Source organism: Octopus bimaculoides, chromosome 4, assembly GCF_046866305.1.
Source record: "Octopus bimaculoides isolate indiv1 chromosome 4, ASM4686630v1, whole genome shotgun sequence".
NCBI classification, from domain to species: domain Eukaryota; kingdom Metazoa; phylum Mollusca; class Cephalopoda; order Octopoda; family Octopodidae; genus Octopus; species Octopus bimaculoides.
The window spans coordinates 118,153,699-118,297,877 of record NC_142931.1 but is presented as its reverse complement, the minus strand read 5'-3'; the positions used below and the strand labels follow the sequence as shown (position 1 = coordinate 118,297,877).

Genomic DNA, 144,179 nt, shown 5'->3' with positions numbered 1-144,179 from the left:
ATATATATATATATATATATATATATATATATATATATATATATATATATAATATATATATATGCGACGAGCTTCTTTCAGTTTCCGTCTACCAAATCCACTCACAAAGCTTTGGTCGATCCGAGGCTATAGTAGAAGACACTTGTCCCCAAGATAACACGCAGTGGGACTGAACCCGGAACCATATGGTTGGGAAGCAATCTTCTTACTACACCTCCACGTCAGTACCTATTTTACTTTTTTTTTTTTTTTTTTGCTTCTGTTCAGCATTTCTCATGCAGAACTCAGTCCCGCCTTGTTTGCATTGATTATTCACATTCCTCGACCTTTCTTAACTGTTTTTTTTTTGTATGCTACGCTTTCTTCGGTCGCTGTGAGAATTAAAATATTCAGTTAATAAAATACTTTCGTTGTGCATATTGTCATTTTCATCTTTCTTCTTCCACATTACAAATTCCCACCATCCATTTGTGCATTGTAAACACAGAAGTGCCTCAGTGGCCACACTACGTTCTAGAAATAGCAGCTACGTAATAAAAATCTACACTTAGAGTCTTCTGAAGCAAGATGATCTGTCGTTTTAACAATCGTCTAAAATATTTCGTTTCTCTCTGGTCCGTTTTAAAGAAAAAATAAATCCTTTGTCTTGTTACAAAATAATTTTATCATAAAACATTTTTTTCCTTTTGGTCGTTATTATAACAGTTCATTTGTTAATTAAAACTTTCGTTCAGAAAATTAAAATTTCATTTGTCATTTTTTTTATCTAAAGGATTAAATGAAGTTAACCATTTTTGTATGTTTCCAATTTGCTAATGTATGTCTTCCACGTTGTAATTGCGACAATATTTCATTTTCAGTATTTTTTAATTTAGCCATCGTTTACATTACTTCCTACTAATTTTTAGACCGGACGAAACGCCAATATTATTCATATAGGCTTGCTGTTATATATAGGGTAACAATACATATATTTCGAAATAAGCAAATAATAATAATAATAATAATAATAATAATAATAATGATAATAATGATAATAATAATAATAATAATAATTATTATTATTATTATTATTATAAATAATTAAATAAAAACATCTTGCCCGTCAGCACGCCGGGCAAGATGCTTAGCAGCATTTCGTCCTTTTTGTTCTGCGTTCAAATTCCGCTAAGGTCGACTTTCCGCTAAGGTCGGCTTTCATCCTTTTTGGGGTCGATAAAATGAGTAATATTTTAGCATTAGGTTCAATGTAATTGACTTACCCGCTTCCCTGAAATTATTGGCCTTCCTACAAAACTTGAAAACCAATATTACATGAGTATGCAACACTTGAAAGCGAGGTACGTATCTCGAAAAAGTCAACAGTCCGATTCATTTCCGTTCGTGGGCATGTGCTAAGGACATATATGCCAATTTCAATAATTCATTTTTGCCGAGATATGTAAAAAAAAAAAAAAAGAAACAAAAGAATTAACAGGAAACATGTAGCTGAAATTCCACTCAAAATTCTCAAGTATTAAACGAACAACAAAATTGATTCAACAACTTCGAACTTTACATAGAAAATTATGACTCAGGTACGGCCAACCAAACGGTGCAATTAATTTGACTCAGGGTAGTATTACTATTAACAATTTAATTGACTTCATTAAATTGTGTTTTTTCTTCTTCCTTTTTTTCATCTTTCATAGTAATGTCATAAAGGGATGCATTGAAGAGCCGAGGCAGAAAGCTTTTCCAAGATAGTCGTTTTACAGCTTAGAAATGTCGATTTTGATCTCATCAATGAGAAAATGTTAAAACAGTTTAAAATTGATAAAAGAGCGCTATTCAGCTATGGTGGATGTTCACATCAGAATTGTATTCCTAAATTCACTGCAAAATACTTAAATACCAAATACCGCTTAAATGTTTCAGGTTTTCCATCAATGCGTAATTATTCTGTCATGTACAACTGTCCAAGCTAACGGGATGTCTAATGGTGCACGTTTAGTTACTGGAAACATTCTAGCAAAAAACTATTAAGGTAAACATCATAACTGAAAGCCCTCATGACAAACAAGAATTCTATTCATTCCGAGTGTTATGCTTCCTTTGAGAAATGTATAGTTCCCAACTGTGTTAATCAGAAAACAATTTCTTCTTAGAGTAGCAATAGCAATAGAAAGTATCTTACAGGCATGCAAGCAATTCCAGTGAAACAAATGTCGTCACAAACTCTACGCAATCAGAACCTTGCATGTATGACATCTGTAGTATATATATATATATATATATATATATATATATATATATATATACATAATTTAGAGAAAAGAATCAAAGTTCATGAACTCATCCATGAAAATCCACTGTCACATATAGAAAAATTTAATAAGTAAATACACTAAAAAGAAAAATACTAAAATACAAAGTAATAATCATAAAATAATAAAACGACTACACGTGTTTCATAACCAAATTTTCAAATAGGAGATAAAGTATAATCAAATCGATTAAATTGATCGAAAATCAATTCTATTCAAAAATATAGCTAATCTTCAGGTCAAAATACAACAATGATAATAATAAAATGAATGTATATATATTTAATTTTAATTTTTGATAAATTGAATTTAATTGAGTTTTTACATGTAAATTTGGATTTTTATCCCTAATATTATATATATATATATATATATATATTCTCACATATATGCGTGCCTATATTTAAACAGGTATGATAAACAATTATAGGTGTAAGGAATGTATTTGAATTTTAAAAATTGCATATATACCTTAGATGATGTAATCAAGACTTGTCTTTACAGCTGTTTCAAATGATCAGTGAAGAATTGATATAAAATGCATTTTATGTAGATAGGTGTAAATACAAGGAAAATATTACTCATTAACATAAAACAAAGATAGTAACAGCTGTCAGCTGCTATAAATCTTATATATCTCTTATATATATATATATATATATATATATATATATATATATATATATATGCATGCATGTATGCATTATGTATCTACCCACACACGCACGCACACACGCACACACACACAAACGCACACACACACACACACATACACACACACACACACACACACACACACACACACACACATATATATATATATATATATATATATATATATATATACATAAAGGTAAGATTCAAGGATCAAAGTGTAGGACGTTAATGCGTTTCAAGCAATCCGTAGAAGATAAATTTACTATTTCCGAGGTTCCGCTATCTATGAACCGTATGTAGCTTGGATTTTATCTACTGTGTGTGTGTGTGTGTGTGTGCGTGTGTGTTTATTAATCAAAGAGTACAGCATTATATACCCATAACGACAGATCATACCAGTCAGATAACAACAGTGTTAAGTATCACCACACGCTCTTCAGGCCAGTGCTTAACCGTGCTGTTATCTAATATCTGGTTTAATACCCAGTGCGAAACCGATTGTTTTAGATCAGTCACTGTATCAACCAAACTATCAGATGCCTGTTATACTCCGATGACCACAATACGTTTCCTCGCATTGTTTTAGCTTTCAAAAGATGCCATCACGCTGCTTAGACAGGCAGGCCAATATTCTTCCTAAACGGAATACCATTCCGTCTCATGGTTACCCTTTTACAGCTGAGCAGGCTGGAGTTATTTAAAATCAATGTTTTGCCCCAGAACACAATGTACTGCCGGGATGGGAATCGAAACCACGATCGCAAGATCATGAGTGCAACATTCTAGCCACTGAGTCATGAACCTTTCCACACACACACACACACACACACACACACACACACACACACACAAGCACACACACACGCACACAGCTAAATTTTCTTGATGACAGCTAAATTTTCTTGTACCTTACCGTATATAACACACACATTGTTTCTTCACACTTTCAGATTTTAATTTTTTTTAATCCTACAACAGAAAATTTTTTATTCGCATCTGTAAACTCATCATATGAGCTTTCCTTATTCAGCTGAGGTTATTTTGCCAAAGTTATGGCTTGTTTATTTTGTATTGCTAAACTCTGTTTTATGGTAAGTATAGACTCGTGTGTATGTGTGTGTGTACGTGTGTGTGTGTACGTGTGTGTGTGTACGTGTGTGTGTGTACGTATGTGTGTGTGTGTGTGCGTAATGTATTTTTTGAGCGTGTAGGATGTATTTGAGTGTTGTTGTGGTGTTTACATATGTTAAAAGAGTATTTATATGTGAGCTTGCTTGTGCGTATATAAATATATATATCCATGTTTTGTGTTTCATGTTAGCAAGTAGAAAATAGACAGACAGACAAACAGATAGATAGATAGATAGATAGATAGATAGATAGATAGATAGATAGATAGATAGATAGATAGATAGATAGATAGATAGATAGATAGATAGATAGGCAAATAGTCAGAGAAACAGACAATCAAATATGCAGAAAAATTGATACTTGTTTGTTCTTGTTTAAATTTCGGAAAGTTTTGGAAAAGTTGTAGTTGGCATCTAATATTTCTTCAATGAAGATTTTTGCTGGTTCCCAACAATAAAATCAGTATAAGGAACATATTCCAATGAAGAAAAAGGCAAGAATATCTTGAAATCTTTACTAAAGCTTTCTATCTATCTATCTATCTATCTATCTATCTATCTATCAGCTTTTCTCTTTATCTCCCTTTATATACATATGTATGTATGTGTGTGTATATATATGTATGTATGTATATATATATATATATACATACATACATACATATATATATGTATATATATATATATATATATATATATATATATATATATATATATATATATATATATATATATATATATATATATGAGTATATGCATATATGTGTACATGTATGTACATACCTTCATCTACATGTATATATAGATGCATATCTGGGTGCATGACGTTGCAGAAAAACATGAACAAAATGATAAATAGGGTACAGAAAACGCACACGTCACATAGAGAACATTTCCTTCATCAGCTGCCACCATTATAACACTGGCGTTTCGAAATTTATATATATATATATTACATGTCACCATGCATACAAACACACCCAAAAAACACACATAAGTACATTCAAATGCATACGTCAGCGCTCACTACAACAACCACACAAGCACACCATCTATTCCATGTACACGCACTAAAATATTTAGCAACGTTTGGCAATAAATAATAAGCCAGAACTAACTTCGGTAAAACAAATGCAGCTGAATATGAAAAAGCGAAGCGATGAGGTTACAGATGTGTAAGGGAAATAATCTGCGGTAAAAACAAAAGATCATGGAAAAAAAAAAAACCCTGGATAATGTTAAGGAACACTGCATGTGTTATATGTCAGGAGGTACCGAGGAGTGCAAGAAATGTTAACGAAAGCATGTGTGCATATATGTGTGTGCGAGTGTGTGCGCGGGCGAGTTTGTGTGTGTGTGTGTGTGTGTGTGTGTGTGTGTGTACGCGAGTGTGCGTGCAAGTGTATGTGTATACATATCTAAGTATCTATGTATCTATGTTTGTATATATATATATATATATATATATATATATATGTATGTATGTATGTATGTATGTATATATATGTATGTTTGTATATATGTTTGCGTGTGTATATATATATATATATATACATATGATAATAATAATATTAGGGATAAAAATCCAAATTTTCTGGTAAAAACTCAATTAAAACCCATCGATGAGCTCATGAACCTTGGTTCTTTTCCCTAAAACTATATATATATATATATATATATATATATATATATATATATATATATATATATATATATATGAATATATATGTGTGTATATATATATATATATATAGGTATATGTATATATATATATATATATATATATATATATATATATATATATATATATATATATATATATATATATATATATATATATATATATATAAGTTAAAGACACGTCATAAATGTAAGAACAAAGGGAAAATAGGCACAGAGGGTCACTGAATCCTCATCACGTATATGTATGCGTGTATGTGTATGTATCTAAGAAGACTTTTGTAAGCCAGAAAATAAGAACAAGTTCGTGTATTAGGTAATAGAATGGTTATATTATTTATACAGTATAATACTGTATAATATAACACACATATACACACGTCCGTACACACACATACGCATGAACTTATATAGGTGCAGGCGTGGTAGTGTGCTAAGAGGTTTACTTTCCAATGACATGGTTCCGGGTTCAGTTCCACTGTATGGCACCTTGGGTAAGTGTCTTCTATTATAGCCCTTGGCTAAATAAATCCTTGTGAGCGGATTTGGTAAATGGAAATAGAAAGTGTGTGCGTGCGTGTGTGTGTGTGTGTGTGTGTGTGTGTGTGTGTGTGTGTGTGTGTGTGTGTGTGTGTGTATGTGTGTTTGCGTTTCTGCTTGTCAGCCACCACCGCCTGTCTACCGGTGTTGATATGTTTGCGTCCTGTAACCCAGGGATCAGGTAAAAAAAAAAAGAGAGATAGAATAAGCTGGAGGCTTTTAAAAAGTACTGGGATCGATTCATTCGACTAAAATTCATCTAGGCGGTGTCCCAGTATGGCTGCAGGGTAATGATAAGCTAGTAAAATATATGTATTAATATATATATGCATATTTGATCCTTTATATTGAACACTCAATATTTCATCTACATTCAATACTTTCTTTCATGGTGCCATCCATTTTTATTTTATTTTATTTTATATTATATATTGTATATTATATTATATATTGTATATTCCATATTCTATACCCCACATTGGTTCTGCAGGAATATAAATAAAACATAAAAAACAGACAGTGTTGGAACTCTTTTAAACTAAATAATATATATATATATATATATATATATATATATATATAAACAAAAGTAAATGAGTATATGCATATATACGTACAGGTATGTGCATACCGACATCCACCTGTATGTATAGGTGCATATCTGGGTACAGGACATTGCAAACAAACGTAGACGAGAACACACGAGCCACATAGAGAACATTCTACTTCATCAGCTACCCACGTTTTAACACCGGCGTTTCGACGAGCTTCGGGCAGGACGCAACGTTAAAACGGCTCGTCCCATGGATCGCAGATTAAATCTGTATACGCAAATTAAATCTAGCCATGGAGGAATGTAGTGGCGGACAAAAAACAAGACAGGAAAACAAACAGAAGGCTTTACGGCCAGACGAGAAAAATTATGTGTGTATGAACGCGATGAGGCACGGAACCGAGAGAGACAAAGTGGTGGCGTGTGTTACTTGGCGAAAGCCAAGGAAGGAAAGGATTATTGACCGGAAGCATGTGACCATGCCGGTGTAAAGGGAAGAGAGAGAGTGGTAGAGGGAGAAAGAGAGGGAGGAAGTAGAAGAATGGTGAGCAACGAGAGGAAAAAAGAAAAAGAGGAAATACGAGGGGGAAAAAAGAGATACGTAGTAGTAACAGAGGAAGAACAAGAGGGGTAAGGCGAGATACGTAGTAGTACAGAGGAAGAACGAGGGGGGGGAGATATATATATATAGTGTGTGTGTATGTAGATAAATAGACAGTTAGACAGATAGAGAGAGAGAGAGAGAGAGAGAGAGAGAAAGAGAGAGTGAGAGAAAGAGAGAGAGAGATTTGGATAAACATAGATACAGATGTATATATATATATATATATATATATATATATAACGCTATTTGTAAACAAACCAAATTTGCTTTCTTAGAAGCTTTAAGATGTAATGATATGGAAATATACCAAAGCAGGACGAGTATCACAAGTCATAATGACTTGAGGTACTCGCCCTACCTTGCTTTTTGATGTCTTTTTCCTCTCATGTATACTTGCTGACACGGAAGCCTAATGCGGACCCCTAGCTCCAGCCTCAGCTTTGAACTTGGAACCTAACGGATGACCAATTATAGCACTTACTCAGCCTATCTATTCGTTTAGATCACCATACATACATACATATAAATTTACTAAGAAGAAAATTGGGGCGGGTAAGTCTCTTGAATACATCAATTTACAATTGTTTCTTCTGAATTCGATCTCATTAATCTTGCCCTATTATGCAATAATATATGCTACTATTTATTATTCTTCGAATTGAAATTATACATGTTGAATCATAATTACGTATAAGGTAATTACTTTTACTTGTGGATTTTCTATCATTTGTTTGATACGACAAACAATTTCCCGATTGTCTGATAGTTATATCCTTGGATGATCTTAACAGGCTCAACTTCAGTAGCTAATATCCAAATAAAGTTATTTTTACTCTGTGTGTGTGTGTGTTTGTGTGTGTGTTTGTGTGCGTGTTAAGTATCCACTTAACAACTCTTTCTACTATAGGCCCTGAAATTTTAGAGGAAAGGTATTGTCGATTTCCTTGGTGGCATTTGAACTCAGAACGTAAAGAGCCAAAAGAAATACCGCTTTGCATTTTTTTTTCCGGGGTAGTAATGATTCTGTCAGCTCACCAACTTCTATGGCACCAAATTTTGGCACTAGGCCAGCAATGTTAGGAGGAGGGCGTCCCGAAAAGATGAATGCAAAGCTGGTCTTGGCAGCATATGAACTCAGAACGTGTAAAAAGACAATTAGCGAGTGAAATGCTGCTAAGCAATTTTGTCCGATGTCTTTAACGTGTCTGCCAGCTCGTCACCTTTCAAACGTAACTTAAATAACCTCATTGTTTTTACATTATCATAATGATGAGCGTATTACAATTTTATTGTCCGTCTTTAGTCAAGTGGAAAAACCAGCACCACTGTTGATGATCTGTCTTGTGGGGACGGTTTAGAATTTCATTCAGACCAGTTCACTCTTGATATTTGCTACTTTAATTGCGGTTCTGACATCGAAAAACAAAGTCATTGTTGCGTTGCCTCATCAATTTCCGATAGATTCGTCCTCGTAATGCTGTAGAATTTATATTTATTACAAATACAACAGATATAGATTAAAACAATTCCTTGTTCATTCATCCCTCGATTCATTTTTGTGAATCCATTATGCGATGGATTTCCTGAAAGCGAAAAGAATGAGAGACGTTGGTTTTAATATGATTACGTGATAGCTGAAGTATTCGTAATTAGTGATAAGTAAAAAATACTACGGAGATGTATGAATTGCTGCTGTCCGAAGTAGCTTGACAGGGTGAAAGATTGTACTGTTTATATGTGTGTGTGTACACATGTACGTACATATATATACATTTATGTATATATGTATGTATGTACGTGTGTTTGTATGTGTGCATACACACACACACACAAACACACACACACACACACACACACACATATGTATATATATATGGGAATAGTGAAGTTAGACAGATAGATAGAGCATACATAGGTATAGAAACTCACACTTATATATGTGTATATACAAATATGTATATATATATATATATATATATATATATATATATATATATATATATATATACACATATGTATGTATGTATGTATACACCCACATATATATATAACATTATAAAATTATACATATATATATATATATATATGCATGTACATGTATATATATATGTGTGTATATACATACATACATATATATATATATATATATATATATATATATATATATATATATATATATATATAGGGTACGGTGAATATATTGTCGTCTAAATTACGCAAAAGTGAAAATAACACGGACATCTTATTTTAACAGATATATTTACCAAAATTACATAAACATATCTTGATATACTAAAGAGAAAATTTATTCATTAAAATCGCCACTGGCTTCAACAATACCCTCTAGACTACTTCGGAGTCTCCTGCAACTCTTCTGGACTGTCTCCTTGTTTAATTTGGTGAATGCCGCCATAATCTTTGCCTTCAGTTCATCGTTGGTGTTGCAAAGAGTTTTGTTGGTCTCTCGCTCAACTGCACCCCACACATAATAATCAAGAGGGTTAGCTAGCCACATGTTAGGGGTGATGTAGTTGTAGAAATTGTCTGACAGCCATGACTGGGTTCTCCTGCTTGTGTGGCATGGTGCAGAGTCCTGTTACCAGACATAGGGTGTTCCAGTAGCCACTCTCTTGGTCCAGAGCAGCACTACCTCCTCCATGCACTTGATGTAGGCCTCCGTGTTGAGACTGAGGCCGTGTGGGGAAGATGAATGGAGGCATAACTCTATCACTAGTGATCATTCCAAACACGAGGATATTGACTGGATGTTTGATTTTTATTGCTATCGGTACGTGTTTTGGGGACACGGCAAGCCAGCGGTTGTTCTGTGTGTTCACCATCTATTCGTACTGGAGCTTCCGGTGCGAATGCCAAGTAGTGCAGCATATCGTTTCCAAATTTCTGGCAGAGTGAATTGTGTCATGGTGCAGTTTATCTCACAGACAGTGCTTAACTGACCCTACTATACTGTGTTGTCGACAAAATCAAAAACAAACAATGCGCATGCACGAAATCGAAAATATAAAATGGCAACAATTTATCCATCGCACCCTGTAGGCATGTATGTATGCACTCATATATAATTGTGTGTGTATAAATAAATGCGTGAGTGAATGCACACACACACGCACGCACGCACACACACACACACACACACACACACACACACATACATATATATATATATATATATATATATATATATATCTGCGTGTGTGACAATAGATAGATAGATAGATAGATGATAGAACGGTATACTGGAAGGAAATCCGATATATCAAAATCCATTTCTGAATAATAATAATAATAATAATAATAATAATAATAATAATAATAATAATAATAATAATAATAATAATCTTTTCCAATCTAGGCTCGAAATTTTGGAGAGGGGGGCCAGTCGATTAGATCGACCCCAGTACGCAACTGGTACTTAATTTATCGACCCCGAAAGGATGAAATGCAAAATCGACCTCGGTGGAATTTGAACTCAGAAGGTAGCGACGGGCGAAATACCGCTAAGCATTTCGTCCAGCGTGGGATTTAATAGAATCCCAAATCTCATTGAAAATAATAAAAATGTGTGAACAAAGTGAACACCCACTAAGACAAAAAAAAAAAAGTTCTCCTTAAAGGAAATTGGATCTGCTTGTTTTTGTTTCTAAATGCAGTCCAGGATCTCTGTATAAAGTTGACCTAAAAAGAAAAAAAAAGTTCATGTCGTGGGAGACAATGTGTGCGTCGTTAAGAAGTATACATACATACATACATACATACATACATACATACATACATACATACATATATGTATGAGGGGGTGCTGAAAAGTTCCTGGTTTCGGGTAAAAGGAAATACAGGAGGATCAGTTAATTAGGATTTTATTTAACATATTCTCCTCTCAGATTCACAAACTTATTGCAGTGGTCCTTCAGTTTTTCTAAGCCCTGTAAAAGAACTCGGAAGATGAAGTTTCCAGCAAGGCCTTGGGTGATGCCCTTAAAGCCAGGAAGTTTTCAGCATCCCCTTATATATATGTATGTATGTATGTATGTATGTATGTATGTATGTATGTATGTATGTACAGGGGTTGGACAAAATAATGGAAACAACTAGCATCATAGCATCAAAAATTTGAAGTAACTATAAAACTGTTAAAAGCTTGTTTATTTTATGCTTTTTTTTATTTATTATTAGTGTTGCTTAATATATTTTGCTACAATTGCTGTTTCTTTTCAGATATCATCAGAAAAAGTAATTAAAATTCATCAGCATGATAGATCTATCGAACTTTCAAAGAGGTCAAATCGTTGGTGTTCGTATGGTAGGCGCTAGCGTAATGAAAACAGCCGAAATGTTTGGTGTATCAAGAAGTACTGTCTCGAAAGTAATGACAGTCCTTGAGAAAGAGGGAAAAACCTCCTCGTCGAAACAAAACTCCGGAAGAAAACCAAAATATTCGGATAGGGACCGTCGGATTCTCACGTGAATTGTTAGAAAGGATCACAAAAGTACAGCTCTCAAAATTACTGCAGAGCTTAATGACCACCTCGAGAACCCAGTTTCCACAAAAACTGTTTGCAGGGAGCTGCACAAAGCCGGATTTCACGGGAGGGCTTCAATCAGAGAACCACTACTTTCAAAAACAAACGTTGCAAAGCGTTTAGAGTGGAGTAAAAACTACAGAATTGGTCCCTAGAGCAGTGGAAGAATATTATTTTCTCGGACAAGTCATCCTTTACCTTATTTCCGACCACCAGCCGACTATATGTGTGGAGACAGCCAAAAGAAGCATTTAATCCAAACTGCCTTCTTCCAACTGTTACACATGGAGGAGGATCTGTCATGATGTGGGTGGCTACATCATGGAAATACGCCGGCCCAATGGTTTCCCTTCATGGCAGAATTAATATTTAAGCATTTTATCGGATCAAAATTCATCCTCGTATGGCTGCAGAACTGTTTCCGGAGGGAAACGCAATCTTTCAGGATGATAATGCACCAATTCACGCAGCTAAATTTCATCTCAGCCGGCGTTTCTTTATTCTTCAGCTCATTTGTTTTTTGTCAGCCATTTGGTACAATGTACTATTGGAAACGTGGTCGTTATAGGATATCTGATATATTTTCTTTTGGCTTGTGATAAAAGTGTCTAGCACGACCTTTTGCCGATTCGTATTCGTTACTCATGTCTCGCTTCCATAAGCAAAAATCGGAAGACACAGAGTTTTGTACATATTTATCTTCGTTGTTGTGTTTATGTCAGACTAGCAGAAGTGTTGAAGCCGCTCCACATGCCGCTCTCCTTCTGTCTATGATGTCCCTGTTTGAGTTGTGAGAGAGATCAGATACAGTCGATTCAAGCTAAGTACATTTATCAATCCTGGATAGTTGCTTTCCATTTGCCAGGACACCTGTAGTTTCGTCTGTCTTTATATTAATGGTGATGTATTCTGTCTTCGATTCGTTTATTTCTAGTCCCACAATCTTTGCTTCTCGCATGACACGATCCAAGTAGTCCTGTGCTTCTATGAGGCTAAGAACAAAGAGAACAGTATCGTCTGCAAATGTGAGATATGCGAATTCCATCCTCTGTATGGGTTGCAGCTTTCATCACTTGATCCATAACCACCAAAAATAGATAAGGTGCTAAGGTATCACCTCGCAGAATTCCACTCTGAGGTGTAAAACCAGGAGACTTTTCCATCGACAAGGACATATGCTGTTTGGTTTTCATAAAGACATCTAACAGCCGAGGTTATCTTCGATGGTATCCCTACCCTTTCAAGAAACGTAAACATAGCGGTTCTGTTGACGCTGTCGAATGCTTTTTGAAAGTATATGAACAGCGCAAATATTGGGGGGACACCATTCAAAACAAGTCGCCATTACCGTCTCCAACGTGAGAATTTGTTCAATGCAACTACGGCTCTTTCTAAAGCCAGTCTGATCGACACGCATATTCTTATCTATCTTCGCACGTGTGCGATTTAACAGAAGCCTGTTAAAGAGTTTTATGCCCTGATTCATGAGACTTATTTCCCTTTAGTTGGACATTTGTGGCAGATTACCTTCCTTTGGTAGTGGTAGTATGATTAATGACTTCCATTCACTAGGCCATATGACCATAAATGAACCTATTCATGGAAATTTCTCGATGTTATAAATATAACTAAATGAAAGCAAAATATTAAATATATATTGTTAAGTTTATCAGGCAACTGACTTTTGCAATCTGGCCTCTGTCTTTCGTTCGTTCGTGGTCGATAAATTAAAGTGCCTATCAAGAACGGAGGTTGACGGTGTTAACTAATCTCCTCCTATCAAAATTGTTAGTCCTAACCATACACGCATAAATATTTAAACAACATTACCAACGAGAGAAAACTCTGAAAAGAGCATCAGGTCTTCCATCCAGAAAGCTGTTACATTTAATGTAAGGCAAAATAATTTATAGCTTTAAACTTATTCTTATTTATTCAAACATTTATTCATTTGCCTATTTATCTAACAGTTATTCATCTGTCTTTCAAATTTAAGAATTAGATATTACAATTATATTTCGTCACGGAAGCTATTTACAACGTTATGTTACGTGTGAAATCGATTCCATTGTTAAAGTGAATGTCGTTTCTGCACCATTTGAGAATGACATACATTTTATTTGTAATAGCTAAACAGTTATAGCAACTGTAGTTTCATTTTCCTTTGGTATTAACCTTTATGTTGCTATCGCGTATTCAAATTTATCGGTTTGACAGCGTTCTTCTGTGGTAGAGAGCACAAATAAATACGCGAGTTTCATTTTGTTTTTCTAATTATATATTTTCGAATGCATAAAGGTTATATATATAAAGACACAGACACAAATATACACATGCGCGCACACATGCACACACGCACATGCACATACACTCACACCCTCACATACCCATATAAACAGACATAGATACATATACATTTATATTTAAGTGGATCTATAAGTAATTAATTACGCATCAATTCTTTCATAGGTGTGTGTGTATATATATAAATATAAATATATATATATGCATGTATATGCGTGTGTGTGTGTGTGTGTGTGTGTGTGTGTGTGTGTGTGTATGTGTGAGTATGAATGTGCGTCTGTATGTATATATGTACTTATATATGTATGTAGATATATATATGTATGTATGTGTATATATATATATATGTGTGTGTGTGTGTATGTGTGTGTGTATGTATATATATATGTGTGTGTGTGTGTGTGTGCATATGGGTGCATGTATGTATGTATTGGTGTCAGATTTCAGCACAAGATCGGCAATTTCGGGGAGGAGTGTAGTCGATTACCTCGATTCCAGTATTCAACTGGTACTTAACTTTATCGATCCCGAAAAATTGAAACGCAAAGTCTTCAAATGATATTTATACATAAGCTTGCAACCACTGAAAATTTCTGAACAAGTGTTCAACGGAGAGTTAGGAATCTTAGATATGAACAGGATCTGCGTTCTTTCAGCTAAACAAAGCCTACATGTATTCGCTCCATTGACATAGGGTATGAATTTCTGAATTAGTTTCTATTTAATCATATATGCTGTTTCGTTATCTTTCAAAGTTCACACGCAGCTAGCTAACTTATATATATATATAAATGTGTACAACAGAAAATACGAAGTATGAGTACATGGAATATGAACTATTTTTTCGAACAACGAAAGTCACATATGGAAAACAAGACAAACAACATAAAGAACGACCCTTCATCAGTTGTTGGTTGTTTTTCTACTCTCGTATTTCGAGCATTTAACAACAATATACGCTTTCGATAAAACAGTTGCTCCCGCAAAGCAAATAAAATAAAATTTGGGATTTTGCGGAGGGTCAAAATAGGTAGCACAAACAGGACAGTGAAAACAAACAGGAAGGGCTGCTAAGCCTAAAGGAGATGGTGGTGGCGAAAGTGTAAATAAAGCTTGGACAGGGGACAGACAAGAACACGTCTTCCTTGTTCCAGCTACAACGGATATATATTTGTATATATGAAATCTTTAACTGTAGGATTTCGGGCAAATGAAATAATGCATTGTTTTCACTGTTTTCATCATTTAACGTCGAGGTATCAGTTATGTACATGGCGGCTGAGTTAAGATTCTAACAGCAATTAGTTACATCACTTTTGTTCCTGAAATCAAGTCCTACAAAACAACACTTCGCTTTTCATTTATTCAAGAAATGGATAAAATCAAAACCAGTCCATAAATCAGTGTATTGCGTTGATCTAATCCGTCTTCTCCGACTTCGGGTAGGTTCCAGTATGTGATTTACGATGAGTCTCATTCTACATCGCTGTCAGGTGATTTTCCAACATTAACCCAGTGTAATCGATGTACATAAAATAAAGTCTACCTCTTGATTTTTTTTTTGCCGAAACTAGTTTTTCATAGCAAAAACTACTGCATTATAACCTCGCCTCTCTCTCTCTTTCTCTCTCTCTCTCCCTCTCATTTTTTTGCAACAATGAAACAAATAAAGTAAAGTTTTTGCTTCTACAACAGTGGCCAATAAACCTTATGCCTTAAAAAGGACTACCTCAAAATAACCATGTTCTAATGACTGAAACTAGTAGAACAAAATTCATACAATTTTGTTTGTGATATACTTACAACGAATAGTTCTGTGTGTATGTTGTGTGAAGAGGTGAAAAGCTTGCTTCCCAATGAAATGGTTCAGGCCCACTCAAGTCACATCTTTTCGGGCCAACCAGTCTTTCCAGTCGATTTGGTAAATATCTATCTATCTATCTATCTATCTATCTATCTATCTATCTATCTATCTATCTATCTATCTATCTATCTATTTGTCTGCCTATCTCTCTCTGTCTCTGTATCTCTTTCTCAATCTATCTATCTTCATGCATATATATATCAAGCTAGCTAGCTAGCTAGCTAGATAGATAGATAGATAGATAGATAGATAGATAGATAGATAGATAGATAGATAGATAGTGATGATGTGAGGACGTGTATGCATGTGTGCATGCATATATGCATGTATGTATGTATGTATGTATATATGAATAAATGTGTGTGTTTGTGTTTGTCCCCCATCACCGCTTGACAACCGGTGCTGGCTTGTTTACGTCCTTGTATGCTCGTGGCTCGGCAAAAAGAAATTGAATGAGTAAGTACAAGGCTTTTAAATAAGTAATAGGTTCGATTTGTTCGACTGAACCCTTCTAAGTGGTGTCCCAGGATGGTTGCAGTCCAATAGCCGAAACAAGTAAAAGGTAAAACATAAAAACAAGATATCACATAGTTATGTGATAATATTTATTACAAATAGATATGTGTATGCGATATTGTGGGGAGGTGAAAGAGAGAGAAGAGAGACAGAGGGCAAGGAGAGAGAGACTGGGGTGGAGGAGAGAAAGACAAAAAAGAGAGAAAATATATTCACGAAATATTTATGTTAAGAAATGAACCACAAAGTTAGCTTTTACGGTTCGTGTTCACCTGCATCTACCAAACCATCCATGATCTGAAGCGATCTTATACCTGCAGCTTTAGTTTGAGGCGAATAAAAAGCTGTGGCCTATTGAACCATTCGGCCAAGTTATACGGACAAGTAAATGGATATCATTTCCTATAGAACCCAGTAGGGGAGGTGTCCTGGTCAGTTTTAAATTTCAGTCAGACTGTGAGCTCTCTGGATAAAAATTGCCGCTCTTCAGAACATGACTGTCGGAATACATTGGAATGCATCAGGTTTGTAAAATAAGAATGCATAAACATAACTCACCCCACGTACGCACGCGTGCACACACACACGCACACAACACACGCACACATATATTTGTGTATATATATATATATATGTATATATAGTAAATGAGTATCTAAAGTAAAACAACCTGAATTATTCAGGCATGTGAAGAATAAAAATAAATCACACTCGATCTGTCAAACTAAGGCACTTAAATATAATTACGCACCCCCACCACACACACAAGAATACATATAAATGTATGTCTGTATTTCACGATATACGTACATACAAACGTACATATATACATACATTCATTCAAACATACATGCATACATACATACACACACACACACAGATGTATATATACGTGCGTGATTTTGCGTGCATGTAGATATACATATGTGCATGCATAGGTACATATTCGACATCTATCTATCTATCTACCTAGCTATAGATAGGTAGATAGATAGGCAGAGAGGGGGAGAGAGGGAGGAAGGGGCTCCCCCCTTCCTATTCACCATTCATTTATTTAATTAGTCATTTAAACTTGTATTGGAATGGGTTTAAAGATGGTGACCACTTTAAAAAAAAACGTGTGGTTTGGTCATCATTGAAAGTCTTTTTGCTTTCTTTCTATCTCTCTTCTTTTTTCTTTTCCTTTTTTCCCTTTCTTCTTTTCTTCTTTCCTTTTTTCCTTCCTTGTTCTTCCCTTCTTTCTTTTTTGTCCTCTTATATTTAGAATATACCCCTTCCAAACATTCATTTTTGGAGGGAATGTTTTGATAAAGTATAGTTTTGCATGAAAATACATTAGTATTATATTTGCAGATTAACAATTTGAAAGATTAATCAGTAAATAAAATAAAACGAATATATATATACAAATAAAAATACATACATATATACACGTAAAGCTAGAACTTCCCGATGCTACACATATATATATCTGAACATTTGTAGAGATGAGTCACATTTGAAATAAAGAATTCAAATTCTCCACTTTACCTTCAAACATTCAATTTTAGGGAGGATTCTTTGATGAAGTGCGCGCGTGTGTGTGTGTGTGTGTGTGGTTGGGAATATGTCCATGTTTATACTGTGTAACTTCGATCACGCCTCTTTCATTTCCATGATTTTGCGTTAGAGAACATTAATATAACACTTACAAAACGTACTGTCTCTGCTTTTCTTTCAAACATTCAACTTTGGAGAGAATTTTTTTATATAATGTAGTTCCATTGCTTTTCGATATTGCGGATCGTCCCGTGCACATTTGTAAAGGCGAAAAATTTCGAATTTTCCGTCGAGGAGAAGAGAAGAGGAGAAGGCTTCCGTGCTAACGGCGGTCGAGCACGAGTCAGTCGAACCTAACAAGAGGGTGAAAGCTTCCACTAAAGGCGCGGATCCGACGTCGTCGCATGCACATACTCAAGCGGCCAGCCTGGTATCGAAAGGAAATCGGGTTAATATTCTTCAACCAGAACTCAGAGAGTGCCTGTCCGGGGGCGGGAAGCGGCGCGCTCCTAGCAGTGTGTTCGGCGTCGAAGCCGGTGGTCGGGCGAAGGTGCAAGGGCAAGCGAGTCCGGAGACGTTGCCGAGAGGCCCAGGAAGAGTTCTCTCTTCTTCGTAAAGGACAGCGTCCGTGGAATCAGCTCGTCCGGAGATACGGATATGGTGCCTATAGAGCGCCGCATCTCGGGTGACGTCCGGTGCAATCTCGGCAGTCCTTGAAAATCCGGGTCCATAACGATTCGCAGCTCACGAGTTGCTCCGTACCCACCATCCACAGCAGGTCTCCAAGGTATACAACCTCTAGTCGATAGCGCCAATGTAGGTAAGGGAAGTCGGCAAAATGGGTCCGTATCTTCGGAAGAAGGATTGGCTCAGAGGAGTGGGTCGGTCGGGCCGTGTGTGTCACCGAGCTCCCGCGCGACCGCGTCGCCGTTCGTTCGGCGTCACGCCGCCGGGCGCCGGAACACGTCTTCACGCGAAGCAGTGGACCGGTACGGGGTTGTAACGTTGGCGTCGGACTCGGTATCCCAGGGCCTTTTCAGCCGTCGCCGCTGTAGCGGGCAACCACGTTCGCAATCGTGTCTACAGTCAACGGGGGTCGGCTTCTCCGCGAGGTCTCCGCGTTGCCTTCCGGAAGCGGCGGAAAGCGCTCGTGGTGGACCAGCGGCCGGACCCACATGCGGCCTTCTCTCGCGTCGCCGCTCCGCGCCTCCGAGCGTTTTCGCAGGCCATCGTATGGCGGCGCTCAGTTTCATACAGGGCACCCGAGGCGTAGTGGGCGCGAATAACAGAGCTCCACACCCGGGACGCCGTGGAGCGACACGGCTTCGGAATGATCGCAGAGCAACTTGAGATGAAGTGTCTTGCTCAGGAATACAACGCACTATCCGGTCTAAGAATATGAAATCGTGATCTAGCGATCGAATGTGCAACACTCTAACCACTAAAGCCATGCTTCCTCTTTTCTCTCTCTCTCTCTCTCTCTCTCTCTCTCTATATATATATATATATATATATATATATATATATATATATATATATATATATATATGCGTTTGTGTGTATGTGTGTGTGTGTGTGTGTGTGTGTGTGTGTGTGTGTGTGTGTGTACAGTGAACTTTCACACAATTTCTATCAACCAAATTTACCCACAAAACTTTGGTCGGCTCGGATTAGAAAGAGAAGAATCTTGCCCAAGTTGCCGCTCATTAGGACCGAGCCCTAAAACCCGCGAATTTCTTAACCACACATATATAGCCGTATAATATTTCTAAGAAAATAGTATAAAAATCGGAAAATTTCCAACGAGAAAGGAACAATCATCAATTGCAGAAGTAAGCAGAAAATGCTACTTGCACTAACAACGATTGAATTTTCTCAATCTAGGCCTGCTTTAGTTTTCTTCATGCACAGTTAACAATTTACATTCCGCAACAGCTTTATCTGTTAGAATTCTGTTGACGATTTATCTGAAATCTGAGACGTCAACATTTGAAACATTCGGATCTTTACTGCATATAAATATCGCAACGACAAATAAAAATAAAACATATATGTACCTGAATTTAAAGATGTATTCCGATCCTATTCAGGAAATGATGGAAATTCCTCCAATGAGTAAAGTGAGACCAAAAAATATCTTCTTTCTTTTATGTCCGATAACAGTTTTCAATTTTACTTTCTTGCATCACGCTCTGTCATTCTCGCTTTGATAACGTATTTTGTTTTCCTTCTTTGCTTCTCCTTTGTAATAATAAACTTCTATGCTAGATACACTAATAAAAATAAGTCAGGTATACCATTGGTTTTTAATTTAGGCACAATAACTGCAGTTGTATGGAGTAGCAGCTTCGTCGTTGCCATCAAACTCCAGTACTTGACTGGTACTGTTTTATCGACTTCCTGGGGGATGAAAGGCAATGTCGATACTGGCGGAATTTGAACTCAGAATATATAGAATCGGAAGACGTATTGGTTTCAAATTTTTGCGCAAGGCCACCAATTTCAGGGAAGAGGGAGAGGACTAGTCGATTGCATCAACTCTAGTGTTTCACTGATACTTATCTCATCGCCGCTGAAAGGATGAAAGGCAAAATCAACCTTGGCAGAATTTGAACTCAGAACGTAAAGACGGACGAAGTACCACTAAGCATTTTGCCCGTGTGCTAACGATTCTTATTTCTTTATTGCCCACAAAGGGCTAAACATAGAGGGGACAAACAAGGACAGACAAATGGATTAAGTCGATTACATCGATCCCAGTGAGTAACTGGTACTTAATTTATCGACTCCGAAAGATGAAAGGCAACGTCAACCTCGGCGGAATTTGAACTCAGAACGTAACGGCCGACGAAATACCGCTAAGCATTTCGCCCGGCGCGCGACCGATTCTGCCAGCTCGCCGCCTTTATAATAGAAAGAATATTAATATTTAGAATAATTTATATGGCTGTGTGGTAAGTAGTTTGCTTGCCAACCACATGGTTCCGGGTTCAGTCCCACTTCGTGGCACCTTGGGCAAGTGTCTTCTACTATAGCCTCGAGTCGACCAAAGCCTTGTGAGTGGATTTGGTAGATGGAAACTGAAAGAAGCTCGTCGTACACACATATATATATATGTGTGTGTGTGTGTGTGGTGTGTGTGTGTGTGTGTTTGTTTGTCGCCCCCACATCGCGTGACAACCGACGCTGGTGTGTTTACGTCCCCGTAACTTAGCGGTCCGGCAAAAGAGACCGATAGAATAAGTACTAAGGTTACAAAAAATAAGTCCTGAGGTCGAGTTGCTCGACTAAAGGCAGTGCTCCAGCATGGCCTCAGTCAAATGACTGAAACAAGTAAGAGAATAAAAGGAAAAAAAAAAGAAAAGAAAGAGGATATATGTCGTAAGATACGATTTATAAACACAGCAGACGCACAGAGGTACATGAGTATGATGAAAGTATGAAAGAAAACTAACCCCCACACAAAACAACTGCAAACCGAAGTGATTAGAAGAAACCTGTATTCAGGTACACGTAGAAATAACAAGCTGCTCTAAAATATCAATTCCAGTTGATCCGCTCATCGGAACAGCCTGCTCGTGAAATTAACGTGCAAGTGGCTGAGCACTCCACAGACACGTGCACCCTTAACGTAGTTCTCGGGGATATTCAGTGTGACAAGGCTGACCCTTTGAATTACAGGCACAACAGAAACAAGAGTGAGAGAAAGTTGTGGTGAAAGAGTACAGTAGGGTTCGCCACCTATCCCCAGCCGGAGCCTCGTGGAGCTTTAAGTGTTATTGCTCAATAAACACTCACAACGCCCGGTCTGGGAATCGAAACCGCGATCCTATGACCGCGAGTCCGCTGCCCTAACCACTGGGCCATTGCGCCTCCACAATAGTATGGAATAATACAAGCGTAAAGTATGCGGTTAACACGTTACAAACGATGGTGACGACATTTCACTGCAGAACAGACAACAAACAACCCCTTGTCGCGACACTTACTTTGAAATGAAGATAAGATGCAATGAATTTTCAAGTGTTGTTCAACTTTTGGAAGTTCAAATCATACTTATGATTATAACTGTGAAGAAATATTTTAAAGTGAGGAGACGATTTAATACAAACGGACCGACCAAATACAATAGATGTGGTAAGCAACAGATATTGAAGTGCACCAGTCTTAAGAAATACTTACGTCATATTAACGAGATATCAAAAGAGAAATTCAGAGATCCGTGAAAGATATTAAAATTATGCAAGAAATATTTAATGCGAAGTGATACTATAGTAATTTGTGCTTTCGGCACAATAAGAGACGGTTTCCACCTAAACACTGAAAAGAAGCATTGATTTAATGTCGACTATTGGTCGATAACTTGGGAATGAAATTTAGCAGACAGAAACTACAAAAACTTACCGTATATATTCTTTCTAATTTTGGTACAAGGCCAGCAATTTTGAGTGGAGGGGTAAGTCGATAACCTCGATTCCGGTGCTTGACTGGTACTACTTTATTTTATTGACAACTAAAGAATAAAAGGTAAAGTCGTCCTTCGTGGCATTTGAACCCAACATAAAGAGCCGGAAAAAATGCCACTAAGTCCTGGAAAATACTGGAAGGACTGGTACCAAACTTTGGCATCAAGTACTGCAATAATGCCCGCACAGGTCGCCACTGCATGGTACCAAGAGTACCGTCCATTGCATCTCACATAAGAACAAGGTACTGCAACAGCCTCGGTTTCAGAGGACCTCAGCTCTTTAATGCCCTGCCAAAACATTTGAGAGACCTGCAAGACATGGATATAGAGGTCTTCAAGACAAAACTCGACGCTTTCCTCTCCACGATACCAGACGAACCAATGGCTCGAAATGAGACACAGTTTAGGGCAGCGATGTCAAATTCTCTTATACACCAGATGTGCCATCAAAACTCTTGATTGGACTATATCAGGTGGAGGAGAAGAGCCATGCAAGGAACGTGAAGAGAGCACAGCATAAAGACGGAAAGTCACGGTGGTGCTCCAGCATGACCACAGCCACTTGGCTGAAACCCATAAATAAATAAATAAATAAATAAATAAAAGTATTTTGTCTGGCTTGCTAACGATTCTCTCAGCTCGCTGCCTCAATGCTTATATGTTAGCAACAACAATTATCGGCTTGAATGCGGCGAACTAACAGAATCACACGTTAGCACGCCGGGCAAAATGCATTTCATTCGTCTTTACTTTCTGAGGTAAAATTCCGCCGAAGTCGACTTTGCATTTCATTTTTCCGAATTCGATAAAATGAGTATCAACGGATTTTGGAGTCGAAATTGCTGGCCTTGTGCTAAAATTTTTGAAATCAATACGGTAAGTAGCTTGCTTACCAACCACATGGTCCCGGGTGCAGTCCCACTGCGTGGCACCTTGGGCAAGTGTCTTCTACTATAGCCTCGGGCCGACTAAAGCCTTGTGAATGGATTTGGTAGACAGAAACTGGAAGAAGCCCGTCATATATGTATATATATATATATATATATATATATATATATATATATATATATATATATATATATATATATATATATATATATATGTGTGTGTGTGTGTGTGTGTGTGTGTGTGTGTGTGTGTGTGTGTGTGTGTGTGTGTGTGTATGCGTGTGTTTGTGTGTCTATTTGTCCCCCCCCAGCATTGCTTGACAACCGATGCTGGTGTGTTTACGTCCCCGTAACTTAGCGGTTCGGCAAAAGAGACCGATAGAATAAGTACTAAGCTTACAAAGAATAAGCTCTGGGGTCAATCTCCTCGACTATAAAGGCGGTGCTCCAGCATGGCTGCAGTTAAATGACTGAAACAAGTAAAAGTGTAAAAAAGTATTTGACTTCATGGTTCGTTATAGAAACGAAACAAAAAGGGAAAGAAATTCTGCAGGAATAAGCATTACTAAATACACCATCTATTTTAAAATTCGTCAAAGAATAAAATATTTAACGTGTTAAATTCAAGATACTCGAACATTAGTAAGGCCTTTCTTTTTCTCTGTCAAGGCTAATTATATCTTTTAAACTTCAGGAACATCTAGATGTCTCTTGTGACAAACATCGGTGACTTTTCTACTCAATGTGAAACATGTCTATAACATGTTTATTGTGATATAGTTTACATCGAAGTGAAACATTTCTGCTTTCACGAGGATATTCATTTTAAAAATTAGATGATTTTTAAAGGTTCTTTATCGTTCAAATCCGTAAGTTAAACGTTCTTCCTTTACATACATACATACATACACACATTCACATTAGAAACTGAAGATAACACTCCTATTAGCTACTACTACATTATAACGTTCAGTCGTTTTTCTAACATCTCTTTTCCTAACTCAACTCTATTTTGATCAAAGAAGACCTCGGACCTGAGGTTATTATTATTATTATTATTATTATTATTATTATTATTATTATTATTATTATTATTATTATCATTATCATTTTATTTCATGTATTATTCTCAACTGTATCTGGATCTCCATTTAAAATTTGCTAAAGATTGGTTGAGAAACGGCAGCGACGTTGTTTCAAGACAGACTAACATCGATCGATGTTTATAGATATTAGAAGAGAATTGGATCTGACACCTGGTTCTTATAGCAAATCCTGTTGGATTGCTGTTGTACAACAATCAACTCTACCCTGAAATAATTCCGTACAGGTATCGACTTTATATTATCAAACGATTAAGATGAACTATCAACGATCAGCTATCTCCTATTTTTTTCCGTTGCGTAGTCAGATATTTATGCTTCTAAGCTGATATTTAAAAACAAATATTGCATCCAAGAAGTCATTTAAAATTTCCGGACTATTGAATTCATATTGTTCTTATCTTTGTCCTGTTCGTTGATCTATCTGTGTCAAAGAAATTCTACACAAAAAGATTAACTTAATAATCCGGAAACGTTAAATTACTCTCCTCAAAATATTCATCTTAACAATTCAAATATGTAATTTCCTTTGTAATTTTATCTCTTATATTAAAAGTGAAAAAGAATTGTCTGGATTCATTTTAAAGCCAACAGGTATTCAGAAATATTTCTAAATGGAATATAAAGTCAATATTTGTTTTAAAGTGGAATTCTAATTTTTTTTTCTTTTTGTATGCTGTTGTTTAAAAATTCTTTAAATATTTAAAATTTTGTTTTTGCTGTTTCGTCTTCATCTCAAACCATGAAACTGTAAAATTACTATAATGGAATCATTCACTTTAATTCACTTCAAGGATAAATAATTTCTCAGAAATATCCATTCCTAATCACATGCAAATATGTGTGCATGTAGCAGACAAGAGATATCTTGCTTCTTTTACTAGAACGTAAATTAGTTTCTAGTTGGATGACCAAAAGAAGTTTGTTTAGATATATTGTCTAACATAATTCTTTAGTTTAAAAGTATTTGAAGTTATAGTAAGTGTAAGAATTCTTTTAAAACTTAAATGTTTCCAGTGTATTTATTGGATATTGCTAAGTTCTCACACTTTCAAGCATTGGAAATTCTTGTTTTATTTTTGATGCTTGATTGGGCAATGTAGTTCTAGATAATGAAGATGGTATAGCAACTACTAATTAGTGGAAAGACTTTGATCATAGTTCTGCTCGATCAGTGCTGAGTTGAGCCTAAATGACCACTAAATCTCTTCCATCAGGCTACACGCTCAAGCTTCTGTAGAGTCTGCCAAGATGGCCTCCTAGAGAAAATTTGCAACGAGTCCTCGAGTAAAGGGACCCCTTCCAAAATCTAAGGAATGTACATAATCTTTTAAGGGAGAGAGAGAGAGAGAGAGAGAGAGAGAGAGAGAGAGAGAGAGTGTGTGTGTGTGTGTGTGTGGGTGTGTGTGCTCTATCAGATATTTAGGGGTCTGTTCTTAGTTTTCCGGGACCTGAACAGTTGTACCCACTGAAAACACCACTCTTACAGTCCCTGATTACGTATCTTGAATTTTTTTCTTTTTTTACTATTTAGTTTTTAGTTTCTTAGTGACCAATTGCGACAAACTATTTCATAGATACTTTAAATAGGATATTTCAAATTGTTGTTGTTGCTATTGTTATTATTATCATTATTAAAGGCGGTGAACTGGCAGAAACGTTAGCACGCCCAGCGAAAAGCTTAGCGGTATTTCGTCTGTCTTTATGTTCTGAGTTCAAATTCCACCGAGGTCGACTTTGCCTTTCATCTTTTCGTGGTCGATTAAATAAGTACCAGTTACGCACTGGGGTCGATATAATCGACTTAATCCGTTTGTCTGTCCTTGTTTGTCCCCTCTGTGTGTAGCCCCTTGTGGGCAGTAAAGAAATAAGAAAGGTTAACACACCGGGCGAAATGCTTAGCGGTATTTCGTCTGTCTTTACGTTTTGAGTTCAAATTCCACCGAGGTCGACTTTGCCTTTCATCTTTTCGGGGTCGATTAAATAAGTACCAGTTACACACTGGGGTCGATATAATCGACTTAATCCGTTTGTCTGTCCTTGTTTGTCCCCTCTGTGTGTAGCCCCTTGTGGGCAGTAAAGAAATAAGAAAGGTTAACACACCGGGCGAAATGCTTAGCGGTATTTCGTCTGTCTTTACGTTTTGAGTTCAAATTCCACCGAGGTCGACTTTGCCTTTCATCTTTTCGGGGTCGATTAAATAAGTACCAGTTACACACTGGGGTCGATATAATCGACTTAATCCGTTTGTCTGTCCTTGTTTGTCCCCTCTGTGTGTAGCCCCTTGTGGGCAGTATCCCAAAGAATTCTGCTCAACACATGGCTATGATGCTCCCCCACTACTTCCGCTTGTAATCAGAGATGCTCATATCGTCAGCCACCAAGGGACATACACAACTGGTTAAGGTCAAACAATTGACAAGCAAATCTGTTGTATTGAGCAGAATATTTGCAGAATATAAGACAAAACATGTAGATTGTAACATTTCCAATCAGTCGAGATTAGAAGTCATGACAGCCAGTTCCTGGTTATTATTATTATTATTATTATTATTATTATTATTATTATTATTATTGTTGTTGTTATTATATGTTTGGCTTTTGCTTTGTATTTTTACAAGTTGACTGCAAGTTTCGCCCAGAGACCTCAAGAGACAAGTTAGAAGTTCAAGTTGATATTATGATTAGGGTGCCATATATTTGGTTTTGTACAGAGCATTGTTCTAGAGAATGTCTGTAAAAGCATAACTAAATTGGAAGTTCGCTTTAAAGGTGAATTGATTATAAGATGATAGTCTGATATTAAGATGACAGTAAAATGTGTATACATTTTAAAGTATCTTGACACTATTTACGGATTGAAATATTTGGGGGATTACATAGACAATATTTTACGTAAGATATGGGCAGTTCTCTTCAATTTTTGGAATTTGGTATCTAAGCTATGAAGCTTAGATACCAGGGAAAGTATGAAGAATGGCTAATACTTCCTTCAAACTTTGCTTTTGTTACATTTATTCAAACCCCAAAGAATCCCTCTAAATACATGGTTATGTGCTCATGATCAGGATTAGCAATGCACGTATTGTCAGCCACAAAAAGATATGCCCATGTGGTTATGGCCAAACAATTGACAAGCAAATCTGTGGCATTGAACAGAATATTTGCTATAACGATATTTCTACTTCAGGGACTCAGCGTTGAATCTGTCTGAAATGTAGTGGAAAATAAGTCACTTTCAAAACATTGATGACCAGGTCACAAAAGCAAAGTTTGCAGGGAATAGTAGTCATTTCCTTTGATCTCTTCGTAACAGCAAATAGAAATAACACTCACTGACTAAAAACAAAAACAAAAAAAAATTATAATAATTTTGTCACACGGTGTTATTATCAAAATAACATAAAACAACTTCTGAAGAGTGAAATATACCTGTATGGTTGGATATTGGCGCCTTGAAATTACTGATTACAATCTTCACACTTGAGAAATTACTATAATCAAATGTATCATCATTAAAGATTAGTCCTTTTCCTGCGTGAAAGGATAATTCTGTACGGGTCTTTGATCTCTTCCTTATCCTGCTTAAAACATAATTCAAACGAAACCAGATCTGAACGATAGCTTGGATGTATTTGCATCAATTAAATCTGGAAGGCACAGGTAACCGGTTACTACGATGTAATAAATTGACCTTAAATTCCAAGAGAGTGTTGAAAATGATATTCCATACTTAACGTTTAAATTGGTTAACAGTAAATGTATACTCGATAAAAGAAAGTATATTCATAAAAGCAACTGCGCCTATAATATATTCTTTGGCTTTCAACTTATTTTAGACACATCTGAGTATATTGTAAACTTTCAATGTTTTCAGAATAGCTTGTAAAACATGATCTTTGCCAGGTACATATATAGAATCACAGAGCTCCAAATCCTCAGATCTGTTTGACAGCGAATGCGAGAAAGTTCTCCAAAAAAGTTAACAAGGAATGTTTTTTTTCAAATCTCCCCACCCAAGTTAACAAAGAACTTACTAGATCTATGAACTAAAGTGTAAAATTCATATTATTAAAAAATTAAAAAGTAATAAACTAAACTGATTAGTCATTCTTTTCCGCTTTTCAACTATTCCTAACTGTACCAAGGATCTCACACATTTTTCAATATATGTATATATATAATTTTGTTCATTTTCTTGCTCATTTCCTCGCATTCGACATGTGGTTAAATATAGAGAACAAATCTTAGGGTGGATTGTAGGTATTTGACATCTACTTCTAGCGCAGGCAGCTGGTCTTTCCAGTAGCCCTTGATTATAATCATATTTTTATAATTATATACTTGAAAAATTAATTTTACCTATTATCTTATAAGTATTATATATACATATATATATATATATATATATATATATATATATATATATATATATATATATATATATATATATATATATATATATATATATATATATATATATATATATATATATCAGGAATCACTGCAGAGATGCTCAAAATATCTGGCAGTGTTGGCTATAGCCTAGTCACCCGTATTACGAACCAGGTGATACACGAAGGAGTCATACCCAATGACTGGTGTAGCAGCATCATAGTCAACTGCTACAAAGGTAAAGGTGACGCTTTAGATACAAATAATTACAGAGGCATCAAGCTGTTAGATCAGGTTATGAAAGTTACAGAGAGGGTCATAGCCCAACTAATTAGGGAGCGAATCAATTTAGATGAGATGCAGTTTGGGTTCGTGCCAGGTAAAAGCACTACTGATACCTTATTTCTAGTGAGACAGCTGCAGGAGAAATACCTAGCTAAGGATAAACCTCTGTACCTGGCTTTCGTTGACATGGAGAAAGCCTTTGACAGGATCCCCCGATCCCTTATCTGGTGGTCAATGAGGAAACTTGGGATAGAAGAATGGTTAGTGAGAGCTGTGCGAGCCATGTACAGAGATGCTGCCAGTAAGGTGAGGGTTGGAAATGAGTACAGCAATGAATTCCGGGTAGAGGTAGGGGTCCACCAAGGTTCCGTCCTCAGCCCCCTCTTATTTATCATAGTCCTCCAGGCAATCACAGAGGAGTTCAAGACAGGTTGCCCCTGGGAGCTCCTCTATGCTGATGACCTTGCCCTAATTGCGGAGTCACTATCAGAACTAGAGGAGAAGTTTCAGGTGTGGAAGCAAGGTCTAGAATTGAAGGGCCTTAGAGTCAACCTAGCTAAAACCAAAATCCTAATAAGTAGGAAGGTAGATAAAACACATACCCCTTCAGGTAGATGGCCCTGCTCAGTATGTAGAAAAGGAGTAGGTAGTAACTCTATAAGATGTACCGGGTGCAAGCTATGGACACATAAGAGGTGCAGCAACATCAAAGGCAGGTTAACTAGCAAGTTAGTTTTTGTTTGTGGCAGATGTTCAGGTGCAATAAAGACTGTAAACAAACAGGAAACAACTTCTATCTCATTCCAGGGTGAAAAACTAGAGGTAGTCGATATCTTCCGCTATCTGGGTGACCAAGTTAGTAGTGGGAGTGGGTGCGCTGAAAGTGTAGCTGCTAGAATAAGAATAGCCTGGGCAAAGTTTAGAGAGCTCTTACCCTTGCTGGCGACAAAGGGACTCTCACTCAGAGTAAAAGGCAGACTGTATGACGCATGCGTACGAATAGCCATGCTACATGGCAGTGAAACATGGGCTGTAACTGCTGAGGACATACGTAAGCTCGCAAGGAATGAAGCCAGTATGCTCCGTTGGATGTGTAATGTCAATGTGAATACCCGTCAGAGTGTAAGTATCTTGAGAGAAAAGCTGAACATTAGAAGCATCAGTTGTGGTGTGCAAGAGAGACGATTGCGCTGGTATGGACATGTGGTGAGAATGGATGAGGATAGCTGCGTGAAAAGGTGCCACACCCTAACAGTTGTGGGAACCCGTGGAAGAGGTAGGCCCAGGAAAACCTGGGCTGAGGTGGTGAGGCAAGACCTTCGTACATTGGGCCTCACCGAGGCGATGACTACTGACCGAGACCTTTGGAAATGTGCTGTGCGTGAGAAGACCCGGCAAGCCAAGTAAGATCGTTGCCAGTGCCCCTGGACTGGCTCTTGTGCGGGTGGCACATGAGATGCACCATTTTGAGCGTGGCCGTTGCCAGTACCGCCTGACTGGCTCCCGTAGGATTTTCGAGCGAGATTGTTGCCAGTGCCCCTGTGCGGGTGGCACATAAAAGACACCATTTCGAGCGTGGCCGTTTTCGTGCGGGTGACACGTAAAAGCACCCACTACACCCTCTGAGTGGTTGGCGTTAGGAAGGGCATCCAGCTGTAGAAACTCTGCCAAATTAGATTGGAGCCTGGTGTTGCCATCCGGTTTCACCAGTCCTCAGTCAAATCGTCCAACCCATGCTAGCATGGAAAGCGGACGTTAAACGATAATGATGATGATGATGATGATATATATATATATATATATATATATATATATATATATATATATATATATATATATATATATATATATATATATATATAATTATACATATATATATATATAACATTACGTACATGTGAAGGCGCATGGCTCGATGGTTAGAGCGTCGGGCTTACAATCGTGTGGTTGTGAGTCTGATGTCCAGATCGGGCCGTATTCTTGAGCAAGACACTTTATTTCCAGTTCATTCAACCGTAGAAATGACTTGCGACATTACTGGTACCACACTTTGCCGTGCAGAGGAATGCTTTGTCACTTTTTACGTACGCTCACACGCACAAATATATATATATATATATAGATACACACACACACACACACACACATATATATATATATATATATAGATAGATAGATAGATAGATAGATAGATAGATAGATATACACACACACACACACACACACACACACACACACACACACACACACACACACACATATATATATATATATATATATATATATATATATATATATATATATATATATGCAAACAAATATACAGGGAGATGGGCATAATTTTTTATACTGAAACTGCTAAAGTTCCTTCGCATCTTACACAGGCTAAATGAAATTACTCAATCGATCTCATATTCAAATACGAAATATAACCGTCGAATATATACACCTTTACAGTGGAGAATATTTTGATAATTCAATGGTATTCAGCACTTACCCACCATCTTTTTCAAGTATTTCAACAATTTCCGATTAATGATGTCCGTACAATAGTGTCTACCCGTTAAACAGTCTTTGAAATAATTTTTGCTTTTCGAAATCAATATGTTTATGTCCGAAAGTATTCAAAGCTAATAGTTCTACTTTTCAAGTAATCCTTTTTATGTTAAAATCCTTTCTATTATAGACACAATGCCTGAATTTTGTGGGGAAAGGACTAGTTAGTTATATTGACACTAGTGCTGAACTGGTATTTATATCATCGAGGCAAGTGGATGAAAGGCAAATTCAATATCAGTGAAATTTGAACCCAGAACGTAAAGTGGGACGAAATGCCATGAAGCCCTATTTCTGGCGTGCTAAAGATTCTGCCAGCTCGCCGCCTTCCTTCTATGTTAAAACACAATCTATATCAGAATACTTTCAGAAATGCTTTAGCATGCTCTGATTTAGACACATCGAAGTAATTCTGGTAATATCAGAAAACCTAATACTATTTGGCATGTACTACAATATATCAAACCTTATAATCAAGGTAACAAAGCCTGTGAACTTTGTATTGCAGAAAAAAAAATTAGTATTGTTTTTAAAGATTCTATCTTAAACACTAGTCTGATGGTAATGTCCTTTTGTCGCTATGAATTACAATTCATAAAATACCAAATAGTTAAACGTTTGACAGCCTTGAACTATATATACTGTTGTACTTTTTAAATATTTCAGAAAGTTTCCTCTGCAATAACGATTTTATTTCAGAAAAAATTAATATATTGCTCTTTAGGAATTACCTATTCAGAAATAATATGTTTTTTTTATCCTTATTTAATGCAATACTTGTTAAAATATTTTAAGTTCCCAGAGGTTTTGCAGTAGACAGCCTTGTGCCATACATTTCATACTAGTCAAAAGGTTTCCGCTTGTTAATGTGTATCGTATATACAACTTTATTTTCTCATAAAATGAAGCTTTCTTTTGAAATATTTCATAATAGCTTACAGGCGAATGTCGACATATTTGAATAATACTGTTACACGCTGCACCCAATTCAAAAGATTTTCTATTATTAACGTACACTGCATATACAACGATTCTTATTTCTGTGGGTGCGCGTGGAGACAAGCGTGTATGTGTTTAGATAGATATCATTTATGGACATGTGTAAATAGACATAAATGTTTTTTAGATATCTTTTATACATATACCTGTATAGATACATATTTGTGTACGTAGATAAATATGTTTTAATAAACAGAAGTGTGTATAGATGGATGTATAGACAAAGGTGTGTGTATATATAGATAAATGGATAGATAGATAGTTAGATAGATAGATAGATAGATAGATAGATAGATAGATAGATAGATAGATAGATAGATAGATAGATAGGTTGATTGATTGATTGATATATATATATATATATATATATATATATATATATATATATATATATATATATATATATATATATATATATGAGCAGTTAGATAGATGTGTATATATTTAGATAGATATGCGTATATAGATAGATACGCGTGTGCGTAGATATGAGTATATATGAATAGATATCTGTGTATAAATAGATATGCATATGCATAGATATATGTGTGTTTTGGATAGATATGTGAGTTTATAGATATGCGCGTATAGATGTAAGAGTGTATAGATAGATATGTGCACATAGGTTGATAAGTGTGTGTATAAAGAGATGTGTGTGTGTGTTTATATAGACATTTGCATGCATGGATATCATTTACTGCTTGAGAATCAGAGTCGCAATTAATTTTCAACTAAAAAATTACATTTTATATATTACTCTACATTCTTGTATCGAGTTCTTTGTTTTCCATGATAGTTTACTGTTGAATATTTCCTTTGTAAATGTGTGAGTTTATACATACATACATACATACATTTACATATATATATATGTGTGTGCATGTGTATATATATATGTGTATTAGTGTGTGTGTGTGTATATATATATATATATATATATATATATATATATATATATATAAATATAAATATATATATATATATATATATATATATATATATATATATATATATATATATATATATATATATATATACATGTACATATAAATCATTTGTATGGATGCGCGTACACGTATTTGGTGAGTTCATGTATATTTAAATATGATGCATATATACGTTTGTGTGTTTGTATCTATGTATGTATTTATGTACGCGCGCGCATATATAACACTTTTGTAATAAAGATTCACTTCTTTATATTATATTACCGTCTACGCATATATCGTCCATCTTGAAAATAATACGTAAAAAAAATCACTTCAGAAATAGCTGTTAGCCTCGGGTAAGTTCTTCCTTCTTTCAATGTTTGTTGTTGTTGTTATTGTTGTTGTTGTTGTTGTTGTTGTTCTTCTTCTTCTTCTTCTTATTATTATTATTATTATTATTATTATTATTATTATTATTATTATTATTATTATTATCGTTGTTGCTGTTGCTGTTATTGTTGTTGGTGTTACTTTGAATCCGTCTGTTCGTAAATTGTTATTCTACTTCAAGGTTCTTATTCTGTTGTGATAACTATTCCTCCTCACACAGATTTTATTTTCTATGACCACAAGATTACTACAAGACGAACTACACAGCTTAGACAGAAAGACAAGGAAGTTGCTAACTAGATTTGGGTCACTCCACCCAAAAAGTGACACAGACAGACTGTATGTACCAAGAAAAAGAGGGGGAAGAGGACTTATTGGATGCGAACACAGCATTAGAGCAGAAGAAAACAACACAGCATGGTATGTAAAAAAATTCTACAGAACCTCTATTATTAGAAGTAGGAAGGTCAGGCTTGTGTAGGATGAAAGATTGCAAAGATACAACAAATTGAAAACGAATGAAACTGAAAATATGTGGGTAAAGAAAAGAATGCATGGTCAATTTCATAGGGAAGTTAAAGATAAGACAGACAAAGAAAAAGATGGTTGTGGATGACTAAAAGTGATTTAAAACCGGAAACGGAGGTTCTAATCTGTGCTGCTCAAGAGCAAGCACTAAGAACAAACTACATAAAATATAGAATAGACAAAACAGCAGAAAGTGATAAGTGCAGAATCTGTGGTCAAAACGGTGAAACCGTATGGCATATTCCCAGCCAATGTACGCCACTAGCCGAAAAGGAATATAAGAGACGCCACGACAATATAGCCACGCTTGTCCATTGGACACTTTGCAAAAAGTATGGACTTGACAGAGCAAAAAATTCGTACGACCACAAAACTGAAGGCATCGTCGAAAATGGAAATGCAAAGATCCTATGGGATTTTATGATTCAGTGCAACCATGAGATAAAAAATAGGAAGCCTTAATTGAGAAAGAAAACAAACTATGCTGGATCATAGATATAGCATGCCCAGCTGACAACAAGGTATGCGATAAAGAAGAAAGAAAAGTTGAGAGGTATGACAAGTTAACTTGGGAAATTAAGCAGTTGTGGTCGATGAAAAAGGTAGCAGTAGTACCAATAATTGTTGGAGCCCTGGGAACAGTGAGCAAAAATCTCAAGAAGTACGTGGAACAAATAGGGGCTACAATAAGGGTGGAGCACTTGCAGAAACAACACTGCTTGGAACTGCTCGAATACTCCGGAAAGTGCTCGAAAAATAAGAAGTGTTACCTTAGTTCACTGGTAGTGAACAGCTGACACTGTAGTACATCTCCAGCATTAGAAGCTGTGCAAAGGCAATAATAATAATAATAATAATAATAATGATAATAATAATAATAATCTTTTCTACTATAGGTACAGGGCCTGAAATTTGAGGTTAGGGGGCTAGCGGATTACATCGATGCCAATGCTCAACTGGTACTCATTTTATTGACCCTGAAAAGATAACAGGCGAAGTCGACCTCGGCGGAATTTGATTTCAGAACATAAAGACAGACCAAATACCGCTAAGCATTTTGCCCGGGGTACTAACGATTCTACTAGCTCACTGCCTTAATAATAATAATAATGATAATAATAATAATAATAATAATAATAATAATAATAATAACACCTACATGAACTTCTAACTTGTTGTCTCTTGAGGTCTCTGGGTGAGACTTGGATCCAACTTGTACAAATGCAAAACAAAAGTCAAACATAAAATAACAACAACAACAACAACAACAACAACAACAACAACAACAACAATAATAATAATAATAATAATAATAATAACAACAATAATAATAATAATGATAATAATAATGGTATTGGTAATAGCGATAATACTAATAAAAGCAATCATTCGACCGTTGTAAACCTCGCAGTCGCTTTATATGCGAATGTTTCATTTATTTTCATAACGTTGCTTTATTGTCAAATCAGATTGGTTGTTTGTAACATGCTTTCACTTCATTAACAGATAACCTTACATCGCTTACATGTATAACTAACGTTGTTCTTGTAAACATTCAATAACAAAGCTAGATTAAATTAACCCCCAAGCCATTTACATTTCTCTCATCTGTATACAGAAGCTGCAGTATTAGTATAATCAATGCACATTCTCGATGTTTTGATCGAAATCACTCATAAAACATAAACAAGCAATAATTGCATATCTAGTGCGTAGCAAGCACTGGGGCATTGGTGGGTAGCAAAACTCCTGGAGAACTGAGTAACTCGGGTTCAATTTTACCTGGTTTAATTAAATTTCTCTTAAAAGTCACGACCCCGTGAAATACCCAATAACCACACAACGCGTCCTCAACATTTGCTGCCCCTTTGTTAGCACATGACGCAATGGAACACAAAAGGCCAGGTTAAGAACCACTAGTGTATACACAGACACACACATACGCACACACACACACACACATATATATATATATATAATGGTTGTCTACTCCTTATGCAGAATCTGACCGCCTCTTGTACACCTTAGTTCCATCATGGCGTCTGATGTGGCTTTTTAAACCAGACAATGTATTAAAAAGACACCCACATTGATTGCATATCCGATTTGGATCACCAAAATCTGCAGTTAAATCCTGATCTTTGTGGGACTTAAAATGTCTTTTGAGGCCTCCGTTAGATTTGCAGACCATATACAAAAGTGTGCTGAAAAGTTTCCTGGATTTGGATGAAAGAAAATATAGGAAGATCAGTTAACTATGATTTTATTCAACATATTCCCCTCTCAGATACACACACATACTGCAACGGTCCTTCAGTTTTTCTAAGCCCTGTAAAAGAACTCGGAATGTTAGGCTTCCAGCCAGGTCTTCCGCGATACCCTTAAAGCCACGTCACCAGTTGCAAGCATCTTTTATCAACCGCATGCTTAGACAAATTTCGCTCTGACTAATTTACAAAATCAGTGATAACCACATCACAAATAGATACCAGGGTGGGTAAAAATTCGTTATTAGCGACGGAAACAGTACTGGTTCAAAATAGCATTCGGTGTATCTTACTTAACGTGGGTATACTACAAACTGCAGTAGAAACCTTCTCGTATCGACGTATAGTGCCCGTCATCTATTTCTGTCGCCAGTGATTTGTTTATCACTGTTTTTCTATATCAGTAGAAATGAAATTTGTCCAAGCCTGCAGCCGACAGCGGACATTTGCTACTGATAACATGGTAACACACAGAAATCATGATTTAGCAATTCCACTACCGTTGCGGAATGCTTTTCATCTGTTACTGATACACACTTCGGTTTTTTTATTAATACAGCTTCAGGACTTCCTCTGATAAAAAGAGCGAGCAAGTGTTTGCAAAATGTTCATAAATTTTGTGTTGTTTGTGATAAGATAGGCTACATTAAGAAACGTATTGTGGGTCAGATACAACATTCTGATGTGGTGCCCTATACAGAAAGTAACTGACCTTAAAAATTTGACGTTATTCTACTGATTTCCATTCATTTCTTATGTTTCTTAGTATGACCGTTTGTAAGTCGACATTCTTTTACAAGTTCTACTACCAAACACTGGTAAAATGTGACGTCTGTTGAATTAGATTGTTGCTTTTCTTATTTATTGTTAGAAACTCTTAAATTCTGTCGGGCTTTAAGGAACGACTCTTTTACTCTTTTACTTGTTTCAGTCATTTGACTGCGGCCATGCTGGAGCACCGCTTTTAGTCGAGCAAATCGACCCCAGGACTTATTCTTTGGAAGCCTAGTACTTATTCTATAGGTCTCTTTTGCCGAACCGCTAAGCTACGGGGACGTAAACACAACAGCATCGGTTGTCAAGCAATGCTGGGGGACAAACACAGACACACAAACATATATATATATATACATATATACGACGGGATTCTTTCAGTTTCCGTCTACCAAATCCACTCACAAGGCTTTGGTCGGCCCGAGGCTATAGTAGAAGACACTTGCCCAAGGTGCCACGCAGTGGGACTGAACCCGGGACCATGTGGTTGGTAAGCAAGCTACTTACCACACAGCCACTCCTGCGACTACACATAATAGGTTCGTCATATTCGGACAAGTCCTTAGCTCTTTCACGCACACATACATATCTATGTATTTACTCTGTGACAATTAGATTGTAAAAACAATTGTGGAAACACAATGCTTATGAGGTGTGTATGAAGTACAAGTGAGTTAGAAAGAACTCATTGTATATGCTTTATTCGTCGGGAATATTGCTAACGACAGAAACACTCATCACTACTAACGAGTAAGTTGTCTGTTTACTCTAGAATGAAGAGTATTGCTGGCGAGTTCAGTATCGTGATGAGAAACGGCCAACGTCTCCGTAGTTAGTGCAGTACTCGGTACCTCTATTGACACACCTGCTTGTTCTCTCCTTATGAGGCACGTGGTTATATATGTGTAAGCATGCATATGTAGTGGATCTTGCATGCATGAAGTGGATTCGATCCACTATAGCCAAATTTAAATCAACACTGCAACAGAACTTTTCCCACGGTTTTTCTCTGATAGCAGTTTAATATTTTCCAGATGCCTTTAGCTAGGCCGAAACAATGTCTTCACCACTTGACCCTTTCTAACCTCTTCTACATCACCAAAAGCTAGAATAGAGATAACAAGACCACCAACTAAATCTATTGTTCTCCATAATATATCTATCCTTCTAGATAGTTATAAAAGCAAGGAACCCCCAAGCAAAATTGAGTTTAGTCACCAGTTGGTGAAGACCCAACCAGTCCAGTCACATGGTGACGACTCAGTGAGAACGAAGTCTGGCTGACCAGCTAGAACCTTGACCAGAGGGAGAAAGAAGGTTACAACCAGCCATGAGACACAACTTCTCTCGCCTCTAAAACTTTCACTAGCTCACTTTCTTTTCTCTGTAACATTATCATATCTACATCTATATACTGCTACAAGATTATGTACACACATATACAGGCCGAAATTAACTTTCTTTACCATGCATGCTTTACGAACTGTGTTATACTATTACGTTAACCTACCCGTCGTGGTATGACATTTATTAAAGTAACGGTAAATAAATATTTCTTTACAACTTCGATCACTCTTCTTCGTTCATCTTACAACCGTTACAATTGGTAACTACACAAAATTATCATCGCTACAAACAAAAACCCAATCGTTACACATATATATATATATATGTGTGCGCACGAAGTTTAAAATTAGATTTGCAATACTCAAAGTTTCACAGAAGCAAAAATTACTCGATCATTCCGACGCATCAGTACCGAGTGGTGAGGCTGTTACAACTTTCAAATTAGGCTGATTGCTATTGAATAATAACGGATATTAATGGCTGCTTAAAATCACGTAGTGAAAATAATTCAACGGCTGCAGCTGCTGAACAGGAAACAAAATTTTGTCACAATAAGTAAAAGTAGTCTCCCTTGCTTTCTATAGAAGTTTTGGTTGAATTGAAATTTCTGCTTGCAAAGACCTGTCGGGGCAAGCGAAAGCGAAATCGTGATGGCACCACCGTTCGAGCGTGATCGTTACCAGCGTCGCCTTCCTGGCACGTGAAAAGTCATTCGAGCGAGATCGTTGCCAGTGCCGCTGGACTGGCCTTCGTGCCGGTGGCACGTAAAAGCACCCACTACACTCTCGGAGTGGTTGGCGTTAGGAAAGGCATCCAGCTGTAGAAACTCTGCCAAATCAGACTGGAGCCTGGTGTAGTCATCTGGTTCACGAGTCCTCAGTCAAATCGTCCAACCTATGCTAGCATGGAAAGCGGACGTTAAACGACGACGATGATGATGATGATATTAACAGCCAATGATTTTCTTAGTGACAACACAAGTTTTATTTAGTGCAGCAACAGGCTGGTGCAATATGTGCATCTTCTCAAAGAAACACAAGAGGAATGGAATAAGAAGAGGTCTTGTTGAAAATATTCCATGTATGTTAACTTGTCACTAAAATGAGTATAAAGTAGCATCGTATTGTAAAAGGGTGAAGTTCTGTTGAAGATGAAACAGAAGGTTGTAAATTCAACTAAATTCTGACTCGTATTCATACATACTGAAACAGAATGTCTTCAAGGACAATACAAAACTGACAAAAAAAAGAAAGACAACTTGAGTCGAATCTTGATACTTGTTATGAGCAGTGTTATGAGCAGTGTTATGAACTTGGGCAAAGAAAAACATCAACAAGCTAACAAAGGACTTTTGTTGTTGGCACTCCATTGCTTACGACATCGAGGGTTCCATTTGATCCAATCAACGGAACAGCCTACTCGTGAAATTAACATGCATGTGGCTGAGCACTCCACAGACACGTGTACCCTTAACATAGTTCTCGGGGATATTCAGCGTGACAAGACTGACCCTTTGAATTACAGGCACAACAGAAACAGGAAGTAAGAGAAAGTTGTGGTGAAAGAGTACAGCAGGGTTCGCCACCATCCCCTGCCGGAGCCTCGTGGAGCTTTAGGTGTTTTCGCCCAATAAACACTTACAGCGCCCGGTCTGGGAATCAAAACCACGATCCCATGACCGCGAGTCCACTGCCCTAACCACTGGGCCATTGCGCCTCCACAACAAAGGACTTTAAGCTGCAACAAAAAGCAGTTCAAATCTCCACAAAGCACACTACCACAATAAAATGTAGGACACATTAATGTAATCCTATAAGATAGTGTCTGTGGGACAGAACAAACCAAACACCCAACAGTCAAGAAATTCTGAAAACGAAATGATGCTGCATCAACCACACACTTAAGAAACCATCAAGCAGGATTGCAAGACAAGTGTTCGGCTTGCAACCTGAAGGAAAGAGGGAAGTTGGACAACCTAAGACCTGGAAATGATGTATACAGGATGAAACGCAAGTAATAGGTCTTTCTTGGTCTGAAATCAAGGAGGAAGCCTAAGATCATGTTCACTGGCATGAAACAGTCACAGCCCTATGCTTCCTATGGAGTAATATGGACAAACTAATTAGATAGTGTACTTAAAAATAAATGAATAAATGAAGACAGCTTGATCATGTTTGGCCTGCTTTTCATCTATGAACACCTAAGTTTGCTTGTTTGACAAACTAATTCCAAAACAATTGCTTCAGCAATATGTAAGTGTAATAAATTTTGTGAGAAACCTTGTTATCAATATGCAAGCATAAAAAAGAAAAACAAATTGAAGTACAACAATGGAAAAGCAAAAAATAAATAAGGTAAAGAGAGAGATAAAGGAAAGTTGTATAGAAAAATAGAATGCACTTTATTCACAATGTGGAATATGTTACAGTGTTGGTCCATAGTAGTTGGTTTGTAGCTTACATGCTTGAATTTCACATATTGACCATCTTAATATATGATTGTTAAAAATTCAACATGAAAATCATAGTAAATTTACAAAAAAGAAAAAAGAAAAAAAAGTTGCATTTACTTTGCCATTCTATGGAACCAACAGAATTCAAGAAAAAAAAAAATCAATTTTTCCCTTTTTCTTTTCACATTTTTTTTCATTTTTTTTCTTTCTATAATTTGAATGATTTTTTTTTTTTTTAATGTCAGAAAATTAGAATAATAATATTGAATTAATGATAAATATATTAAAATCAATAATTGTTTTAATTGTTTCTAACAGTCGAAGAGCCAGAAACGTTTTGTGTTTTTTTACATGGCAGCAGTTGGTCAGTTAAACCAACCCTAGTACTTTAATGGTACTTTTATTTCAACAGCTCCAAAGAGATGAAAGGCAAAGTTGACCTTGGCAGGACTTGAATTCAGAACTTAGAGTAACACAACTAAATACCACAAGGGATTATGTCTGATGCTCTAATGAATGCTGCCAATCCTCTGCCCTAATATTAAAAAAAATTATAATTATAATATCTATAATATATTTATTGAAAGTAAAACATTTCTTGACTTAGTAGGACCCAAAAAAATAAATAACATAAAGATTGAATTTATGAAACATTCATGCCTTTCCTTAGGGGTATATTAGCTGGATAAGGAAAGTAAATTCAATCAGCTTCAGTGGGGGGGAGCAGCACAAACCAAACTTGTAAATTCAGCTTGCTAGAAGCTTACCTTTTATTCTGTGAAGCACACCATTGAAAATTAAGTAAAAAGAAATAAACTATACATCAGTAATAATAATAATAATAATGATGATGATAATAATAATAATTGTTTATAATGTCGGCACAAGGCCACAAACTTTGGTGGGGTGAGTGTAGTTGATTATATCAAGTTCAGTATATTCGACAGGTATATTATTTCATTAGAAATGAAAAGGCAATGTCAAACACACTGGAACATAAAGAGATCTAATTAAACACCACAAGGCATTATGTCCGGCATTGTTTCTGTCATTAACTACCACCACCACCACCACTACAATAATAATCCTTTCTACTATAGGCACAAGGCCTGAAATATTTTGGGAAGGGGGCTAGTCGATTACATCGAGTCCAGTGTGTAACTGATATTTAATTTATCAACCCCAAAAGGATGAAAGGCCAAGTTGACCTTGGCAGAATTTGAACTCAGAACGTAATGACAGATGGAATGCCACTAAGCATTTCACCCAGCATGCTAACGATTCTGCCAGCTCGCCGCCTTTAAAAAAGTCTTATGGTCAGGAAAATTTGAGGGATGCCCGTGAGACTTGTACGTATACAATAATAATAATAATAATAATGGGTCTCAAATTTGGCACAAGGCCAGCAAATTTGTAGGGGAAGGGCCAAGTCGATTACAACAACCCCAGTGTACAACTGGTACTTGTCTTAGCAACCCTGGAAGGATGAAAGGCAAAGTTGACCTTGGTGGAACTTGAACTCAGAATGTATAGACAGACAAAATGCTTCACAGCATTTCATCCGGTGCAATAATGATTCTGCTAGCTCACCACTTTAATGATGATGATAATGATGATGATGATGATGATAACAATAATAAAACAGTTTCTTATGTTGAAACAGGGTTTGAAATTTGAGGTGAGGAAAGAGTTGATTACATTGATTCCAGAACTTGTCTGGTACTTTATTTTATCGACCCCAAGCAACGTAAATTTTACATCACCAAGACTTGAATTAGGAACACAAAGATCTAGAACACTGCAAGGCATTTGTTGGTGCTCATACGTTTCTGGCAATCTATCACTGCGATAATGAGAATAAATATTTCCAGCATTGGCACAAGGCCTGAAATTTTGGGAGAGTGGGATACTTTGATACTGTCAACCCCAATACTTGACTGGTGCCTTATTTTTATCAAGCCAAGAGGGATGAAAGAGAGACCTGAATGAGATTTGAACTACTAATGCCCATGGTGCAAAGAGCCAGAAGGTATGCCACCAGGTATTCTGTCCGATTCTTTAACAATTCTGCCAAATCTGTAGTCCCAATAATAATAATAATGGATTCAAATTTTGGCTCAAGGCCATCAAGTTTGGGGGCGGGTAAGTCGATTATCTCGACCCCAGTGCTCAACTGGTACTTATTTCATCAACCCCCAAGAGGATGAAAGGCAAAGTCGACCTCGGCAGTATTTGAACACAGAACCTAAAGGCAGACGAAATGCCACTAAGCATTTTATCTGGTGTGCTAACGATTCTGCCAGCTCACTGCCTTAATAATAATAATAATAAAAATAACAATAATAATAATAATAATAAGTCTTTCAGATTTTGAGGAGAGAGTCAAATTGATTACATCAATCCCTAGTGCTTGGCTCATGCTTCATTTTATCAATATAAAAAGAATGAACTGCAAAGTTGACCTTGGCAAGATTTGAACTCGGAACATAAAGAGCCAGAAGAAATGCAACTGATCATTTTGTCCAACATGTTAATGATTCAGCCAGCTCACCACCATAAGAAAAATAATAATAATAATAATAAATATTAATAATTGCATGCATACTGTATAAAGTACAGTGTCTGAAGTCCTTGCTGTGACTTGACAGAGTGTACAAACCCCTGGTAGACACAATATCTTCAATCCACATCACAGTATTGGATACTGTGATGTCTTCACTAATAACAGTAATTATAATTCTAGTTTTGGTACAAAGCCAGCAATTTTGAGGGTGGAAATTTTGACAAGGACCTTAAAAGATGAAATGCAAATTTAACCTCAGCAGGATTTGAATGTAAATAGCAGAAGGAAATACCACAAAGCATTATTTTTTTTTCTAATGATGTTGCAAAGCCACTCCGTTATTTTTCTGGTAGGGAGGGGCCAGCCAATTATATAGGACTCATAGTATCTACCTTGAATTACTTTATTTTATTGATGGCTCTGATAGGATGATCCGTGCGATGAATTTGAACTCAGAAATAAAAGCATGAAACTAATTTACTGCAAGACATTTTTTTTCCAGATCTCTACCACATCCACTGCAATATTATTACTATTATTATTAATAATAATAATAACCCTTTCTACTCTAGGCACAAGGCCTGAAATGTATGGGAAGGGGGCAAGTTGATTACATCGACCCCACCGTGCTCAACTGATACTTATTTTATTGCCCTGGAAGGATGAAAGGAAGGTGGAATTTGAACTCAGAATGACGTTAGCTGTTTTGCTCGGCATGCTTACAATTCTGTCAGCTTGCCAATAATAACAATAATAATAATAATAATAGATATAGAGAGAAGAGTTCTTCACTTGTATACAATTGACACAAACCATCACTAAGGTAAACATAACTGACGTAATCCATCACCAAGGCAAACTTAATGACGAAATGCGCGACTCGAAAGCAACAGTTATTTATTTGTAATTGAACTATATTTCGGCATCTTGTGTACCTTCCACAGGTTCAAAATAAACATGTCAGTCTAATTCATTTTTCTAGTTTATGTAGGACTGAAGTAGCTCAACAGAAGTTTTATAGATATAGAGAGGAGTTCTTTAATAATAATAATAATAATAATAATAATAATAATAATAATAATAATAGTGGTTTCAAATTTTGGCACAAGGCCAGCAATTTCAGAGGAGTGGGGTAAGTCGATGACATCAACTCCAGTGCTCGACTGGTGCTTATTTTATCAACCCTGAAAGGATAAAAAAAGGCAAAGTTGATCCCAGCAGTATTTTGAACTTAAGAATGTAAAGACAAATAATAATAATAATTCCTAACATAGGCACAAAACCAGAAATTAAGGGTGAAAAGAGCTGATTATATCAGTACTTGATTGGTGTTATTGTTGACCCTGGAAGGACGAAAGGCAAAAATAGACCTCCAAAGGATTTGAGCTCAGAATGCAAAGAGCCACAACTAAATATTGCAAAGCATTTCGTTGAGTGCTCTATCAATTCTGCCAATCCACTGCCTTTAACCATCCATTATAACAATAATAATAATAATAATAATATTTTCTAATAATTATAATATTCATCTCCAAGAAAATTCCATTTTATCAACAACTATGTACGCAGTTGTCGATGTCATTAGCTGTGAGAAACTGAGAGAAATTGTTATTAGGACAATTAAGTACTTGCTAGTAAGGGTGGTGATGGTGATGGTGGTGGCGGCGGTGGTGGTGGTGGGAGCAGTAGACATGATGAAGTGGAAGAAGGGTGCTGAAGATATTATACAGTATTGTCGCTAGTAATTGTGGTAGTAGCGGTGGTGGCAGTAGTTGTGGTAAATTAGAAGGCAGAGGTGGGGAGAATTGGAGGTGAGTTGTTGTTGTTGTTTAATCCTACTGAGTAGACTTTTGATTAAAGGCATTCCAGCTATGGCCATCCTGCCCATTTTGCCCCCCCCCCCCACATCCCACCCCAAGATTTAGGACTATTTGCACAATGTGTTATTTTTTTTTTTTACAAGATTGCTGGGTGTAATTAAAGATAAATTTAGCTGCTATTTCTAGCAGGTAATCAACAACATAAAGATGTCTTTATTTGTTGTTGTTGATAGTGATGACAATGGTTAAGTTGAGGAGTGGGAGAATGATTGTTGAGAACATTTTTAGTATTGGATGTTGTCAGTGGTTGTTATTTAACCACAGATCTGCCTTGGTTGAAAAGACCTGTGGTCAAAGGCGTTCTAGCATGAGTGTCCTTTCATATATCAGGATCAAAGGGAGTGATGCTTACTATTTCTAGCTCATCAAGTACCCACATAGAAGCACCCTCATTTGCTCAATACAGGGACCCCCGTAACCTTCTTGATAGCCCTTGTCATGATGGAAGGGATGTGTTGAGTTGAAGATGAGGGACAATATTAAACGTCTTGTTGTAAATGTCGCTTCCAAATTATTTATTCTTAAACTAATTTAAGAAAAAAAAAAATAAAAGCCCTCTGGAAAAAAAACAAAATATGAATAAAAAATATGTATTTAAAATGTCATTTGGATTCTAATTAGTCTCATTAAGGATTATCTTCTTGCTACTTTATCTATTTTATTACTTTCTAACGTTTAAAATAAGAGTTCAATGGTAATACAGACATGAGATTTATGTAAATATATGTTGCCGTTTCAGTTAATTAAAATTTCTTTAATTAAGCTCATTAAAAAAAAAAAAAAAATATTGTGTCGCCCTTCTTTTATGAAGTAAAATGGTGAGGGAGGTTAAGGGGAACTTGACTGCTATTTCTAGCATGGTGGACAACCTCATAGATTGCCTTCATTGGCTTGTAGAAGCTTTTGCAGTTACTGATTGTACATATATATATATATATATATATATATATATATATATATATATATATATATATATATGTATGTATGCATATATATATATATATATATATATAGACACATACACACATAAATATATGTGTGTGTGTGTGTGTTTGATGCATTATAATTGTTTTCATTTCTGAAAACCAGATTTTAAAAAAAAATTAAAATCAAAATATAAAAAAAAAAAAACATTTAAACCAATTTCCCCAAGAATTTACATAAAAGATTGCATTATTTGAAAAATTTGTTTGTGTCCTTCTGACAGAAGTAAAAAAAAACAAAACAAAGCACAGTTGCTATTGTACATTGTACGTGTGTGTGTGTGTGTGTGTGTGTGATCTGTTCTTTTCTTTTGAAAACCAGATTTAATTTAGAAAACCAAAAAAAAAAAATTTTTTTTTTTTAAATTCAAGAATTTCTTTTAGCAAATTACACCAAGATTACGAAATATGAGAAATGTCCCCGTGTCCTTCCACTTGAAGTAATAGCATTTCGCTTCTCTTTAATTTGGCACGCTGATGGGCAATCTGTGACTTGAATGCACGTACAAGATGGATAAGGAAGAACTGGAATGAAGAAAAAAATAAATAAATAAAAGATGAGAAACTGAATGAAAATAAGTCATTTTTTTTTTTTAATAATAACCATCAGGATGGAAGCAGAAAAGAATAAAAATGAAAATAAAAAAAACATCCAAAAAACAGCGTTACTTGGTAGTGCAAGAAGTCTCTACAAAGTCATTGAGACTTGAAAAGAACATACAAACTTAGTTCACGATAAGTGAACAACTGGTACATGAATGACATCTCCTGCAGCAAGCTGAGCATGTTAGATCACCATCATCGTTTAATGTCCGCTTTCCATGCTAGCATGGGTTGGACGATTTGACGGAGGAGTGGTAAACCAGATAGCTACACCAGGCTCCAATCTGATCTGGCAGAGTTTCTACAGCTGGATGCCCTTCCTAACGCCAACCACTCCGAGAGTGTAGTGGGTGCTTTTACGTGCCACTGGCACCAAGGCCCGTCAGGAGGTACTGGCAACGGCCACACTCGAAATGGTGTATTTTACGTGCCACCTGCACAGGAGCCAGTCCAGCGGTACTGGCAACGAACTCGCTCGAATGTCTTTTCACGTGCCACTGGCACAAGTGCCAGGAAGGCAACGTTGGTATATAAAGCAATAATCCTTTCTACTATAGGCACAAGGCCTGAATTTTTGAGCGAAGAGGGATAGTCAATCACACTGAAACCAGTGATCAAGACCTACTTATTTCATTGACTCCAGAGAGATGAAAGGCAAAGTTGATCTAGGCAGAATTTGAACTCGGAACATAGAACTGGTTGAAAACCTACTGAACATTATTTTGTCTGGCATGCTAACAATTCTGCCACCCCACCACTGAAATGATGGACTCTCCCATCAAAGATAAGATCTGAACGTTCAGCTTTTTGCCAAACGACCTGCACAAACAATTTGTTTATAGTGATCAAACATTTGTGCTGCACATTTGCTCACTGCCTCGATCAAACCAATATTGTCTGAACAGGTGTGTGGTGTACCATGCATCAGGTGTCAACATGATCACAGAGCAATGTGAGATGAAGTGCATTACTCAAGAACACAACGCACCACCCAGTCTTAGAACTGAAATCATGATCACAAAACCCTAACCAGCAGGCCGTGCACCCTCACTAATCATCGTCATCGTCGTTTAGCATCCACTTTCCATGCTAGTATGGGTTGGACGATTTGATTGAGGACTGGTGAAACCAGATGGCTACACCAGGCTCCAGTCTGATTTGGCAGAGTTTCTACAGCTGGATGCCCTTCTTAACACCAACCACTCAGAGAGTGTAGTGGGTGCTTTTACGTGCCACCGGCACGAAGGCCAGTCAGGAGGTACTGGCAACGGCCATGCTCGAAATGGTGTATTTTATGTGCCACCCGCAGAAGAGCCAGTCCAGGGGCACTGGCAACGATATCGCTCGAAAGTCCTTACACATGCCGCGGGCACAATAGTAGTAGTAATAATAATAGTAATAGATAATTATGTATGTATGTCAATTAACATGTAACAATGGATAGTTGTTACCTGTGGGACAAGAATTCCAAGTATGATGCCACCTAGTTTTAGCATGTTATTTGTTATCCACATTCTGATTGCATACTGGCATCCTCTGGTGTTGATAGCAGAACCAAATTTACTAAACATCTGGAAAAACAGAAACAAAAAAAAAAAAAAAAAAAATTATTATTAGTTAAGAACTATATATATTACAACTATAATCTCACGGGTTTATTTGTGAATTATCCAGTACCTTTTTGACGCAAACCATCCACTATATAGAGTGCACACATATATGGTGTTTATGGCTAAGATGAAAGCGCATATAGACACATTATCTGTTTATCTATATAAACACACACACACAAATACATACATATATATATATATATATATATATCTCACACACATATGTGTATTTACAAAATGTTGTTGCATTCCAAAATGTTGCATTATTATTTAGTGTTAAATTTGATGGTGATGGTGATTATTGTCAGTGGGCCGTTTAGCTTAATGGTAGAGTACTTAGCCGGTACCTGAGGGATATGGGTTCGAGTCCTGCAGCCATCTGCTGACAACTTTTCCCGTCTTATAAGAGTAACTACCCAATCTTTCTTTGCTGTTTTCACAGCTATACTGCATTCAAAATTTACTTTCTTTCTTTTACTGGTTTCATTCATATGACTGTGTCCGTGCTGGAGCACTGTCTATTATTGTTTATTATTATTCTTATTTTATATTAAGTCCGTTGTCTGGAAATCTTTCATCATGCATCCATGACCTCTTCAACAACTTTTCATCCCACGTGTATCCTCCTGTTGTGTTTAGTCCATTCTGTCTTCCTATGATGTGTATCCTTATCTGCACAAGTGTTTGCATCCATGCGTGTGTGTGTTGCAAGTTTTAGTCAGTTTTATTATTCCTATTTAAAACATCAGTGTTCTTAACTATGGTCTATGGCAGGGGTTTTCAAACTTTTTGACTTGCGGACCCCTCTATATTTCAGGCTTTACCTTAGGGATCCCCTTATAAACGCTTATGAAATTTATACATAAATATTTGCTTAAAATAACATATATTTTTACATTTATTTATTCAACAGTATTTAACAGTATTTAACAAATGGGTTTATTGTCAATTAAAAGATTTCAATTAAAAAACATATATAAAATCAAATTGCCCATAAAAAGTATTTGCTGTCCACAGACCCCCCTGTCTTGTCCTTGCGGACCCCCAGTGGTCCGCGGACCACAGTTTGAAAACCCCTGGTCTATGGTATATCATGGCACCCTAATCAGAAACTACAGCTATAGAGAGACAAAGAAAATAGGCACAATGAGGATTTTTAAATGAAAGTATTTCATTTGTGTATCCAGCTGAAACAATCATCTTAAATTGCTTTTGCTTTTTAAAGAACAAAATTTGAAACTTTATCATGCTATAACTAAGAAAAAACAGCTCAAGTATAAAAAAATGTCTAAAAACAGAACACAATTCTAAAAATTAAAAAAAGACAAAATTTAAAAGTACCAAACAACACACATTCTAAAAACAATTCAAGAAGTTTTTTCAGAAGAGAAATGTAATTAAAAACTATTAAAAAAACAAAGTAATTAAAATCAAAAAGGAAAATAAGCAATTTTTAAGAATTTAAACAACAACAACCAAAACAGTTTTCAAAAATTAATAAAAAAAAAATACAATTTTAAAGAACTCACATTGTCATCTAACATTTTGTTGCCACATTTTAAATTTATGAGACCATTTTCCTGAAAATATACCGAAAAACATTAAGACATCAGTTTTAAATAAATAAATAAAAATAAAAAATGCATGTAATTAAAAACTATATCTTAGTATAAATTAAAATTATTTGTTTCTGTGAAAATTGTTAGATTTTCATTTTTATTTATCTATTTATTTTTGTGGTTGCAATGAAATTTGAAATCATGACCATAAATTACGTTTGTCATAAAATTAACTCTTAAACTTCTGTAATGCTTTCTCAACTGGAACAATAGAATGATTGCAAGACAATATCTTAATCCTGTGAGAAACTAGATTTTTTTTAAATGCAATCGGTCCAGTATTAACCATTTTTGCTACTATATTTCTGTTAAAATACACAGCCTTTGTGTCGATTAATTTTGAAAATAATGAAGAATTTATTGAAATACATTTGTCATTATTAATAATTCATTTGTCATTATTAGATCACTTTAATGCAGGGAAGTTGTGTAATAGACACAGGGATAGCAATCAAAAGAGTTAACTATAACTATCACATGGATTTGGATGAAATTTGCTGATAATGGTCATTGGTGTATATTCTCAATGAACTATTACTAGTTGTTGATTTTTACCCATTGTCATATAACTATCACCTCCTTATATAGGGAGAGTAATATTTAGATGATTACAAAATAAGTGAATGTTGAGCATTGATCTTCACATTAACCCTTTCGTTACTGTATTTATTTTGAGATGCTCTGTGTTTCTATTAATTATTTCAAATATAACAAAGAATTTAGTAAAATAACTTAGTTATCATTAAGCTAGTGTTAGGAACACAAATTGTGACTAAGGTTTGGTGGAAGATTTTTATTCAAAACTTATGTAAACAAGACATTTGTACTACAGAGCCAGAGCCGGTTTCAGCTGGGTTGGTAACGAAAGGGTTAAATCATCAATAGATAAATAATAAATAATATCACCAAATTCTAACACACTGCTCAATGTATTAACAATAGTTAGGTTAAAAAACTGAAAGAAGGAAAAAGTTTACGGAATTTTTTACTTGATAAAACACAAAAACTAAACATGCATGCTGCAATCAGGAAGTCCTTTGCCAGAAAGTTCATTTTCAAACGAGGCTAAAATTGGTTCCTCACACAGAAGAATGCTTACTTCCAGTTTTGGACCCTCAAAATAACAACACCATTTGAAATACTTTCATGCAGTTGAAGATTTGACAACAGTTGCAGATATCTGCAATATAGGACTTTAGGAGTTAAATGCCCTTGAAAAAGGAATAAACGTCACCACTTTGCCTATTTCCTTTTCACTATAAATCAGAGGTTGCACTACAACATTTTTAAAAATTATAAAAAATAAAAAGTTGGCAAGACCTGGTGTTGGTCTCTTAGAACTGATGCTATTTTCTTGAATTCCAACGGAAACTCTTTAAAGGGAGCTAATCAAGAAACGCCAAATTAAGGAACCTTAAGGTAGTCAATAAGATCTGTAGAAATAACAGCCAAATATCTTTCAAATTACACTATGTTGTCATTAAAAAAGGAAGGATACATTAGATTATATAGTCCTGGAAACACGATATCAAGATAATAAACACAGCCAGAAAATAATTGATAACAGATTTATGGCTTTGTGTGATGGATTGTGTAATGAAGCTCTTTGCTAGGCAGGCTTACACCAACATGTCATAGAGCTGTTTGATCAGGACCAACCTATGGTAACACAACAACAACAACAACAATAGGCTAAATTAAAAACAACAAACGATGTGTGTGTGTGCACATGTATGCATAAACATACATATAGGAATGAACAACAAAAGTACGCCAAAGGTAAGAACAGAAACACAAGGAAGTAAATAATCTCCACGAATGGAAAAAAGTCAAATTTTTACATACCTTCTTCTTGCAACAGGAAAAAGGTACAGAACATTTCTCTGGGCTGGTATTATTGGCACTACAGGTGAAGTACATGTTACTGTTCCAATCTTTGTAACCAGTGTTTGGATCATCGTTCATGCCACAGCATTCCAGCTGTTGAAAGAGAGTGTTAATTAAAAATGTACTGTAGGTAGTATAAATACTTGCAATAGCAAGCATAAAGCATGCGATTGGACAATATATTGGCTTTAAATTTTGGCACTAGGCCAGCAAGTTCAAGGGAGAGGGCAAGGTGATTATCAACCCCAGTGTTCAACTGGTATTTTTTTTATTGAGCCTAAAAGGATGAAAGACAAATTCAACCTCAACAGAATGTGAACTCAGAATATAAAGACAGACTAAAAACTGCATTTGGCCCAGTGTGTTAACAATTCTACCAGGTTACGGCTTTGATTGGACAATATATTGAAAGCAAATAAGAGATATCCCTATTTTACAACACCAAAAACCAAGTTATAGCTCTCCCTCAATGGAACACAAATTATCATTATTGAAAATAGTTTATTATAAAGCAATGTTTGTAACAACTGTTACACCTATACTCAAACAGGTTTACACAGATAATAACTATTGTATGATGTGGTATCAAAAAGTTCATGGACAAGTTCTGTAGTGCACCAACAGATGGCAGCACATGGTTGTATGAGCAGTGAGAGCTGGCAGTGACCTTCATGAGGAAGTATGCTGAGTCACATTGCTGTTTACTTTGCAAGTTGTGAAATTTATGTTTTAGTGATCATGTGTATGTTGTAGTCTGTGGTTTTGTCACGAACAGAAAGTTGGAACAAAGAACCAATCTGAAATTTTGCATTATTAAACTTGGGAAGTCTGCTACAGTAACACTGAGCATGCTTTGGCAAACTTACAGAGACGGGGCAATGGGTCGTATGCAATGTTTCAAGTGACACTGGTGCTTCAAAAGCAGAAGAACATCCCTGAAAGACGATGAACAATCTCGAAGATCTGCCACAAGCTTAACCCCAGAAATAAGGTATTGTGCATCGAGAGTTTCTCTCCCAGAGCCAGACCATCAATTGAGAGTTCTACTGCAATGTTTTGAAGCATTTGAGAGAAGACATTCGGCAAAAGCGACTGGATCTATGGAGCACAAAGAATTGGATTCTTCATGATGACAATGCATCCTGTCACTGAGGTCTTCTCACTTCTGAGTTTCTTGCCAAAAACAACACAGTATCTCTGCACACCCATCCTATTCGCCAGCTTTAGCACCTGTGGACTTCCATCTCTTCTTGCTTACAAGGACTTACTTACAGAAAATGACTTCCAAGCTGGATTTCAAAAGTGGTAGGAACACTGGGACTGGTGCATTGCTGTGCAAGGTGACTATTTCAAAGGAGATGATGTAAAAATTTAAGGTAAATAAGCTATTTTTTATTAAACATAACTGGTCCAGGAACTTTGGCAAGCAAGTGAGTGAATAATAGAAAAATGATAGAGGGGGGGGGGGGGTGAAAAAGAGAATGAAAGAGACAGATAAGAAGAGAGAGAGAGAGAGAGAGAGAATAAGAGGAGGATAGTAAAAGAAAGAAATAGAGAGAAGAAAGAGAATGAGATGGAAAGGGAGAGAGGGAGTGAGAGAGAAAATGAGACTTACCTTCTGTTGGAAATTATCAATGAAGTTTTGTTGATCAAGGTCTTCTCTGTATGATTTAACGACACCTTTGAAGAATTTCTCCATATTGATTTCAGTCATTAAACCAGGTTTGGAATAAATGACAAAAAAGAACAGGGAGAGGACAATTTCACATATTAGGACGACAACCATACTAATTTCATACTGTTGGAAGAAGGAAAGACACAAAACAAGATTTTAGTGAAAGACAAAACAAGATTGAATTGGAATATAATAATAATTTGTTTCACAGCAATAAATAGCTATAAATTTGTAGTGGATGGGTATATCAATGGAATAACATTCCCCTGTATATTACTGGTATGAATATTATGAACAGCAGAAGAGAACTGGTAAAGCATCAAACAAAGTAATTTCTTTTTATGTGTGGTTAAGAAACTTGCTCCTCATCAACATGGTCCTGGGTTCAGTCCCACTGCACAGTACTTTGGGTAAGTGTCTTTTACTATAACCCTGAGCCAACCAAAGCCTTGAGTGTATTTGGTAGGCAAAAAAACTGTGCAGAAGCTCAGTGTATGTATGCATATTTATGTGGCATGTAAAAAGAATCCACCCTGCAAACTTTGGGCCTCACAGAGGCAGTGACAAATGGCTGAGACCATTGGCAATATACTGTGCTTGGGAAGACCTGTCAAGCCAAGTGAGGTCGTAGATGAGGCTGATGCCAATGTTTTGTAACTGGCACATAAAAAAGCACCCACTACACTCTTGGAGTGGTTGGCATTAGGAAGGGCATCCAACTGTAGAAACCACACCAAATCAGATTGAAACCTGATGCAGCTCCTTAGCTTATTAGATTTCAGTCAAAACATCCAACCCATGCCAGCATGGAAAACGGACGTTAAATGATGATGATGTGTGTTATGTATATGTAAGTAAAGGTGCATGGCTTAGTGGTTCGGGTAGTCAGCTCTCAGCCATAAGTTCAATTTCTGAGCAAAACACTTTATTTCACATTGCTCCAGTCCACTTCAGCTGGCAAAAATGAGTTGTACTTGTATTTGAAAGGATCAACCTTGTCACATTCTGTGTTGTCACCCTGAGAACTACGTTAAGGGTACACATGTCTGTGGAGTGCTCAGTCACTTGCACATTAATTTCACAAGCAGGCTGTTCGGTTGATCAGCTCAACTGGAACCCTTGTCGTTGTAACCGATGATGTACCAGTTATGTATTTGTGTATATGTGTGTGTGTACCCCTGGCTTGACATCATGTGATGATTGTAAACATGCAGCACCATCACACATACAACATTGTTTGTTTCCAATCTACCATGTAAATAAACATGTCTCATCATGGGAAAATATTACCTTCATTAGAAACAAATGAGGGTTGGTTTGCAGGAAGGGCATCTAGCTGCAGAAACTCTGCATCAACAAATTACACCTGACCCATGGAATAATGGAGAAGCAGACGTTAAATGATGATGGCATTAATCCCTTTCCATTCTGAAACCAAATTCCAAGAGGTGCAACTCTGTTGCTTTCAGTCCTTCCAAGGACCGATGAATTATTAACGTTAGCATTTGAACTTAAATACTGTGCTTGATAAAACTGTCAATACAGTTAGATTTCAAAAGAAAAAAAAAAAAAAAAAAGACTGTCTTTCACTGCATTTCTCATGGAGGGTTTTGACAAAGGGATTGTCTGAATAACTTGTACTGAACAAAATATCACACTAGGGGATTTTTATTTGAAGGCACTATTTCTTTAAGCTATCTTTGCTGACACCAAGAACTTGTTCTCACACACATCTCCAAATGGTGTGTGTGAGAGGGAGAGAGAGAGAGAGACAGACAGACAGAGAGGGAGAAGCTTACGGGAAATTTTCACTAACAAAGTACAGGTCAATCCGTGGCTATAGACATTTCCAAGTTTCTGTACAACTAAATCAAACCTGGAACCACTTTACAAAGCAGACCTCTTAACTGTATGACTATCAACACTTCTCTAAGTCACACACACCACACATTAAAGCAGCCACCAAATTTAATCGCTTACAGGGAAAGAAATGTTTTACGAAAAAGCAACCTATAATTTAAGGGACATAACTCTGCAAAACCATAGAAATTTGACGCACTTCAGGTATGTTATATCGTCAACTTCACGGAATTGTTTCAGTAAACGCTAATAAATTCAACGTAATATGCTATTAGACATTCTGGATAACATTCCAAACAGAAAGGAGAAGCAGGTGCACTGATAGAACTTGTTGAAAAATTGCTTCTCATTAATATTCCTTTTTCTTTTTTTTGTCTCCTTGTTTACGTTATGGTGAAAAGCAAACACTATTTCCTTGTTTGCGTTTTTGTGAAAAGCAAACACGTATTTTCCCTTCTAAGCACAATCTTGGTTATGTGGTTAAGAAGGTTGCTTCGCAACCACGAGGTTCCGGGTTCAGTCCCACTGCGAAACGCCTTTCACCATGGCTCCAGATTAACCAATATTTTGTGAGTGAATTTGATAGACGGAAACTTTGTGGAAGCTTATCGTATGTCATTGTGTATATTGTCTTTGTGTTGGTCTACCACCACCTTGTCACCGGTGCTACTTTATTTACGCTCTGGTAACTTACAGGTTCGGCAGAAAAAGTCCAAACAAAAAACAAGTACTAGATTTACAATGAGTTCTGTGATCGATTTTTTCAACAAAAGCCTTCAAGCTAGTAGCCTGCATGATCACAGTTAAAAGTATATGGAACTGCCGTTAGCCTCTTTAAAAATAAAACCTTCAACAGTTTCACCAAAATTACCGAGACTAGAGTGAATTATAGCAGAGCAGCTTTTCGTGCTGAATATGTATTAGGCGTAGCAAGCCATTGTCTGATATATAACAGTTAGAAAACCAGGATCTAAATATCACTAGAAGCCTCTGACAGAAGGTCTGGTCTCTTGATAATAAATTGATATGAGAGATAGTTTCTTTTTAATTTTCGGCGTTGTTGGGGCTTTTACTAAATCCACTATCAGCTATGTACAGTGGAGCTATCAGAGAAATAGAGAGCAAAGAAAAACAAAAAGGAAACGAACCGGTGGAAAGAACACCAATAACAGATGAATGTTTAACCACCAGCCAGTACAGGTTTAAAACGGTACAGTGATGGACAGTCAGACACATTGAAGTAAATTATCTAGACTAGTAGGTGTTATTGACCGTATGTACTTGTAGCAAATTCATAAGAAGCGGAGAGAGAACGTAAGTTCGTTTGCCCGAACATGAAAAATTATTGATTTCTCATTGGTTAAAAATTAATGCCCATATACGAATCATGAACTTAGTTGAAGAAATCTTTCACGGGGTTACGGTTCTATGATTCGTGTATGAGTATTTATAAAAACCCTGATTTTCGGCTAAATCTCCAGTGATCGTTGGATGTTACTCAAGTCCACGACATTCACCCTTTTGAGTATAGGCTAATATATATGCCATGTTCAATACTCACATCCGACAATATTGAATTGTCGTGAAACCTTATTAGTTAGAATGAGAAACTAGTTAATAATAAATTTAAGTCGTAAATTCTCTACGATGAAATGCTTTGTTTCTAAATTTCTATAAATGTAAAAATATGTATATAATAAATTAATGTTGAAACTTAATTCCTTTTACTTCTCGTTTCTTTCAACTTGTTGAATTTATTTCTGTATATTAATGAAACTGTATTTTTTTATGTGTAACGGTCAAAAAAATATAATCTATATCTTCAACATACATGCACGTAATAGACGCTCATTCAGCGTCTTGTCATGTATACATCATAACATTTACGCAGCCTAATCTAAACTAAGAGTTATGCTTAGTGATAAATACTTATAAATAATTAAGTTATAAGTAACGAAATTATCATTATAGCTTTTAATTAATAATCAATAATATTCGTTATAACTTACGAATGAAAACATTATAAATAAAGATATAGTATATCTCACATTTCAACGACCTGTTGTTGTGATAAACAACCAACATTAAAAAACTGGTGTCCGACCTGTTATACACATAAAATACTTTAATTCCGTGGTAAGGAGAAATATCGACTATCAAGGGGAAGTAACCTACAAATGACTAGCAATTTCTAGGAAAGATAGAGTTGCCTCCCATGTATTGAAAACATGCACAAATTTCAACTTTAACATTACCAGATCTGGAACTATTTCTGTAAAAAAAAAAGAAAAAAGAATGTTTCCATTCGGATAGTTTAACACATCTAACACTCGTAATGTATTATAGAACCTGGTTTCATGTTGAAGTCAGAAAATGTAGTAAAAACAAATCTAGACATCTAGTGCCCAACGAAACAACAATTTTAATAAAGACAATAATTTCAAATTCTATGGTGTAAACCTATCATTTTTTTAATTCTACAATATGCTCGGATTATATGTATATTAGGAAAATTTTGTACAGAATCTTTTCAATACTATTCCATGTATTGTAGGTAACAGATGGATTTTTAATAGCTCACTAAATTCAGCAGATCCTGAAATACAATAACCATAATTCCTCTGAAATACTAAATTAACTGCTTTATATTTTTAATTAATATACAATCCATCCATCCATCAATTCAGACAGTGAGTATGTTTATATGTACCAAAATCTAAACAGTTACTAGAAAATATATTTATAAGTAACTTCCAATCAATGCTCATGAATTTGGCACCTGTGCCCGGCATCGCCTTCCTGGCACTTGTGCCGGTGGCACATGTAAGGACTTTTGAGCGAGATCATTGCCAGTGCCGCTGGACTGGCTCCTGTGCAGGTGGCACGTAAAATACACCATTTTGAGCGTGGCCGTTGCCAGTACCACCTGACGTCCTTCGTGCTGCTGGCACGTAAAAGCACCCACTAACACTCTCAGAGTGGTTGGCATTAGGAAGGGCATCCAGCTGTAGAAACTCTGCCAAATCAGATTGGAGCCTGGTGTAGCCATCTGGTTCACTAGTCCTCAGTCAAATCGTCCAACCCATGCTAGCATGGAAAGCGGACGTTAAACGATGATGGTTATGATATATATATATATATATATATATATATATATATATATATATATATATATATATATAAATAGATAGATAGAGAGAGTCACACCCAAATGTTCAGGATGTAAATGATGCTTACTCTGTGAGACACCCAGAGTAAGCATCTTCTATTATAGCGCTGGGCCAACACTATAGTAGAAGATAATTCACCTTCATCATCATCATCATCATCGTTTAACGTCCGCTTTCCATGCTAGCATGGGTTGGACGATTTGACTGAGGACTGGTGAAACCGGATGGCAACACCAGGCTCCAATCTAATTTGGCAGAGTTTCTACAAATTAGATTGGAGCCTGGTGTTGCCATCCGAAGTGAATTTGGTAGGTGGAAACTATGTGGAAAACCACGTGTGTGTGTGTCCACTCCTTGACAACCAGTGTTGGTTTGTTTACGTCTTCATAACTTAGTAGTATAGCGTAAGAAGCAAATAGATTAAGCACTAGACTTTAAAATAAGTACGGTAAGTGGGGAGTGTTTGTTCAACCCTTCAAGGTATAACCCCAGCATGGCTGCACTGAAATGATTGAAGCAAATAAAAGATAAAAGATACTTCATATTGGTGTGTGTGTGAGCATGTGTATAAGTGAGACTGTGTGTGTGTGTGTGTGTGTGTGTGTGTGTGTGTGTGTGTGTGTGTGTGTGTGTGTGTGTATGTGTATAAGAAAGAGACAGTGTGTGTATGTGTGTGTGTGTGTAAGTATGTGAGCATGTGTATAAGATACAGAATGTGTGTGTGAATATAAGAACGAGACAGAGTGTATGTTTGTGTGTGAGCATGTGTATAGAAAAGAGAAAGCTTGTTCCTAGAAGAGGTATCAGCTTCCTCAACTTCTTCCACCCTCTAACTTTGGTAACTATAACCAATGCAGCACTAATAAAACCACCAAGAAGGAAATAAACCACAAGAATCTTATCTAATGTAAGTCTATAATGAAAGAACTTAGCTGAAGTTCGTTCTTTCAGCTGCACAAAACTGGATTCCAGCCTGCAAAATAGCAGCCTGGTTGGTCCTGTGATAGAGACTTCCTGAATCTCCATCAAACTATCACATTAAATTATATTCTTGATGCCAGCTTGAAAACTACAAAGTTATTTTATTAAGTTCTTTGGAATTTTCAAAATTTTCAAGAATCTACAGAATTATGAATCAAGCATTTCTGCTACATTTTTCTGTCACATCAAAAGCAGAGAAACAGATGTTTACATATTTATAATTTCCTAGAACTAAGGCTTTCGACTAGTTAAATTTATTTTAGTCCTTTTGACACATGCTATGTTTGTGTGTATATAATATAATTATATATGTGTGTGTGTGTGTGTGTGTGTGTGTATATATATACATATATATATATATATATATTTATATATATATATATATATATGTACATATATATATATATGTACATATATATATATATGTATATATATATATATGGCACCTGTGCCCAACGTCACCTTCCTGGCACTTGTGCTGGTGATACATGTAAGAGATTTAAGCGAGATCATTGCCAGTGCTGCTGGACTGGCTCCTGTGCAGGTGGCACGTAAAATACACCATTTTGAGCGTAGCCGTTGCCAGTACCGCCTGACTGGCCCTCGTGCCGGTGGCACATAAAAGCACCCACTAACACTCTCAGAGTGGTTGGCGTTAGGAAGGGCATCCAGCTGTAGAAACTCTGTCAAATCAGATTGGAGCCTGGTGTAGCCATCTGGTTCACTAGTCCTCAGTCAAATCGTCCAACCCATGCTAGCATGGAAAGCGGACGTTAAACGATGATGATGATGATGATGATATATATAGATAGATAGATAGATAAATAGATAGATAGATAGAGAGAGTCACACCCAAATGTTCAGGATGTAAATGATATAAATCAATATATTTAAATATGACATTAATATACTCAACTATGTGGTTTTGTTGTAAAATACCAAAGCTGGAGCAATCCCACACATATTTTCAATGAAACAATGAACTGGGAAAAACTGATTTTGTGAGTGTACACATGACTATTCAAAGTATTGGGAACATAAACCTATCCTGTCAAGTGGAAATCTATTTATATTTATGCTTGTTTTTGCTAAACTTAAGATATATGTAACAAATAATTCCTAAATGGTGTGTGTGTGTGTGTGTGTTTGTTTCATCATCAGCAATTTTAGTTTGCTTATTCCAGTGTAGCCCATTCTGACACCAAAAGGAACTGGTGTAAAAAAATGAGTTTTTATACACACACACACACACACACACACCTCTGTGTGTGTCTATAAATAAATAAACAAAACAGAGAATACAGAAATAATGTAAATATTGTAAATAACATAACAGATTAGTTTAAGATCAGCTGTCCATGGGAACTCCTGAATACTGATAGACTTAGTCCACACAGCAGAGTTTATAGAAAAATTCCAGATGTGGAAACAAAGCTAAACTCAAGAGGCCTCGCAGTAAACTTGGCAAAGACTTAAAGTTTTAGGAAGTGTAGGAAAGCGGAAAGGACTATGCTGCCATCAGGGAAATGGTTGTACTCAATATGCCGGAAAGGAGTAGAGAGGGACTTCAGGTACACAGAATGTATACTGGGATCACAGGCAGGCTGACAGTGAATAAAGACTTTGTGTGAGGCAAATATACAAAAATAATTAACCACTTTTTAAAGTTATTTCAACAGGTTTTCTCTAAGAAACTAAAGCCAGCATTGAAAGTTATGTTGTCTTGTATATGAATATGTCTATGTAAACAATGCGTAGGCATAACTTTCAAAAGTGATTAAATAGTATAGACTGATAAGCCTTGAATATACTTGGTAAAATATTATACTTGCATAACGAAATATGGTGTCCCTACCAGCAATTATTAAGAATAGTTAATAGGCGTAGGAGTGGCTGTGTGGTAAGTAGCTTGCTTACGAACCACATAGTTCCGGGTTCAGTCCCACTGTGTGGCACCTTGGGCAAGTGTCTTCTACTATAGACTCTGGCCAACCAAAGCTTTGTGAGTGGATTTGGTAGACGGAAACTGAAAGAAGCCCATCGTATATATGTATGTATATATATATGTGTGTGTGTGTGTGTGTGTGTGTGTGTGTGTGCGTGTGTGTGTGCGTGTGTGTGTGTCTGTGTTTGTCCCTCCAACATCGCTTGACAACCGATGCTGGTGTGTTTATGTCCCCGTAACTTAGCGGTTCGGCAAAAGGGGCCGATAGAATAAGTACTAGGCTTACAAAGAATAAGTCCTGGGGTCGATTTGCTCGGCTAAAGGCGGTGCTCCAGCATGGCCACAGTCAAATGACTGAAACAAGTAAAAGGGTAAAGAGTCAGAGTACTAGTAAAGTTCTATTTAATTCTTGGAGGCTCCATAAAAGCACTAGTGTAGCTAGAAAGTGTGCTGCCCGGGGCAGCCCTTCTGTTTGCCACTCCCGGACGTCACACAAAAAAAAAAAAAAAAAAAAACACATATTGCCTACAGCAATAGCCTACAACAGGATGAAAAGTGCCCCACTCCTCCTGCTATGCTAGTGTATAGAAGTAGCTAATGATTTCTGGTTACCTTGGCAACCTAATGAGCTAGGAGGGTACTTTAAAATTATAGTAGCCAGAGTAAGAACAACGGTAAAAACGTTCAGGGAGCTTATTTCTTCTGCTGGCAACAAGGGAATTCTCCCTTGATGTGAAGAGTAGATTGTATGTTGTTTGTGTATGAAGTGCAATGTTGTATGGTGGTAAGATACAGGGGTGCTGAATATAGATGATATACAAAGACTGGAAGGAAATGAGGTGGGCATGCTCTGCCGGGTGTGTGATGATAGTGTGCATGAGAAATGAATGTGTTGATAGGGATATGTAATGTATATGGATGATGAAAGACGAGTAGAGAGTGTCGGAGGATCCAAATGGAAGGAAACTGTGGAAGAGAAAGACCAAGAAATGTACGGACAGAATTGGTGAAAGCTGACCTCAGGATGTTGAACTTCACAAAGGAGATGACAAAGAGCCAGTGTGTTACAAAGGACCCATCCAACTGATGCAAGCATGGGAAAAAGAACATAAAACTTATGAGGATCACACACACGGAAATAATAGCCTGCTAATGTTCAAGAATTCAAAGTTAGATCTGCAGAAGAATTAGAGAAGAAATTCCTGGTATGGAAGCGAGAACTGAGAGGATTTTAAGATAAATGTAGCAAAGATCCTGGTATCTTCTAGAAAGTAGTCTAGTTCAATATGTAGAAACAGAGTAGGTATGAACTCCATATACTGTATCCAGTATAAGATATGGACATACAAAGGAATATAGTGGAGTCACAGGCAGACTGTCTACAAATGTAAGCTTCGTGTGTGATAGAGGCACTGGACCAGTACATACTTGGAGCGCACAGAAATAGTTTCTCTTAAACACTCGAATGGTTCACTTAGAAGTAATTGATAGCTTTTGTTAGAAGGTGTAATTAGCAAGAGAGGTGGTTGCTCTGAAAGTGTAGTAGCTGGAATAAGAATGGGGTGGAGAAAGTTCAGAGAGCTACAACCGCTGCTGACAACAAAGAACTTTTCCTTTTAGAACTGCATTTCTGCATGGCAGTGGGACATGTATCTTGAATGCAGAGGACTTGAGAAAACTGGAAAGAAACAAAGCAAGTATACTCCATTGGATGTGCAAAGTGAGCATGCATGGAAGTCTTAGTACAAAGATACTGAGTGAAAAGCTGGGCATAGGAGGAACCAGAATGTAGTGTGCAAGAAAGAAGACTGCACTGGTATTGACACATAATGGATAAGGATGAGAACAGCTACGTAATCACTGAATGTGGATGGAGCTTGCACAAGAGGAAAACCAAGGAAGGCATGAAATGAAGTGGTGAAGGCTAATCTCAAGACCTTGAACCTTACAGAGGAGATAACAAAGGACCAAGATCATTATTGTCATCATCATCATCATTTAATGCCCGCTTTCCATGCATGGATTGGATGGTTTGACAGGAGCTGGCCAGGCAGAAGACTGTACCAGGCTTCAGTGTCTGTTTTGACATGGTTTTTATGGCCAGATGCCCTTCCTAGCACCAACCACCCTGCAGAGTGGACCAAGTACTTTTTATGTGGTACTAGCACAGATAAGGTCAGTTTTAGCATGGTTTTTTACAGCTGGATGCACTTCCAAATGCCAACCACTTTACAGTGTGGACTGGATGCTTTTTACGTGGCACCAACACTAGCAGGATCATCAAAGTAACTTTGAGAGGGGTATTGGAAGAGGTGATTGTGTGCCAGATGATGGAAGGTGATAATGTGACAGAGAGACAGAAACAGGTACCTTGCTGTAAAAGAGAGGTGTAGCATTACCCCATCAGAGAGAGAGAGACAGAGATCAGGAATGAGGGCAGAAACAAGTGTGTTGCTGTAGAGGAGATACATGCTTAACAAGGATGACTGGCAATATATTGCCCTCAAGAAAACCCACCCACCTTGGTGAAACTGAGTGCTGATAGAGGGGTGTGTGTGTGTGTGTGTGTGTGTGTGTGTGTGTGTGTGTGCATGCGTGCGTGCGTGTGTGCGTGCGTGCGTATATATATATATACAGCTGGGCCCTTCACCGGATTTCCTTCTTCTTCAAGACATCTCAAAGCATCACCTTCCAAACTGCAGTTCTTCCTTGATACCATTTTGCCTACTATCTAGAACCATTTCATTTGTTAACCATCCTTCATCCATTAATACTATTCTCTCCACCCACACTTTCATTGATCACCTGACCCCCACTGTGCCACCAAATCACCTCTCCTCTCCCACCATCATAGGTCTCACCCTCCCCATGCACTATGCCTGCCTCTCTCTCTTCCCCATTCACTCCTACAACCTACCCGACAGCATGTCATCTCTCTCTTTCTCTCACTCTCTCTTTACTGTATCATCATTACTATTCTGCTGCTCTGCACAATCAGGCATCGTCTACTCCCCCACTCACCCTTGACCCCCCACTGCCCAATTTGAAGGTATTCCCTGACATCATCGCTTTTTTTTTTTTTTCCGTATCTTTCTAGCTCCATCCAATCACTCTTACCCTCACTTCTAAAATGTGAGTGGTCATGTAACTCCTCCACAAGAAACCTGTTCTGCTCTGCTCGGCTCTTTTTTTCTCCTATACTTTACCCTTCTCCTTATTGCCTAGCATAAAGCTGATTCCCTTGGGGCTTGTAGTCATGCAAGCTGCATAATTACCTCACCAGTGCAAGTGGCACAAAAAAGAAAAATAGGAAAAAAGCAACCTGTACATACTGTAAAGTGGTTGGCATGAGGATGAGCATCCAGCCACAGAAACCATGCTAAAGCAGAAATAAGAGCACAATGCTGTTCTTCAGCTTGTTAAACTGTCCAACCCATGTCAGCATAGAATATGGACACTTTCTGATGAATATGATGATATATCACGAAAAATTGGCTCAAAATTTGTACAGATTTCATTAGACATTCAGTAAAGAGCACCCTCAGAGGAAACATGTAGGTATTTTATTGCTCTGAAAGGGTGTCCAGTCACACTCTACTCACCAGCATAAGACCCTAGAGCAAAGTTTCTAGTTTAGTTACTGATTTGTACTGGTTTATATGATTCTTAGTAGCAGATTATTTTTGATGTGAATTCACACACACACAATTACAGGTAAGTTCACAGCCATCAATTCACCATGAAGAAAGTTCACCATTAGGAAAGTTCACTACGAGGAAAGTTTACCAAGAAAATGTATTCATAGTATCTCACCATTAATAGTTAAAAACTATCTTATTGAAAAAAAGGAAAAACAGTGAATTGAAGATGGTGAACTTTCCCTGTGGTGAACTGATAACAGTGAACTTTCCCTGCAATGAATTGATAACAGTGAACTTTTCTTACAGTGAACTTACTAGACATATGCACATACAAGTACAGAGATATTTTGAGTAAATACTTGAATACTGAGGGTGATGTTTTACTCCATCTCCAAATGCAAGAGTCGGTGGTGTCTCAACAGTGGGTGAAACAGTACAGTCTAACTGAAACATTAACTTCCATAAGGAGTGAGCAACGAAGGTACTTACCACATGAAGGAAACAGGTCTTTTCTCGCAATGATCCCATACATCCAAAGAACGCTACAAACACAACAATGCCACCAGATAAGCAAATCAGCGAAACTGGATCCAAGAAAAATTCCATCCAATTTCGGACCAGCTTGTTTTTATCTATCAACAGCCATGTTGATAAAGCAACAAACAAAACTCCACCAACCTGCAAAGAAAAAAACCCAGAAAATTAGATATATATTTATATATATATATATACAATAAAATAGAATATTGCATGTCTGTATGTGTGTGAGTATGTATCTATGAAGGAATAAATGCTGACAATATATCATAAAAGACATTACATTAATGCAACTATAAATATATTTGGCAAAGAAAGAATATAGTCCTAGATATATCTTTACAGCTGTTTCAAACTTTCAACGATTGATTCATGTAATAATGTGTATCAAGCAGATGGGTGTACACCGATATAATAATACACACCAAACAAGTAGAAATTATTATCACCACGTAAACAGGATACATTAGTATGTGTACGCATGGTATTTTCATTTCAGAAGGAAAAGTGGCAAAATGCGAATCTTATCTTATCTTATCTGTGTGTGTATGTGAGAGAGAGAGAGAGAGAGCGAGATTGTGTGTGTGTGAAGGTGCAATGGCCAAGTGATAAGAGTGTCACATTCACGATTGCAAGATAGCAGTTTCAATTAAAAAAATGTGGATGTAAAACAATGATGATGATGATTAAATTTAACTGTTGACAGTTATAAAAATACTTGGAATTGAAAAAGAAGCCCCTTAAGCCAACAAAGAAATCCCTCAAACCAGCAAGGGAGTCCCTCAAACAAACATGGGGGTCATTCTATCATTCAATCTCCTACAAATAGGACCCAAATTTCCCCAAAATCACATGTTACTGTTTCAATAAAAGATAGATGCCCTTCCTACACTCTCGGAGTGGTTGGCGTTAGGAAGGGCATCCAGCCGTAGAAACTTTGCCAAATCAGATTGGAGCCTGGTGTAGCCATCTGGCTCACCAGTGTTCAGTCAAATCATCCAACTCATGCTAGCATGGAAAGCAGACGTTAAACGATGATGATAGTATGATTATGGCTGAAATGCCTTTGCTCATCGAGCTACTCAGTTAGGATTGACCTGGGGCTAAAAAAACAACAACCTACACTTGTGCATGTTATATACACCAACACATTACACTTGTATATTATTTCATTCAACAGAATCATTAGAGCATTGGTAAAAAAACACTTTGTTGTGTTTGTTCCGTTTCTAACGTTTTATCAACCCTTTCTGGGTTGATAAAATACAGTACCAGTCAAGTACTAGGGTTGGTGGTATTGACTAAATATCCTCCCCACAAATTAGCCGATCTTGTGTGTAAATCAGAAAAGAATTATTTGTAGTAGCATTGTTTCACCAACACTTAGGCCTCTGGGTTAGTTTATATCATACTATTAATAATAAAGTATGTTAATTGCTTCCAATTATTTCTGGAGAATAGCCAAGTGTCTTTCTAGACAAGGGGTAATTTACATTCATTTCATTACTTCCACTTATATAAAACAATCTTGGACATTATGTAAGAAAGAACTATTTATATTGTCCTAAATCAAAAAAACTTTATAAAATATTTTCCCATTACTTGACATCTAATGTGACAGATAAAAGGCAGCGCACATATCTACATGCATGGGCAAGTTTGTACAAATATATACAGACAAAGGCCAATATATTTGTAATATATAGGCCTCTTAGCTTGAAGACATATTCTGCAAGAATTATTTGACAGTAAGTGCTTATTTATTATAATTCTACTCTTATCTTGTATGCTTTATATAATATTAGGTTGAGGAAAAAGTTTGTGCGCTGTGTTAAAATAATCCTTTTTTATATATATTTGTGGTATGTGTGTTCATTCAGTTCGTGTCATGTTCAATAGTGACTCATGGTGCACAAACTTTTTCCTCAAACTAGTATTTAACCAACTCCAGCACTGGATATTAACCCCTGGAAGAATACAAATCTAAGTTGATCACTGCAGAATTTGAACTAGAACGTAGGTTTTAACTAAATAATACTGATAACATGTTTTGTCTTCCTAACAATTCTGTGTACCTAACCAAGTGCTTTTTCTGTGAAAGACATTTTCATTTTCACTTCCTACATGAAAAATAGTTTACTACAACATAATTCAACATTGATTTTGTCAATGCCTCAAGTAGCAACAAAACAAGTCTCTTCAACTTTCAAGGACTTTGCAAAAGATTCTTGAAGAATAAAAGAGGACAGTTTTAGCAATTCACTATTCAAACCTTAAGTCCAACATCAACTTTAACCTGCTGTCTTGTGGATATTCTTCTAAAAGCTAACACTTTATTTCCATTTTCAATTTCTCTCTCTCTTATTTTGTTCATAATCCTTTTCTTCTATGTACATTATTGATCTTCCTAAGCTTCTAATATCTTGAGTTCTAGAAAAGCCAACTGTATTGTATTAGTTATACAGAATATTCCACTTCTTCCTTGTTTTTGTTGTATATATATATATAATACATGTCTATCAGCACTGTTTCACAGATGTAATAACACAAACACATTGCATACTATTATTATTATCTGTTCCATCAAGTTCATTTGTTATTCAATGAACAAAGACTATATTATAAACAACACTAGTAACACAAGTATTCCTCATGCACTGATCTCATTAATAACATTCGTTCCATCTTGTTTTGGTTCTAAGGTCTCTCTTGCCATCCCTCTTACATTTATTCTATGACTTAGCATTTCATTTCCTTCTGTTTTACCTCATCATCCTGCAACACACCCAAATATTTTATATCTTTCATCATTCTTAGATGATCTTATTACCTTGCTATTTGGCAAACTTCAGCATCTTTTCCTTACGAGTATGACACACTTATCATTCCAGCATCTCAACTGAAAATTCTTACATGCTGTACCGAAGAATGCAGCTACTTCTCAAGTTTGGAGCAAAGTTCAAGGTCGTCCATGAAAATTTGATGGTAAATTCTTTCATTACTTATGGCTGGATTGAATTCCTTTACTTCTTTACTTGTTTCAGCCATTTGACTGTGGTCATGCTGGAACACCACCTTTAGTCGAACAAATTGACCCTGGAACTTATTTGTTGCAAGCCTAGTATATATTCTATCAGTCTCTTTTGCTGAACCGCTAAGTTACAGGGAGGTAGACACACCAACATTGGTTGTCAAGTAACGGTGGGAGGGGGGACAAACACAGACACACAAACACACACACACGCACATATATATGATGGGCTTCTTCCAGTTTCCGTCAACCAAATCCACTCACAAGGCTTTGGTTGGCCCAAGGATATAGCACAAGACACTTGCCCAAGGTGCCACACAGTGGGACTGAACCCAGAACCATGTGGTTGGTAAGCAAGCTACTTACTACACAGCCACTCCTGCACCTATACATATATATATATATATATATATCTACATATATATGCATGTGTATATGTGTGTGTGCATGTATGTATATATAATATATACACACACACTTACACAAATGCATGCATATACTATGAGAAAGCAGAGGAATGTAAGACAGGGTAATCAAAGCAATAATAATTAGGAGTAGAAATAATTAATCTTTTTGGAAAAACAGTTCTTATTTCATCTTGTAACTTCTGACATGTAAACTTGACATAAGAACCACCATCATAAATTCCAAATATTTTCAAGGCAATCAAGAATGTGGAAAAAAAAAGGGGGGGGGGGTGTCACATCAGGATTTAGTTAAGAGGTCTGTCTCTATTTTATTATGTGGATGCAGTATGGTCATATGATTAAAATTTTTTACTTCACTATCATGATGTTCAGACTTCAATTCCAATACATAGCACTTTTGGCAAGAGTCATTTACTGTAGCTTTCGGTAAACCCCAGCACCGTGAATGAAGTTGGGTACAGAATAACTGTTCTAGAAGCCAATCAGATGGATTGTATCTGTAATTCTAATGTCGAGCGTTGTCATACACTGTACCATGCTGAATCTGGCCAAGGATTACATTAAGAGCACTGTGGAATACTCAGCTACTTGCATGCTAATTCATTAAGTAAGTAGTTTAATTGATTGAACAACTGAATAATCATCTCAAAACTGGTGGAGGTACATTTAAATCCTTCACTTTCTTTTACCATCCCATCATCTCACAGATACTTCATATCGGTTATGCTCTGAAAGATCATTTTGTTAATATATGCAGAACAAGTCGTCTGTTCATTATCTCCTTCATTACCATTTCTTGTCTTCAATAAATATTTATTCTATTTCCACAAGTACACCTCACTGTTTATAAATAAACATTATTTCAGTCTCAGAGATAAATGTGATAGCAGGGCTGTAATTGCTTACTTCAAGTTTTGCTTTGTCTTTCTACATAAAGGAGCTACCTCTTTCCTTTTTCTCATCCATGGTGTTACATCATCACTTAAGTGTCAAACAAAGTCTCTAGTCAAATACAAGTACATACTCATAAAGTTTTAACCCTTTTGATACCAGCCCGCCTGAAAGCGGCTCTGGCTCTGCAGTACAAATGTCTTGTTTTCAGAAGTTCTGAATTAAAATCTTCCCCCAAACCTGAGTCACAATTTCTGTTCCTAACACGAGCTTAATGATAACTAAGTTATTTTACTAAATTCTTTGTTATATTTTAAATTAATTGAAAGAAACACAGAGTATCTCAACAGAAATATGGTAACAAAAGGGTCAAGCCACAACCTAGGACTAGAATTTTTCATTTTGATCTTAATGTTATTATTATCATTACCTTATCATTGTCCTTATTATTAAGGAAGTGAGCTGGCGGAATCATAAGCACGCAGGACGAAATGCTTAGTGGTATTTCGCCCATGACTATGTTCTGAGTTCGAATTCTGCCAAGGTCAACTTTGCCTTTCATCCTTTCGGGGTCGATAAATCAAGTACAAGATATGGATATATACATACATATACACATATATATGCACATACATACACACATATATACACATACATACACACACATATATGCACATACATACACACACATACACACACACACATATAGGCACATAGATACACAACACCTATATACATATCTATATACACAGACACACACACACACACAAATATACACATATATATATATGCAATTATTATTATCATTATTTAAAACAGTTTGATTTGATCCTTACGGTGCTAAACAATACATGTAACACCAAGTGTGTGTGTGTGTGTGTGTGTGTGTGTGTGTATGTATGTGTACACATATATTGCAATTTTAATTGCATGGCATATAACCAGTATTTTGTATACGTATATTCATATATCCCTCCCTTAATGCCATAGCAGAAACCATGAGTCAACAAAGGAGACATCAAATAAATAAATTAGTCCCAGATAAAGCTAGGTCTAAATAAAAAGACAGGATGGTCAGAGCTAAAAGGCTCTTTGATGCGAGATCAGTCCTGACAGGACAGATCTGTTTAGACAGATCTAAACATCATTACAATCATTGCAAACTGATGTAACAGTGCAGCTGGGGCGTGTTTATCATGACAATAGCTCTAGACATGTGTACCCGTCTATGTGGAATTGCCAGCTCTTGTCTGCTGAATAATTCAGAATTCAGAATCAACAGCTTCCTTTCGAAGCGTTTTTCTTTTTTTTTTTTTTTTTTTTCAGAGGGGTATTAATTACTTATCAAGTTATAGTACACTCAAACATTAAGGATAACATGCTATGAAGCACAAATTAAATTCATGAATATATTTGAATGAAAATATTCTGATTAACATGCAATATGATTTGCATACACAAGAATGTTGCCTATATGATCATCACACATGATAGTGGTAGGGGGAGGTAGCAGCAGTAGTAGTAGCAACACAAATAAAAATTAATTTGTAATTATATTTCACTATTGCTAAAATACATTCAAATTTCTGAACCAATTAACCACTTGAGAGTTTGTTTTGACACTATGTTTGGATCATTTCATTTTACACTGTCAATTACAAACTCCAGTATACTCGGTTTTCCATTATCATATCTTACTATGTCTTATGCAGGTTCCACAGTCTCATTTGCAGAATATCCAGCCATATTCCAACTACAAAGAGAACTTACAAAGTGAAAAACTTAAGCTTTCCTGTCATTAACAGTTGGGTGATTGCAGATCAGATATCTTTATACGCTGTTCAACTGAAATTGTCATCTGTCATATCTTGTCTTATTCATTTAGAATCCATTTTAAAACACTATCTTTACATGCAGTTTGTCTTCAGAAAAGATGAAAACTTGTAGGTCAATTGGTCTTTCGGTGGGTTTTCTGTGGTACAATCTGTCCATTCTACAATCATACAATCAACTCGATGGTCGTAACTTCTGGGACTTGACTGAGGAAGGAAAGTCATGAATGACCTGTCTTTTTTTTGCCTGTCCTAATTGTTGTTTCTCGTCCACCTACTATTGTCTATCAGTCCGAATGTTTTATTGTACTCTATTACGTTTTTGTTCCATTTATATATATATATATATATATATATATATATATATATACACACACACACACATATACATATATATACACATACACACACATATATATACACACATATATATATATATACACACATATATATATATATATATATATATATATATATGTATATATATACATTTATATATATACACACACATTTTATACTGGGTCATCCCATTAAATAATGCAGTTTTGTTATACATCTTTTATTATTCAAAATTAAGATAAACAAAGTTCTTTTTTAATCTGAAATATACTCTCCTTCGTTTTCTACAATGCTCTTCCATCTATCTGGTAGACTTGCAAGGTCCCTCTTCCAAAATTCACTCTTCCAGTACTGTAGTGACCTCGACTACAGAATTCATATTTTTTTCCATCCAAATGATTTTGAAGACTGTGGATTAAACGATAATCAGATGGGGCAATGTCCGGTGATTATGGTGGGTGGGGCATCGTTTCCCATTCAAACTACTCCAGCCTTTGGAATGTCATCCATGTGGCCGAGCATTATCTTAAAGGAAGAACACCTATTGTCTTGAAACCAAAGATGGTCACTTTTCTTCAAGTGCTGACTTGAATGACTGGTTGAATGATCAAATCCAAGTTTCTCTGCTTGTTCCTCAACAGTTAAGATGGGATTTTGTTCCACCAGGGCTTGTAGGACATCCTCATCAAGCTCTTACAGATCTTCCAGGACAAGACTCGTCCTCTAAGCTGTAGTTTCTGGCTTGGAATTTTTGGAACCACCTTCGACACTGGCTTACGCTTATTGTCTGATCCCCATATACTGCATTAATATTCCTCACACTTCCTGTTACATTGTTGCTTTTATTGAACTCATAAAGTAAAATATGCCGAATATGTTCCTTTCTCATTTCCTTTACAGCTTTGAAAAAATAACTGCTAAAATCAAACTGAACTCTTCAAAACTTGCACTAGGAAAAGACCAAGGAAAAATTACAACCTGTTTTTATAGCAAGTTGATGCACGCAGTTTATCCCACACCCATCCAACTTTCAGTTCATGCAATTGAAAAAACCGCATTATTCATGAGATGACCCAACATATACATATATACACACACACACACATATATATACACACATTTTATATATATATATATATATATATATATATATATATATATATATATATGAGATGGGTTTGAATACAAAAATCTTTAAAAAAAAGGGGGGATTGAAATACGATTTAGATCAATGGATCTAGCGCTGATGTCATGATAAATGCACCCACACAACTGTTCATAACAGGAAAGGCAACTGTTGAATAATTCAGAGTGAGTCAGCATTCACAAACCAAGCTGGTTTTCTTCAATGAGATATTAATCATTTATCAAGTTATAATACATATAAAAGTTATCAATAGAACATCCTTAAGGAATGTGAATTGCCATAATGAATATATCTGAATAAGAATCTTCTGATTTGCACATATATATGATTTGCTAATGCAAAAATATGCTGCTTGTCATAAACATAATCCTTGTTTCAATGTGGTTTAAAAACAGAAATGGAAAAGAAAATTACTTTACACAACAACACAATGGTTTGTTTATAATAATAATGGTAATGTAGAAAATGACAAAGAAGTGGATGTTTTTTTGTTTTTTTTTTATTGGAATTATTTCTTTGGGAGAAGACATTTTGCAAAATGTACTTAATAATACAGAATGCAATAAACAAGACGATAGCTTTCAGTAAATATATAGAATAGTAAGCATAAACTATGAGTAAGGAAATTCAAGCTATGGCTGTTAGCTTATTTCCAGATAGCTAGATCAGGATAAGCAGATTAAATAGCTAAATAGAGATGGGTGGGTGGGTGTTAGAGAAGGATGAATGGACACATAAATAGAGATGGGTAGATGGATGGACAGATGGATAAATAGTGATGGATGGATGGATGGCTAACTAGAGACAGAGAGATGGATGGATAACAGACATGGAGAAAGATAGATACAATATTTTTACTGGGAAACCAAGTAAAATAAATACTTTTGGTAGTAGAAGTGCTAGTTCTATAGTAGTAACATTAATAAGATTTAATTTTAAAGTGGAATTGCAGAAGCAATCAACAATACATCTATCTAGTAATTGAGACATGTTTAAGTGTGATTGGTGGCCTTGTTGATAGCCTTGTGTCTCAAATCAGTACTTGAATGCTTTATATTATGTCCATTAAAATCTTTGCCATTACTTTCCAATATATATTCTTTCACTAGTCTCAGGCATTTGACTGTGACAATGCCGAGGCACAGCATTCATAGTTCTATGATGACCATATTGACTCCAGTATTTTTTTAACCTGTAACTTTAACTAATTTATAATTGTAATGCTTTTTAAAATGACCCTGATTTTTTTACATAAACACAGACATGGACAGACACATACACACTTGCACACAAATAGGCTTCTACCAAGCAAATTCCACTCACAAGGTGTTGGTCAACCCAAAGCTACAGTAGAAAACACCTGTCCAACGTTCTGCACAATAGGTTTTAAAAGAGAAACTATGTAGTTATAAAACAAAATTCTTAACCATGCAGCCAATAATAGTTTAGTTTTGTGAAGGTGCAAGGCCAACATTTGCTGTGAAGGGATGCAGTCAATTGAATGCAATCAACTCCAGTATATTAATGATGCCTATTTAATTGACTACAAACAGGATAAAGAGTAAAGCTTGTTTACCATGACAGAACTTGAATATAGTACATAGATACAGGAGATTGTATCTATGTTGTAATAGCTTTAATCTGATGGTTTGGCTTCCATTAAATTCTTTCTTGTACCATCAAGTCAATGAATGTCCTGTTATCACTTTCTTGACATGTGCCAAGTGCTTTCCAAAGAACTTTTATCACACAATACAAAGGTAACTTTCTGCTGGTTTCCTTTGTCTTGTTCTTTTTTTTTTCTTTTTTTTTAATACAAAAACCACTATCAGGATTTCAAGTTCAACTCCACTGCACAACACCTTGGGTAGGTGTCTTCTCTTACAGCACCAGGTAACCAAAGCTTTTTGCATGGATTTAGTAAATGAAGATTGAAAGCCTCTCTCTCTCTCCACGTGTGTGTGTGTGTGTGTGTGTGTGTGCGTGTGTGTGTGTATGTATGCCATGCCTCCTTGTCTTGAAATCACACACAAGCTGAAAACAGATGTCACTATAAATGCAAAATGATGTTATTCTTTTGCAATCTTTAGTGAAATCATGACTTGTCACTGTACTGTTTGCATTCAAAGTATAAGGGGGAAACATTCTTACTTGGGAAAAGTGAGAGTTGATGAAAGGAAGAGCATACAGCTGTAGAAATACTGCCTCAAAGAATCTCAACTGACCTATGCGAGGAGAATAAGGTGAACACTCACAAAATGATGATGATGATGATGCTATTTTGCCAGCCAGACTTACATGTCTCAATATCAATGAATGTCAGCAATGAAGTGATATAACTAGACAGAGACAACGAGGACCCTAACAGTAGTAACACGAACATTTACTAGATGAGCCAATGAAGGAATCTCTTTGCCAACACTCCACAAGCTAGACAGCTAAATCCCCATGAAATCATATCCTATTGCCTTATAAAGGAAGGACAGGTTGGTGAAAGGTGTGCTCCTACATAGAATGCAATTGAATAAAAGATGAACATTGTTGCAACACCTTTGATCACAGGTCTACTGGAATAGGGCTGACCTGGGCTAAACAATACCTGCAACAACTGACAGAAGTGCAAAGGAAAGATGAGAATGAAAGTTGCTTGTTGCAATTGCAATAAATCTAGTTGTGTTATTACAAAGTGGGAACCAGAACAATAACATGTGAGGATGTTTTAGATTTCGATGCAACAACTTTCTTTCAAAAGCAGTTGGAACCACTTAAGATGAAAGATGTGAGAGCTTTCAGCAACAATGCTTCAAATAATCACATACAGAGAATACAAGATGGCAGCTGAACGAGATTACATATATATATACACACACACACACACACGCACATAGGTACACATGTATGCACGCACGCACACAAAAGAAGGGGAGAGTAAATGGGTAAAGGAGTAGAGGGAGATGGGGGTAGATGAGAAACAAAGCGGAAAATAGAGGGGGGGGGGGAAGAGGAAGGAGAGCGAGTGAAATGTGTAGAAGGTTAGAAATAATGAGACAGATGCGCAATCGAAATATGCTTACAAAATTCATGGAATACATCAAAATTTGCAGTTTCTGTAAGCGCTCTGCCAGTCATTGTGCCATTACAACAATAGTTGTTAATAGTTTCTTACATTTGGCATAAATAGTTCTTGGGAATTTTGCAGTAAAGATGAAATGGAGTGAACCTTGATGTTCACACAAATTTAGCCTTTGCAAAAGACATGAAAAATCACAGCTAATCAATGCAACAGCCCAATTCCTTTGAACTGAATCTGTCCCCTTCCCACTGTCTTTATCCTCCTTTCCAGCATTCAATATAGTTATACTAGAGTGCTACCTGATATATAAAAGGTAACAGTGGGAGTATAGAGTTTGCCACTCCAGGTAATAATATTGCATAGATACAATAATTATAATTATAATATTGGTTTTTCAAATTTTATGGTGGATGAATACAAGTGAAATGAATAGTAATTTTTCTAATAAAAATATTTATTAAATTAAAATATAAACACATCTCTTATTGTATATGTGCAATCAATATATTACTGATAACAATAAAACTGCTTAATAATCAATTAATTTCATTACATGTAACATTACCCGATACTGCTCAACAATGATAAATGGGTACCAATTTAGTGTGTGGTCTATCTTCCCTTCCTCACTTCAGTGTGCTGCCTACCTCCACTATAAGAACTTTAAATTGCAGGATAATAAAAACAAGTTGAATAATGATTTATTATTAATGACAATGCAGTACAGGTCTTTATTCCCCACCTCTATTATGTTTTTGTTTTGCTTTCACTACACTACTACATTGATAACAAGGATCTGTTTCTTGTGATACATCCAGAAGATTGCTTTCCCATAAAAATGGAACTGTTGTTTCCGCTGTTTAAAATGATACATTAAAAAAATCTTAAAACAGCATTGCAGTGGCTAGAACGTGTTACATAGATAATATATCTGCTTCAATTTGTGGTGGATACTAATGTGGATGTTAGATCTATTGATCTTTTATCCACACCAGTCAGGAGCACTCAGATCAGAAGCATAGAAAGAAAGGAGTAATCACAGGTAATAAATTTTTACCATGAAAGATCACAAAACGTGTTGAGCTCTCAGTAGGCAAACCAAGTCATTTCACAACACAGACTGCTTATACTGCAGTAGAGTGCATGCTAAAGTAGCTCCAATAAACGTAGGTTCCAAACATTACTTGTCGTATGACAAGTAACCCTGAACACTGGTGGTTTTGAATCATTTGTTACCCACGGACCCTTTCATTCCTATTTTACTCAGGTGGAACCTCATAGCCACTCGATGTTTTTAAATCCTATTATATTTTTATAATTAAACATTATTAGGAATTGTATTTAAAAAATTGTTAAAATATTTTGTGTATTGCAGAAATACGAGCAATTTATTGCAGATAAATTCTAACCAAATCGTATATGGACCATCAAGGGCCATAAGGTCACCGATTGAGAACTACTGCTCTACGTAAATAAAATAGTAACTAAGGGAGATAACCATGATATTACTGGTATTTATTGTTTAGGTCTCTCTCCCCCTTCTCACATCCTGTCCAAGGAACATCTGGACTCAGAACATACAGCAATGGAATTAAATAATGTAAAACATAGGCGCAGGAGTGGCTGTGCGGTAACCACATGGTTCCGGGTTGAGTCCCACTGCGTAGCACCTTGGGCAAGTGTCTTCTACTATAGCCTCGGGCCGACCAAAGCCTTGTGAGTGGGTTTGGTAGACGGAAACTGAAAGAAGCCCGTCGTATATATATATATATATGTGTGTGTGTGTGTGTGTGTGTGTTTGTGTGTGTGTTTGTCACCCCACCACCATCGCTTGACAACCGATGCTGGTGTGTTTACGTTCCCGTAACTTAGCGGTTCGGCAAAAAGAGACCGATAGAATAAGTACTCGGCTTACAAAGAATAAATCCTGGGGTCGATTTTCTCGAGTAAAGGCGGTGCTCCAGCATGGCCGCAGTCAAATGACTGAAACAAGTAAAAGAGTAAAAAGAGTATTTAACCAATCATTCTTATAGCATCTGAACAATTTTAAGCCTTCCACTTGCTTGTCATGCTAGCAACTCTCTTGCTACCAAATCTCTTTCAAGGTATTCTCTACCCTCTTAAAATGAGAGAAGAGAGTTGGACAAATATATCGCAGCAGATTTTCTTTGAAGAAATAGCCCCGCCCCGCTGGTAACTTCGAATCTCACTTCTCAGGGCACAAGCTTTTATCTTATTTCAACGGATTATGAAGCTCATCGTCCTTAACGCAGAAGAGCAAAACCAATCTCTGTAGTATTAAAACTTGAAATTAGACTCTGTATGTGTGTGTGTGTGTGTGTGTGTGTTATACATACATACATAGAGAGAGGTAGAGGGAGATAACAGATCTATCCTTGAAATAGCTCCCATCTCCGTCTGTCTTTCTACCTCTCTCTGACTAAGAGAAAGCAGTGTGAATATAAAATTATATGCGAGCATAGTAAAATAACGAACAAAATAAAATGTATCTGAGTGCATATACTTCTGATTCAACATTAAAAGATATCTTCGCAGGATTATTTTCATTGAAAGCTAACTGTATCTTTTCCACAAAGCTCAAAACACCAGCCAGCCAACTAGCTCCAGTTATTTTGACAGCAACTAAACAGCTCTCAAAGCCAAGTAGCTAGATGGTTACTAACAAATTACGAAAAGATAAATATAAATAATCAAACACTAAGCTCTCTCTCTCACTTACACACACACACAACGTGTTTTAAGATCTCATAAATTAATATCTTTATATCTTTAAAGTAAAAGCATAAAATGAAACCCATTCCGGGTGAGTACGAGTCTACGCACCTTCTTGAGTAACGTTGGTGTAAGAGTAAAGGGCAGAAGCAAAAAAGAATGTGAGGGAATCTGTGCAACCTTGAATGTGTTCATAGACGAGTTGGAGTTTATGAATCATACTACACATCTTTGGTATACTCTACGATTCAATCAATTTCTCCAATCCATTTCCCTCAAATGCATTAGCTAATACAGCCATTTCATACAACAACTGCCACAGAAAGAGGCGGGAGAGAGATTTGCCAACAGATAAAACCGCTCGGTATTTTAAACCTCGACTCTGCTCACAGGTGTCAAATACACACAGCTTCAACCACCATCGTCCACCACCAGCTCTGCAAATTCTTCGTGAACAAGGAAACCCCGAAAAGCATCATGCAACACGCAACCTTGACGACTCAGAGATTACTTTAATCAGACCAAAGCAACAACTGTTATAACATTCCAACGAAACAAACTCAGAAAACATTTCACTCATGAGCAATTGATCGTTACAGACCCTAAAAAAACGCTACCCCCAGAAAAAAAAAAAGAAAGGAATAAAAATTAAAACCCTAATAATTTCTCGCAATGATCACAATCAGATTTCAATTTCGGACATTCTTTTGGCTTACGATCATAAAATTGATAGTGGAAAATTACACTAAGCAATTGACATTGAAATTTTGAAATGAAATAAAAATTAAAGAATTGTAATTTCCATATTTTTAAGCATAGGATCCACGGTCTTCTTTCCACATAAAAAAAAAGAATAAACAGAAAAAGAGTCGAAAAATTTTGAAAGCTGTTTACTATCATTAGTATTAACAAAATCGAAAAACACAGTTGAAAAATAAATAAAAAATACAACTAGTATCAACATATCAATTTTCAATGTAATCAAAAACCAAAAAGAACACCTGCCCCCCCCCCCCAAAAAAAAAACGTGCAAAGCTTTATCACAAGGTGTGGATTTCATGCTACAGAGTCGGAAACAGCTGCTGTTTACAAATGCCCAGAACATAAACCCTTTATTTAAACAGTACAAACAACATTCTATAAAAATCAGGATCACCATCATATCGTACCCACTATCACGTTCTCTACTCCACTAACACCATAAGGATCTCTGCGTCTCTAAACCTGTTCTATGTTACCTTCACCTAAACCAGGTGATGTATACTCTCACCCTTTCGTTCTGTGTTCTTAACCACTCAAAAACTCTTCTTTCGCAAAGTTGGTATCTAACAGACTGTAGGCCAAACTACCAAAACTTTCTATTCGACAATTTTCAATCCACCATCGATGGATATAGCTGCTAGTTCGTCTTCTTCGGTTAATGTTAAACTAGCATCATCTGAAATTTCTATGAATGAATTTCGAATCCAAGCGTATTGTTCAGAGTTAAGTAATGGGAAATAATAACTTAATTTATCTTCCAAATTTGTCAAATGTTCAAGTATTAACGGGAAGATATCATTTATGCAAGTTCTACTTATCAATGGAAACATTTCCAAATTACCCTCAGAAGTTCTTTTCTTCCAGAAAAGTAGATTTTTCTTCTGAAATGCTTTCATTTTATCAGTATATGTCAAAATACTTTCTTCATTTCCTTGCACGCTAGTATTCAAAATATTGAGGTGCCGAAATATATAAGCCAAATACACTAATCTGCTAATCCAGAATTTACATCAAAGGAGCTCACAAAAGTGTCGTAGTTCATATACACGATTAAGTACTTTACCCTTTGAAAGCCACCTCACCTGTGTGTAAAAGCAGGTGTCTGTTTTGAATCCATATCGATAAAAAAATTGCTCGAATAAATGTGGCTTTACTGGTCTTGTTTTTATATAATTTACAATCTCAACAGCTTGATTCAAAACTTCTCTTAATTTGTCTCCTAATGTTTTAGCCATCAATGAAGAAAGCACTAAGTTATGACGACATTTTCATTTTGCCTTTTTACAAAGACTGTAAGGCTCTTAACGTAGCCAAACATTGATGGAGCTCCATCTGTACAAATGCCGACACACGACTTCGATGATATTTTTTTTGTGCACACACAGGTAATTATTCAAAATGTTGAAAACATCTTCGCCCTTTGTAGTCGCACTTAATTCTTTGCAAAAAAGAAACTGATTTACAATTTGATCTTCATCAACAAAACGAATAAATGCTAAGAGCTGCGCTTTGCTGGCATTGTTTGTTGACTCATCAATTTGTAATGCAATATCTGAATACTAAAACTTATTACAACAAACATTTTTCTCGACATCTCTTAGATGTTATTTCTAGAATACATCAGTATCGTTGAATAGAAAGATGTTATTTTATTTCTTTTGCTGCCTCATTTCCCAGCATTGTCTTCACAATCTTCTTACACGCAGGCAAAATGAGTGACTCGCCTAAAGCATGAACTTTCAAATTTTGTGCTATCAGTTCTGAAACCTCGTAAGAAGCGGTTTGAGCTTTTTCAGTTCCAGCTATCGTCTGGTGTTCTAACAATCTTTTGAAATAACTTACAGATTTACTTTGTAAATGAGTGCTTGGTTTTAAAATGCTTGATCAGTTTATTAGGAACCAATGATTCGTTTGACATTTTACATCCACATATATAGCGGCAAAGGATCATCAATGTTTCCAGTCCAATAAAAACCAAATCCTAAATAACTTTCGTCGTATTTGCGAGCAATGGCTCGCGCTTTGGCTCTCTTACTGAAACTGTTTCCGCCATGTTCACTTCCGGAATCACATTCACGTTTCTGTTTTAGTTATCTATTAATTTGTACGTGTGTATTATTGTATATTTATCTGAAGCTTTTATCTATCGTTTACTTTTAACAAATATAACACTACAATAGTCTAAAATTCCATTAAGTGTTTAAAGTTTTAGATGGGTGGATAGGTATATCAGTGATAGGAATATGTATCACGAGAAAACGTTGCACTATTTATCATAACACTTCCACTAACAGAACCTATTACTGTTACTGTCACCGCTACACTACAGCGTAGCCTTGTTAGAACAAATTTACAACGTGTATAAAACCTTCTTCCGGGCAACCGGCTGTTCCTTGCTGGATTTCTTCCCGCTCTTAACATAATAATAATGATCTGCCGTAAAGAAGATTTCAGTGCTGAACTGATGATATAATGTACTATAAATTCATTTTTTAAAATTTTTTTATCATTACAAATATCTACCGAGATTTTAAAATTTCGTGGGCACACCTAAGCATGTCTCTCGGTGCACTGGTGCGCTCGGGCACACCCCTTGAGAACTACTGATCTAAATCAAAGTTGACTCCAGTGAGAGTTGGAACAACAAAGCAAAAGGGGTCAAACTGAAGAGTGCAGTCCTGTATACAAAAAAAAAAGACGATTTAATCATGGCCGAACTTCTTTGATCATTGTTGAACCCGAGCGATCGTCGCGAGCTAGCAGAATTGTTAACACGTCGAACAAAATGTTTAACGGAATTTTTTCCAGATCTTTACATCCTGAGTTCAAATGCCGCCGAGATCGATCTTGCCTTTCGTAGTTTGGACACGATAAAATAATACCAAATGAGCACTGGAAACGACATAATCGACTTCGCTCTCACCTCGAAACTGCGGGCATTGTGCCAAAATTAGAACGAATGTTTCAACTTAACCAAAGCCAAGCGAGGGCGAAACAACTATATTAATAGCTCGTTTAGTCTTGTTCTCTCTCTCTCTCTCTCTCTCCATAAGCTTCAGATCACGACACATTCGTAAATTTTGTAAGATTAAAAAGAAAAACAGTGATTTTTTTTAAATCCTCACCTCACCCCCGCCTCTTCCGCCCCACAAGTTTTCACCTTCACCATTTTCGGATCTTTTTTAAAACGGGGGCCACATTTTTCATTAACGAAACACTTTGAAACTTGGAACACTGGTAGAATGTGTCATATAAAACATCTTTTTCTCTTAGTCTTCTTTAAAAAAAAAGAAATCCATAAATTATTTCATGTTAAAGTTGTCGTATTTCTGTAATTTCAACCAATCACTGACGTCCATTCAGCCGATATACATTAAGTGCCGACTACATAAACAAACGATTCTGAAACAATTAACCCTAACCCTAACCCTAAGGTTAGGGTTAAAGCAAATTTAAAATGAAAAAAGCCTTTTCTTTATATATTTGAACCACCATGTTCAAAGCTTAAAGATGCAAAAATCACTCGTGTAATTTTGATGCAGGTGCTATTCGGTATTTAAAGAGAAAAAAAGATTCGATTTCAATTTTTTTTTTTCCTTTCGCTATCCACCAACATGAAAAAGTTATATGTATTGTAAGATGGGACGCAAATCACAACACAACACGCAATCCTCAAGATATTAAGAAAGATGGTAGAAAGCGGGAAAGGGAATTTGTAGGACAGTGGATATTTAACAGGAAACAACTAAACAGCTAATGTTTCCACCTGTACCCTATTTTCTCTCCTTTCTTAACGGAAACGATAATTTTTTTATATTCTTTTATTTATCTTTCTTGTATGTGTGTGTGTGTGTGTGTGTGTGTGTGTGTGTGTAGATAGATAGATAGGTAGATAGGTTATAACCAACTGATTCTAATTCTTTTCCGTTACTGTACTATTTTTTTGTTGTATTTTCAGTACAACAACGCCACCAACAGCGACTCAGATGGATATTGACTCTTGAAGTGTTTACACTTTCATCCCCGTATTTCATGACATCTGCTGAACGACCTCGAGAACGACATTTCCGATTCATCGGGTTCGTTAGAAAACAAACCACCACAAAATATTAAGTGGCAAGCACCTCTGCTCTCTAAGGTTCTTTGTCCCCATCACACCCTCGCAACATTCAAATTTCTAATTAGATTGTTGCCCACCATTAAGGAATAGACACAGAAGAAACCCGACTACCATTAAAACAAGTGTTTCCTTACAGTTAAGAGAAAGATTAAAAAAAAAAAAAAGAATGAAAAAAAGAATGAAAGAAAGAAAAATCGGAAGAACAAACAACTCGGTTCATAGACGTTCTGATTACGTCTGGAGATTAAATATTAAATTAATGATGTACTTGATGGAAAGTAAAAATACACACACAACGTACGCGCACTGTGGTTAAATGGTTCCGGAGTTCGTTGGCAAATTGTCTTGATACTTTTCAGCCACGTGGCAGTGGTCATGACAGAGCAGAAACGTGAAAAACAAAGGTTATTTAAGGTTTAAAAAAAAAGCCGAAAGGGTACCGTTATCGGGCTGCGTGCTTAGAATATCAGTTGGTTTCGACTATACACTCTAATGATCGTCTATGTCGGTGGTTCCCAAAGTGGGTGTTACTGCCCCCTCCCCTGGGAGGAGTGAAATGATTCCGGGGGGAGGGGGGCGTTGAACAAAAGTGAGGCGATAATGGCGTGGCTACACGGGGGTGATGGATGTGTTAATAATGGGTTTATTAGGTTAAAGTTTTATTTGTGAAATAAGGTTGTTTTGAATTTGTTTCAGAAAATGGTCTCTGTTTATGAGGATGAGGGGTGGTGGTGGTGGTGGTCGTCGTCGGCGCTGAGAATATCACTTGGGTGCCAAGGGGGCAGCAACCCCCAAAACTTCAGGAATTACTGGACTATGTCATAAGTTGGCTATGCTGACTTCAAGTCCTCTTTGAGGAACATTCAGTTTAGTGTTACCCTTAACGGATAACCCTGAAAACTTTTTACCAAGCAGGTCACTAAGCAGAAATGATTTTCTATCACATATCCATGCACACACATTTATGAGGGATAATGATACCTTGTTTTGTTTTATTTTTTTTTAAGGCGGCGAGTTGGTATACTCATTAGCACGCCGGGTAAAATGTCTGTCTTTACGTTCTCAATTCAAATTCCGCCGAGGTCGACTTTGCTTTCATCCTTTCGTGGTCGATAAAATACGTCCCAGTTGAACTCTGGGGTCCATGGTATCGACTTATTCCTCCTCTAAAATTGCTGACCTTGTGCCAAAATTTGAAACCTCGCTCTCTCTCTCACATACATACATACATAATTCTGAGTAGACGCAATGTTAGCAGTTGCAATTAGAGTGTTAATGTTCCCGGCATTAGCTAACGAGAAACGGATGTCCTATCAAACGCTCGCGCACACATTAGTGGAGATTGTTTTTATTCTGACTAGATGCAATGTTAATAGTTGCAGATAAGTTAGTGTTACACACCTAATGTTTTTAAATGTTCCCAGCATTAGCTAATTAGTTATAATTAAACAGTGAAGGAAAAACAAACATCATCAATCAATGATTAATATTGTTTCATTTTTATACGTAAACATCTCCGGAAACATTTCTGATTTCCTTCTGACCTCAGACCCCCATTAACATAGTATAAACTTTGTTATTTTTGGAAATGAGGCCAGACTTAATCTGTTACTTGGTTTAACACCGCCTCTGGTTCTGTTGAAACCAAGCATTTGGGTAAGGATACTAGTCCAAGAATACAGACCTTCACACCAGTCTCAAATACTCTGAAAAGGATCATCGGCATTGTCCTTTCCTCTCTAAATCAAACATTAAAAAAAAAACAAAAAAACAAAGAACGAAAAAGAAAAAGAGGGCAAGATGAACTGAATAACTTAGTCTCACACAGCGGTTCCCATCCTGTGGGACACAAAGATAAACTCTTCTTTTTGAAATAGTGGATAAAATGTAAAAATGTTCAAATAAGTTAGAGAGTCATAAGAGTTACATGCCATTCACTGTAAGCAAAATCTGGAATATCCCCCGGACAGAAAAAGGAAAAATTAATGGTTAAGTGCGTTCCGTTGGTATATACTTTTTAAAAAAATGCGTAAGATTGGCATAAACTCACAAATACCAAATCTCAAAAGGTAGTGGGGGACAAACACAGAGGCAAAAGACACACATACATAAGCATGTCCAGACATGCAACTATATGCATGAGAATACATACATAAACGAAACACAAATCTGCACATATACATACATACATATTCTGTTGATGGTTTTGAATTTCCAATGAAGGAGCCTTGGATCTAGGTTAGATCTTTATTGGCAAGAAATCTTGAGATAAAACTGAATAATGACTGACATACATACATACATACATACATACATACGATGTGAAAGCCCAAAAAATACTAACAAGTACACATAATTTCCACATAAACAGTGGCGAAGACCGCCTCTATCTAAAACGTAAACAAGGCGGCTTAACATCGATCCCAAATGCCTTTGAATGTCGCATCATATCCCTTCGGCAACATCTTTTAACCACCAAGCGTCGAAGTTTGCAGGCTTGACCAAGTTTGCAGGCTGATGACATCATAAGACTTGGAAGGCAGCTCTTTCAGCAACACTCTTTGTCTGATAACCAAGAATACATGCCTAAAGAAGTTGCACGACTCTAACACAATATATCATCAGATGTAACGATGAGCCTATATGAGCAGAAGACTATGCATGGATCTCAAGCTCCGTGATGATAGTAACATCGATCATCAAAACAGTTTATCAGGGGACAATAGCCGGATTACTACCTCCCACTTTGAAGGATATGCGTTTGCAATCATAGCTCATCAACAAAAACAAATTAAACAAAATGCTCAGGAGAGGGAGCTGTAAGTTTTTACGCGACCTGCGGAAAACAGAAGCCAATCTTCCCTTTAATCATATGCTTACCCCCCCCCCCCATCGTATTAAAGGGAATATGTTACGTCAGTTAGTATTTAATCTACGATTACATTATGTCCTTATGAGATCAAACGTCTACCTGATCGTAACTGTCTTGTCCTTAAACAGCGTCCTAAATAAAAGATGGCACGCTCACATTTGAAACGTTTTTGAGCAAATCTCTGCTTGATAAGTTGCTCAAAGAAAAAAAACAAAAATGCGTTTAAGTAATATAATAGCTCGATTGATGAGAGAAGTCGTGCCCTTAGCAAAAATGGAACACAGAAAGAGCTGTAATAAGGACGAGCGAGCAAAAGTGAGAGAGAGAGAGAGAGAGAGAGAGAGAGATAGAGAGAGAGAGAGAGAAAGAGAGAGAAAGAGAGAGAGTCTGTTTTGTTTATGCATTTTTCTAAGTCGTACAGAAAATATACAATGAGTCAAAGAATAAATCAAACATAATGAAGCAGACAGACAGACAGAAAGAAAGAAAGAAAGAACGAGGGAGATGAAAATGACATGAATGTATTACTCATTGGATCACGCAAATAATGATTACGAACAATAAAACCTGTATAAGGTAGAATTTTAAGAAGTCATTTGGGTCAACTGAAAACGTACACACAACTAGTCGACTACACTGTGTGTATATGCTTTTCCTTCTTTTTTAAAAAATAATTGGGGAAGGGAATACTCAATATATAGAGTTTGTTATTTTCATTTGAAGCTGAAGTTTCTTGAACTACAAACAAGGTTGGTTTCACGCTACCGATTATTCAAACAATTTAAAGTTAGGCTGCTGGACAAAATAAAGATCATCAGAAATATTAGTTTAATTCATCGAAATAAATTTCCTATCGATCGAAAAATCATTAAAATATGCGTCATACTTTTAGCTATTGTCATAGGCGGTATACGTGATATATTCGTCCACGCTCACTTTATAATTTTCTTTGACCTTTAGAGTATTCGGATCACGATCACGAACGTAAGGTCGTGAGTTCGATTCCCGGTGGCACGTTGCGTCCTTGAGCAAGACACTTTATTTCACGTTGCTCCAGGCCACTCAGCTGGTAAAAATGAGTTGTATCTGTATTTCAAAAGGGTAGCCTTCTCACATTTTGTGTCAAGCTGAATCTCCCAGAGAACTATGTTAAGGGTACGCGTGTCTGTGGAGTGCTCAGCCACTTGCACGGGGGCTCCTTTTGGATTCCGTCTACCAAATCTATTCAAAAGGCTTTATGTCAGGCCCAGACTATCGTAGAAGACACTTGCACAAGGTTTCACGCAGTGGGACTAAACCCAGAACCGTATAGTTAGGAAGCAAATTTCTTACCACAGTCACGCATTCAATTGCCTAAAAATGCTCAGCATTACTTAATGCATTTCCAATTGCTACAACAAAAACAAGTCGTGAAAAATCATAGCTCAACAAAAACAAACTAAACAAAATGCTCGGAAGGAGCTGTAAGTGTTTACGTGACCTGCGGAAAACAGAAGCCAATCAGGCTGTTCTGTTGATCGGATCAACTGGAACACTCGTAGTCGTAACCGACGTAGTGCCAGTTATTCAAGGTGAGACCGAGGAAAAATAGAAAAGTGGGAATTGCATTAAGATCTCCAGAATAGAAAGTTCTAAGGATCCATAAGTACGATTTGTGGAGCATATCGACTTAATTGTTCATGTAGTTTATCGTCCAGAGTTACACATAAGTCATCGACATTATTCGACAGCTATGAAAAGCTCTACCGAGGGAACGGTATGTGATTGCTTGATCGCATCCTCTTTTCCCAAAAGATGAGCTCGAATTTTGTCCCATTTTGCCGCATATTATATTCAATTTTATTTATTATTTACGCCCACTGAATTACAAGTGGATGGATCAGAGTGGAGTTCAGTCCGGTGACTTAATGCTTTGCTGACTTCCTGGCGCTTTGGGCCATCTACGAAGATTTATATTTTATCTTATTTGGTGACATATGAAATAAGAGAAGGACTTGCACAGCACTCTGGGGGACCACCAATAAATTCGGCTGGTTTTGAGTAAATTCCGCCGATCACATATGTTGGATTTTGATTACCAGAGAACATTTCATCTCCTGCCGTAGCTTTGACGCAGTCAAAATATACGACTCTCCCAAAGTATTTTACACACACACACAGTATATATATATATATATATATATATATATATATATATATATGGGAGAATATACAAATAACAACAACAGACGAGGACAGGTGGTGTAAATAAAAGTATATATTAGTATGACGCTCGGGAATACGGAAAGTCTTTGACGTTTCGAGCTACGCTCTTCAACAGAAAGAATACGGAGACAAGGAGAAAAACACGGAGAAAAAAAATTGAATAGTGTTCAGTCAACGGTCAATCATAATATATATATATATATATATATATATAGATTATATATATATATATATATATATGCAGGCATATAATCATTTCATGCTCTTAGTTCTTCAACGGCACCATATTACAATAAATATAAAACAACCGACTAACCTACGACACACCCATATATACATACATATACAAGCGTGTGCAGCATATCTACTTATATATATCAAAATGTTAAATGCATGTGTGTCTGTGTGTGTATAGTTACAAATCAAACACCGACACAAACTGCAAAACATAAGCACAGAACACCATTATAATAATTAGAATTATACGTACATTCGTAGTGTACATTGTAAACGGAGAGGGCTTAACTCCTAATGGAGCCGTAAAGCTGTCGTTGTCGTAATAGTACGGCGCGCCTTTGCCATTAATAATGTTTTAACCCATTCCCAGCCATGAGCCCCATGTGGGGATCTGCTAAAAACAGTCTCACTACCGATTGTTCATTGTATCTAAAGTGAATTGCTTATGTACATTGCATTTGCAGAGGAGTGTTTAACAATATTTAGTAGTTAAAGTTTGCTGTTATTAGCTCTGGCTAATTCTAGAGGACATTTTACGTCATAAATCGCAATTTTTGAACTACAAAAATATTGACTGTTTTGAAAACGTTTTTTTTTTGGGGGGGGGCATTTCCTATCTGTATCATTCATTGATATTTCATACACATTCGCATTTGATACTATGTGTATTACTGCAATTGGGTAGAAAAGGATAAATATGCTTTGTTTTTTTCCAGCAATCTCCATTTGGGACTTTTAGAAAAATTTATCATAATTGCCATAAATAATTCACATATGAAGAAAATTTAAATACTACATATTATTCAAACTCCTAAAGACACCTGGCAAAGCCAAAAAATATGAATTAAAAAATTTTATATCAAACTGTTCCGTACGTAGTATCGGTTGAACTTCTTTCTATTTTGAAGCTCATCTAAAATACTAAATCCTTGACTTGTTTCAGTTATTAGGCTGCGACCATGATAGGGCACCACCTTTAGTCAAACAAACCAACCCCATTTCTTTCTTCTTTTTAAGGTTTGGTACTTATTCTCTCGGTTTCTTTCGCTGAACTTATAAATTACAGGGACGTAAACAAACCAACACCGGTTGCCAAGAGGTGAGGAGGGGAACAAACACATTAATAAACAAATATATACATACATACATTATACACACACACACACACGACGGGCTTCCCTTCATTTTCGTCAGCTAGATTCACTTACAAGGCATTGGTCAGTCCAGATCTATAGTAGAAAACTCTTGCGCAAGGTGCTGTGCCATGGGACTGAACATGGAACCACGAGGTTGCAAAGCTAGTTTCTTAACCTCAAACCATACCTTAATGTTATTGTAGAGAAGTAGACTTTCTTGACACATGAAACTATCATTCCACCTTGAATATATCCCAGAAAATATTTTTTAAAAAAAAGGGAAAGAAAAAAATTCCAAGTTAAGGGTTAGGTTAAAGAAGGGAGTTTATCACACTAAACAGATGACGAAATAGTGCTTCAAAACCGTACAAAGCGAGTTCTGCTTAAAACAAGAGACAATTGCAGGGGTGTAGGCATGGCTGCATGGTTAAGAATTTCGTTTCACAACCTTATTGATTCTGGTTCAGTCCCACGGCGAAGCATTCAGGGCAAGTGTCTTTTACTGTAACCACGGGCTGACGAATACATTGTAAGAGAATAGAGAAGACGGAAACTGTGGGGAAGCCTATCATACGCGCGTGCTTGTGTGTGTGTATACAGTGTGTGCAGGCACGCTTTTTGTTTTCTCCACACTCCTTGAAAACTGGTGTTAGTCTGTTTACGTCCCATGCCAACGGCAAAAACACCAAATTTTGGGAAAATAATATAAATAATAGGGTTGACTAAATCCTTCAAGACGGTGTCCATATATATATATATATATATATGGTGGAGGGGGGGGGTCCACCAGCACTTGACAACCGATGTTGGTGTGTTTACGCCCCTGTAATCTAGCGGTTCGACAAAAAGACCTATAGAATAAGTACTAGGCTTACAAAGAATAAGTCCTGTGGTCGATTTCTTCGACTAAATCCCTTTAAGCGGTGCTCCAGCATGGCTGCAGTCAAGTGACTGAAACAAGTAAAAGAACGAAAACAATATATATATATATATATATATATATGATGTACACACAGACACACAAACAATGCACGAGCGATAAGCATGACTGAATTGTCTTGGAACAGATTTCACTCAGAGCTGATCTGGACTAAAATACCAACAAAATAACACATTACATTGGAAACAAAAATACTGAGAACAAAAACAAAAACATTCATATAATAAACAAGCTCCTTCACGACCCAGCACATTGTGTGTGTTGTGTGTGTGTGTGTGTGTGTGTGTGTGTGTGTGTGTGTGTGTGTGTGTGTGTGTGTATATATATATATATATATATATATATATATATATATATAATAGCAAACTGCTCTTTTCATAATGTCAGTGTAATTACAATTATCGACTAAGCCGGAAAAAAAAAGGACGATGCGATGAGAGTAGCTTATAAATGGGTCATATAATTATTATTATTCATTATTATCTTCTTTTTTGTTTATATAACGAAAGGAAATAGCCACACCCTTTTCCCTTTCACTTATAAGAGGTAAAAAGAGAACGAACTGATAACGAAGTCACGAACGCTGTTCAATCACAAATACCTCCTTGAAAATGTCTCCGGCAACATTATGTAAGATTTGCAGCGTGAAAGACTTAAACACCACTTATTTGATGTTACGGTTTCTGTCGCATGAATTGCGACTTGGTTACTGACAAGATTACACTGCACATGTCGTGAAACGACGTAGGTTATACCGACGGGGGTTCCAGTTAATCCGATCAACGGAACAGCCTGCTCATGAAATTAACGTGCAAGTGGCTGAGCAATCCACAGACATGTGTACAACAGAAACATGAAGAAAGAGAGAAAGCTGTGGTGAAAGAGTACAGCAGGGTTCGCTACCACCCCCTGCCGGAACCTCGTAGATCTTTAGGTATTTTCGATCAATAAGCACTCACAACGCCCGGTCTAGGAATAGAAACTACGATCTTACGACTGCGAGTCCGCTGCTCTAACCACTGGGCCATTGCGCCTCCTCCACACACTGCGCATTTTATATGTGTGCCTGTTTGCCTCCCTCCCATCGCTTGAGAACCGATGTTGGTGTGTTTACGTCCCTGTAAGCTAGCGGTTCGGCAAAAGAAACAGATACAATAAGTACTAGGCTTACAAAGAATAAGTCCTGCGGGCGATTTGTTCGACTAAAGGTGGTGCTCCGACATGGCCGCAGTCAAATAACTGAAACAATTAACGGAATAAAATCTGTAGCTTCTATTATAACAATACTGTTGTGTTTTTCTCCATCAAAACATATGAATGAAAAAGGAAGGGGTAATAGATGAATAAGGAAGGAAGGGGTGATGGCAAAGTGGTAGTGGGATGATGGAAACTCTACGGTGAAAAAATCAAACAGCGTTTCCACTTTGTGAGTATATGGGTGTGTATGTGCAATGGAAGTGGAATGGTGAACATACAATGCTGAAAAAAAAAAAAAGCAAACAGCATTTCAACTCTGTACATGTGTGCGTGAATGTATGTACGAACCAGCGTTCTTTCAGTAACAAACGACGATGGATGTCACATCTCAAAAGACAACCACTAGATAACATTGACAAGTGTATTAATTTGATTTACCACCTATATTCTGTTTTGTTAAAAATAATTATTACAATCACACACACCTACACAAACATACACAAACTCATTAAAGAAAATAATTATTGCCTGAGTGTATCAAGAATATAAAACGACTGCAGTTGAAAGGTATATTATAAATTTGATAATTAAAGAATTATTAAACTAAAAACTTGGTTTTGCACCTTAGTTATATATAAAATACTACAATTAACCGTCATTTTTTACGGCACGGGGCCAGCTAGTATATTATTTAGCAGAAGCAACAGAGCAACTGTTGCTTCTGCTAAAAATATACCTATACTCATATTTTGAGTTCTATATTTCCTGTTTGCACCAACATACATATATATATAATGTACGAGATGGTGGTGGTGGTGGTGGTGGTAGTAGTAGTAGTTGTAGTCTTCGGCTCACAACCATAATGTCGCGAATTCAGTCCCCATCCTCTGGGCTGTGCGTTAAGTTCTTGAGTAAAGTACTTTGACTTTACGTTGCTCCTGACTACTCAGCTGTAAATGACAACTGAAGCAGTTCTCTCTCTCTCTCTCTCTCTCTCTACTCACTCACACAGAAACACACACATCCTGCACGTGACAATCAAAGGGTGGACATGTCCGCTCGCAATCACAAAGGCACCTAAAAGTATTAGCGAAAGCAAAGTAAACGTTCTCAAGCTATACTTGTTCGCAGATGACGGCTGCTTCTTTTAGAACTAGATACAGGGCCTAATAATCTACAGAAGTGCTTCTTAACCTTATGTGGCTGTGTCCCCTCGGGAAAGAGGTGCCTGTGCGCCCACTATGTATCTAGAGGAGTCGAGATATTTCTTTAAAAATAAAATGCTTAAACCAGATATGCCATTTATATTCTTAACACATTTTTTTAATGTCTTCGTGTACGGTGACTTCAATAGCGTTGGTGGTCCAAAAACAAACAAAAAAAAAAAGACTCAGTACACACTGTAAAGTGGTTGGCGTTAAGAAGGATAACCAACCGTAAAAACGATGCCAAAGCAGATCTTGGAGCATGTTGCAGACTTCATATTCATCTGATTCTATCGATCCATGGACGTTAAATGATGTTGATGCCTTTGTTGAGATCAGACTATGAATCAACAGGAAAACTGTGTTATCAGTGAGCAGAAACATGACTGATGTACCAAGGAACAATATAATTTCATTCATGTGATTTTTGTGCTTCGACTAGCACAGGGCAGATATTAGTAAAAGATCTTGACGTCTTCCATTTCAGATACATATTTTCGGGCTGTTTTGTTTCATGACCCAGTAAGTGAAACTACCTCAAGCCGGGTACGCCAGCTAATATATATATATAATAATAATAAATGGAGCAAAACGCATGTCAACAAAAGTTCCTTTAATTCCTACATATGTTTCGAAATAAATGATAGCCCCTTCACAAAAAAGAAAGAGCTGTTGGGGTTCCTCATTTATTTCTCTTCAGGGAGTTCATAATAAAACATGTAATAGCAAGACAAAAACGAAATGATGGGGTAACTTTTAATAACTGAGATAATATTAATATATACATAAACTAATATATATATATATATATATATATATATATATATATTTATATATATATCGTTGCTATTATGCAAAAGTATCGTAAATCCAAAGCGTTGCTTTTTAACAATGATACTTTGTTGGGTGCATAGAATCCTAACTCCATGCATGTATGATATTTTACCAAAACTGTCGTGTGTGGGACTTGCTCCACTTTTGGAAAATGCTAAAGCATTGCACTACACTTTTATAATTTTCATAGGTTGACATCTGAAGCAGCTGGAGATACGATAGTTTGACTAAAAGAACCGGCTATTGCAAACAAAATTAAATATTGTAGATATATATATATATATATATATATATATATAACGGGCTTCTTTCAGTTTCCGTCTACTAAATCCACTCATAAAGTTTCGGTCAGAAAGAGGTTATAGCAGAAGATATTTGTTCAAGGTGCCACACAATGGGACTGAAACCGGAACCATGTGGTTGGGAAGCAAACTTCTTACCACACACCCACTAAAATAAACTAAAAACATTTTTACAAAAAGTTGTAATTTACAGATTAGTGAAGGCGCGTGGCTTAGTGTTTAGGGTATTCGGCTCACGAGCGAAAGATTATGAGTTCGAACACTGGTGACGCGTTGTATCCTTGAGCAAGACACTTTATTTCACATTGCTTCAGTGCACACAGCTGGCAAAAGTGAGTTGTACCAGTAATTCAAAAAGTCAGCCTTAACACATTTTGTGTCACGCTGAATCTTCCTGACAACTACATTAATGGTATGCATGTCTGTGGAGTGCTCAACCATTTGTACGTTAATTTCACGAGCAAGCAGTTCCATTGATCGGGTCAACTGGAACCCTCGTCGATGTAACCGACGGTGTACCACACCAGACTGGTATCACTTATTTCATTTAAAACACATTGTGTGTGTGTGTGTGTGTGTGTGTGTTTCTTTTATTTTCGGCAAATTGCGATCTCTGTCGACTTCAGTAGTTACCCTATCTGGATCATAAAACGAAACATCGCCTACTTTCTTTTACGTAATGGGCATTTGTTACAATGGTGACCGCAGCCACATGCCACTGCAGCATAATTTCCATCGTTCCAACATTTTGGCATTTAAATTCTAATCACTACCTGTTAGTCTAACAACGGTTCTCAACCTTTTACTAATCTCACTATCTTACGTGCTTAACACATAATATCAAAGGAAACTTTCGTATCTAAAGTCTGTTTTAAGAAACAGTATCTATCACGTCATTGAGCCTCCAAACTCCACAAGTTTCTTTCAATTTGTTCTACCAGATCGCTTACAGTTACGTAGATATATTACTTTCAACTTTGCTACTAATTTCTTATGAAGAATATATATGTCTATCATGCGTGACGTCCCCTACCCCATGGAGTACAATTTCCCTCAAACTGTTTCCTCACTTAAGCTATTTCCGTAGCCTCGTGTGCAATTTCAAATTTAAAGGAATTAAAAATTTTCTCGAGCTTCCGGTCTTAACAGCTGGAACTTTTGGTATTACCTTTCGCAATTTTCCGCTAGATTTCCATTTAATTCCAAAGTTTCCATTATATTACTATTCATTGATCCGTATTTATATCCCTGTATTGATCACACGGTGTAATCTTTAAAATAAGATGGCGGCCTGTGGATGTATTATTTATACATTGATGACGTCCTATATAACACAACCATAATGAATAGTATAACATGGTTACCCGTAAGGTTTACTATATCGAGCAGCCATCCTATGGTAACTCAAAGCAATGATTTTAATATCCAGTTTAACCTTTTAGCATTCAAACCGGCCATATTAGGCCCAAATATTCTACCTGTTTTATGTTCAAACCGACCCGATCAGGCTTCTCACATCTACCTTACAATGTCATTCTAAAAAGAAACAATCACATCATTGAAATCTCAAAGCTATGAGATAATGTATAATAAATTCAAAACAATATTAATAAATAAGCATTAAATTTGACAGAGAAGGCTAAATGCTAAAGGGTTTACGAAGCAACTAACTGCCACCCGTTCATTTTGGGGCAGAACAAACCCCTTGGGCAATCGATATCTGTAGGACTGATACTAAAACCAAAAACAAATTGAGAAAAAAAAGAACGAGGCTTCAGTATTTCGAGTAAGCGAAACGAATATTTTAGTGCTTCTATCATTTTTGTCCCTTGACTGTATATATTAATTTTTCACAAATCTTTAGTTTACAAACATATATTGTTACAGATTCTAGTAATTGCTATAAATTAATCATTGTTTTAGTCTGGGTGTCAGCAAGAAACCCAAGTAATATTCAGATGTTTCCAGAAGTTGACTTCATTAATTGAGGTTTTTGTCATTAATTGCGGTTTGAACAGAATAGCTTTGTTTTGACTCACGCCTAGAATTAATTCGTAAGAAAAGGAGTGGAAGGTATCTTTAACCGGTTACGTATCAGTCTGGTAGGGTATATATCTCAGCTTTTGAATCATGTAGTAATAATACAAAGAGCGGTGAGAAACATTTACATATCCGTTTCGCTTGCTCAGAATACCTAAGTCTATTTATGGAGGTTCCCTGGAGTGGGTTTCGTTATCAGATTCACGGGTCTATTTACTTAGAACTCAAGGATCATCAATTTTTACAATATGATTGAGACAAGTTGCTTCATTTAGTAGGCGATATGCCATATTTCTTCTGGTAGCCAAATATATTTTGGTAGGCTGCATTGATGCAATTGATTAAAATTTCAACGCTTTAAAAATACAAATAAATAAATACTTCGCATTTATTTTATTTAGGGTCTCTAAACTTTCCTTAAATTTCTTACAAGTTTTCGACCACTTTTTTCTTATGCTAATGGAGATTGTTACTTCCTTCGGAAATGCAGAAAATTAGAATATATTTTAATTAGTGAGAGATTAACTTTCATCAATGATATAAACCAGCAATCCCCAACTTTTTTTTTCTATCTTTTTTAACCAAGTGCATAATGTATAATTAAATTATTACATATATAATACAAAGAGTATCTTGCAGACTACGGCAGTCAAGAACAGGAATAATTTTTTTTTTTTTTTTATTTTCTATGCAAGCTTGGTCGAGGTTAGTGACCCTGATACAAACAACTAAACTGTCGTGGCTTCTGTATTTCAGTTGCCCTTTCACAAACCAACTCGCCCGAGACTTAACATGGTTCTTTCATACAAACTTCCCGTTTTAAATAAGATCTACCAAAATTACATACTAATTTATGTCCTAAACACTAGCTTCATAAAGATAGAGTTATTTTACTAGATTCTTCATTGTTTACAAAATTGGTGATGCTTTTTAGCAGAAATATGGTAACAAAAGGGTTAAGAGGTTTTCCCGCATTGCATATTAACTGGAAATAGGATTTTGAATCAATAAGTAAACAAATAGGCTTTAATTTCTTCGCAATATGAAACTTCCACAGCAAAATGTAAATTAACATATGTCAGAATAGCTATCACATAAGTTATTTCGTCTTCTCTGAGATAGAGAGAGAAAGAGAGATTGACGAACAGAGAAAGAGAGATTGACAAACAGAGAAAGAGAGATTGACAAACAGAGAAAGAGAGATTGACAAACAGAGAAAGAGAGATTGACAAACAGAGAAAGAGAGATTGACGAACAGTAATTAATATATATTATTTACGAAGTCACTTCCACAAAGGGATTAAGAGCAAATCAATGGGGGGGAAAAAAAACACATGTTGCATGTTTAAAAGAGGACTGTCCAGAACAGCTGTTACCGAAGTCGAATGTCATAGAATCAATGTTATCTTAGAGACGGATCTATAGGAAAAATCTCACATGTACCACATGACAAGCCATAAGATGAAATATCAGATACATAAGCAAAACACATAAAATAAAAAATCATCTACATGCACAATGTTTTTTTTTAAGTTCGACATAGGTGTGTTAAGTTAAGCAAGAATATTAGTATGAGTGTTTATCTACTGCAGTCCCACTTGTGTTTGTTTATCATGGGTGAGACTTCAATAAACACGTCTTGCAACCTTTAAAACACAATGAAGGAGGAATAAGTAATATATGTAGTTAAGCTGAGCTTAAGTAAACACCAAGTTGAACCAATTAGTTTTGATTCATTAGAAATATTTCTTTTTATATTTTTTTTAATCAACGTGTGTTTAAAGTACCGTGCAGAAAAAAAAGCATTTAACGTTTCCCAAACGAAACATTTAATATACCCCACCTCTCTGTGCCCCTCGGCACCCTAAAAATAATTCTATTCATTAGTTCGTGTATGTCTTCACGACTCATTGTCCAAGAGCGTTTCTCACGAATAGTTAAAGCATCGGGAAATATCCTTTGCGACGTTCGTTCCGGTTGTTTACGTTACAATCCCGCAGAGATCAACTTAATCTTTCATTTTGCCTCCGGGGTTCAATAAAACGAAATAAAATAAAATGCCATTCATGTACCAAGACCCATCTCTTCAAAATTGTTAGCCTTGACCTAAATCAGAAACTTAATTCAAGTAAGTATACAACCGTTATTAATCGCCATTGTTTTTGCTGTAACTGATATTGTTTAGTCCCAGGTCAGTCGTAACTAAGTGAGGCGCAATGGCCCAGTGGTTAGGGCAGCGGACTCGCGGTCATAGGATCGCGGTTTCGATTCCCAGACCGGGTGTTGTGAGTGTTTATTGAGCGAAAACATCCGCGGGGGATGATGGCGAACCCTGCTGTACTCTTCCACCACAACTTTCTCTCACTCTTTCTTCCTGTTTCTGTTGTACCTGTAATTCAAAGGGTCAGCCTTGTCACACTGTGTCACGCTGAATATCGCCGAGAACTACGTTAAGGGTACACGTGTCTGTGGAGTGCTCAGCCACTTGCACGTCAATTTCACGAGCAGGCTGTTCCGTTGATCGGATCAACTGGAACCCTTGACGTCGTAAGCGACGGAGTGCCAACAATTCCAGTCTTGATTAACTAGTCTTATAAAAATTAAAACGCAAGATTAAACAAAGAAAGGCATTCGAATTTTATTCCGAGTTGCCAAAACGCAAAAAAATGTTCTGGTCCAAGCGAATTTACAACTAGAAACAGTGGAAGCCGTTTATTATAATCATGAACGATACTGCTTAATATCATCAGCAAATGATTACCATTGAAACAGCTTCGTCATAGTGATCGCAATAAGCGGCTCCCCGCTGTTTGTTCAGCGAAATAGTCACATAAGACAGAAAATGATTTGATGTTGTTTAACCCTAGGTCAGCCCTCATGGTATAAATTTGTGAACAAATACATTCCAACCGTGACTGTACCGTCTTTTCGCACTGTGCATCCAGTACTACATTAATATATCCTTTTAAGACACTGAGGGGAAAGGGTGGTCCAAAGGATACTAGACTACTATTTCTAGCAAATTGAATGACCAGATAGGTCCCTCCATAAGCTCAAAACCCTACACGTAGTTGCCAAGCCCTAAGTATTCCAATAGTGAAAATCTCGTTTTTTAGGGTTATGTATAAAATTACATTATCTAATATTCGCTTTATTTTAGACGGTAGCGATTTGAAGGAGACTTGACTGATATTTCTAAGAGGTCAAGTGACTGCCAAAAAAACTAAAATAAAAAGGAAAAACGAAAAACTATTTTGCTGACATGTCAAATGGAACCCGTTTCTATACAACTTCCACTTAAATTCCCTAAGTTTCAATTTAATTTTATAACGGATGTTTGACACAAAACCTCACATAACAAACAAAAAAATAGTCTTTTTTTTTTCCGACATCACCTTGTCACTTCTAACAAGAGAGTGAGTTGAATAAAAAAAACAAAAGCATTCGTCAGTAGCAGCAACTTGGTCGTTTTTTGTTTAGTTTTTTCAGATTTCTTTTAAAATTTTTCCTAGCAATGGATTTCAATCGAATTATTACTGAAAGCGGAAAGTCCGATCAATAAGGATCAATCAATAAATAGATCAATGATTGATTTCCTCTTTTCTAGCGACTGTTTTAGATAACATATATCATGAGGTCACTAAGGCCACCCTTCTCCCATTTCTTTGACTCATCACAAGTGAAGTGGTTATTAAGAGTGTAAAATTGCTAAGTTATATATTCGGTAGCTTTCCTTCAGTGAAGCCACATCATCGTAAGAAAATTTAGATAGTAAATTTGTCAATGAAGCATTTTGTCATCAGCGGCAGTCATTAATCATCACCTGTAGCTCTGTTGGTCGGTGGATGATGGATGAATAACCGGTTTAAATGATTTAAGAAGAGTAACTTGTATCGTTCGCCACTCCTTAGCTTTCTTCATGCCCACACAAAAAGTAGAACACAACACTGTAACCTTTATAGTTCTTCCACTGCACTGAACAGGTACCCCGCGATATCCGTTTACAGTTTAAGGTCAAGGGTTCTCAACCATTTTTTTTTAATTTATGGACCGTTTGACTATTTTATTCTAGTGGACCCCCATTGCCATTCGATGTTTAAAAACTAGTTATAGAAATACTTGTTTCAAAATTCCTATTTTGCTTTTCACACATTAATTTGTGTAGGTTGAACTATGTAAAATGGTAGAGAAAAGCAAAACTTAGCTGTTTCTTGCAGTACATAATCTAAAGCAAAATTGTTTCAGGGGCTCTTAAAATAGTATTTTGGATCCCTTATTTATTATTTTATTGCATGGACCCCTAAAAATCTTATATGGACTCGGGTTGAGACCTGCTGATTTAGGTGGACTGACCCAATGACAGTAAAGCGTCGTAGACACACGCATAAGGCAACATGGATGGCAGGGCCAAACCCAATAAACCTCAAGACTGATTAGCTGCTGAACAATCCACGAGGACATCTACGGTTTCTAACTTCTTTTTTTTTTAACTACGGAGACACATAATGCATAAGGTCAAAAACAAAAGCGTTTTCGGTCCTAAAGCAACAGCTTCCAGTCAGAGCGTAAACTGACAAGAAGTATTAGAAAGGCAAAATTTTAGCTGAGTGAACTTATAACAACGAAGAACTAAACTGTTTCACCCGCAAATGTATAATAAGCTTCCCAAAACGGAAAACAAGCCTACGACTTAACGATCAAGATTTCTATGGTCTAACTAGAAAGCTAGGCGCCTTACCAGAGCAGTTAGGTTGTACAGTATGACACAACATGGAGAGATTCCAATATATATTCATATTTCGAGCGAATGTTAGTTTATGCCTGCTAAACTATATCTTATTCCACTATTTCCATTATTAACTAACTTTTGTTCATTTTGCAATAGTTAGTCACTCGTACCCCGCAGCTGTCAGTGGGGAAAAAATAAAGAAAAGAAAAGTAAAAATGGCTGTAAGATAAGCAAGCACATATGTCAAATAGATCAGACAAGAAATAAATTGAGTTTAAGAAGAATTATTAACCTCATATTTCGTATTCCCATCTCTCATTTTATACACTATGCTGCTTTTCAACCTAGTGAACCATGTATGTGTGGAAGTGAGTGTACAGACAAACATGCACACACACACACACACTGTTGAATTCAGTTTCAATAAACTAAATACTCTTAAGTTCACTTCCTCAGTGATATGACACACTCCGACCCCCAACACTGTCTTCTATATGAGACAGACAGATGGATCGTATCTTAAAATTGTAGGACTGCGGTTCCCGCTGACAAAACTGCTGTCAAGTGTAAATCGTAGCTACTTAACGTTACGTTTTCAAATTTTGGGCGGTCAAAGTTGTGAGGCCGCTATAGTGTAGGGGTTAACACAGCTATACAGTTTAAAGACATCTGACGAAGCCAGCAAGGCAGGGGGGCTGCTGCGAGTGTCGCTGGCCATTCTCCGCAGCAACGCCTTTGCAATCACATCTGCGAGACGCCGCTAAATACATTTGTTCTGGGGTGTACACCCGGTTACACCCTCCCGTCCCATCTTCTCCTGCTTTATCGCCTTTTTATTTTTTCTTTGTTTCCTTGGTGAGGTAGTTATGGGTTTTTTTTATTCTCCCGATAATTTGATCTTTTATGCTTTTAAATTTTTTTCTTCCTGTAAGAAAAATTATGACTCAGTATTGTAATCCAGATTCCAATCCAAGTTTTTTTCTCTTTTATATATAACTAGATACGTGTGTGTGTGTGTGTGTGTGTGTGTGTGTGTGTGTGTGCGCGTAAAGAGTCCCGCCGATTCATTTGATAAAACGGTACTTAAGAACCTACAACTTCTCATGAATCTAACGAATTTACACGAGCAATGTACTCTTTACTCTTTTACTTGTTTCAGTCATTTGACTGTGGCCATGCTGGAGCACCACCTTTAGTCGAGCAAATCGACCCCAGGACTTATTCTTTGGAAGCCTAGTACTTATTCTATCGGTCTCTTTTGCCGAACCGCTAAGTTACGGGGACGTAAACACACCAGCATCGGTTGTCAAGCGATGTTGGGGGACAAACATATGCACACATACATACATATATATACGACGGGCTTCTTTCAGTTTCCGTTTACCAAATCCACTCACAAGGCTTTGGTCAGCCCGAGGCTATAGTAGAAGACACTTGCCCAAGATGCCACGCAGTGGGACTGAACCCGGAACCATGTAGTTGATAAGCAAGCTACTTACTACACAGCCACTCCTTATCGTAGAATTGGTGGGGTTTTTTAAGCTTTCGCTTTCATTTTTAACAAGCGGTATTTTTTACCCTTCTTTTATTCAAATATTTCATATTAGAAGTCTTGCTAGCCACCTCATTATTACTGCTTTTAACAGTAATAATACTTTATATGTTTACTTTTTTTTTTATTGCTGTGTGAAAAAATGTCACACCCTAGCAGTAGAGAGAACCTGTGGAAGAGGTAGACCCAGGAAGACCTGGGATGAGGTGATGAAGCATGATCGAACATTGGGCCTCACCGAGAGCTTTGGAGATATGCCGTGCTTGAGAAAACCAGGCAAGTCAAGTGAGACCGTAAATGTGGCCTATACCAGGGCAGCATAATCGACCCATTTAAGAGTACCCTTCAATCATTGGGCAATAAAATGCGCTTGCAAAGACCTGTTGAGTCAAGTGAAATTGTTGTGGCCGATGACAGTACTGCCTGATTGGCACCTGTGCCAGTGGCACGTTAAAAGCACCATTCGAGCGTGATCGTTGCCAGTGCCGCCTGACTGGCTCCTGTGCCGGTGGAACGTAAAAAGCATCGTTCGAGCGTGGTTGATACAAGTGCTGGGTGACTGGTCCTGTACCAAAGGCATGTAAATAGCACTCACTACACTCTCGGAGTGGTTGGCATTAGGAATAGGATCCACGGGTAGAAACTTTGCCAGATCAGATTGGGGCCTGGTAGAGTCTTCTAGCTTGTCAGCCACCAGTCAAACCTTCCAACCCATGCCAGCAAGGAAAGCAGAGGTTATACGATGATGATGATGATACATACATACATACATATATATATATATATATATATATATATATATATATATGTTTATAGTGATCAAATGCTTGTGCACAGCATAAGCTCACTGTCTCCAAATTGTGAGTGTCTGAACAGGTGCACAGTGTACCACGCTTCAGGTGTCAAAGTGACCATAGAGCAACAGGAGATGAAGTGCTTTGCTCAAGAAAACAATGCACCACCCAGTCTAGGATTTGAAATCATGATCACTAGATCATGAGTGCCACTAGGTCAGGGGCCCTCATAATAATGATAATAGTGCTGGTGGCACGTAAACCCACCCATTATACTCTCGGAGTGGTTCGTGTTAGGAAGGGCATCCAGTCGTAGAAAACCAGGCCAAATCAGACTGGGGTCTGGTGCAGCTTTCCAGCCTGCTAGCCTGGTCAAACCGTCCAACTCATGCCAGTATGGACAACGGATGTTAAATGATGATGATGATATACAAATATATATACACATATATATATATATATATATACACACACACATATATATACAGACACATAAATGCACATGTACACGTATACATATACATATATATACACACACATATATAGAAGTATATGCATTCATATGGATGTTTATCTGTGAATATATACATACTAGTGAATAAGCGTAAATATAAGCGTAAATAAGAATGTGTGTGTGTGTGTGTGTGTGTGTGTGTGTGTGTGTGTGTGTGTGCGTGTGTAACTGGGGATCTGCAAAAACTGACAGGGGACAAATTGTGAGATGCAATTAGGTTGCAGCTACCTGAAAAAGGTTTATATACTGTATGTATGATTACAGATGCAGGTGTGGCTGTGCAGTAGAAAGTTTGCTTTCGAACCAGATGGTTCTAAGTTCAATCCCATCATGTGGCATCTTTGAGGAAGGACCATCCTTTATAGCTTCAAGCAACCAAAGCTTTGTGAAAGGATCTGGTAGGTGGAAATTTTAAAGAAACTCATCATACATACATGTACGTTTGTGTGTACTTGTCATCATGTGTTAGCTGTAAGTGATGGTCACTAGCACATTAGCAGTGTCATTCATTTCCAATATTCAGCAAGATCATGTTTGGCCATGGAGAAACATTAGCTTGCTTAAAAACAGGTGAGGGTTGTCAGCAGGAAGGGCACCTGACTAGAAAATCTGCTTCATATAAACTCAGTCCCACTAAACAAGCACAGAAAAGTGACCATTAAATGATTATCATCATGATTCTGTTTGTGTGTGTGTGCATGTGTGTTTATATATATTGTTGGCACTCCATCACTTACAACGTCGAGGGTTCCAGTTGATCCAATCAACGGAACAGCCTGCTCGTGAAATTAACGTGCAAGTGGCTGAGCACTCCACAGACATGTGTACCCTTAACGTCGTTCTCGGGGAGATTCAATGTGACACAGTGTGACAAGGCTGGCCCTTTGAATTACAGGCACAACAGAAACAGGAAGAAAGATTGAGAGAAAGTTGTGGTGAAAGAGTGCAGTAGGGTTCGCCACCATCCCCTGCCAGAGCCTCGTGGAACTTTAGGTGCTTTCGCTCAATACACACTCACAACGCCTGGTCTGGGAATTGAAACCACGAGTCCGCTGCCCTAACCACTGGGTCATTGCGCCTCCACGTTTATATATATATATATATATATATATATACATACACACACACACACACAGTGACCTATGGAAAGTTTTTAGTCACCTGTCGGTTTTTCAATTTTTTTTCTACTTAAACAGTTTTCTCTTCTTTGCAGGGACCTATATGAATCTAACTGTGTTTGGGGAGTAATTTTAACTATGTCAATAAAGCAGTACCCTAGCATAGCAGCTGTTCAATGAAAATTTGTTACAGACATTGCAAATTCTCTGGATATGTCACTGTTTGAGATAAGGACAGTACTGAAAGACTGTGGATATGAATGAAGAGTTGCAAGAAACAGACCAAGGATTCCAAAAGCTAATAAAATCAAAAACATTCAACAGAACTAGAGTTCTGAAACAGAAATGACAAGATTTAGTCATCAATAATACGGTCTGATGAAAGTAAACTCTGCAAGTTTTCTTATTTAAGTCAAAAATATGACACAGTAAAACTGAAACATTTGAATAAGACCATTTCCAAAGAACTATTAAACATGAAGGATATGGAATTATGGATTGAATGGAGAGGGATCTGCTAGGGTGGCAGGCTAATCAGAGCTCATTTTTGTTGGCAGGCGTAGGAGTGACTGTGTGGTAAGTAGCTTGCTTACCAACCACATAGTTCCGGGTTCAGTCCCACTGCGTGGCATCTTGGGCAACTGTCTTCTACTATAGCCTCGAGCCGACCAAAGCCTTGTGAGTGGATTTGGTAGATGGAAACTGAAAAGAAGCTCGTCGTATATATGTATATACATATATATAAACAATATATGAGTATATGCATATATATGTATGTATATACATTCATCTACATGTACATATAGATACATAACTGGGTACATGACGTGGCAAAAGAACAAGGACAAAATAGTAAACAAGGTGCAACAAACAAGCAGGCCACATAGAAACATTCCCTTCATCAGCTGCCACCATTAAAACTCCGGCGTTTCGAAGAATTAAGGCAGTACGCATCGTTAAAATGGTTCTTCCCACGAACACAAATTAAATTGTTTTCGTGGAGGGTAGTGGCGGACGGAAAACAAAACAGGAAAACGAAATGGTGAAATAAACAAACAAAACAAACAAAAAGGCTGTACAGCCAGACGTGAAGTGTGTATGTCTTGAACGCTGTGAAGCACGTACAGGAGGAGCAAAGAAGTACGTGCGAGCTTGGTGATTCCAAGAACGAAAAGAAATTGCAGCCGGACACACATGACCAAGGCTGTGTGAAGAGAAAGAGTAGCAGAGGGAAAAGGAGGGGAGGAAGTAGAATAAAAGTGAGCAACGAGAGGTAGAGAGAGAGAGAGAGAGATAGTAGTAGTAGTAACGGTGAGAGGCGAAGGACGAGTAACAAGAGATAGAGAGAGAGAGAAGTAATGACAGGTAGCGGCGAAGAACAGTAAAGAGAAGAATGAGGGGGGGATAGAAATATATATATTTGTCCCCCCAACATCGCTTGACAACTGATGCTGGTGTGTTTACGTCCCCGTAGCTTAGCGGTTCGGCAAAAGAGACCGATAGAATAAGTACTAGGCTTACAAAGAATAAGTCCTGGGATCGATATGCTCGACTAAAGGCGGTGCTCCAGCATGGCCACAGTCAAAAGACTGAAACAAGTAAAACAGTAAAAGAGAGAGTAAAGCGTATATAACCCAAAACACTACCAAATACTTGAAAGGAATCTACTAATCATTTATTCCAATGCAGGAATTTGCAAGAAGACCACTCTTTCTCACGAAGAGGAGCTTCATGCTGTACAAGCAAGAAAGAGATCTCATGCTTGGTAAAAAACACACAGACCCCAGTCTCTGAAACAGGTTACTCAAATCCCAGTTTTAATACAACAGAACAGATATGAAAACATTATGTTATATGGGTGAGAGAAAAATCATTGAAAGTAACAGCAACTGAAGAGCTGGAAAAGTAGCTGAATATGGATTAGTCTGGCGTTTATAATTTAATCAAATCCATGCTTAATCATGTGAAAACCATATTAAGTACAGGAGGGACAATAAAACACTGAGACAAACTCGTATATTCAAGATAATTATTCATGGAGTTATTACAAGTTAAATTATCCTTGCATTTTATTACTCTGACTATGAAGTTTTTGTAGGCCACTGTACATGTGTGTGTTGTATATATACACACATTGATTCATTTGTTAAAACTGTTAGAAAAATAATAAATCAATGCTGTTTCTCAGGAGATTTTAATAAATATATCAATGTTTATAAACATATATAACACACAAACTATCACTCCTGCAGCAGCCACTTAGGTAGTTTTACAGTTAATAAAAGTTTCATATTTTCTACATTTGCATAGGGTGTTCTATGTCTTGTTTGTACAATCGAGCATGTGTGTGTGCATGGGTGCTTGTGCAAGCATGCATGTGCATGCACACATAGATACATATACATACAGATAATTTATAGTTATGTGTTCATGTTTGTGAATATTTGCACCTCTCTGAAAACTGAGCTACAAGCTGCGACATTGCTGCCATTTCCAGTCTACAGATTAATCTGCTGGCTCTGTGCATTCAAAGATCTGTAAAATAAGAGATCTCTTACTTCAAAAACAGGGTAGAATTAGTGATATAGAGGGCACCCATCTCTAAAAGAGTACCTCCAAATATGTGTCTAATTCATAACAGCATGAAAAAAAAAGCCATGTAAAATCAAACAACGTGTGTGCGTTGCATGAGTGTGTGTAGACAGATAGATAGCTGTGTGCGTAGACAGATAGATAGCTGTGTGTGTAGACAGATAGATAGCTGTGTGTGTGTGTGTGTGTGTGTGTGTGTGTGTAGGCATGCATGTATAAACATGTACATATATGCAATCTTTTATTTGTATGTATGTAAACCTCTCATCTCCTAGCATAAATCTGTCTTTCACAAGGTTTGTAGTTTTGGAAGCTGCATGGCAACTTCACTGGTGCTGGTGGTACCAAGCACACAGTTTAAGGTGATTGGTATTAGAAAGAGCATCCAGTAAGCAACTAGTCCCCTTCCCCCAAATTTCAGGTAATGTGCCTATAACAGAAAGGATTATTATGATTATTATTATTATTATTATTATTATTACTTGGAGCCCAAATTCTGCTGAGGTCAACTTTGCCTCTCATCCATTCAGGATCAATAAAATAAGTAACGGTCAAATAAATTCTGGGATTGATGTAATTAACTCCACACCTCCTCTCAAAAACTGCTGACCCTGCACCAAAATTTGAAACCATTATTACTATTATTAAGGCGGTGAGCTGATTGATTTTTTATCACACCTGACAAACTGCTTAGTAACATTTCGTCCATCTTCACGTTCCGAGTTCAAATCCAGCCAATGTTAACTTTACCTCTCGCCCTTTTCAGAATCAATAAATAAGTATTAGTAGAGTACTGGGGGTCTATAAAATCAACTAGCCCTCTCTCCCAAAATTTCAGGCCTTGTGCCAATAGTAGAAAGGATTATTATTATTAATATTATTAGCTGGCTCAAGGAGGCAAGCTGACAGAATCGTTAGCATGCCAGGTAAAATGCTTAGTGGTATTTCATTTGTCACCACATTCTGAGTTCAAATTCTGCCGAGGTTGAATTTGCCTTTCATCCTTTTGGGGTTGGTGAAATAAATACCAGTTACACACTGGGGTTGATTTAACCAACTTGCCCCCTCCCCCAAAATGTCAGGCCTTGTGTCTATAGTAGAAAGGATTATTATTATTATTATTATTATTATTATTATTATTACAATCCAGGATCTTGTAATACTAGTTATTCTCTAAAGTTAGCAACTATAATTGTGGCAATCACCATACAGGAAAGCACACTTGTTAATCCTCCTTTGAAGAACTACCATGCTTTTACATATCTCACTTTATGAAAATGAACAGGCAAATAGAACCACTTACATAGTTGAAACAGGACTGCAGAGCAAGTATGGTGTAAAATATCAAAAGAAACTATACAGCTTATTAAAAAATTTAACATATTCTTCTACTTGTTTCAGTCACTTGGCCGTGGCCATGCTGGAACACCACCTTAATGGATTTTAGTTGAAGAAATCAACCCCAGGACTTAGTCTTTGTTGGTCTAGTACTTACTCCATGGGTCTCTTTCGCTGAACTGCTGAGTTACAAGGATATAAACACACCTGCATTGGTCATCGAGCAATGGGGGGGGGGGGCAAACACACATAAATATATGTGTATGTGGTGTGTGTGTGTGTGTGTGTGTGTGTGTATATATATATATATATATATATATATATATATATATATATTGCATACATTCGCTGCCTTCTTCCAAGGAATCTTATGCTCTTACCTTAGTTTTTCCTTAGGGCTGGCCAGATTGGAGCAATATCGAGAATAACCAGCCGAAATTGCAAAGATAATCTGGATCTCGACTGAAGAGAGAAAACTCCGAATGACATGTCCGTGTTTTCTTTGTATCGTTTATCTGAATGTTTTGTCCCTTTCCTGTATCACCTAACTGTCTTGATGTTCTGTGTTCTTTATATATATATATATATAGAGAGAGAGAAATGTTATAATTTCTAAACCTCTCTAAAGGACAGATACAGCAGCAGTACTAGGTATTAATATTTCTTGCCAAATTAATGTGGCAATCTAGAGAAATAGGACAAATGCTGTTGTTGATTAGCCCCAAGAGGCAATCACCTCTAGCTAGCTATACGATGAACAAACTTGCGTCCATAAACTTTTGAACAGGCGAAGTCATCAACTTCCCTTTGCTGGCTTGGCATCAGGCTTCTTTCAGTTTCCATCTATTAAATCCACTCACAAGGCTTTGGTCAGCTGAGACTATAATAAAAGACACTTGCCCAAGGTGCCACGCAGTGGGACTGAACCCAGAACCATGTGGTTGGGAAGTAAGCTTCTTACTACACAGCTATACCTGTGACTATATCTATAACAGTCACTCTTTTACTCTTTACTCTTTTACTTGTTTCAGTCATTTGACTGCGGCCATGCTGGAGCACCACCTTTAGTCAAGCAAATCGACCCTAGGACTTATTCTTTTTGGAAGCCTAGTACTTATTCTATCAGTCTCTTTTGCCGAACCGCTAAGTTACGGGGACATAAACACACCACCATCGGTTGTCAAGCGATGTCGGAGGGACAAACACAGATACACACACATATATATATATGCAACGGGCTTCTTTCAGTTTCCGTCTACTAAATCCACTCACAAGGCCTTGGTTCGCTCGAGGCTATAGTAGAAGACACTTGCCCAAGGTGCCATGCAATGGGACTGAACCCAGAACCATGTGGTTGGTAAGCAAACTACTTACCACACAGCCACTCCTACACCTATAAATTATATTCCAACAATTCCTTGACTTTGGGGGTATAGGGCTTGTCTGTTTCTTTTTTTGGTTTTTTTGCATGAGAGAGAGAAGTGTATATTCATAACTAGCTTAAAAGCTATAGGGTGGCATTTACGCTAGTATATAGCCCTTAAGCAACTGACCCCGAATGGGAAGATCTGCAAACAGATCTCTGACTTGCTTTGGAGAATTTGTTGCAGTTGCTTCCTCTAGAGTCCATATCACACTGATGATCATATTCATTGCAAAAAAATCATTTAAAAAAAAAAAAAAAATAGAAAAATCACTGAAAACAATTTCAGTAATGCAAACATAGAAATCTAAAATTTCAAGATTGCAAGTCAGAATTCGGCCTGCAATGTTTTTAATTTACTCACACAGTTAGCCTTTAGATTATAAAAATTGTTATCGTACAAAAGAATTTGTCACAAAAAGTTGTGTATCAGCCCGGAATGTTTTTAATTTACTTGTGGAGTCAGCTAGGTTCCAAAATGGTATGATATGTTGGGCTACAGCCTCAAGGCGTAAAGTTGAAAAAGTGTGACACACTGACATCCACATTTATTATATTATATTGTTATATTATATTAAGGCGGTGAGCTGGCAAAATCATTAGCACACCGGGCAAAATGCTAAGTGGTATTTCATTTGCCATTAGGTCTTGAGTTCAAATTTCGCCGAGGTTGACTTTGCCTTTATTCTTTCGGGGTTGATAAAATTAGTACCAGTTACATACTGGGCTCGATGTAATCAACTTAATCTCTTCTCCCAAAATTTGAGGCCTTGTGCTTCCAGTAGAAAGGATTTATTAAAGTTGAAAAAATGTGACACATTGTCACTCACCTTTATTATATTAGATGAAATTCATTCTAAGCAACTAAATTATACCAAGTTAACTTTTATTACTATTATTATGATTGTTTAGCTTCATGTAAAACCCTTGAAAATCTCTAAGTCAAGTTACAACCAACAGATCTTTTTCAATATATATATATATATATATATATATATATATATATATATATATATATATATATATATACATATATATATATACATATATACATATATATACATATATACATATATATATATATATATACATATATATATATACATATATATATACATATATATATACATATATATATACATATATATACATACATATATATACATATATATATATACATACATATATATACATATATATATACATACATATATATACATATATATACATATATATATACATACATATATATATACATACATATATATATATACATACATATATATACATATATATATACATACATATATATACATATATATATACATACATATATATATACATACATATATATACATATATATATACATACATATATATACATATATATATACATACATATATATACATATATATATACATACATATATATACATATATATATACATACATATATATACATATATATATACATACATATATATACATATATATATACATACATATATATACATATATATATACATACATATATATACATATATATATACATACATATATATACATATATATATACATACATATATATACATATATATATACATACATATATATACATATATATATACATACATATATATACATATATATATACATACATATATATACATATATATATACATACATATATATACATATATATATACATACATATATATACATATATATATACATACATATATATACATACATATATATACATACATATATATACATACATATATATACATACATATATATACATATATATATACATACATATATATACATATATATATACATACATATATATACATATATATATACATACATATATATACATATATATATACATACATATATATACATATATATATACATACATATATATACATATATATACATATATATACATATATATATATATATATATATATAAGGCACAGGAGTGGCTGTGTGGTAAGTAACTTGCTTACCAGCAACATGGTTCCCGGTTCAGTCCCATTGCGTGGCATTTTGGGCAAGTATCTTCTACTATAACCTTGGGCCGACCGAAGCCTTGTGAGTGGATTTGGTAGACGGAAACTGAAAGAAGCCAGTCGTATATATATATATATATATATATATATATATGTATATGTGTGTGTGTGTGTGTGTGTGTATTTGTGTGCCTGTGTTTGTCCCTCTAGCATTGCTTGACAACCGATGCTGGTGTGTTTATGTCCCCCGTCACTTAGTGGTTCGGCAAAAAGAGACTGATAGAATAAGTACTAGGCTTACAAAGAATAAGTCCTGGGGTCGATATGCTTGACTAAAGGCGGTGCTCCAGCATGGCCGCAGTCAAATGACTGAAACAAGTAAAAGAGTAAAAGTGTTGATATAAAATAAATGAATAAAAGTAACAATTGGGTACATACCTATTTTATCAATAATAAGAGTGTAGAGGAATAAATTTGTTATGGACATGGTGAACAGTATGAATGGTAGGGGAAGGCTTGTAAGCCTAAACAGTTAATAAATTTGGCCAAAAGGGCAGAATAAGGATGTAGAGGAATGTGTTATGGACCTACTGTATACATTGAAAGGTAGTGGCTAGCTTGTAAATGGTTAATCAGCCAGATTCTTTCATCAAAACACAAATTAATCAACAACAAGAGTGATAGATGACTCTGTTGTGTTCATAGTTAAATACACATCCCATAAATTTAAGTATATATATGATTAAATAAGCACTGTGTAAATAATACATAATAATACCTAAGAATAGAATCAATAAAGTAAAATATACTCTCAAGAAATTTTAGCAGTGTAATATATGTAAGCATATTTTTTGTGTGTGTGGAAGTAAATACTATCTATGCCTGATGGGATAACCCATCTCACAGGATGATATGATAGTTTGTGAGCCACCACAAAAGCTTATCCAGGAGATGAAAAATCTACTCTTCGTCACCAAGTGATCCCACAAATTTTCTTCCTTTTAGTTACACAATTTACCACCTCACTCTGTCAAGTTCAAAACTTCAGGACTGCTACAATCAATGCCAGCAAAATGAAAGGTAAATGAGGAAAGATTGTGAAGCTGTTGGATCAGACGTGAGTAGATGAGTGCTTCAGCAAGATTCCTCAAGAGCAAGGAACAGTGGGATAAGTTCTTCTGGGTGGATAACAGATAAATTGTGGGTTGAGTAGGTAGATCATTAGCAGTTAGGCAAATTAATTGAGATAAATGAGCCTGGTGTAGCCATCTGGTTTCACCAGTCCTCAGTCAAATCGTCCAACCCATGCTAGCATGGAAAGCAGACGTTAAACGATGATGATGATGATGATGATGATGATGATGATGATGAAATAAGAGATAATATTTAATAGTTAAGCTTAGGCTAGCTATGGAGGAAAATGAAAGCAACATTTATCTCTACATATATTTCAATATCAGAGATGACAGGTGCACAGAAGGACCACTTTTATGGGACCCTCTTGCTTCAAAGTCACATAAAAATGACCTCATTTATCATAGCTGAAAATTTTATCGAACTGGTGGGCAACGCCAGGGAGGCTATCGATATGGTACAAAAAAGTGAGATCAACACCCCTGAAATTCTGCGATATGGATGACCTTAGCATTTTCAATGCTAACTTCAGGAAACAGGCTAGCCACCTGATTAACCAATCAGATGAAAACGCACACTTGATAGACTTTGTTCTCACCAGGGAATAGGATAGGCAGAGAGTTATGAATGATAAGTCTTTTTTTTTTTTTGTTTTTACTTGGTGAAGAATGTACCACTCAACAGACTCGTGATCAGTAACTTCAGAGCAAGAGCTCAACAGACCCATACACAAGACAATCTGCAGGAAAAAATATGGATGCTGAAAAAAGCCTTCAATCTGTTATAGGTCCAGAGAAGTTCTGGCACCTTGGGCAAGTGTCTTCTACTATAGCCTCGGGCCAACCAAAGCCTTGTGAGTGGATTTGGTAGACGGAAACTGAAAGAAGCCCGTCGTATATATATATATATATATATATGTATGTGTGTGTGTGTGTGTGTGTGTGTGTGTGTGTGTGTGTGTGTGTGTGTGTGTGTGTGTGTGTGTGTGTGTGTGTGTGTGTGTGTGTGTGTGTGTGTGTGTGTGTGTGTGTGTTTGTCCCCCCCAACATCGCTTGACAACCGATGTTGGTGTGTTTACGTCCCCGTAACTTAGCGGTTTGGCAAAACAGACTGATAGAATAAGTCCTGGGGTCGATTTGCTCGACTAAAGGCGGTGCTCCAGCATGGCCGCAGTCAAATGACTAAAACAAGTAAAAGAGTATATGACAGGAATGAAGAGACAGAGACTTATAATATAGAGGACAGCTGAGTGTTTCTACATGACAACCTGTTGAGGACCACAGACCAGATCTTTCGTTGGTGCAAAGTCACAACCATTTGGTAGTGGAATAGTAGAATGCTGTAAAAAGAGCCATAAAAGCTATTAGACAAGCTTGGAAACACTAGAAGAAAAGGGCCATCGAAACAATATTAAGTTACTAGAAGAGAAGCTATGCAGAAAAGGGATGAGCAAGAATTTTATAACATGTGTCCATTGCAAACTATAGATATCCAAGATGTTTAGTGGCATTATTACCGAGCTGACAGGGAAGGTAGAAATATTCATAAACTAAATTCCATTCATGATATGTTGATAAACCCAAGGCTAGAGTAGAAAATATGTACCCAAGATACTGGACAGTGGAATGTGGGTGTGATGCATTAAAATAATGTAGCCTCATTAACACAAAAAGAACTAATAAGTTGCACTTTGTCGTTTCTTGCAAGGAAAGTGAAAAAGAATAAGAACAGCTAATACCTAGACTTCCACATAGCATTAATTACCGAAAGGTGGATTTGAAGGAAGCACAAGTGTTCTATGCCATACTGTTATAATGAAGTAACACCTGGATCTTATACAATCGTCTGACTGTTGAGTTGATTTGGCAAGCAGTATGGAATGGGTACATGAAAGAAGGGCATAAAATATGAAGGATTAGGAAATCCTGCAGAGCATGAGGATAGCAGTATATGGTATTCTAGTAGAGGTGAGACATCATGGGTTAGCAGCTAGATCCATTGTGTTGAACCCGGCTTGCACTAGACAAAAGAAGGAGAAAAGAGATGTGATTTGTGAACTAAAGAGGGAAGCATAAAATGCTTTATCACAGATATGACAGACACATGAGAGAAAATAGTCATAACTGAGAGCAAATACATTATTAATGAGTAATAAAACAGAATTGGTACTGTACAGTAATAGTAGTTACAGCTGCATGCAGTATGTTGTGGAGGAGACATGGATCATGGAGGGAAGAAAGCATGTATGTGACAGTGTGAGCCATAACCCAGACATTCCCTGGAGGTCTCAATGCTGCTTGACACTGTGATATTGAAGGGGCATGACCTGTAATGCAAACTGCTCCAGTCAGAACTGACAGATGAGCAAAAGGATTGTTTTTATGACTCACTTTCAAAGACCACCTCCAAAACAGATGTTATAATAGTAGGTGACTTAAATAGACAGGCTGGACATCATCAAAATGGCTATTTTGATAAACACAAAGGCTCTGCCAATGGTACAAGAAGTAAAATGGTATCAAGACCCTTGGAGTTCCGTAATGCAGAAATAACCCAACCAGAAATTTCAGAATCACCAATCACTCAGACAAATATGCAGAGTAGACAGACATCATTCTCATAAGGAAACGAGGAAGACAGCTCCTTACAAACACTATTTCCTTGAAGAATGAAGCACTTAAAATAGACTAGTAATTAGTGACTGCAAGATAAGAGCTAAACTGAATCAGAGACAGAAAGCTACTTGGAGAAATTGGAGAAAGAAGGTGTGGAGGCTAAAAATATCCTTCTTCTTTATGTAACTTTCAAAATATATAACATGATGCCTACGATGAGGATGAGGAGGAACTGGAGGACTACAATAGATGTTTCAGTGAGACAACTGCACAGAGTAGCACCCTAGTGGCAGACAGATGGAGAGAATATGGTGGTGGAATAAACAGTTTAACAGATAGAGCAAAAAATTCTGAGACAGGTCATCTTGAAGGAATTGAAAGAAAGGAGGAGCATGGAATACTACAGGGTGGGTCAGGGGTGCCTGAGTAGCAAAGGTATAAGATTAGACAACACCAAGAAACAGAAGCCATAGAAAAGAAAAAAAGAGACTGGCTCCTTGCTGGTCAAAGGCTGAAATGAATCTGTCTATTAGTGATTAAAGGCTAATCAGTTGAGGCCCTCCACTGGATTAACCTTTTAGTGCTTAAACCGGCCATATACAGCCCAAATATTCTACATGTTTTATATTCAAACTGGCCACATCTAGCCTCTCACACTTAACCTACAGTGACATTCTGAAAATAAACAATCACGTCATTGAAACCTCAAAGCTATAAGATAATGCATGATTAATTCAAAACAATTTGAATGGAAAATTATTACATTTAACGGAGTAATCTGAACACTAAAGGGTTAAGTCCAAAATGACTGTGTGCACTCTTGGATTTTGATGAAAGAAATTATGTGACAGTTCACCACCACCACTACCATCTCACCACAGACATAACTGTGTAGTTAAGAAGTTTAGTTCAAAACCATGTTTTTAGGATTTGGTCCCACAACAAGCTACAGGTTGACCTATACCTTGTGAGTTAAATTGGCAGATGGAAACTGGAAGAAGCTTATCATGTATATATTAGTGCATTTATATTTCTCCTCATCATACATGTTCATTGACGGTAAACAAAGGCTTCGTTACCATACAAATGGTCTCCTTTCCTTGCAGTCCAGGTTTCGTGATATGTCACACAATCTTTGTCAACAACAGGCTCATTCATACAATATCGTTTATTTCCAGTTATTTGTATAAACATGTCCAGGTTGTTGATTGTGCAATACACTGGGGGCTTATTACTCTGTATGAACACAGATGAGGTCTGGCATCAAAGAGGGCATCTGGTCACAGAAATCTCTGCTTCAATGTATTATCATCTGCCCAAGGAAAAATTAATGTTAAAATGATGAGATATATATATATACAAAAATTTTATAATTATAAGCATAATTATAATTAGGGTTCAGCAAAATTGCTTCACCACATACCGAAATTTAGAAATAACAGTTAAATATTATTCCACTACCATAATATATATCCCAGACATTCGATATGTGGTGAAGCAATTTAATTATAATTATGCTTATAATTATAAAATTTTTGTATAAGTTTACCGATAATGGTTCTTTTAACATACCGAACTACTTGGTGAAATTATTAGTTGTTAATTATTAATTTCACCCTATATCAGTATTGATTAAATAAAATATATATATATATATATATATATATATATATATACATACTGGTTTCACTCACTGGATTCTGGTTATGCTGGGTCACTAGTTTTAAGGGTGTTAGTTCATCATGTCAAACCTAGTACTAATTTCAGTCCAGTGTTTATTTCATTATTCCTAGTAATATAGAAACAGATAAAGAGTGAGAGACAGACAGACAAATTCTTTACCAAAAACCATTGTTTAGACAGGCCAGCTAATCCAAAAAGTGTCTGTTGGATTGTTTCACTTCCAGGTCTCTGGTGTTTACAGTAAAGTGAGAACAATAGAGAACACATGCATGCACATATATATAGTGTAACAAAGCTAGTTATTTGACCCATCAGAGTCCATTTCTTTGGATAGAATTAGCCAGCCCTTTTGACTTTTCCCTTCTAACAGTCAGATGAACAAGAGTGACGTGGAACAAAGTCTCCTGTCCAGAAATAAATACCATAAAACTCTAACAGAGCACTGCAATTCATGACCCACAAGCAGATGAAACAAAATTGTCTCTACCACAAACAAAGGCAAGTCAATGACAGAGTATCTATCTGGTCCCACAACTTGCTAGAAATAGCAGCAAAATCTACCAACACTACAACCTCTTGTCTAAAATACAAAAGGAAGAACATACTGATAATGTAGTATAGAGCACAGGAGAAAAAAAACCTGGTATGGACATGAATGGAATACCTTTAATCATCATAAGTCTACACTAACAGAGCTGATTTGGGACTAAAACACTGGGGGAAAGCAGTTAATCTGATACTGCCTCGATGCTGGTATGGGTTGGAGAAGTAAAGTAATGCTCATAAATAGAACACTAATAGGCAATAATGTATGTAAGAGGTAGACACTTGATTCTCTATACTAAAACTAAAATTTAAAGATTTCTGAAACCCAGAATGTCAATACCTTACTCCATTAAGTGTAAGCCCAACTCACGTTCTAGTACCCTTAGTTCCAACCACATCCAAATTATCCATTTTTTAGAGACTAAAAGGTGTTATATAATAATGATAATTCACGATAAAAACTACTGCCATATTACTAATAATTTTTGTATGACTAAATCTTCACAACACACTTGTTTACTATGATAACAAAAACAGTTTCCCTTTCACTCAATTGTAATATGAAGGCATGAATTTTTAAAACTAAATCTAATGCCAAGCAATTAATCTCTTGATTTCTGTACACACATCCTAGGACCTTCTCTTGCAATGTAATAATGAAAGGCATATATTTACTTTTCCTCTTTCATACTATGATACTGTATCCTCTGCAATGAAGGATAAATGTCAACATGCTCTTCATAGACATAATCTGAGAGAGGGTCCTTGGGTAGTGGTTACTACAGAATATAAAGATTTAATTTTAAACAGCTGCACCTCTTTATCATAATAGCTGAGTTGTAGGGAAAGTGTTTCAGCTTTCACAATACATTGCTAAATGAATAAATTGAGGTGTGTCATGTTTAAAGTTTGGTAATAATAAAAAATGTTATAAATAATGAGTGAACAAGGCTGGCATGTTGCAGGAAATTCAAGTCTCTCTTCATAAACATTTCCAGACAAGAAGAAGGACTGGACCTTTAGTAACTGGAAAATTGGTTCCCTATCAGTAGAAGTAAAATTATAATTTAATCCATTTGTTACCGTATTTTCAATAGGAATACACTGCCTTTGTTTTATTTCATTTTGAATATAAGGAAGAATTTAGTAAAATAACTCTGTCATATTAAGCTTGTGTTTGTACACATCAAATTTCAATTCAGATTAACCTTAAAACAGGAAGTTTGTATCATAGAATCTGGGGTGATCTCAAACAGGTTGGTATCAAAAGTCCAGTATGGTGGTGCTTAGCTCTGTTAAGAGCATAAACTCTGGGTCAGGAAGACTGCCAGATACAACTAACATGCTATGATGATCTGATCCCAACTTCCAAACAAATTGGAGAATTTAACTCAGCTATATAGGGAAAGCATCTGGAGTCAATGGAAATTATTGATGTTCTGATTTGACAAGGATTAGTCCATAGTACAGTTCCATAAGTTAACTGGTATGAAGAATTAAGAGTCTAATAATTCAAGATGTTACCATTTGACTACGAGAGAAGAAAGAAAGTGGTGTTGTCATTTTTGTTGTGGATAAGCATAAAGGAAAGGATTTAAAGAGTGATGTGGGAGTAAGGAGGAGAGTTATGTGAGAGAAGGGAGAGAGATGAAGCTAAGAGTTATGGAGGTAAGGAGTAGGTGAGAAGACCAGAGACATATGATTATGTGAGAGTCAAGTGAAAAGCAGTGATGAGCAAGGGAGAGAGAGGGGAAAGATTAGGAGAGTTATGCTAGAGAGAGGAGAAAGGAAAACTGAAGGAGTAGTGTAGGAAGAAAGGCCAAAAGACATGTGTGAGAGAGTAGAAGAAAGCCAAGAGTTGTGTGGGAGACAGGGCTGGCCTTAGGGTTGCTGGCACACTGGGCAAGCTGAACTTTGGTGCCCTTACAAGTATAAATTTTTTTAAACTTTCACAAGTTGGGCAAGTGTCTTTAGGCGTAGGAGTGGCTGTGTGGTAAGTAGCTTGCTTACCAACCACATAGTTCCGGGTTCATTCCCACTGTGTGGCACCTTGGGCAAGTGTCTTCTGCTATAGCCTCGGGCCGACCAAAGCCTTGTGAGTGGATTTGGTAGACGGAAACTGAAAGAAGCCTGTCGTATATATGTATGTATATATATCTATATATATATATGTGTGTGTGTGTGTATGTGTGTGTGTGTTTGTGTTTGTCTCCCCAACATCGCTTGACAACCGATGGTGGTGTGTTTACGTCCCCGTAACTTAGCGGTTCGGCAAAAAGAGACCAATAGAATAAGTACTAGGCTTACAAAGAATAAGTCCTGGGGTCGATTTGCTCGACTAAAGGCGGTGCTCCAGCATGGCCGCAGTCAAATGACTGAAACAAGTAAAAGAGTAAAAGAGTAAAGAGTAAAGGAGAAAAACTGAAAATGTAGACTAAAAAGCACATGTTGCCCCCGGGGCAAACCAGCCCTGGTAGGAGAGCAAGGGGAAAGCTGAGAGAGTTATGTAGGAAACAGAAGAAGAAGAAGGTCAAGAGTTGTGTGGCAGGGGTGGGGAGGGGGGAATAAAATTTAACCAAGTGTGAGAGAAATGTGTGTGTGTGTGTGTGTGTGTGTGTGTGCGTGTGTATGTTTGTGTGCATGTGTGTGTGTGTGAGGGTCAGAACAAAGGTGGAGAGGAAGCTACAACTGAGTCATGTAGAACTGGAGTGTAATTGTCCAAAATATACACTAAAATACCTGCAGAAGCTTTGAATGCAAGACCGCTTGAGTCAAATATCACACTTAACAGCCCATTTCCTCTTTGCCTTCATCAGTTCGGCCGCCAGTATGACTCAGCTTCTCCACAATTTTAAAAATCCACTGGCTGTTTTTCCTATAATAAGAGGAATTCTTTGTCAACACAAGCACGTGTTGTTAGCTGCCTTATAAACACTGCTATTATTGATCCTGTCTGTATCTACGTCTTCTTCCAAGCTATCTAGTTGGTATTTAGCTCACAAACATCTTTTACATAAGATTAAGAATTCGATGCCTATTGTCATACAATTCACATTGCGAATATAAATAAAAGCAGCATTAGTATATGTTGTGCGTATGGCTAGTCGAACTACTAATACTGAAATACAGCTTTAAAAAAAATTACAGCAGAAAGCCTAAAAATTTTTTAATTCTTTTGCTAGTTTCAGTCACTGGTCTGCAGCCATGCTGGAGCACCCACTTTTAAATAATTTAGTCAATCATACAAACCATTTACTGGATCATACTGATAGAACTTATCCTCATTTTAACAAGCACTATTTATTATTGTACTGCTAAGTTACAAAACACAAACCTAAACACTCATGCACACACACACACTGGGCTTCTGTAGAGTTTCTGCCTACCAAATTTAACTTACAAGGCTACAATAGAAAACATTTGCCCAAGGTACTATGCTGTGAGACTGAACCTGAAGCCACATGGTAGGGAAGCAACCTTCTTAACCACACAAACCTGTGCCTAAACTAAACAAAGTTATTTAGACAGTAACTTTTGTTGTTTAGCTATAAGTCAACCTCACCAGAGCAAACATACGATAAAAGACATTCCATGCAGTGGGACTGAACCTGGAACCATATGGTTGGAAAGCAAACTTCTTACCACACAGCCACACGATCACATCCTTCAACACATGACATCATAATTCCCCTTCAACAGCACTTAGACACAACTACAATATGTTCAATCTAAACTTCTGTTGGTTGACACCTGTTGAAAACACATGGTCAAAGAGACAGTTCATAGATGTTCCATCCTTGGGACAGGTAGTGATTGCATAAAGTGCTTCACGCAAGGATTGATGAGGGGAAATCAGAAAACAAGGCAAAGAGAAGAAGCAGCAAATCTATGAACTAGTGACAAGTGACCTTCAGGATTTGATGTGGAATGCATGTTTAATAGCAACTCTGTCCCATATACATGAGTAATACTCACATGTAGGATATATTTCATCTTTGTAGAAGCAGCATCTTAATGAAACTTAAAATACTTCTTTGCCCAAGACAGATAAATACATAGCCTAGACTTTGGGATATTTTTTCCACAAGTAATTCTTGTGTATGTGAACTCACAGTGATGGATCCTCAGAGACTGAGATAGCTAGCATTAGTCACAAAGGGTTTAACTTCAGAGTTCATGTATTGAAAGTATATGGATTTTGCTGTCACCAGTTAAGATGGTCTGCCAAGGTCAAGATTGGTGCCCGATTAAAATATTTTAAAAGAAATGTCGAGATGAATCCCTAGCATGGAGTAATCGTTTTTCACCCCATCTCCATATATAGCTATAACTGTGCATATATATCTAAATTATAATAGCCAGCAGGCTTTCAACAATAAACACCGTATACTAAACAGTACATACATACAAGAAACCCACCAATTCCCCTGTATTTGAAAGTAAAACCTGTCTCCATTAATCTCACACAATTATATAGGTTGACCTTTTCTAGCTGTCAAAAGCAACTATGGCCTACCTTCATCCCAATCCCATCTCGTTAGAAATTCTGATTGTTAAAACTTACAATCTCGGCTGTTATCTACAAAACTATAAAAGTATAATTTACTCAACCACATAGAAATACTGAGAGAGGAAGTGAGTGTGTGTACACGCGCGCGCATGATTAAAATGAAAACGTTGCCCGAGGTCAACTGTCTCAAACTGAAGTGAATCTACAAAAGTTTCATAAGCAATTTAATTAATTATAAACAGTGATTATTTTCGAAGTATATTTTTTTGGACAAATGTATGTAATCCGTGTGTTCAGGATTAACGGATTATAAAGAAAAAAACTCGTATACTGAGTCATGCAACATTGTTAGTAAAAAGGAGGGGGTAGGATTTAATAATTCAGCTCAAATGAATAAGTAGGAAGCCTGACAGAAGTTGGGACCTGATTTGAAAGGAAGTATATTTAACAAACAAGAACAAAACGCAAAATATGATTGTAACCTATTTTCTTCTTTACATATACATACATACATTTATATATATATATATATATATATATATATATATATATATATATATATACACACACACTCAGGAGTGGTGTGTGGAAAGAAGCTTGCTTCCCAACCACATGGTTCCGGGTTCAGTCCCACTGCGTAGTACCTTGGGCAAATGTCTTCTACTATAGCCTCGGGCTGACCAAAGCCTTGTGAGTGAATCTGATACATGGAAACTGAAAGAAGCCCCACCACCACCGCTTGACAACCGATGTTTACATCTCCGTCACTTAGCGGTTCGGCAATAAGTCCTGGGATCGATTTGCTCGATTAAAGACGGTGGTCCAGCATGGCCGCAGTCAGATACATTTGATTGATTGATTGCTTTTTTGTCAAGTTATATATAAAAGCAGTTTAACATTAAACTGAAAAATTACTCACTACTTTTTAGTAGTGTTTAAATTTTTTAAAAGGAAACGGTCCTTATATTATACTAAAATGATATGTATGTCTTAAATATACATATAAATATATATCTTGATTATATGCATGTTTATATATGGCTTGACAATGCAATGAATAGATTTAAAATAGATAATTATTTTTTTAGAGCGCAAAAAGTAATCAAATGAATCTAATGAATTTAAAATTCTGGGAATATTCTTTTTTTAAATAAATATCAAAATATTCTCGGTTTAATTAATAAGAACCATAAGAACACACGTGTTATTAAAAACGTTGTAATACATATTCTTTGAGTGTATGAGTATGTGTGTGTGTGTGTATAATAATACACAATGAGTTGGACAAAATACCTTGCGGTATTTAGTTATGGCCCTTTATGTTCCGAGTTCAATTCCTGTCAAGGTCAACATTACCTTTTATCCATCCGGAAGTCGATTGAATATAATACCCAGACAAGAACTAGGGTCGATATATTTGTAAACTAAATTCGACTGTTCATTTCCTTAAATTGTGAGGCATTGTGCTTATGTTAGAAATCGATGTATTTTTGCTGTTTGGTTTTTGAAACTCCATTTTGCTTTTAATATTTACTAGAATTACAAATAATTTTACGTACAGTTAGCATATTCCTTTTGAAATACACCACCTTTGTTTCAGATAATTTTGTAAATGAAGAATTTAGTAAAATAACTTCATTATTGATCTAATATTTGGAACTTAAATTAACAATAAATTCTAGTGGAAGATTTTCATGTAAATTACTTGAAAATGGAGCTTGTTTGTTAGGAGCTTAGGGCGGTCTCAGGTTGGATGATAACGAAAGGGTTAAGAACAATAATAAAACACATAATAAGCATAGAAACTTGGTCTTAGAAGAAGAATAAGACATCAACAGCCTGACTAAGGTTGTTTAATATAGATGAGTCATAAAAATAGCTACAACAAACAATCACAGAAAAATGTTCACAGTATGGCAAACACATTGACATTTAACAAGCCAAAGAGGGAGCAAGCCACAGCGTGATGCTCGATCTGTTAGAAATATCAGATAAGTTGGAAAAAAAATCAACGTATTCCGAGATGACCCTAATACACGGAATGTTATAATGGCTGGAATGCCTTTCATCACAGGTTGCTTACTCAATCAGGGCTGACCTAGGGTTAAACAACAACAACACTGACATTTAGGTTGAGGTGAACAATTCGCAATCCTACATTTAGACACCAAAATACAAAACAAGCGCAATAATCATAATAAAAACAAAGTAAGTACATATTAGTTAAACTAGGGAAATTATGGACGTTTCTATTTCGACAGTATAAAAGTAAAAACATAAATAAAAACGGTAACCAATTATTCTTTTTCATTTCTTGTTAAACTGTCTTCTTTTATGGTGTGTGTGTGTGTGTGTGTGTGTACGAATTGTTTACAAACCATGGAAACAGCGAGAACATTTATTATTACTCTTAACTACTATACATACACACACACACTTGCAGTTTTAGGCCAAAATAAAACCGTCAGAAACTAAAACCACCACAATGATCTTTATATGTTAATCCTAATGTAGATGCTTAAACAATGTAGGTTATTCCAGTCCAAGTATACATACATACATATACATACACACATACGATTATGAGTTCCTATTTCAGTTTAATTCCCAAAGAGATTTCCATTTCTGGTTCGTTATTTATCATATGGACTTTGATTTATGTTATGAATAATTACTTCAATGAGATGAAGCGGGTTTAATTATGAATTATCATTGATTCATCGCCATTCAACATCATATTTTATACATGTGTGTGTGTGTCTCTCTCTCTCTCTCTAAACACACACAATTACTTCTGTCTGCACTGACTGTATCGAAACTAAATCTTGACAGTGAAAAAAATAAATATTTTCCGATCTGTTTTGAAATATTCAGTAAACGGACGAACAGAAATACAAGATATGCATAGTGTCTTCAAGCTTTACAACATTTAATGAACAAACACAAAATTCCATAACAAATGTGGATACTAGGTTGGGATCGTGGTGTATATACATATATATATATATATATATATATATATATATATATATATATATACACATATAATATACACACGCACACATACACTCAAGCTTATATGCAGATCAGATATTTCTCCAATAAACAACATAACACGTTTAGTCATGTAGATTAGACAACATACATGTGGGGTTATACATCTAACATACAATACATAAAAATATAAGTCCCTCAGCATATGTCTGTATATACGTGTCTGTGCATGTATAAATATACACACAATATATGTCATATATCCATACATACTTTATGTTTAATTATATATATATATATATATGTATAGACGGTTTAGATATAGATTCAAGGCTTGAATATGGTACTTATGCGAAGGCACCCGAATTTCACATCCCAAAAGGATGGGTGATTAAAATCAAATAATAAGCAACACGGATTTCAAAAGTGATTGCAGTACGCACGTTTCATGCTACTTCAATTTATTTAAGTAATGTGAGCATTACCTTAAATGCAATATGAAGAGCAATCTTCAGCTGCACGAAAAAATGTAGAAAAAAAGACATATTACAAATGTGGCAACATATTAAAACCAAGTGGGAGAGAGCAGAGGAAGAATATATAAGTCCATCTTGACATAGCAGGGTCTATCAGGCTATATATATATATATATATATATATATATATTAGATTAAGGGCTAATGCAATTTCACACCTCTCCTTGAAAAATGCATTTTTTTAAAAAAATCCTTTCGGATTCCTACGTTTTAGATGTCGGGGGTTACGAATATACAAAAATTATTTTTTTAATAATTTCACCACCCCCACCCCATTAAAATTTTCGATTCTGTTTACTTTGAAGAGATCATATCGAATTGACCGAGCATACGCAAATCAAAATTAAATATAGACAAAAACATTAGTGTGAAAAGAATTTGCGTTTTACATGTGTTTTGCCTTAAATAATCGTACATAATAATTTAATGTAAATTGAAATATAACACCATTTTATGAGAAACAAGCAATGTTTAGTAATTAATGTTATAAAGTTAAATAAAGAGCTCACATTTCACCCCTCCCGCAATTTTAAATTTTGAACTTTTTCATCTCTTTATATATATATTTATCCCTGCTCGTTTATTTATAAAATATATTTGTCAACTAAATAATGTGGCGGTCCTATAGCAGACTGTTGTTTTAGCCCTAGAAAGACATTCGTATCTATCTCTTTATACACATTATCTTTATGCTTATTGAAGTTAAAATTTTGAAAATGTGGTTTCTTGCATATTCGTAATCTCTGTCATCTAAAACATTGGGAAAGAAAAATTTCGAAAAAGTTCCAAATTTTAAGGGCGGGGGGATGGGGGTGAGATTAAAATATTTTTTTTCCTTGCATATTCGTAATCTCCGACACCTAAAACATAGGAATCCGAAAAAAATGCTTTCAAAAAAAAAAAATGCATTTTTCAAGGATAGGTGCGAAACTGCAATTAGCCCCTTAGATTGGAATAAACAGTTATGTATGTGTTATAAGTCTGCACCGAAAAAAATGAAGAGAGGGGGGGATATTTTTTAATATTTTCGCAAATGAAGTAAAAAAAAAAAATTTTTTTTTTCTGGCAATCAATCGTTTTCAGTCTCAGAAATGCCACAATCTTCGTTACTTTCCGTGAAATATCTTTATCCAATCAAAAAATAGGGTTTGAAAGCACGTGTTGTCAACTGTAAACACTCGTATCGAAGTGGAAGAGGCAGGCGGATCACAAGTTCTGACTCTTATATCTGTGGAAATCTTGTATATATATATATTTATGTATAATTCGATATACAATAAGAAAGCTAAGTTTAAACACATTAAATTAACGCGTAACATCTTTCATTAACGCCGCCCATTCACAAATGCACGATAACGATAAACAGTGTCGCATTTTATAATGTGCGAGTTGTGCAGGTTATTATGTATGTTATGCATTTATGTATAATTCGAAATACATTAAGAAAGATAAGTTTAACATTAAATTAACGCGTAACATCTTCATTAACGCCGCCCACTCACACACGCACGATAATAAAAAAAAACTGTCGCATTTTATAATGTGCGAGTTATGTATGCATGCATGCATTTTTGTGCATGTATGCGGCGAGGGTTCGTTCTTACCTGCTTTATTTGTCTATGTAAAATCCGTGTGTGAGCGAATACAAATACCTAAACCGAAACAGGCTCACACATGGACACCCGTTAGCTTTCTCTTCCACTTCGACACGTCAAAAGTAAATAAATAAAAACTTTTCACGGAAACTAACGAACAGATGACAAGTCGCGAATGGCATTTCTGAGAGTAAAAACGATTGATTGCCATTTTTTTTGTTTTTGTCAGAGGTTCTTTATTAATTTTATTACTACTGTTTCTTTTTAATATATTTTTTATAGTGTTAATTACCCATTGCATCACATATGTATCATTACAAAACCAAATTATGATACAAAATTAACACCCACTAAAAACAAAACAAGAACATACATGTATGTATATAACATATACATACATTGCGAGATGTGATATACTTTTCTAAAGGTTAACGTATTTTGTTTTGTATTGATGCATGATTAAAACTGAAAATATAAATCTTAAATCATGTATCATGTTATAAATATTGTACATGGATGGTACCGCAGAAAATAAGAAATGAGAGAGAGAGAGAGAAAGATTGAAAGGGGTATGGCAAGAAAAGGGAAAATCTAAATACATTTATATCCATGTGATGAATTAGAACTAACATTTGATATAATTAAAGCAAAAAGAAACAAAGTAATATAAATTAAAACTATTATAATAATTAAGAGCTATGATTACGGCAATAACGACCCCCTCGAACATACAAAGAAATATAGATGTATATATATATATACAGAGAGAGAGAGAGAGAGAGATAGAAATATGTGTACACTTATATAAATATAAAACTTACCCAAAATAGAAAGTTGAGCGAAAACAACGTATATTTTATAAACATACTAATTTCATTTCGACTCCAGTAGTTTCTCCGAGACATGGTTGGAAAAAATAATGGGGAAAGAGAAAAAAAAAGGTTCGGGCCGATTGATAAAACGGCGTCACTTCTACGTTAGTGACGGCGATATACGACAGAATTCAGCAGCCGCTCTTAGTACTGGTGTAGTAGTAATAGTAGTAGTGGGAATTACGCCTGTAGTAGTAGTAGTAGTAGTAGTAGTAGTAGTAATGGGAATTATGCCAGTCGAAGTAGTAGTAGTAGTAGTAGGAATCTTACGAATAACAGTGCTAGTAAGTAGCTGCAGTAATAATAATAATAATAATAATACAACCAATAATAGTAATAGTAAGGAATAAGTGATACCAGTAGTAGTAATATTCGTTTCTTTATTTTTCTTATCCCCTTAGTTAGCAATAAAAATACTAGTAGTAGTAGTAATAGTAACAGCAGCAGCAGCGGTTATAATATACCAAGGTGCGTATATCTATGTGATTATATGTGTGTGTGTGTGCGTGACGTATTACAGATCTATATATTTATGTGTGCGTGTGTGTATAAGTACACACAGATATGTGTGTGTGTGTGTACGGATGTTTGCTAATCGCATCGTTGGTTCTTCAGGCTGTTGCTTTTGTTATTTTATTTTACTGAGCATGAGAGAATTCCTACTCTTTATATCATCTTTCTCACGGTGTGGCCTACATACTTACCTATCTATCTAAGACACGAAATGAGAAATAATGGAAAATGAAACACTACTTTCTCACACAACTATACGTAATTATATTTATTTATATATATATATATATATATATATATATATATATATATATATATATATATATATATGTATGTATGTATATGTGTGTGTAATTACATATATGTATATATTCCACTATGCATATATATATATATATATATATATATATATATATATATGTAAATATATATGATGTAATAATATATGTATGTATATATGTACATATAATTCTATCCTATGTATTGAGTACATTTTGTTCTTTATACATCCCAATGAATGTATCGTGTGTATATATATATATATATATATATATATATATATATATATATACGTACACATACATGTACGTATATATGCATATACTCACATATTATTTGTATTATATATATATATATATATATATATATATATATATATATATATATATATATATATATATATATATATCGTGAGAGAAAGTACACAGAAAATGAGTGAGATACAAACCAAAAATGAAGCTAATATTGATGCGTTTGTGTGTATTTACTATAATAGAACAGTATGGAGAAGGAATGTATACAATGAGAGAGAGAGAGAGAGAGTGAAATCTGAGAGTTAGCAGAGAGAGAGAGAGAGAGGGCAAAGAGAAAACTGAGAGTGAGTAAGCAGATGGGAGACAAAGAAGGAGGGAGAAAAGGAAAGAGAAATGCAGAAGACAGTCAAACAGACAGAGATGAAACATATAGGAAGAGAGGATTGAAGAACACTTACAAACATTAAAGCCAAGATGAAAGGTAAAAGATAAAAGGTGAGATAAATGGAGAGAGAGAGAGAGAAAAAAAGAAGGAACGAGGACACGATGATGACAGGTGGAGAAGTGTACAAGGAAGATGTAGAAATTATGAAAAAGAAATAAGAGACAGAAAAGAGATATAAACATGCGTTTTTTTTATGGAAAAGAAAGTAAAAACATATACCAAATGGAAGTGGAATAGAATCATAGAAGAGAAGCTTATCACTATTCATAGACATATAATACACACACACACATATATATATATTTAAATATACATTGATTTCATAACGAACGAACGAACGTTAACGTTTGATTCAAAACACGCCGGTTGGTGGTAGTAACTTCTAAAGCGGACATATACACCTTTCATTTATATCACAATTATCATTGCTCTGCTATTGGACCCGGTTATATTTATGGAGTTTATACTTATTGCGGTATTCTTGTAGAATAGAGTCGGAATTTTATCTACTGCACCAAAATCTTAGAGTTTTTTTTATTATTATTATTTTTTTTTTTTTTACGGATCTTAATGTTTTAAGCATCGTGGATTACGAATCTGATATAAAAAATACAAAAAGAAAAAATAGAGGCGAAGAAATGTCCTCTCTTACAAGCGCACATTTTTCTGTATATTGCTAATGTCGTGGAAGCGCAATGGCCCAGTGGTTTCGATAGGATCGCGGTTTCGATTCCCAGACCGGGTGTTGTGAGTGTTTATTGAGCGAAAACACCTAAAGCTCCACGAGGCTTCGGCAGAGGATGGTGGCGAACCCAGCTGTACTCTTTCACCACAACTTTCTCTCACTCTTACTTCCTGTTTCTGTTGTGCCTGTAATTCCAAGGGTCAGCCTTGTCACACACTGTGTCACGCTGAATATCCCCGAGAACTACGTTAAGGGTACACGTGTCCGTGGAGTGCTAAGCCACTTGCACGTTAATTTCACGAGCAGGTTGTTCCGTTGATCGGATCAACTGGAACCCTCGGCGTCGTAAGCGACAGAGTGCCAACAGACAATAACTTCTGGCATACTTACACAAGCGAGCCCTCGACTTTGTTTCCTCATAGCTTCCAGCTGCATGAATACTTTTTAATGAAATGTTTTACAAATACGCTTCAGAAGGTTTAAATTTCGATTATGTGGGAACTTCATGTGGAAAATTTTTTTCGGTGTATGGAGATAGAGGAGTTTCGGAAAATTCACATTTTGTTTCCTCAAAACTTTCAGAAGGTAAGTATTTTTAAATGAAGTCTTGTATTAAATACCTTTCAGAGTGTATAAATTACGATTATTTCGGAATTTGATGTGAAAAGATAAACGTTAAGAACGCTCGCATACATACTGAGACACATCACGACTTTTTGTTGATGTATGTGACGTGTGCAAGTAAGCATGTGCGCGATTCCACCAATTATTTTATTTATTTATTTATTTATTTATTATTATTATTGTTGTTGTTGTTGTTGTTGTTATTTTACAATTTAAATTCCGATATAATCGTAACCTGCACGCTCTGAAAGGCATTTATAAGAAATTTCATTAAATTTTTTTTTTTTTTCTGAAAGTTATGAGGAAACAAAGTCAACTCTTGTGAATTACCCGAAACTCTTCTCCCCACCCTCGGAAATTTTTTTTCTCAACAAATTCTGATATAATCGGAATTTTCACCATCTGAAGCGTATTTGGTGAATTTTTCAAAAAAAAAAAAAAAAAAAAAATCCGTTCTTCTGAAAGTTATGAGGAAACAAAGTCGGTGGGGGTGGTCACACTTGTTTAGGTATGCCTAACTTTTTACTCTTTTTTTTTCAAATTTTTGTTTTAAATAACTGAGATTACGATTCTTCAAAATTACGTGGAACATAAAACCCAAGAAACGTTTCTAAACAAAGACAAAACTAAAAATTTACGGGAAAAAGGGTGTTGGGATTATTATATATTTATTTATTTACTCTTTTACTTGTTTCAGTCATTTGACTGCGGCCACGCTGGAGCACCGCCTTTAGTCGAGCAAATCGACTCCAGGACTTATTCTTTGGAAGCCTAGTACTTATTCTATCGGTCTCTTTTACAGAACCGCTAAGTTATGGGGACGTAAACACACCAGCATCGGTTGTGAAGCGATGTTGAGGAGACAAGCATAGACACACAAACACACACACACACACACACACACATATTTATATATATATATATATATATATACGACGGGCTTCTTTCAGTTTCCGTCTACCACTCACAAGGCTTTGGTCGGCCTGAGGCTATAGTAGAAGACACTTGCCCAAGGTGCCACGCAGTGGGACTGAACCCGGGACCATGTGGTTGGTATGCAAGCTACTTACCACACAGCCATTCCTGCGCCTATTTACTTAATTTACAAGCATATTATCTACCATACTCGAAATATTCAGGTCTAGAAGAAATTAAGTATTTTGATGCACTAGATCAGGGGTTTTCAAACTTTTTGACTTGTGGACCCATTTATATTTCAGGCTTTACCTTAGGGAACCCCTTATAAACGCTTATGAAATTTATACATAAATATTTGCTTAAAATATATATTTTTGCATTTATTTATTTAACAGTATTTAACAAATAGGTTTATTGTCAATTAAAAGATTTCGATTAAAAAACATATAAAATCAAATTGCCCATTAAAAGTATTTGCTGTCTACGGACCCCCTGTCTTGTCCTTGCGGACCACAGTTTGAAAATCCCTGCACTAGATAATTCCCAACGTTATTCTTCAGGAATCCCTATGGTGTTTTTACTCTCTAGTTTTAATTGCATTCCGGTTGATCACTTTAAACGTTACTATAGTATGTGTGTGTGTGTGCGTGCGTGCGCGAGAGAGAGAGAGCGTTTATAAGACTGTTTAACCCTCGGCCAACACTGATCGTGCACAATTCTGATTACAGGAGTTGCATACGTAACATGTTACGTCTTATCCTGTAACAATGATTATACATCAATGTTTTTATTTAAGAGCGTAAAGTGTGCGCATTATTTGAAAGTGTGAATAGAAACATCGCTGTGTGGTGAGAAGTTTGCTTCCCAACCACATGCTTCCGGGTTCAGTTCCACTGCGTGGCACATTGGGCAAGTGCCGTCTACTATAGCCTCGGACCGACCAAAGCCTTGTGAGTGAATTTGGTGGACGGGAAACTAAAAGAAGCCCGTCGTATATGTGGCTTTCCGTTTTCCTATGTGTTCGTTCCGTTGTCTGTAATTCATTGTTCTAACGTCCTGTACCCTGATATGCATATATATACACATGTAGATGTAAGTATGTACATATATGTGTGTATACATGTATATATATTCTTTGTATTATTATATATATATATATATATATATATATATATATATATATATGTGTGTGTGTGTGTGTATACACATATATATGTATATGTATGTATTTGTGTGTCTATTTGTCCCACCGCCATCGTTTGACAGCCAATGTTGGTGTGTTAACATCCTCGCAATTAGCGGTTCGGCAAAAGTGACCGATAGAATAAGTACCATAAGTCATGGGGTCGATTTGTTCGACTAAAGACAGTGCTCCAACAAGGCCGCAGTCAAATGTCTGCAACAAGTAAAATAATGTGTGTGCGTAAATGAGTAACAAAAGATGTACAGGTGTCTCTGTTAGCCATTGATATTTTATTCGGAAATACTATAGAAAGTACCTTTATAAAATAGTACATGTCTGAATTAAGTGGAGCAGATATCTTCACTTAGCTGGGTTGCGTTGTCTGCACACGCGGCAGGAATATCAGGTACAAACACACCTGTACGGAGTCTTGATATTCAATATTCAATTAATATTATTTGGGTGTGCGGATTTACCGACCTAGCAAGGTGCCCCAATCTAAGTACCTAGCACAACGGAAACTTTTATATATATATAGATATATACACACGCACACACACATACACACATGTATATATTCTTTTATTCTTTTTTCTTTTGTTTGTTTCAGTCATCTGACTGTGGCCTTGCAGGAGCACCGCCTTCAGTCAAAGAAGTCGACCCCAAGATTTATTCTTTGTAAGCCTAGCACTTACTCCATCGTTCTTTTTTGCCGAACCGATAAGTTATATTTGTGTGTATGTATGTGTGTATATATGTATGTATGTGTGTGTGTATATATATATATATATATATATATATATATATACTTTATTTAAAAGCAGCAGAAATATAACAAAAGACTGTTACTCTGAGTTTCACGTCCTGGAAGATCTATAATGCTCAGAGAGAACTTCTGCAAACCCTGGTGGTACAAAATCCCATCGTAACTGTTGAGGAACAAGCAGAGAAGCTTGGATTTGATCATTCAACCAGTCATTCAAGTCAGCGCTAGAAGAAAAATGACCATCTTTGGTTTCAAGACCAAAAGTGCTCTTCCGTCAGGATAATGCTCGGCCACATGGATGACATTCCAAAGGCTGGAGCAGTTTGAATGGGAAACGATGCCCCACCCACCATATTCGCCGGACATTGCCCCATCTGATTATCATTTATTCCGCAGTCTTCAAAATCATTTGGAATGGAAAAAAATATGAATTCTGTAGATGAGGTCAGAAAAGTACTGGACAAATGAATTTTGGAAGAGGGACCTTGCAAGTCGACCAGATAGATGGAAGAGCATTGTAGAAAATGAAGGAGAGTATATTTTAGATTTAAAAAGAACCTTGTTTATCTTAATTTTGAATAATAAAAGAAATATAAAAAAAACGCTTTATTTATGGGATGTGTGAGTGTGTGTATGTATGTATGTTTACCACAAATATGTTTACACATGTATATTTACATATATACAGACGCATAGCTATCACCAGTCTATTTATCTATCTATCTATGTATATATATATATATATATGTGTGTGTGTGTGTGGCTGTGTGGTAAGTAGCTTGCTTACCAAGCACATGGTTCTGGGTTCAGTCCCACTGCGTGGCACCTTGGGCAAGTGTCTTCTACTATAGCCTCGGGCCGACCAAAGCCTTGTGAGTGGATTTGGTAGACGGAAACTGAAAGAAGCCCGTCGTATATATGTATATATATGTACGTGTGTGTATATGTTTGCGTGTTTGTCCCCCCAACATCGCTTGACAACCGATGCTGGTATGTTTACGTCCCCGTAACTTAGCGGTTCGGCAAAAGAGACCGATAGAATAAGTACTAGGGTCGATTTGCTCGACTAAAGGCGGTGCTCCAGCATGGCCACAGTCAAATGACTGAAATAAGTAAAAGAGAGTAAAGAGTAAGGGCTACGCCCGAAACGTCATGCACTCTCTCTTTCCTTTCCCGAGTGTCCAATAACACTATCCGTATCACGTCCTCACTTTGTTGTTTTTTTGAACTTATATATATATATATATATATATATATATATATATATATATATATATATATATATAGAGAGAGAGAGAGAGAGAGAGAGAGAGAGAGAGAGAGAGAGAGACCTATCAATTTATCTTACTTACCTACCCACCTCCTGCCTACGTCCCTATCCACCCGTCTAGCGGCATATGCAATAGATTATCAACAGAAGCTTTAAACAAACCAGAACCAACCAACAAACAAACAAACCAAAAAAAACATGTGTAAACAAACATTCACATGCCCACATAATACGTATACATACAGCCATATAACATGTATACACGTAAATATCTAGAACATATATACAAACAAACACATTCGCAATTTCATTCAACGATTGACGTCAGGTTCAATGTCCGAAGTGCAGTAAAAGCAACAGAATAAATTATGGTGTAGTAGGAGCTGCGATGGTGATATATGAATATATATATATATATATATAGGTACTACTAAAGCAGCGTGGTCCCGAACGCGCAGTCGTGCAGTCGCGCGTCCGCGCTAGCTAGTCGTGAGTGGTCGATCCTAACCCTAACCCTAACCCCAAACACAATGAATACGTGTTTAGGGATAAGGATAGGGTTAGGATCGACCACTCACGACTAGCTAGCGACGACGCGCGGCTGCGCGTTCGGGACCACGCTATACACAGACAGAGAGGGAGAGATAAATATAAATATTATTGTGTCTGGAGAGAATCATTCTCTTTTATTGCTTTTATTACTTAACACACTCACCTGTTCGATTTCCACTCATTTACTTTACATATATTTTCTAAATAAACTCTCCCCAGACAATAAAATATGCTTCAACGAATTCACATCAAGAATCTTGCAAACCAAATACAACAAATGAAATATATTATACCATGTTATCTTTTACTTGTTTCAGTCATTACACTGCGGCCATGCTGGGGCACCGCGTTCAAGGGTTTTAGTTGAACAAATCGACCCCAGGACTCTATTTTAAAGCCTAGTGCTTATTGATCTATCGGTCTCTTATGCCGAATCGCTAATGTTACGGGGACGCAAACACACCAACACCGATTGTCAAGCGGTGATAGGGTACAAACAGAAGCATAAAGGCACAAATAGATATAATATATATATATATATATATATATATATATATATATATATATATATATATATATATATATATATATATGACAGGCTTCTTTCAGTTTCCGTCTACCAAATCTACTCACAAGGCTTTGGTCGCTCCGAGAATACAACAGAAGACACTTGCCCAAGATTTCACGCACTCGGACTGAACCCGAAATCATGCGGTTGGGAAGCGCGAACTTATTACCACACAGCCATATATATATTTTGATATATATATATATATATATATATATATATATATATATATATATGTATGTATGTATGTATACATATATGTATGTGTGCATCATATATATATATATATATATATATATATATATATATGTATGTATGTATGTATGTATGTCTATGCATGGTTGTATAGACAGACAGATAGATAGATAGATAGATAGATAGATAGATAGATAGATAGATAGATAGATAAACGTAAATGCACACATATGCATGTTTGAATATGCATATGTATATAGATGTGTGTGTGTGTGTGTATGTATGTATATACGTGTGTATCTGTGTATGACTACATATGTATGTGTGTGCGTGTGTCTGTCTGTGTATGTAACTATATATAATAAGAATCTGGTACAAGGAGGCGACGGAGAGAACATACAGAATAACAGAAAAAACATATAACAGACGCAGATATGCTCAATCCTTCATCAGTTATCGATCAAATATTATTAGAAAGAAGTCTGTGTATCTGCAATTCATTTAAGCCGGTTCAGTGACGTATTACGCCGGAGTTTTCTGGAAAACACCAGAATAACAGCCTACTGGACCGATTTACGTGAACTACTGCGCTCTGTGTTTATATCGAGCTCTTCTTTTCCAGTTTGTTACCCAGTCTACATATACGTGTATATGTGTGTGTGCCGATTTCTGTCAAAGTGTGTGGATTTGAATGTTTCTTTCTCTTACCTATGTTTAAAATCACCTGGTGAGAGTGGATTCTTTTCATGACGTGGTTGATATATATATATATATATATATATATATATATATATATATATATATATATATATATATATGTATGTATGTATGTATGTATGTATATACACATGTACTATAATCCTTTTAGGATCTCAGAAAAAAAAATTTTCTGAATCTTCTTATTCTTTTAATGTGCTGGTTTCCTGGTATTAAATTGATATTAATTAATATCAAATTTTTACCCTATTATGTTATATATATGTATATATATATTATACAGTCAAATCAAATAAACGAACAATAAAATGAAAAATTACAAACAAGAGGACGTTCACAAAGAATGTATTAATTTGACGATCAGTAAAATGAGAGAGTGTTTAACGTTTCGAGCAAAGCTCTTCGTCGGAAAAATTAAGAAGGAGAAAAAAAATCACTAACAGCACGTCTCTTGTTACATTGCTGAAGTTTACTGCATATATATTTATATATATATATATGTGTGTGTATATATATATATATATATATATATTCATACACATAGCATGGTCGCAGTCAAATGACTGAAACAAGTAAAAGAATAATGAATAATATATATATATATAATCCAAATAAGATGACAAGGAAATGATCGAGGCGAATGTTGACCTAATCAGTTACAATTGTTTCTATACCACCTCAGCTTTCAATGCGAGTTCAGTGAAAATTTGCATAAGAGCACACTTTTGATGCATATCTGAAGAGGTGTCATACTAATGTTTAAAGCAGATTTTGTACAGAAACAGGATCTCTAGGGTTATGAGTATTGGCAAAAATACTCATAGCCCTAACCCTAAAACCCTAACCCTAACTCTAAAGCCCGAACCCTAACCCTAAAACCCTAAAGCTAAAACCAGTACAAACGCACGAACGATGTCATAAATAACAGTACCGCTGATAGTTGTTGTTGACAAACAACGGCACTAATTTTATTCAAGGGAAAAGATCCCATTACACCACACAACACTTTGTTGACAATTCACAGCAGTAATTGTTTTCACCTCAATAGACGTCAGTGATTGGTTGAAATTACCGAAATACGACAATTTTAACACGAAATAACTTTAAAAAGATAAAATTTTCTCAATAGCACTAAGAGTAAAAGATGTTTTATATGACACATTCTATCCAAGTTTGAAAGTGTTTCGTTAAGGAAACAAGTGGCGCCCGCCAAATCAGAAAGATCCCAGAAACAATTCTAACCTGATCATTAATTATGTGTTAAAGACTTTTTTTTTTTTTTTTTTAATGCATTTCACTCTTTTAATGCATTTCAACGGTTTTGCCATTGTGAAAGTCGATTTTCTACTACAGAAGAATTTCGATAGTATTCTGGAATCCGACGTGTGTAGTTGGGTTGTTTTTTTCTTTTTTTTCTTCTTTCTTGGGTGTTGCACTTGGAAATACTATATCTTTCTGCCCTCTCAGGACCTCTTATATGTATACATTCTCCTCGACTTACGACTGACTTCCATTCCGACCGACAGGTCGTATGTCGAATTTATATTTTTCAACACTATTTTCATTCAAACGCAACTGATGCTTAAAAGCGACTGAGTGAGAGACAGTGGCAAGCAATGGATGCCTGGGTCTGAGGGAGGCCTGCGTTGACAGATACTGCCATAGTTATCGTACGCGTAGCTACCCAACGTCCGAAAAACGATTATTTATTTATTTATTTATTTTGTATTCATTTATTTTTCTGTGGTCGTAAGTGTGGATGGTCGTAAGTTGCACAGGTTGTGAGTCGAGGAGGTGTGTGTATATATATATATACGCGCGCGCGCACACAAACACACACATACACAACTACATGCACACATACACACACACACACACACACGCACACATACGACGATGTCTAACAAATATTGTTTGTTGGCACTTCGTCGCTTACGACGTCGAGGGTTCCAGTTGATCCGATCAACGGAACAGCCTGCTCGTGAAATTAACGTGCAAGTGGCTGAGCACTCCACAGACACGTGTACCCTTAACACAGTTCTCGGGGATATTCAGCGTGACACAGTGTGACAAGGCTGACCCTTTGAATTACAAGCACAACAGAAACAGGAAGTAAGAGTGAGAGAAAGTTGTGGTGAAAGAGTACAGCAGGGTTCGCCACCATCCCCTGCCGGAGCCTCGTGGAGCTTTAGGTGTTTTCGCTCAATAAACACTCACAACGCCTGGTCTGGAAATCGAAACCGCGATTTTATGACCGCGAGTTCGCTGCCCTAACCACTGGGCCATTGCGCCTGCACCTAACAAATATAAAACGATATGTTAGTCACGGCTGGAATACTGTTCCTTTTTTTTTTTTTTTTTTAAACATGGATCTGTTCGAATACAATGTGCAACACGTGAGCTGTTTGTTGAATATCTCTCCGCCTGAATATCTCCCTGTGTTAGAAAAACGAACTTCAGAACGTCATCAACTCGTGTGAAAAAGTAACGATAGTTAAACGGAAAATGTTTAATTGGGTTATTTCTAAACTAAGTTACACATGCAGGCGCAAATGACATTTGAATTATACGTTAACAGTCTTTTTCTTTATATTTTATTTTTAATTCAAAATGTCATGTCTTTCGTCCACACCTATTTTATTTTTATTCTATTTTTATGTGTTGTATGGTCAGCCGTTGTTCTAAAAATCAAATGGGAAAGCAAAAAAAGAATTTAGTTCAATTTTTAACATTTTCCTTTAATGGTTTTTTTCCTGTTTAAATTAACCTAACGAATTATTAGCACTTTTGTTATAGTTATAGATAAAGCGAGTCGTGACTGTATGTAGCTTTCCATTTTTTCCTAGTATTTATTTTTTCCATCCAAGTGTTTTTTCCTAATATATTACATGCTTTTATACACTCACAGGAGGCGCAATGGCCCAGTGATTACGGCAGCGGACTCGCGGTCATAGGATCGCGGTTTCGATTCCCAGACCGGGCGTTGTGAGTGTTTATTGAGCGAAAATATCTAAAGCTCCACGAGGCTCCGGCAGGGGATGGTGGTGAACCCTGCTGTACTCTTTCACCCAACTTTTTCTCACTCTTACTTCCTGTTGTGCCTGTAATTCAAAGGGTCAGCCTTGTCACGCTGAATATCCCCGAGAACTACGTTAAGGGTACACGTGTCTGTGGAGTGCTCAGCCACTTGCACGTTAATTTCACGAGCAGGCTGTTCCGTTGATCGGATCAATTGGAACCCTCGACGTCGCAAGCGACGGAGTGCCAACAATACACTCACAATTAAAATGGTATGTGGGACACACACACACACATATAACGTCAGTAAATCATAAATCCGAAAGAGAAGCACACTCTAAGTTATAGAGCAGTAGAGTATTTAGATAGAGATAGCTATGACCAGTCTATGGGGCTACCCAGGGTTTGGCGTCCGTAAAGAGTCTTGTCGTCAGAAGGCCACTGGCCATTAGGGTCTGACGAGGCGCTTCACGGACGCGAAACTCTGGCTAACCCCATAGACGAGCCATAACTATCTATCTATCTATCTATCTATCTATCTATAATCATGTTGAACTGTTGATCCCTACACATTTTTCTCTCTCCAATTAAAAAAAAAAAATTTTTTTATCGTTCTCTCTCCATTTTTCCCTTTCAATCTTTTCTGTCAAAGAGCGTAGGCTCGAAACATCAAAGACATTTCCATTCTTCCCTGGCATTAAACTAATGCACCTGCTTATTGTTCCTTCACCTGTCTTCGTCTTTTGTTTTCTGTAAATTTGAATAATGTATATATATTCTTTTATTCTTTACTTGTTTCAGTCATTTGACTGCGGTCATGCTGGAGCACCGCCTTTAGTCAAACAAATTGACCCCCAGGACTTATTCTCTGTAAGCGTACCACTTATACTATCGTTCCCTTTTGGCGAACCGCTAAGATACGGGGACGTAAACACACTGACATCAGTTGTCAAGCGATACACACACACACACACACACACACACACACACACACACATACACACACACATATATATATATATGTATATAGGCGATCGTGAATTCTATTCCTAGACCAGTCCCTAGTCCCCCTTTTCGATCTTGGAAATGTTGGCCTGCTCGGCTAGCCAACAGGGTCGCATCTTTTCGATAGCTAAACCGATGCAAAGCGCATTATGATCAGCGATATGTAACATCTGTTAAACTGGTCTGTCACCTGAACACGTGATAATGTGTGTATGTATATATGTACGTATGTATGCATGTATGTATCTGTCTATATGTATATGTATGTGTATATATAGCCTGTCGTATATATGTATATATATGTGTGTGTTTGTTTGTGTGTCTGTTTGTCCCCCCAACATCGCTTGACAACCGATGGTGGTGTGTTTACGTCCCCGTAACTTAGCGGTTCGGCAAAAGAGACCGATAGTATAAGTACTAGGCTTACAAAGAATAAGTCCTGGGGTCGATTTGCTCGACTAAAGGCGGTGCTCCAGCATGGCCGCAGTCAAATGACTGAAACAAGTAAAAGAGAGTAAGAGTATATATATATAAATATATATATACATACATACATACATATATATATATTTATATATATATATATATATATATATATATATATATATATATATATATATATATATATATATATATATATATATATGTATATATATATATATATATATATATATATATATATATATATGTATGTATGTATGTATGTATATACCTGTCTGTCTATGTACT

General features: G+C 36.3%; 1 protein-coding gene across 1 annotated transcript; it reads right to left on the bottom strand.

Annotated features, from left to right (window-relative positions):
• Window positions 1-41,529: 41,529 nt before the first annotated feature.
• Window positions 41,530-130,840, bottom strand: LOC106882727 (tetraspanin-33). The gene is made up of 7 exons (XM_014933499.3): window positions 130,408-130,840; window positions 66,524-66,712; window positions 54,378-54,560; window positions 52,721-52,855; window positions 50,786-50,836; window positions 49,095-49,214; window positions 41,530-47,565 (listed from the first exon to the last, which is right to left on the bottom strand). The coding sequence occupies exons 1-7, from the start codon at window positions 130,489-130,491 to the stop codon at window positions 47,440-47,442; spliced, it is 888 nt and encodes a 295-aa protein (XP_014788985.1). The 5' UTR covers window positions 130,492-130,840; the 3' UTR covers window positions 41,530-47,439.
• Between the last annotated feature and the right edge of the window lie 13,339 nt (window positions 130,841-144,179).

Excerpts from the sequence above, each read along its gene's own strand:
- LOC106882727 (XM_014933499.3), bottom strand. The coding sequence starts at position 130,491 with ATGTCTCGGAGAAACTACTGGAGTCGAAATGAAATTAGTATGTTTATA. Across the intron at positions 54,561-66,523 it reads AGACCTGTTTCCTTCATGTG|TATGAAATTAGTATGGTTGT; the intron begins GTAAGTACCTTC and ends TTCTTCCAACAG. Across the intron at positions 47,566-49,094 it reads TTGGAATTCTTGTCCCACAG|TTCTTCCTTATCCATCTTGT; the intron begins GTAACAACTATC and ends TCTTCATTCCAG.